A 128,516-nucleotide genomic window follows, 5' to 3' on the forward strand; every position below is an offset into this window, starting at 1 on the left:
CCAGCTTCTAAAACGACAGAATGACTGTGTCCCTCTGAAAGTGGCCTGACTTCAGATCTCACGGTTCACACTAGATGTATCTTGGGAAGTTTTCCAAAGAACAGTGGTTGTCCTGGAAGGGCTGCAGTGAGAGCAGAGCCCACGGGCCTGTTCAAAAGTTGTAAGCAAAGGGACGGTTTTAAAGGCAGCCTTTCAAAACCAATCCCTGGCTGGAAGGCTTCACAAGGATAGGGCTAGCCCGGAGTTGATGCGGGCGGCTGGGCGAACATCCTTGCAGAAGTAGATTTGAAGAAGTAGATCCTCCTTTGTGGGAGGCCGTGTTCTGAAGTTCTTGATGTTATCAGACCGAACCCATGTGGGGTCTCCCCCTTCATAACTCTTATTCTTACTTGTTTTTATTGTGGTTCCAGCTCCCTGACAAGAATCCATCTTGCTTTTGACAGATGTCATAGCCATCACTGCCAGGCAAATCGCACCCTTCCCCCAAGGGCAGCTTGGACCTATTCACTGGGAAGCCAGAGCTGCAGTGGGTGTAGCAGGATGGGCAGGTGACAGCATCACAGTGGCGGAGGGAAAAAAGCCACACATGTGTGCACGTGACGCTGAACGGATGCCACGTGACCATTTGTCTTCAGAGGCTTCTGAAGTGGCACCATTCCCATCACAGCCTGGCCCCACTGGGATTTCATGTGAATGAGGCATTCTGTGGCACATTCTGTGGCGCTCTTGTGTCCATGGCTTATCATTTACGATACCAAGTGTATCCCAGTGTTTTGAGCAATTTTTCAGACCACAGTGGCCAGTGTATGGCTATTCCTTTCTCAGTCTTCAAGCCTACTTTGTGCAGTCAGGGGTGGATCATCCCCCATTCATACACACGCACACACACACACACACACACACACACACACACACACACACACCATACCAACCCCCATCTCCTCTGCTCAGCCCTGTTCTCCCACTTCCACCACAGTTCTGAAGGACCCTCTGTGTCGGAAACCACCCACTATACCCCTGCCTAAGCCTCTCTAGGGCATGGTGGACTGCTCCGTGTTCCCCAGGAGGTTGTAATGATTTGACCACGAAATGGGGAGGGATCCTGGGTAAGACGATGGTTTGCTGTTGCTAAAACCACATGGCTTTCTTGGCTGCTGTCAGAGCCCCAGTGAGGCCTGGGTCTGCAGGGCTGTGCCGAGGTGCAGCTGCTGTCAAAGCTGACTTCCTGGTTCCACGGTGCCCATTACTCTGTGTGTGTGTGTGTGTGTGTGTGTGTGTGTGTGTGTGTGTGTCCGTCCGTCCGTCTGTCTGTCCGTCTGTCTGTCTGTCAATAGGACCAATAGGAGGAAAGGGAGGACCCTGAGGCCATATGAAATAACCAAGGAGCAGGCTGCTCCTAGGGTCAAAAGCTAACTTCTGGGCTCCAACACTGCCTCAGTGGCCTGGAGTGTGTGTGCATGTGTGTGTGCGTGTGCGTGTGCGTGTGCCTGGATGTCTAGATAGGTCAAACAGGAGGCGGTGATCTCAGGGCCTATAAAGTGCCCAGGCCTGCCTGACCAGGGTCCTCACCTACTCTGAGTGGATCAATCTGTTACTTTTTCCTCAGCGTGGCCTGGGCTTTGGTCTTCTGTCTTTCCTGGATGTTTGATTTTTTTGTTTGTTTGTTTTGCCCCAGCAAGGAATGACCTGAGAGATGATAATCGAGGGTGATGACAGCCAGCACCTCCGTTAGAGTCCTCAGGGTGCTTATCCTGGCTTTGAAGCACAATCTACTCAACCTTGGATACCACACTGTAGACCCTGGAGAAGGCCCAGGAGGTGGCTGTGACTGTCCGAGAGCCCCTTCTGACTGCATCAAGATTAGCATAATGAGAGCTCTCACCCTCCATAGGGGGAGAGGAAAGTAGGGAGGGGCCCAGGCTCTGAGAGAGGAGGTGCTTCGACCTTTTCTGGATGGAAGGATCCTTTCATGGTTCAAGAACCAGGGAGGAGGCCATCATTCCTAAGCCAAGGGATAGTGCCAACCAAGGGACTGATGTCCACCTGGAGAAGGGAGGAGACAGCAGACACCCACTTGATACACTTGGAGGTTTATGGGAAAGGTCACGAAGCGCAGGGAAGGTCACAGGTCACGGAGGGGAAAGGTCACACCTCTGCTCTACTGCTTCCTCAGCCCACCTGGCTTGTGACTTGCTGAGGGTGAGCACCCCAGGGTGGGCTGCCTTGGAGAGGGGCCCCCTCGGCTTTTCCTGCTGTTTCTTGAGGTGATCTTGAGCATGCAGGCAAGATTGGACCTCTTGACGTTTTCTCAACAGAGAGAAGAAAGCGTCCCAGGGTTGCTTTGAGCTTGAGGTGGGGCATGCTCCACTGTCAGGCTGCTGTGTGTGAGCTCATGGGCTGTGGCTGCTTTCTAGAACTCGTGGCTGCTGGAAACTTGTCCTCTCTCCTCCTCGGAGCTTTCCAGAGGTAAGAATACTTGATGTGAACTCTGAGGTAGGAGTCTGGGGTGGTAGGGACAGCTAGACTCTCTGGGGATGACAGCTGTGACCTTGCAAATGCCCCCTCTTCACTGTGCCTTCTCTAGCCGGAGAGCTTTTTGTCCTCGTGTGTGTATGTGTCTGTGTTTGTCTCTCTGTGTGTGTCTGTGTCTGTCTTTCTCTCTCTCTGTGTCTGTCTGTCTCTGTGTGTGTGTGTGTGTGTGTGTGTGTGTGTCTGTGTGTCTCTCTCTCTGTGTCTGTCTGTCTGTCTCTCTGTCTGTGTGTGTCTGGTGTGTGTCTGGTGTGTGTGTGTGTGTGTGTGTGTGTGTGTGTGTGTGTGTGTGTGTGTGGTGCTCTGCTGGCTTTGCAGAGGACACTGGACTCTGGGGAAGAAGATGGCAGAGGCTTGGCTGGGAGCTGCGGGTGGGCAGCAGTAGTTAGGTTTGCCTCAGCCACGCACGACGTTCAGGTTCCGTTCTCAGCACTGCAAGCCAGTCCGCAGAGAAAATAACGTTTATCTGTCTCCAAAGCGGGCCGAGAGCTTTCCCAGCCATGGTGGTCTAAGATGGCCTGGGAGGCTTCTGTGAATCCGAGAGGGCCAGGAAGCTGCTGCTAGTAACACCCGGAGGCAGGCAAAGGAGGCTCTGCCCGCTGTGGTGGGAGGCTAGAGGCCCACTGGGTCTGCACAACAGCTGTCTCTGCCCGCCATCCAAGCTTGGTTTCAGTCCAAATAAGATGGAATCTTCATTCCCTCCAAGCTGCCCTCTTGGGGTGCTGGCCCATGCCCACTCTTGTTCTGTTTTCCAGTTTCTGTAACGTGTCCAGGCTAAGGAAAAAGCACTCCGAGTTCTCGCGATTGTGGGCCTGTGCCCTGAATTATTGACTGAGTGCTTGAGCTTACAGATCTGAAACTTGAGAAGAGGGTGGTGTTAAAGGGAGTGTTTACTCCAGAGGTTTTGGTGAATGGTGGTTAAGTCCCTAAGGTCACAGAGTCGTACAGGACAGAGCTTAACGATAGGATCCCCCTCCTTTCACTCTCTTTAAAAATTTTTATTTTTTGAGATAATTGTATAATTCCATCTGCCCTTTTCTGTCTTCCCTCAAACCCTCCCACTGACTGACTCCCACCCCTTGTTTTTTCAAACTCAGGGCCTCTTTTTAATTATTTTTGCACGTGTGTGTGTGTGTGTGTGTGTGTGTGTATGTGTGTGTGTGTCTGAGTGTATTCCTAAATACATAATACAGCCTACTCAGTATATAGGCTGTATTTATGTATATGTTGTAATGATATTTGCATGTTTGCATGTTCTCACACATCCATGTATGTAGTCGATTGGGCAATCAATTGGTGTGCTCTCCTCTGTGAGGGTTATGTCTCCTACACTCAGTAACCCATAGTTCCTGTAGTACTTTGTCTAGGGGTGAGGCCTCATGCGCTCCCCAACACACCTGCATCCACGTCAGCATGTCTATCGGTGGAGACCATTACAGAAAATCACATCCAATCAAACTCCAGAGCCCAGGTCAACTGATGAATCCTGTACCCAAGGTAGGGAGGGGATCATGGGAAAGAGGGGTAGGTTCAGGGAGTTTGCTGTGAGATTGTGTCCCCCAGAAACATCAGAAACTTGCACCCATGTAGTCTCACCAACATGGCTGCCTAAACAGGGACCGCTTCCCCCACCTTTCATGGTAGATAATGAGGAAGAAGAAACCAGGTCTGTGATGTTAATCTCTGGAAGACCCTCTGGAGAGGGAGACAATAGGTTCCAATACACCTTTAGTCTACAAATGGATGGTTGTCAGCAAACGCTCCCGTAGACTGGCTCTATCCACTGGGATAGCTGACCCTCTGGCTTTAAGAAGGGAACAGTTGATAGTTTTCTGCACATGGGCTTCACATGGAGGATAAAGAAATGCCCTCTACTGCTGCTGCTGGCCTATGCTTTTAATCCCAGCACTGGTAGGCAGAGGCAGGGGGATTTCTGACCCAGCCTAATCTACAGTGAGTTCCAGGGCAGCCAAGGCTACACAGAGAAACCCTGTTTCAGAAAAACAAAAGAGAAAAAAAAAAGTGGGCTGTAATGGGAAATGCAGAGTGTGTAAAGTCATCAGGGTAGACAATCCCACAGTCCCCGCTGCCACACCCCTCTGCAGTCCCTCCTCCCACCGCCCCTCCCCCGCCGTCGCCCCGCCCCCGCCAGCCCTCCCACCCCACCCCCACCGCAGTCGCCCCGCCCCCGCCAGCCCTCCCACCCCACCCCCACCGCAGTCGCCCCGCCCCCTTCAACCCTCCCTTCCCCAGCCCCTCCAGCCACCGCCATCCCTGCCAAAGCCATGCATGCTGCCAACCCGGGGATGAGCACTCAATGAACAGGCTGTAGCCAGATGAAGCTTGAGAGGCTGTTGGCTGGCTCTTCCTGCCCTCCAGGACTTCTGCCCAGTGTCAACAAAGGAAGGACCTTCAGGAAAGTCCCCAGAGGCAGCAGTGGCTGCGGTTGTTGTAGCAGGGACCACTCACTGAGTGTTCTGAGCTCCTAGGTCCTGGCTCCCGGAGGTGAAGTGTGTGTGGCATGTTTCCCTACTGCTGGTGCTGCTGTGCCTGTGTGCTTGGCTCACTGTGGCCAGGGGTCACTGCGGAAGAGACTGTTAACCTGATGTCCAGCGTCCACCTCGCACGTGTGCCGGGACCTTCTACTCTGATGATCCTTGGCAGTATGGTTACCTTTAAATCTCAGTTAGATCCCCTGCCTCTGGGAGGGGGGGTCACCCTTTTTGACGACTTTGTGTTACAGATGCTACTTGTTACAGCCTCGAGCTGTGGCTTCAAGGCTGTGTGGTGAGGTATAAAAGGAAGGTGGATATGAATAGCCAGTTTTGGTGAAAACTCTCAGAGCAATACCCCAAATGCAGGTCCTGCATGTGTCTAAAGTAACCTGTGTTTGTTGGGTGACACTAGACTGGGGATTAAGCCACAGGAGTGTAGCTTGCACAGTCCGGAGCTGTCTCTCCAAAGCCTCCACACGGCTAATTTAGGACCAGATAGGAACGTGATGGGCACTGGAAGCAAAGCCGTGCGTGAAGCTAACCATGCCTGGCAGAAATGGCTGACGATGGGCTGGTCCTCTAGTTCCTATGGGATTTCTGTAAATGATTAACATTTGAGCACTTACTTAAGTGGGTGGCTGGATCCCAGAATGAGGCAGATCCCAAATTCTGGATTCAGGACTTCGCTGGCCCCCAGCCTCTCTGTCTTGGCATTGACTGGCTGGCTGCTGTGCTGACATTATATGCATCCTGTCTGGCTGGCTCCTGATCTATGAATTCTGATCTCTGGAAACGTCTTAGCCTTGGGTTTTGAGATCATTGTGAGGATGGAGCAGAGGAGGCCCCATCATGTAGCATGTGCCGAGGGAACCCGGTAGATGGGGCACTGGTCCCTCTGGGCTCATGTGACTTTACTGTTTTAAGGAGTGATGTGACATCAAATGTCTTGGTAGCCGTAAGGACCTGGACTGTAGTCCTTGTGGCTTGGGACAAGGGATGCAGGCCCGAGAAAGACTCAAGGCGGGGACGATGGACAGCAGCGACTGGGCCATGGGCAAGCACACATTACATTGGACACTCTATTGCTTCTCCCTGATGCAAACTGGACTGACTAGCTGCTTCCTGTTGTTGACCGGCTGCAGCTACTCACTCACCCCTAAGGTCTGTGAGTAGGAGGAGAAGCTCTGACCCAGTCCTCCTGGCTTCTGCATATGGTTCCAAGATCCCCCAATCAACACTGAGCTGACTTCCCAAACTCAGGACAGAATCTCTCTCATCTCTTTCTCTCCCTCTCCCCTACACCTAATTAGATACACACGTACATACACACTACTAATCTAGACACACACCTCTATACCTTAGAATACACACTCACCTACACCTCAGAAGATACACACACACACACACACACACACACATACACACACACACACCTACACCTTAGAAGATACACATACAGGCTGGAGAGATGGCTCAGTGGTTAAGAGCACTGACTGCTCTTCCAGAGGTCCTGAGTTCAATTCCCAGCAACCACATGGTGGCTCACAACCATCTGTAATAGGATGCTCTTTCTGAAGTGTATGAAGACCAACTACAGTGTACTCACATATAAATAAAATTAAAAAAAAAGAAGATACACACACACACACACACACACACACACACACACACCTACACCTTGACGTTTTTCTGTCGGGAGGCATGTCCTAGTCCCCTGGGATATTTCCCTTGCAGAGGGAGAAGTCTGGCCCGCCTGTGTTCAGAGCCTTCTTGTTATCAGAGAAGAAAGAAAAGCCAGGAGCACTGAGATTTCCAGCTCGTCTGCCTCCGTTTGCAGACACACAGACTGACTGGGTAGAGTCTGCTTCCGAGGGTCGCCAGGGAGTCTTGGGCTGGACACTGGTTTGACTGTGCACGCTCTGCGACACTCACCTGAAATAGTAATGCTTAAAGACTCTCAAAGAAACGTCTTTTCTGTTTCTTGCCAATCCCTATCCCCATTGTGGGCCGTCCCTGGGCTGGTGGTCCTTCCTGGGTTCTATAGGAAATGGAGCTGAGGAAGTAAACCAGTAAGCAGCGCCTCTTCATGGCCTCTACACCAGCTCCTGTCTCCAGGTTCCTGCCCTGCTTGAGTTCTTGTCCTGCCTTTCCCCAGTGATGAACAGTGCTGTGGAGGCGAGAGCCAGATGAACCTTTTCCTCCCTTGGGAACTTGCTTTTGGTCATGGTGTTTATCACAACAGTAACCCTAACTAGGACAAAAACAATGTAAGCAGGTTACTGGGTCCGAGCAATATGGCTTGTAAAAGACCTAAAAAGTTCAACACACTGTCGTCAAGCCTCTGCCTAAGTAATGCAGGAACTGGTCTCTTCTTCAGTATGGTTATGAGGACTGGCTTACAGGTAAATCGTACATCTAATCCAACCTTATTTAAGAGTTAGGTTTTGGCTAAACTTTATCTAAATACAGCTGTTAAGAGCACTGGTGTACGTGACCATCTGGGTGTCCGGTGGTCACACCCAGAGGCCCTGCCATGTGGTCAGAGGAATTAAAAGGGAGAATTAACCGTTTCCTTCCAACGGTCAGGGTCCTCCGGGGGACTTTGTGGACTGACTGGGGGATCACTTGTTCTCTTGTTCAGGGAGGCCTTGAAGACTCCACCTGGTAAGCTCTCCTTGCAAACAGGAGGGTCAATAAAGAGGGAGAATGTCCTCTGTGCTTCCAAGAGAAGCCACTGCCAAGTAAGGCCTTTGACTTATCTTCACGTAGATGGAACAATGGTCAAAGCAAAGCTAGAGGAGCCAGAGGCTCCCCTCAGAGCTCCCGTGAGCCCCAAGGGCTAGAGCAGTAGGCCTGGACAGGAAGAAATAAGTGATTGATTCTGGCCAGCTGCAAGGTCCTGCACACTCAACGGGAAAGCTTGACCAAAGACTAACATGGCAGCTGTAGCGTCTCCTTTCTCCCCTACTCTTTTTGGACAGGGTCTCACTACATAGCCCTGGCTGGTCTGGAACTTGCTATATAGACCAGGCTGGCTTCAAACTCACAGAGCTCCTCATACCTCTGCTTCCTGAGTGCTGACTGGTGTGTTTCTTTAATAGTCAAAGATTGTATCCCCTAGACACATTAGGCTTAAATCCATACCAGACATTTTTTTAGGCACGCATTTCTCACTAATTATCTTCTTGATGAAAAAAAAAATGCTGCCCAGATATGGGACAGCGTGGGTTTGGCTTGATTCCATGGGGTGGTGCCTAACTGTAGCCAAGAGGCCTACTGTTTAAACCTAAAGGGAGGGGGAAAAAAATCAAATGACGGTTAGATTTTTTTTCTTTCTGGAAGCCACCTCACACTCTAATCCTAGTCGCCCCACTAGCCAGCCAAGTTCCTGAAGGCAGATCCTGGGTTCATCATTCTCAAAACCAGCCTTGGAGGCCAACCTTTGCTTCCTCAGGGTCTGGAAGAGGTTCTAGAACTGATCACTTGGACTGTCCTACCCACTAGGTTTTAGAGATGCCCACTTGTGGTGGTTTGGCCCCCTAGATTCTCGTGAGTGTCTGACCTGTAGGGAATGGCATTATTACGTGTGGCCTTGTTAGAGGAAGGGTGTCACCACAGAGGCAGGCTTTGAGATCTCATACTCAAGCTAAGGCCTGGTGTGACAGTCTCCTGTCGCCTGCAGGTCAAGGTGAGGAACTCTCAGCTCCTTCTGCCAGCACTCTGCCATGCTCCCCGCCATGACAGTAATAGACTAAACCTCTGGAACTGGAAGCCAGTCCCAATCAAATGTTTTCCTTTATAAGGGTTGCCACGGTCATGGTGTCTCTTCACAGCAAGAAACCCTAAGACAGCGCTTTTCTCTGGACTGCCCTTGGCTGAGGAGCTAATGGAAGAAAATGGACTCCTAGGCCAGTCAGTCTTATACACTGAGGGGTGGATGATGCTGGAGGGCGAGGCTCAGCATGGCTCTGAATAGACCCAGCGGCTCATCTCAGGCTGCAGCTCGGGGTGTGTGACCACAGCCCACTGAAGTGGCCTCAGGAGCTTGCTTCCTGAGAGTCCCCCCTTTCTGGGACTAACACTCCCGAGATGTCCCGTCAGCATGAAGCAGCTAGAGTGGTCATCTCCCCTCCACTGACAGCAGCTGGTGTTGAAGGAGAGTTAGGAGGACACAGACAGACAAAGTGACACGGGCTCCCTGAGAGCAGCAAGTCATGGGGTAGGTACCTAAACGGGACCAGCAGGGGAATCTTTAATGCTGTGATCAAGCACGTGACCGACGCTCCTCAGCCCGGTCTAGAGCTGGGGCGCAGGGCCGACAGTGCCAGCAGCATCGCACGAGGTAGGGAGTAAAGGGTTCATCTGGCTTTGCTTCCACAGCGCTGTCATTACTGAAGGAAGTCAGTCCAGACAGGAACTCAAGCGGGCCAGGAACCTGGAGCAGGGGTTGATGCAGAGGCCATGGAAGGGTGCTGCTTACTGACTTGCTTCCTCAGCCTGCTTTCTTCTCGAACCCAGGGCTGGCCCCTCCCACTCTGAAGCGGCTATCTTTGATTATCTGTGGCTTGGTCATCTGTTCTCCCAGATGTTTTTGTTTCCTGGATTTTTGGAGGCTGGGCTTCTCTGTAGCCACGGTTGTCCTGGAACTAAACTCCCGGTAGATCCGATTGGTCTGAAACTCAGAGATCAGTCTGCCTCCGCCTCCCAAGTGCTGAGATTAAAGGCGTGCACCGGCACCCAGCTCCGGATGTTTAATTCTTTTTTTTTTTTTTTTAAAGATTTATTTATTTATTATATATAAGTACACTGTAGCTGTCTTCAGACACACCAGAAGAGGGCATCAGATCTCTTTACAGATGGTTGTGAGCCACCATGTGGTTGCTGGGAATTGAACTCATGACCTCTGGAAGAGCAGTCGGGCGCTCTTAACCGCTGAGCCATCTCTCCAGCCCCGGATGTTTAATTCTTGGTCAAATGTTTTGTCTGTGGCAGAGAATGAGCTCACTGAGCCCCAGTGGCCCCAGCACCCCTCATCCTTATTTTCCGGTCGGTGCTTAGTGCCTCCCTGCCCTCGCTGACCAGCCATGCTGGAGCTCTCAGTGAGTAGCAGGAACCCAGCTCACCTCAGCCAGTCTGTCCTCAGGAAAGCTGACTCCTGGGGACTGGGGGGCAGGTCCTGCTGGCCAGGTGTCTTACAGAATGCTGTCCTCTCCATACCCAGCCCCACCTTTCCTGTAGTGCTGCTCTGTCCAGACGGAGACGCGGCTCCTCTTGATGCAACGTTTCCTTAGTGGGGTCTGCAAGCCTGGCAATGCGTCTGGGCAGATGTGCCCACCACAGCACAGGAGCCACGTGAGCCTCAGGAGGTGAAGCTGCTCACGCTCTGGACACAGGTGCCATGGGTACATCCCCTTAGTGTCGGAGGAAGGCGCAGTGGACATCACCATCACACACACCACCGGGAACTTTAAAACTGCCGTCTTCTGCTTTATTGACAGGTAAATTGTTCAAAAATGTTCTCACAATTCAATAATTACAAAGACTCAGACTTACATTAAAAAAGTAAAAACCAGAACCCCCAGCAGGTGCCTGCCCCGGCACAAAGCCGGGGAGGGTGGACGGGGCAGGCAGCAGGTGCTGGGTGTGACACACAGGCTTGGCCAGCAGTGCCACAACCCTCAGTGCCAACTTGGCCAAGCGCTCACCCCGAATCTCGTCCCCGAGTGCGCCAGCGGGGAAGGGAGGCCTGTCCAGGACGAGGACAAGACATGTCTGCTGCCACAGTTAGTCGCAAGCCTTCATGGGTAGGGCCACAGACCTGATCTCAGCCCAGGACACAGAGGGATGAGGTTCAACACACGTGGCATTCCCGGGCCGTGGTGCTGCCGATGTGCAGGAGTGTGGGGCAGTCGTGTGACTGACTCGGCCACTAAGCACAGAGGCTCCATGCAGGGTGGGGGAGGGCGATGGGGGAGGGGGCGTCGTAGGGCCTGGGGCATGGCTCCCAGGCTCTGGCCACCTCTGAACTCCTGTGTGTGCCGGCCAGTGGCAGGCTGCAGACACAGTGGGAGCCAGTGCACAGCTGCCTTCACAGGAGGAGGGGCATCTCGTGGCTGTGGCCCAGAATGGACGGACAGAGGGACACAGGCGGCCGGTCAGCAGGACTGCTGTGGCTTCCTGTGTCAGGGTTAAGTGAATGAAAAGGCCACAAACTATCCTCTGCCTTCTGTGACACTGGGTTGGCGCACTTTAGTCTTTGTAGGGCCTTGAGACAGCTTCAGGAGAGAGGGAGGTCTTGAGGTCATACCCCAGCATCTGCTGAGGAAGCCGATGGATGTGGGCCTGGGTGGTCCTGGGGGGAGGGGTGAGTGGTGGTCCTTCATGTGCAAACGGAACAGTGTTGCCTTGCGGCTGTGCAGACGAACACATCTGGTCGGTTGCCACCAACAACGTGGCACAAAACTGATCATTATAATAAAGATTACTTTATCTATCTACAAACTGATTCTACATTTCCTTGGACAACACTGGAGGGTCAGCTCAGTCTTGGCACTGATGTTGGGGCCATCTGGGCTCCCTGGCCCTATGGTGCTATGCTGGCGGCCTCAGGCGTCGCAGGCTGGCTGGTCCAGGCCTTCCAGAGGGAGCTGGCTCCGGTGCGGTGAGTTGGGGCTCGGGGGGCCGCTAGGGTTGGAGCTGTTGGACGGAGTCGAGTGCTTCGTGGAGTCAGAGTCAGGCTGCCAATGCAGAGAGAGAGAGAGTGAGAGCAGGCGACGCTCGCTCGCCCCTGCGTGTGTGCTCCTGCGCTGTGCACAGCTGCTGCAGGGCCCTTCAGGTGGCAGGCGAGCTCATCAGCCTTTGCCCTGCACTCAGAAGTACCTTGGTGTCCTCACTGCACAAGAGAAGGGAGTGCAGAAGGAAGCCAGACAACTGTAGCCAAGTGGGAAGCGCTAGGAATAGACAGAAGGGGACTTCAGCCGCGTCTCTCAAAGGCTGTCCTGTGAGCCCAGGGTTAACAGTGAGGGAAACAGCTCTCCTAAGGTTAGGGACAGAACGAGCTGCTGCAGTTCAACACTGCGCTAGAAGGGACCTGACGCTGTTTACAGGGACAGAGTTATGCAGGGTTCTGCACACAAGGTCCCAAAGAAGCCATGCACGCCAGGAGCGAAACAGAGCTATGCAAGTGCAGCAGGGTCAGGGTTCAGCGTCAGCACAGCCACAGACGACTGCGTTCACAGTAGCACCCACAGTAACCTGAAGAGCAGGGGGAGGGTCTCATCCACTACAAACTACTTAAGGAGCTGGTGAAACACACTGTACTTTTGAGACCCTGGGTTCGGTTCCCAGCACCCACACTAAGCAGCTCACGATTGACTATAACTCCATACCAGGGGATCTGGCCTGTTTTAGCAACAACCCCCACTCCCACACACACGGAAAAATCAAGGCGACTCATATAAACGGGAAAACCCCACATTCACGACTAGAGATTAAGATGGTGTCAATCCCTAAAGTGGCCCTCAGACTCAATGTGATCTCCTGAAATTCCAATGGCCTCTCACAGAACCCGGGCCTAGTGACTTGGCCTGCAATCCCAGTTGTGTGGGAGTGTGAAGGCTCCAGGTCTGTGCCAGAGACGTTCAAATCGGCCTGGAAACTCACCATGTGTCACAGTGAGAGACAGCGAGGGCTGAGCTGACGCTCTGCGGTTCAATCCCCGGCACTAAAGAAAACCGCGAGGGGCTCGCCCTCCTGTTTGATTCAAAGTCTACTACAAGCAGCAGTGTGGTGTCTCAGCAAGGCTGTCGAGATGTCCAAGGGCGGAGAACACATCCAGAAGTGATGGCACGGGGTATTTACACGTGCGCTCTACACACACACACACACACACACACACACACACACACACACACAGAGAAACTAACACGGATCAAGAGTCTTAGAACCGCCAAGAACATGAGTGCTTGCGGCACGGAAACAGATCCAGACAGAATAGCAAAAGCACCTGTGACTGGAAAAAAATAACCTTTGCACGACAAGGGACATCATCAGGAATGTGAGGGGTGGGGGCTGGAGAGGCAGCGAAGCACTGAGACACTGGCGGCTCCTTCAGAGGACCCAGGTTTGGTCCCAGCATCCACATGGCGACCCACAACGACCCACAACTCCAGTTCCAGAGCGCCTGGCACCCTCCTCTGGCCTCCTTGGGCACCAGGTACACACATGGTACACAGGCGTACACGCAGGCAAACACCCAGATAAGATAAGAAACAAAACCACACCTAATGACCGACTTCAGAAAGCAAGAGAAACCCAGCGCGCCATGGGGCTTGCCAAAGGAGAGGGAAGATGGCAGGGAGTCCCCTGGCCAGAGTGCTGAGTCTCAGGATGGCAAGTGGAGCAGCAGAGGCTGTCAGCGCCAATACTGGGTGGCTGTGGGTGACAGGCCAGCTCCGGTTTGCAGAGAGACCCTAAGGCACAGACGTGCAGCTCGTGAAGTCTCATCTGCTCTCTCATGCCCACTCCACAGGGGAGGCAGGACACTGCTGCCTTCCAGTCATGGAGTGTTGCTGCTCACACCCACACCAAGTGTCCTAGAACGGAAGGCACACAGGTGACCAGAGAAGGTTCTCCAGCACGGGAGCCAGGCTATGTCACACACAGAGGCCAGGAGCAGAGGCGCAGGAAGCCTCAGAGTGCAGAGCCAGGCTGAGTTATGCGGACTGAGGTCCTGTCAGGAAAGCAAAGACAAGCAGGATGTGGCCACCTTTAGTCAGTGCTTAGGAGGCAAAGGCTGGCTGGTCTCAGTGAACTCAGGGTTTGGGCAAAATTGTGAGTTCCAGGCCAGACAGAGCTACACTGTGAGCCCCTGCCCCAGGGATAGTTGGCCAGGCATGACCACAGACACACACACAGCAGGGCATGGAAAGCACGCCCACAGCACGCCACAGTAGGACTTACTCCTGAAGGGTCAGGAACTCAAGGTCATCTTCAACTACACAGTAAGCTTGAGGTCAGTCAGCCTGGGCTACATGAAATCCCTTCAGAGAACAGAGAAGTTCAGAAGGAGGTGCCTCTGGCTGAACCTGGCTCAGCTATAAAAGAAACCTCACCCCATGGTGGGATGTGTGCCTGATGACCCCACAACCGTGGTCACAGTGTTGAAGGAGACCCATGACTCACGTTGGCAGCCATGTACCCTGGGCTGCCCAATGCTACTGGGGTCTCTGTGCTGAGACCATTATACCCCAGGCTATGCAGAGCTGCAGAGGGGCTCGAGACTGCGCTCCCAGATATATGGTGTCTTCCTTGTTCCAGTTCCCAACCACCAGACCCTGGGGTGACAGGTGATGAAGTGCTCTCCCCCACACAAGAAGTAGTCTCTACTCTGTAGGCCCTGTGTGGCCACAGCCTCTGTGCTGGGGAACACATACCTCTTTGTCAAAATCCTGGTCGGGGTCAGACATGCTCCTCAGAGGCACAGGCACTCCAGGCTCAGACCCACCTATAGACAAGGACACCTTTGACCTTAGGGAGAGGCCCAGAGGATCATGGGGAATGGAGTTGCTGGCCCAGCACCTATCCCTCCTTGGTACCTGAGGACGGCCATGAGACATAGGGCTTGTTCCTGGATGGGAGCTGCCGAGGGAGGCCTGTTGGGGCAGGACCCTGCTTTTCCTCCTGGGCTGTGGGCGCAGCACTCTGGGGGAAGAGAGCAGCATGTGAGACTGGCATGAGAACAAAGACGGGACCACAGTGGGGCTGCCACAGTGTGGCGGCAATGAACAGGCCAGCTGCAGGCCCTGGCTATGGCTAAGAACGGGACGCAGCAACCAGGCCTCCGGGCTAAGAACTAGCAATGTCAATGTAGAAAACCCTACAGAAAATGCAATGTTTAAAAGAATGAGAAAAACTGTTATCTCACACCAAGGAGCTAGAGACCCTTTCTTGACAACTGTTTCCTAAGGGACACAGCGCACACAGGCGGGCCACTCCTATAGACGTCCATTTCGGGATCAGGAGTGATGCACAGTGTCCCAGGTCAGCAGGGCACAATGAGGCAGGACAGGCAGCCAGACACTACCTGTGCCTGCACAGCAGGGGACGGAGCCTACCCACGCCCACGCACGGAGGAGCCTCATGTCGCACTGAGCCCCCTGCCCAGCACTGAGCACGCCGCCCCCAGCTGAGCCCCACGCCCGCTGCCTGGTTGAGCACGCACCAGAGGCAGGTCCATGAGCACCTGCATCCCATCGCCAGGGCCCATGTGAGCCACGTGGTTGAAGTTGGTCGGATTGGATATCATTTTGGATCTCAGTTCCGGGTCTCTGAGCATCTCTCTGCAGAAAGAAAACATCTGCGATTCAGGAAACACCCTCTGGCTCTAGCTGGCCCTTCGCGGCACTCGCGTGGACCCAGGGGCCCGAGCCACAGGGACCACACTCACCGCCGCTGCTGCAGCCTCTCTTCCTCTGGAACCTTGAAGACGAAGCGCCGTTTGCTCCGCGTCCGCAGCATCTGCTTCTTGCTGTTGTCCGAGGTATCGGGCACATTGAGGACGGTGCCTGTGTGTGGGGGGCAGTCACTATAGCCGCTGCGTGTATAGCGGCAATGCCACGACCCTCAGACCGGCAGGCCTGTGTCCACCTGAAGGCCGGCTCCCCCACCCCCACCCCTGGGGAGGCTCACCTGAGAACTTGTTTTTGAAGTAGATGAGGCGTGGGGGCTCACAGCCCAGCAGGTTGAGGCTACCATCAGAGTTCAGAGGTCTTATCTGTGTAGGAGCAGAGAGGACCCATCACGTGTGGCACCAGGGAAAGGGGGGACGGGGACACAGCTGTCTCTGGCAGGACCACCATGCTGTCTTACCCTCCGCAGGCCGATGGTCTGAACCCACTCCATGGTGCGCACGTCGAAGACATCCACCCCGTATTCGCTGTACACCGTGACGTGGGAGGAGCTGCAACCTGGTGCGAGGAAGCAGAGCAGTCAACACGGAGCCCTGCCCGCCCTCACCTGCCCTCGGCCACCCAGGCTGGGTGGGGATGCACACCACTGCCTGTGGTGGGGCCCTCATGCCAGAAGTCACCTTTACGTCAAAGTCACGTGTGTCTTAACTACACAGAGGCACCTACTGCTTCCACACCAGGGTCTATTTCCCACACTACAGAAAGACGCTGGAGTTCATTTAGAAAGCACTTCCTCAACTCAGTTCTCTCAGGACACTTGTTCAGTCCAGGCAAACACCTTCATGCTTTTCTCATGTTTTCTTTCTTTGACGTGTCTGGGAGTTTGATCTGCATGTCTGTTATGTACCACGTGTGCATGCAGTGCCTGAGGACAGGAGGAGGATCCCCTAGAGTGTACTTACACATGCTGGCACCAGCTCCTGGGACAGCAGCCTTAACCACTGAGCCACCTCTCTAGTCCCAAAAGCCATGTAAGATGACAGAGAGACCAGGTTTTTCAGACCCACACTAGCCTTTGCCCTGGTGCATAACCTTCCTGTGCACATTTTACACTAAGGACATTGGGACTCTCCTGTAGGGCACACTGGGCCCCATCCCAGTGATCTTCTCTGAACACATGATCAAACGAGAAAAGGCATCTCCAGGGAGTCTTAAGAAATGCTGTCTGTCATGACAGCGGCTCTGGAACACTGCAGATACATGCCCCTGAGCACGTCACCCTCAAGTTTAGGACGCAGTAGAGCCCATCTCTCTGGATGGCCTGTCAGACACAAGGGAGAGTGGATGTCCACTTCTCCCATCTATGCTGCTGCAGGTGGCCTGGCCGCGGCCAGGAGCCTGCAGTGTCCTCGAATGCAGTCAGGGGCATTTATGGAGATGCAGAGTACGCAGGAGACAGCTGGACCCCAGGAGAGGCCCGCTGGGCCCCGCATCACCTCAGCACACCCAGGCTAAGGACACCAGCAGCAGCATCGCTGAGGGTGTGTGCCAGCCTAGGCAGGGTAAGATGCTGGAACCCACCAGTGGTGTTCCTGACACGGGTGGGGGCGGCTGTCCTGTTTTTGAATGCCTTGTGCAGAGGACGGCCCTCAATTACCTCAAAGATGAAAACTCTCCACACGGGAACGCTGGGGCAGCTCTTACTTGCTGACTATACAGGGGACTCTACTGATCCAGCAACAAAGGACAAACCGAGCATCTGAATAAACACTACACACGTGGTGGCGGGTGTGTGCTTTGGATGGCACGTAGACTTGCAGGCTACGGAGCGAGCCTCTGGACCCTGCCTCGTGAGACAGGACTAGGAGGCACTGCAGACTCTGATGCTGCTCCACCCTCCAAGTTCCTTAACTTCTTCCAGCTCTGAAGCTGGCTGGTTCCACGTGAGGCTGACCATGAAAGTGGGGAGGGAACACTGGGTGTCCATGCTGGTTATCTGTACCAAGGATTAGAACAACACTGCACTTGGGGATGTGTGCCCGTTCCAAAGCCAAACTGGGAAGAAAAATGGCATTCTGGAAGTTAGGAGTGTACGGCTTAGTGCGCTGCACTGGCTTCCTGCAAAGACCAGGAAAAGGAACCTCCAAGGCTGTCCTTCCTTCCCGCTGGCTGGCACTGCCCTGGGACTGCTGCCCCAGCTTCCCCGGCGAGGGAGAGGGTTTGAGAACCACTGCACTGCACTGCACAGACTGAGTGATCAGCCTTGGGCATCCCCCTTGGCCAGAGCAGCGTGCAGACAGCCTGTGGTGTTCACAGCTGCCCACCGTCATGGAAGCCCACCTCCTATCCCAGCCACTCCACAGGCTCCAGGTCAAATCCAGCCTGTGCTCTGCTGGCTTGCCCTCCTCGATGCTTGTTACTGCCCTCCAGTCCCATGAGGGCTGGATGGAACAGTTCGAGGCCTTCAAACATAACGAGTGGCGGGGTGGCCCAGTGGTGCTGCAGAGTCCAGACAACAGAGGCATCTAGTTCTTCCAGACTCACAACTGCTCAAGCAAATCAGGGCGTCCCAGCCCCTGGACAGCACCCCCTCGCAGAAGCATGTTGTAGAGCTAACAGGCTCCGGCCTACAAGGGACAGTACCTCGATGCAGTCTCCTAGAAACCGAGTCCCTGTGATTTATTCTTCCCTGTGAATTCTACTACGGGAATGCTTTTTTTTTTTTTCTTTTTTTTTTCTTTTCGGAGCTGGGGACTGAACCCAGGGCCTTGCGCTTGCTAGGCAAGCGCTCTACCACTGAGCTAAATCCCCAACCCCGGGAATGCTTTTTAAAACAAGACGCAAGGTCCCTTCCCAACCCACTGTGCCCTTCTGCCCAGGAGGCCAGCTGCTGTCAGCCCTCTGAGGAATCAGCAGGGGACTGAGGAGTGAGGCTAGTCATCACCACAGGCCCTGATTCTGTGCAGCACGGCGTCTAGCCTGCACACACCCTCTAGCTGAGCGAACACCCTGTCTTCCTGCCCCTAACTCTTGGCTCAGGGACTGAGAGACAAACCAAAGCAAACAGAACATGCCGACTGACTGTCTGTGTGAGAAGCAGCAACAGTGAAATGGCAGAAAACATATACATACTACAGGCGACAGGAGCCGCAGGCCACATGAGCTCCTGCGTGCGTGACCTCCGACCTTGAGGGTCCACGTACAGTCCCATGTGGCTGAAGCAGAGCAGGTACTCCTCACTTTTGAGCTCTACAGCACAGAGGGCATCGAAAGACTGCTGTGAGAGGAACGCGAGCGAGGGGTCAGCGGGATTTACCAGGTCTAGAGGCTGCCCGTCCCCCTGGATGCTCAACAGAGAGAACCCGGAGGGGTAGCCAACACAGAGCCTGTCCTTGAACATGGCCATCCACTGCACATGTCCCGGGGCCACGATCTCATTGAACTTCCGGTGGAAAGGCTTAGTTCTCTGGATCTCGTAGCAAAGGACCAGCCGCTTCACGGCGACAAACAGGCAGGTGGACGAGCTCTTCCTCAGCGTCCCTGTTGCTATGAGCTGGCAGCCCTTCGTTTCTGGGAGCTTGATGTCAAAGTTGCTAGCTTCTGCTCCATCGAAGGAGGTCCAGGGGTAGAGGTGCACGTGGTGGTTCCGGCCACAGAGGAGGAGGATGAGCTTCTCCTTGGGCGCCAGCTCGATCTGGTATACCTTCTTGCAGTCAGCAGCGCGGACGATCACTGTGAGCAGAGGACGCCGGTGATGTGCTTTTGGCTGACACCGTCCTCTCCACCCATGATCCTCCCACCAGTCAGCCCCAGGGCCAGTGGTGCGAATGCTCCTAACAGAGATAATGGCACGTCTGTCTCCGTGTCCTGCCAACCCTGGTCCTGCTGCTACCTGTCCCAGACTCTGTGCCAGGGTCCAGCTGGAGACTTACAGCCCAGGGAGTAAGGCTGGGCTGCGGCTGGGATTCCCTGACCTCATGCCACTCAAACTAGGACCCTAGCTGGCTTAGGCTCTTCACCTCCTTCCCTCACTCGGATCTCCAGGACTCAGCTGCCCACATGCTCTGGCCACTGTAGGCTCTGACTTACTCCCATTCGACAGGAAGGGCTACGGAGTGGGAAAGACAGGGAGAGCCTCCCTTCTGGCTGGCAGGAGAGGAACATGAGCTCTGGTAAGTTTCAGTGCACTGGCACTGCTGGGTTCTCTCGAGAGCTTGGTGACCTACACCCGTCCCATTCTCTCTACAAAATTCAACAGAGGCTGGGGATGGGGTGCACATCTTTAACTCCAGAACCCAGAGGTAGGCAGATGTCTCAGATTTCCAGGATGGCCAGGGCTATGTTGGGCTCAAAGGCAACCAAGCAAGCCAACAGTAACAATTCAGTACAGAAGGCCAGCAAGGTGGCCTGGGGTAAAGGTGTTTGCTGCCAAGCGGGAACACCTGAGTCTGAGCCCCCAGACCCCCCGACTGCCTGTCAAAGCTGATTCCTAACCTCTGGACTCCATAACCTCTATCAGATGAGCAAATAAATGCATGTTAAAAAAAACTGGCTGGGCGTGGCGGGTCACACCTTTAATCCCAGCACTCGGAAGGCAGAGGCAGGAGTTTGAGGCCAGCAGGGTCTCCATAAGAGTTCCAAGACTGTCAGGACTACATAGAGAGAAACAGAATAACCAGGCCTCCTCGGTGGTCTCCAGGCCACGCCCAGGCACATGCATATACTGAGTGCCTGCCATGTCACCTGAGAACCTTTTCTCCACTTCTTGCCTAGGACACTCATAATGTCCTCTGACACTGTCACTCAAGTTGCATACCAGGATGTCCCTTTTTCACAGTCTCAAAGCTGGAGTCTGGGGCCTCAGATACTTTATGCCACACTCAAGTGAACCCACTGAACCCCCTGGAGGCCCTGTGTGTCTGCGGCAGCCAAGCAGGACTCATGCTGCCCTCCTACTTACCATCTCGGGTGAGCTCAATGACGTAGAGCCCTTCTTCCAGGCCGACCGCAATTCTGTCTCCATCTGGGGAAACAACGTGTGGGTCCCGTGAGCCGGGACCTGCTTCTCCAAACAGGAGAGGGCCGGGGCCGCACGGCCGTGCTCGGGCCCTGCAGACATACCCACAATAGCGGCAGCCAGGACGGTCTTGATGAGCGGCAGTGAGCTGTCGTACGCTTCCTGTGCCACGTGCACCACCTGGCTCCTCAGCCGGTTCTTGTGGAGGATAGCCTGCAGCCCTTCCAGGATCCCAACCCACTTCCTCTTTTCATTCTCGTTCTCTGTCAGGATGAGCAGTGAGCTGGTCTTAGAAGGTGAACCTAAGAGAGAGGCCGTCACCTTCATGAGAGAAACAAAACAGACAAGACCATGAGCTGTCAGCCAGGTCAGAGCAGGGACTGTGCTGGAACCGCCTGGCTCCAGAGGTCACTAGCGGGATCAGTCATGTCAGTGTCTCTGAGTCGCCCCAGAGACCACCAGGCTCTTCAACTGCCAGCCAGGCTGCTGACAGGAAGGGACAGGGCTGCAAACAGACATCCATCCTTTCCCGGCCAGACTTCAACTAATTCTGCTCTGGTCAACACTACCGTGTAAGCACATTTAAAAATGTCTTGGCTGGGTGTGGTGGCGTGCACCTCAGGAGCCAGAGGCAGCAGGATCTGTGGGCCAGTCTGATCTATATAGTTAAGTTCTGCAACAGCTCCGATAGAGACCCTGCCTCAAAATTTTTTTTTCTTTTTGTTAATAGCTTTATTCTGATTAAGATGTGGACTCTTAGGGCATGTCCAAGGAAGAAAGGGTCTCCGGTAAGTATTCAGTAGGACATTAGGAACCTGGGAGCCCCACAGCTATAACGATTGTCACTTTGAGCATGGAATGGTGGTGGTTTCCTGGATTATATACAAAGGCTGCTTCTGAATCAAAGTGTGACTCAGTGCAAACAACTCTCAGACTTAGCTCTGTGGTCGGCAAACTTGAGGCAGTGTGCATTTCTCTGACCGAGTCTTCCAGAAACTTCCTAATGTGGCAGTGCCCTATATCACAGTATGCAGCCACCCCGGAGAGCAGAGGGCACCAACCCAGTCAGAGAGAAGAGACAAACCAGATGTGGTCAATTTAAGAGTCTGGATGCCAGGGAGGGGGCCTAAAGCAACTCTCGCCTCACAGGTCCACCACGAAATGTCCCTTCAATGCTAAGACACAGTGACTGGGGTGAAGAGGGAGGCTCCATGGGAAGCCAGTGGTGGGCAGACTCCACATGAAACAGGCTGTGTAGGGAGAGCAGGCTGCTCAGTGAGGGGCAGCTATACCATCGGGGAGGCACCTGGTGCACCGTGGGAACATGAGGCAGGCGAGGGGCCACTGGGATAGCCTCTGGCTCCCACGCACTGAGATTGAAGGTGTGCTCCAATGTGCCTATGGCTTTCGGTTTTGTTTTAAGAATTACTGTCTTTTAACAGTGTGATTTTTTTTTTCTTTTTTTCGGAGCTGGGGACCGAACCCAGGGCCTTGCACTTGCTAGGCAAGCGCTCTACCACTGAGCTAAATCCCCAACCCCGTGATTTATTTTTAAAACGATCAACAGACAGAAATAAAATCGGAGAGACTCATACCCTGAATATACACGGGATGTCTCGGCGTGTAGCATGGATGACATCTGAGGCCAGGACTGAGCTCACAGCAAACTCGTCATCTCTGGCAAGAAAGAGACACACAACACGCGGCTCTGAGAAAGCCCCACACATTTGCTGCCATATTTGCACAACTCATATCACTGGATTGGGGGTGGGGGGGGTGAGGGGGGTGCTGAGGACAGAGCCCTCTGCCTGGATTGCACGGTCACATGGCCCGCTGTTCCCCCAGCTCTACACCCCACACTTGTCCTGGTACAACCATAAACAAGAAGCAGAAGGTGCTAGGTCCAGGATGGGCTGTTTTCCACCCTCAGTGAGGCCCAGACATTTGGGCTCAGGCTGGGACATAGCATTGTGGTGACTGGAGTAAGAGTGGCCCCCATAGCCTATGGATTTGAACACTCAGTCACTAAGGAGCAGCCCTGTTTGGAAGGATTGGAAAGATGTAACCCTGCTGGAAGGAGTGTGTCACTGGGGTGGGCTCTGTAAGACACCGCAGGCTCCCTTCAGTCTCTGCTTTCAGATCAGGACGTAGCTCAGCTACTGTTCCTGCACCATGCATGTTCTCATGCTCCCTCACGATGACAATGGACTAAACCCCTGAACCTGTAAGCAAGTACACTGAGCGCTTTCCTCTCTAAGACTCGCCCTGGTCCTCAGTCTCAACAGTGACCGAGACAGCCTTAGACGGCAGGTACCATTTGGGATGGGGACATGGAATGCATGGGACGCTGCCACTGCTGGGTGACTCTGACTCATCTCTGCTCTCACAACTCTCGGAAGGAACCAGCCAAAGACCACGCAGACCTGAGCCTGTGTTGCTACTAGGCCAACTACCGATGTTAGCCAGCTGTTCTGATTTGGCAAAAGGTGGGAATAACGCAGGCCCTTCCCATAGGTGGCACCGAGTGTGCCCGAGGTACCTGGTTAATTCTCATGACAGCTCCTTCTACCTGTTAACCATTCTTCAGAGAAACACGGAGAGAAATGAGCAGGCCGCACAGGTCTCACAGGCCCGCCACTGTGGACGGAGCATTAGTGCTTTGTGGATTAAACCTACCTGAGGTCTAAGACTTGACTGGCGATGACCCCAGGCTGGGTGGACTTCCCTTCTGGCAGGTCGTACAGGAAGAGCTTGCAGTCACAGACCACTGCGTAAGCCCGCTGCCACCCTTTCTTCACGCCTGTGGGCTTCGGGACCTACAGACCAATTGACCACGTGGATCCAGGCAGCACAGGCAGAGACTGCCAGACCCTTAACACTGCTCAGTCTGTGTCCACCTTCTATATGACTGCCCTGGCTCTCCCGACAGCCCTTCCCAGAGTGGTAGACAAGCCAGCCTGTGTCCTGGCTCAGGAGGCTTGGGCCTGACTAGAGAAGCTTGTTAACAGGAAGATAACACAAGGCACCAGGGGTTACTGCATCCTGGAGGCTATGGCTGGAAGAGGACATGGGGAAGCCTGAGAACCTGTGGTTTGCAAGCCCTGCTTGGCTTTGGAGCCCTGACTTGAAGCTCACTGGCCAGCAACCCAGGGAGTTCCTGTGGGAGGGAGCTGTAGGTGGACTCCCCCTGTCCAGTGGTTCTTCGTGACAGGCAGCAAAGTGCGGCTTCAACCACAGATGAGCTGTGATTGCTGCTCTCTACACCAAAGCTAGGAGCCGACCTAATGACCTAATGCAGAGTGAGCCACGCTGGGCCAGAGACGCTGGCTCCACCTACCTTGACGTAGCCCTTGTAGGCTGTGCCTATGCCCCTCTGCACGTCTACGCCGAGAGGCCGCTTGGACTGCTCAGGAGGTATGGGGCACACCTGGGGAGCGCTGTCTTTGCAGGACACATGGCAGGAAAACGCGCAGACTGAAAAAGAGGACAGTCCTACCTTATAACATGCTGCTGAGGAGAGGAGGCAGCATGGCTGAGCACAGGCTCTGTGCACACGCTGTCTATGAAGCTGAGGTGTGCGGTAGGACTTCATAGAAAACAGTTCCCAAAAGGTTTCAGAATAAAGGCTCATACATGGTGCCCACACATCAAGAGGGGCCTCCTGAACAAAAGCACCCACCCACAAAGCCTGCCTCGAAGTCACTCCAGAGCCCGCCTTTACTCTGCACAGGTGACTCCTGATCTGGCCACTGCGGTCGCCTGCACTTCTCTGCAGGGCAATGGTCCCCGTGACACACAGGCCATCAGAAGGCTTAAGACTACTGACAAGTGACAAGCCAGCAGCCAGGAAGGAACTTCTGTAGGAAGGAATGCAGGGCACAGCCAGCGTGTGCCTGGGGCAGCGGAGGCTTTGACCCAGCAAATCGCAGGTCTGTGAAATGGGGCAGGAGCAGGCTCAAAACCTGAAGCCAACCCAGCACGGCGGAGGAAAAGAGGGTTTTTTTGCTATTTAAAAATAATGGGGGTTGGGGATTTAGCTCAGTGGTAGAGCGCTTGCCTAGGAAGCGCAAGGCCCTGGGTTCGGTCCCCAGCTCCAAAAAAAAAAAAAAAAAAAGACCACCACCAAAAAGACATTAACAGAGTCAATGGCGAGGTCTATTTAGCCTGGGACCTGTGAGGTTTGGCAGGTAAGGGTGACCCTGCCAAGTCTGAGTGGAACTTCTGGAAACCACAGGAGAGAAGAGAAGCTACTCTCTCAAGTTGCCCTCTGACCCTCACATGCACCATGGCACATGTGCCCACACGCTCACATACACAGATAGATAAATGTAATTCAAAAGTTAAGAACAAACAAAATCCCCACACGCCCCGAGAGTGCAAGCTCTGACCCCTGCTGGCGTCTCCTGACTGGCTGGGGGTTGGCTCTGCAGGTACTCTCAGGGTGGTGAGCTCCCTCCTCTGGGGGGCTGCTGTGCCCTGCAGCTACAGTAGCAGTGTGCCCTGCTCACACACTGAGGTCAGTACTCACCCTCACAGGCATAGCCCTGTCGGATCAGCCCAACCATCAAGGACGTACAGTGGCTACACTGGGTGGGGCTGGGGAAGGACTTGATGCTGAACTGGTGTGCCTTGGGCTGCAGGAAAAACCAAGTGAAACCAATCAGGTGACCGGGAACTGAGAAGTGGGCCATCGACTCTGCACTGACTGGTAGACAGCTCGAGAAGCCGCCTGCTTCATGCCCTCCCTCTCCCGAGCCAGAGCTCAAAGTCACACTAGCTCGCTTTAGTTAGCCTTGTTCGGGGCAGACTTGGTGTCCCTGCTCATGGCTGAAAGCCACCGAGATCAGGGCAGCTTCTAGGGAGCAGTACCAACTGGGTTCTGGGATTTGGCCTGGAACCCTGCTTGGGTTTGGCTCTTCAAAGGTGTGCAGGCTTTCAGCTTACAAGAAATGGTAACAGCAGAATCTTGGAAAGACCTACTGCCTTCTGCCAGGACAGAACACTTAGGATGTAACAGACGGGAAGAACTGTGAGGCAAACTGGGAACACTAGGACAGGCTGTGACAGCTGCCTGGCAAACCCCATGGAGTGACAGAGGTGTCAGAGGATGCTACAGACACTGGCAAGACCGTGTGTTTCTTGAGAGTGGGGGAGTGGCTAGCACAACTCCAGGAGCAACAGAGGAGGTGCCAGAGGAGGCAGGGGCTTGGGCATCACCGGGGTTCACACCACTGTTACGTTTGTCTGGGTATCAGAAGTTCACAAAATGCACAGCCCCTCGGCTTGGTCCTTAACTCTACACGATCCTGAGTCCCAAAGCTAATTACTCTCAGGTCAACGGGAAAATATCAAAAGACACAGTCTATGCCGGGCATACATAAATGTGGCCAAGCTACAACCTTGGGGCCCCCTCAACTGGGAAACTGACGACCTACAATGCTGTTGCACAAGAGCGAGGAGGCCCAGTTGGGCTTCAAGGCTGGTAAGGAAAGCAAGGTGAAGAGCCACCCGGACACCGAGGTTCAAACCACACTGGGGATGGCTCCACTCAGGCTGGGAAGCATTCTCCTACAAACCACATGGTCCTCGGTGACAACAGACATAACGGACAGGGAAACAACTGGGCCTGAGAGGCCCCCACTGCCTCCCCACCAGCCTGGGACCGACGAGGAAACCGAGGAGACCCTCAGAACTTGAGTGCTTAGGTGTGAAGATGGCAACGCAGATTCTGGACTTGGATTTGTGAAGGATCCTGGCCTGCAGTGTGTATTTAAAGCCAGCACAGATACTTTACACAGCGTTTATCTTCTAAAACCACGAAGGTACCCAGCAGTGTGAAAGGGCCTACCTTTGGTCCAGCCATGGCGAGGGCCTGTGTGTTGGGCAGCGGCACAGTAGACGGCCTCTGCTGTGAACGAGCCGCATCCTAGGAGAAATGTGGACAGGAGAACTCAGCTCGGCCGCCAGGTCCTAGCTGGGGTTTCTCTCCATAGTCTATCAATTATTAACATTCTGAATTTTTAATTTACTACATTGTTGAGACACCTGTTGAGGTCTCCTTCACTCATTCAGCTGATGCTCTCATAGAGCTCTGAAGGGGAGAGACGCATCCATCACAGCTACAACCTGCACAGCAGACCCCAGGGCCCACGGGGCGCCCACAGGGCCCCCACAGGGCATATGGTCTTACCTCCTGCTGTTCTGTGCTTGTGGCCACAGACACTGATGGGGACAAGTCCAACTTTGAAGCCTGTGTTTCCTGATCACTAGCTGAGCTAGTCTGTGAAAAGAAAAAGGTGGCATTTTTTCCTGGACAGTGTATTGTCAGGGTCTAGGGTCCCCTGTGTCCTACCCCCAGGTCTCATCATGAAGCTGTTTTCTCACAAGTATTCTGTCTTTTTTTTTTTTTTTTTTAAGTATTCTGTCTTTTATGGGGAGTGACAAGTCACTATTACTGCTAGGAATATGTTGCCTGGCCACCCCAACACGGGCCTTCTCTCCTCCAGCCATTATAAACTAGGAACTAGGGCAAGCAGGTTAGCGCATGCCTTTAGTCAGTGCTTTGAGTCTGAGGCCAGCCTAGACTAAACAGTGAGTTCTAAAAGCCAACAAAGGCCACACAGTAGAGACCTATCTGTAAAAAAAGGAACTAGGAAAATCAGCCACAGGCAGTCCTCAGACGACAGAACTCGGTCGATCTATCACACCCACAGAGCCCTGACGGCTAGAGCTTGCACTTCAATGAACACAGGGTTTCCCTCTAACAATCCCAGCACTTACAGGCACCGCATGATTAGCTGCTGTCTGGGGTGAACCTTTCTGTGGGTGTAGCCCTGATACAGCACCACATGGGCACAGTGGGTATCCCTTGGTAATGTACGGAAGAGTCTACGAATCCCCAGCTGAACTGTGTTCTGCTCCTGATCTAGTGGTACAGGTGAGCACCTCAGCTGCAGATCAGACCTGAGGAAGACCCAGCATTCCGAGGGGAGGAGGGCTGGGGACACAGCACAGGTACAACTGAGTACTGCAGGCTAGGGCTGGTAAACGAATCCTCCGAGGACAGGGACATTAATTAGATAGTGAGCAAAGGTAGTAAACACGAGTACCACCCACAGGCAAGTTAAACAGGTCAGCGATCCAGCTGGTGAGGGAAGAGCAAGCCAATGAAGTAATTTTTAGAGGCGTAAAAGCCGTTTCCTTAGTTGTTAATCAAAGGACACAGACTCAGAAGTCAGAGCACACAGGGCACTGTCTCTGAGCAGCCCAAGGAAGGGGAGCTGCCGTCACTTACGTCCTCCCACAAGGCTAGCAGAGAAGATGCAGATGAGGAGGAGAGCGAGTCCTTGGTGTAACAGACAGGAGGAACATAAATGATCATTTCCCACCCAGTAAACCCTGGCGAGAAAGTCCAGTGAGGCTCCAAGGAGACCCAGTTCTAGCATCAGCAACACGTTTAATCTGGCAAAGTTCAAGAGCTCCCAGGGCTCAGCTCTGGAAACTTTTTTTTTTTTTTTTTTTGGTTCTTTTTTTCGGAGCTGGGGACCGAACCCAGGGCCTTGAGCTTCCTAGGCAAGTGCTCTACCACTGAGCTAAAATCCCCAACCCCAGGTCTGGAAACTTTTAACATGGACCCCAATCCAGGTGAAAAGCATTGGTGAGGGTCTAACAGCGGGAGACATGCTGGACATTGAATGAGGGAGGCAGATGAATGTTAACCTCCATGTTAACCTCGGTCCATGCTGTGACTTCCACACTGCTAGATGGCACCGCAAAAGCTACCCAGCTCTCTGTGTAACCCACTTACCCATGATAAGGTTTGGCCAAGGTGAGCAATTACTTTTATAATGTATTTGCTTAAGAACTGAGGACTTGCTGGGTGTGGTGGTCACACCTTTAATCCCAGCACAGGCAGGCAGATCCCTGAACTAGAGGCCAGTCTGGTCTATGGAGTGAGTTCCAGGACAGTCAGGGATACACAAAGAAACTACCTCAAAAAACCAAACCGAACCGAGCCAAGCAAATGGACAAAAAGCAGAGACTTGGCCCAGCCTGGTCTACAGACTCAGTTTAAGGACACCCAGGGCTACAGAGAAACACTGTTGAGGGAAGGTAAACAGCTGAGTGCCCTGAATGACCCCTGGTGCCCTGGAAGTGTTGCACCAAACCCACGTGGTCACCTGTGACTGCTACCGGCTTACAAAGGCGGGATGCCATGCCCACGCCACTTCAGCCAGTAATGCAGCGGCAAAGTGAACTCTGTACAGAAAGAATCTGTCTCCTGTGCAGACCGATGCCAGCCCTTCCTCCCACCAAGGACACGCACACAACATACACAGAGAACGATATAAGCCCGGAGTGTGGGCATTCTACTGTCCTAAGTGGGAAGAGACAGGCTACTTAGAGGGACTCTGATGATTAAAGGCCACCAGTGACCTCTGGCACGTCCTGAACGGGGAGGGACAGTTGTCCAGGACACAGGCGGGACCGTCCACCCTGAGCTGAGATTCACTGCTGGCCCAGCCTTAGGATGGCTCTGAAGTCCACTGAGAAGAGCCTGAGTCTCGGGGGAAAGTGCACAAGGTGTCCTGTGGTCACTGTGTCTATAATCAACTAGGTTAGGGAAAGGGAACTGTCGGTGACGGGGGACAGGCTGAGAGAAGTCAAGTGCGCCAGTGAGGCACTGGCAGGTCGACAGGAAATAACAAGTTAGACACCAGCAGCAGGTGCCTCACCAGAAGCTCTGCTGATGACAGACATTTTCATTCTTCCAGCTCCCACCCCCTTCAGTCCTGGGGATCAAGCCTGAGCTAAGGGTGCACCCTGTCAGGGAAGCAGTCCCAGAACGGGTGAAGGGAGGAAAGCACTGTCCCCAGCACAAAGGCATCTCAGCAGGCAAGCAGTCACACACTGGTCACCTTGACAGGCGGGACCAGGTAAGGTCTTGGTAAACTGCTTGGTACTGAGTCACTTAATAACCATGTCTCCCAGTTCCTCGGAGTCTTCGCTCAGTTCCAACATCTGCAGAGTTCTCCACCTTCACACACGTGACTTCCCTGCCCATGACGTCACCAGGCCCGACTCACAACAAGTGACAGGCCTTCAGGTTTGAGACAGGGTTTCTCTGTTTAGTCCTGGCTTGCCCTGGAACTTGCTTTATAGACCAGGCTGGCCTGATTGCCTCTGCCTCCTGAGTGATGGGATTAAAGGTGTGTGCCGTACCTGGCCTACATTCTACTATTTCAAACTTATTTTCAAAAAACGGTACTCACTCTAAAAGTCAGGTCATGTGCAAGAGGAGCAGTGTTGAAGTACTCAAAGATAGGATCCTGGAAATCTGGAAGTTTGAGCCCTGCAAGGAAAAAAGGCAGACTGAGGCAAAACCATAGACGCCGGTCCTCCCCACGGAACACCACCGACTTGCCAGGCCTGACTGCAGTCACTGAGGCTATAAGAAGGCGTGACTGAACGCAGCAGAGACTCCAGAAAGCAGGTCCCAGAGACCACGAGGAATGAGGAGAGAAAAGAGATCTGAGGTGAGCACAAAGCTGGGAAGACGCCTTTAGCTGCCGGCCAGAGTGTGGTTCCAAATCCACTAACCCCGCAACCACAGCAGACACTCACAAGGCTGGGTGGGAGGATCAGGAGTTTGAGGCCAGCCTGAGGGTAACACAGTGAGATTCACACTTTAAAACAATATAGGGTGAGGGTGGGGTGGGGGGAAGGCTTGGGGGCTGAAAAGGTGACTCTGGTGGAGAGCACTGGCTACATTTCCTGAGGACCCCGCATCCTCTTCTGCCCTGTGCAGAAAGTGGTGCACAGACAGATATACCGGAAAACAGGAATACACATAAAACAATAAACAGTCAGGAAAATGAAATTAATAAATTCAACAATAGGGTCTCGTGTAGACCAGGATGTAGAGCTTACAGGTCCGTACACCACACCTGCTTTGTGTGGTGTTGGGGATCAAACCCAGGGCTTTGTGCCTGTTAGGCAAACGCCCAGCTACAACCTTAGCCCTAGAAAGGCTACTGCTTAGCAAATGTCAAAGTAGGAAAAAATATTGGCAACTTATCAAAAGAATTTCATCCTCAGTATACAAATGCCTCTGAAATGGTAAGACGACTCCAATTTTAGGAAACGCGCCTTTCCTATACTGAAACGATACCCATTTAGAATGGAGAATCTCGAGCGTGAAGTCCACTTTGATTGTGGGCTGCAACAGGTCCTCACGTCCCAGACAGATATGACCTGCTGCCTTCTGATGTGGACCAACGCCTCACTTCTTTTTTTTTTTTTTTAAAGATTTATTTATTTATTATATATAAGTACACTGCTGCTGTCTTCAGGCACACCAGAAGAGGGCATCGGATCCCATTACAGATGGTTGTGAGCCACCATGTGGTTGCTGGGAACTGAACTCAGGACCTCTGGGAGAGCAGTCAGGGCTCTAACCACTGAGCCGTCTCTCCGGCCCCAACACCTCACTTCTAACGCTCTCACTAACGGTTATGTGCACAGCTATTCATGAGGCACTTGGGAGACGTGAACAGAGGATCTGTGAACTCCAATCTGGCCTAAACTTGGGCTCTGCCTGCCGTAGCCTCCTGTTCAAAGGACAGCATGCTCCAGGTGAGCTGCAAAAGGCAGGAATAGCCCAGCCCACAGGGGCTCAAAGCAGCTGAAAAGGGCCTTTCACGTGACCAGTGTAACTGCGAGTGCGTGCGTGCCTGCGTGCGTGCGTGCGTGCGTGCGTGCGTGCCTGCGTGCGTGTGTGTTTACTTTCCTTTTCAAAGGAAGAACTGACCAAAAATTATTATTGACTTGGGGGAGGTAATTTTGAACATTTTTTTTTTCAAAAAAAAAAAAAAAATTTTTTTTTTTCTTTTTTTCGGAGCTGAGAACCGAACCCAGGGCCTTGTGCTTACTAGGCAAGCGCTCTACCACTGAGCTAAATCCCCAACCCCTTTTTTCAAAATTTTAACTTTGGAAGTATTTTATATAACTAAAAATATCTCTAGGAAGAAAACTGCTCCTTAGAAAGGCCGGTATTTAATAATTCAAACTTTTAGATTTTATTTTACCTGTATCTGCTCTAAATTTTTCTTCCATCCTTTTCTTCAGACTTTGCATTTCTTCTAATAATTCCCTGTTTTTGGCTTCTGACTCCTTCAGTTTGCTGAAACGAGACGTAAGCGGCTTAGGTGCACTGGATGGAGACCGCAGTCCCTGTCTCACCATGTGCCGGAGTGTGAGGAGGGCAGGGCTCTCCTGGCTTCCTAAGGATGGTGGAGATTGCTGAGAATTCTCACTCCCGAGAATGGCGTGGCCGACCTCCCCAGTCGGCACATCCCAGAAAGCTCAGAATTATGAATTCAAACACAGAATTTACAGTCATGGCTGAGGGGCGAGGGAGAGCAAGTCTGTATCCCCAGCAACCAGGAGGCAGAGACCTCTTAGGAGCGGGGGTCAAGGCCAGTCTGGGCCACATCAAGACTGTGCCTTAACACCAACGAAACAAAAACTCCTAATGAGGTCCTGGTCAAGGAGTGCAGCCCAGGAGAGTGTGGGTGAGCCTCTGACTGTCATCTGACCATAAGCACACAGTCCAGACACCTTAGCTGTCTCCTTGGAAAAGGCTTTCCCATGACTGACACCAGGCGACCTAACACGAGTGTGGAGCCCCAAGGGCTGGCTCTTAAGTAGGTCTCCAGTAAAATCTGGCCAGGACAGCAGGACTCAGCATAACCACCCATCAACAGATGACACTGAGCTTTTTGCTTCACCTCCATTTGCCTGCACCTTGGTCTTACCACCTGTAGAATGGGGATAATATTTTCTTCAGTGGGATGTATGAGGGGCAAATGCAAGGCAAGTTCTCTACCACTGACCTTCAAGGCTTTAAGGCTGTTTTATAGTCTATGCTGTCCCCTTACTCAAGAGTCTCCTGCCTCAGCCTCCTGTGTGCTGGGATGACACGTGCGCACTGAGGGTCCTCACTACTTCCTGAGGTCACTCAAGTGCACTCTTTCCTGCAGGAAGGGCAGCCTGACTTGTAATAAGCACTAAGTGTTATCATCCGACAGACTTAGGGACCTCATGGTTCCTCTGGGTGGCAAGGTTTCCCAGGTGACAAGAACAAAGCCTACTGACCAGCTGCAGGCAGCCTCCAAAGTCACACCGGACCCCAGTTCCTCTGAGGGTCAGACGCTGTAAAACCAACCTTTCGAAGGCTAGGCTGGTGTCTTTGACCTTCCTCAGCTCCTCGTGAACCAGCTGCTTGGCACGGATCTCTGCCTCGAGAGCGGACTGCAACTCCAGCCGCGCAGACATGTCCAGCTTCTGGCTCCGACGGACCTTCCAGAGTGGGTCCTGTGGCAGTGTGGTCAGAGAGTACAGGACACTTTAGGTCACTTAATAAAGCGAGTACAAACGAGGCACCTTTTCAGTCTTACACCTCTACTATCATATTTATAAACGAGCGTAATTGGCCTTGTTTTTAGTTTTAATATTTGTAATTTTTTTTTCTTTTTGTGGTGCTGGGGAATGAACCCTGAGTAGGGGCACACCAGGTAAGCACCCAACCACTGAGATAAAACTCCAGGCCAGTATTGTGTAACTTCTTATTTTTTCTTAGAAGGCTTTTCCCCATTATTTTGTATGTTTATGTACTGCATGCATGTGTGTTTGTGTGGCCAGGTAACGGAAGTGCCCATGGAGACCAGAGCCCTGGATACCCCGGAGCTGGAGGTACAGGGGGCTGTGAGCTGCCAGGCACAGGGACAAGGAGCCGAGCTTGGGTCCCATGGATGGTCAGTATATCTCTTAACTGCCATCTCTCTCCTGCCCTTCCTAAAAGTCCTTTAAACTGGGCTTTAAGGTGAAGGTGGGGGTACAAAGTTTTAATCTCTCAGAAGGCAGAGGCAAGGGCATCTCTGTGAGTCCCGGGCCAGCCTGGTCTATATATTGAATTCCAGGCTGGCCAAGGTTACTAGTGAGACTATGCACATCGGCATTCTGTCTGCGTGAATGGATGTGCACTACATGTGTGCTTGGTGCTGGCGGAGATCAGGAGGAGTCACAGTCCTTGGAACTGGAGTTACAGGTGGTTATCAGCCACCATGGGAGTCCTGGGAACTGAACCCAGGTCCTCCGGGAGGGCAATGAGCATACTTCACTGCTGAGCCGTCTCTCTAGCTCCCCTGAGAAGGGGAGACTGGGAGCTGAGGGTGGTGGCTCACACCTGCAATTCCAGCAGCACTCCCCGGCTGAGAGGCAAGAGGACCCCGAGTCTGAAGACCAGTGGCTGCTTGTACAGTGATTTCTAAGTCAGTCTGGGCCACATCACGAGATTGCATTAGGAAAAGGTAGTGACTGCCCCAAAGCTGTGGTGGGGAGAAACATTAGGAGTGTGGCTGCTGCCTCACAGGAATAAGGGCAGAGTCAGGTCCCCATAGAGCCCAGAGACTGACACCCTCAAGCTCAGAACAGAGCCAAGGGAGTGCGTAGAGGACGTCCTCAGTAAAGGGCCCTGTGTCAGCCCGTCCTGCTCCTCTGAGGTCATAGCTTAGCTCCTCATCAGGTTAACAGCTAAGAGATGAGCCCTGAGCCCACGAGATGCTTGGCTGACAGCTGCCACGTGTCCTGCAAGCCACACGAGACCTGTGCACAGGAATCAAGCTCCATACTTGCTTATAATAAAACCAGCAGTGAGCTTTCCAGGAGAAGAGACCAAGGTTTAGACAGCACCTTACCAGTGTCCTGGATCCCAAACTAGAGCTTCTCAAAGTCTCAAGCTCTTCGGTCATCTTAGAAGCAAGTGCTTGAAGGTAGCCTCTGGCATCTTTCTCATCGCTGACCCTGCACAGGGAATGGGTATTTATCTTAAGAAGACGAGGGGTGTCTGCTTTCCTCAGGACAATGCCTGTCACTGTGGCTAGAACAGCAGCTGCTGCTATGGAGTGCACACTGCCTCTGCCCCATCGTAGGTCTCTCCACTCGTGTACAGTGGCTGCGGGGGTGCTCCCCTGTGTGTCACCCACCCGTGGTGCATAAACAGTTCAACCCAAGTCCTAACAGGTCTCCCACCCTTAGTGCAGTGTGAGGGCCACTGCTTCCCAGAGGTTGGGATTCAGGCAGATGGCAGCAAGGTGCACCCCAGCCTTCAGGGAAGAGTTCGGCCCAGACAGCAGCCTTTCCCACATCGCCAGGCACGCACCACTGAATAATCTCTGCAATCTGCGCCTCCCAGTGAGCGACCGACTCCTTCTTGGAGGCCAGGTCCTGCAGCTCGTCCTCCAGCTGTCTGTTTTGGGCTGTTAGTTTATCCACAAAGGAACAGAGCTGAAATCAAACAACGTCACCACATCACATGTGTGTCTGGCACCTCTTCCCCACAGCACAGTGAGCCCAGCTCTGCTGCTGATCAGCACTGGGGGCTCTCAGTTCCTAAACCAAGCTTCGGTTCAGTAAAAATCTAACCAGAGAAATGACAGAGATGGGGAGGGGAGCTTTTCAACAAATCAAAGCACCCCATCTAAATTCTCAAAATATTTAACATTGGCACCAGGCATCCAAAGACCCGAGAGAGAACGACAGCAACATCCTTCCAACAGCAACATCTCTCCAGGAGTGACACCCCCTCCCCCCAGTAGCTATATTCCCCGAGTAGCATCGTCTCCCCAGAAGTGATGCCCCCCAGCAGCGACGTCATCAGCAGCGGTACAGACATCAAGTCACCTTTTCGTTTTCTGCTGTTAACTTCTTGTTCTCGTCGAACAGCATGGCCCTCTCCCGTTCGTACTTGTCTTTCATGGCACCTATGGCCTCCTCCATCTCACTGTGCCTGTGGAGGTGAGGGAGAGAGCACTCACCCACCGCCTGCAGCATGGCGGCGAGCTTCCGTTCTCACCTGGAGATCGCAACACTTACCGTTCTCGTTTTGACTTTTCTAACTTATCTTTCAGCATCAGGACCTCTTTCTGCAGGGCCAACTGGTGGCTTTCAGATTCGTGCACCTCCTTCTTCACATTCTTTACTTCTAGCACATGGGAGGCCTCTCGGCGGACCAACTCCTCCTCATAGAACAAGACTTTCTTCTCAAGCTCTGACCTGATTTTGGAGATCTCCTGCTGATGTTCTAACGTGGCACCCGGCCCCCGGCCTCCTTGCTTCACCTTCAGATAAAGGTTGAAATAAACCGACAATCTCTGTGTCAAGGTGACTTTTCTTCCTCTACTACTAGCTGGTGTCTGGGACTGTACCAGGTAGAGCAGCCAGTGTGGAAGGTGGGGTCCTTCTAACAAGCACAGGCAAGGGTTGGGGATTTAGCTCAGTGGTAGAGTGCTTGCCTAGCGAGCGCAAGGCCCTGGGTTCCGTCCCCAGCTCCGAAAAAAAGAAAAAAGAAAAAAGAAAAAAAAAAAAAAGAAAAAAAAAAAAAAACAAAAAAAAACCAAGCACAGGCAAGTTTGGGCGACGGCAGAGCGTGGCACAGACTCTGTGACTGGGGTGACACCGAGGTCCCTGCTCTTAGGAGCAGGCAGTGGGAGGTGGTGACAGAAGACCATAAGGAAGGGAAGAAGGAACGTGGTGGGCAGAGGCTGTGTGTAGCGCCATCCCGGCTGGCGTGCATCCTAACTAAGCACAGGTGTGCGGGGGTGACATGGCTGGGGAAGGCTCCCTGGTGGCTGTACGTGAGGAATGTGGTACAGACAGGTAAGAGCGGGCACAGAGCCACAGGAGGCAGTCTAGGAAATGGTGCTGCTGAGAGCTGGATCGGATGGTGGCAAAGATGACAGAGGAATAAATGCCTTGGGCTCAAAGGAGAGAGTTGCCATGACAACTACAAGGATCCCCAGGCTCCAAAGAGGCAAGTCGCCCCTCCTCAGGCCACACTGCACTGAGAGCGGACGGTGGCCCTCACTCAGGACTGCCCCTTCTCTTGGCCTTCTCACCACCCTCGGAACCCATCAGCCAGGCCTAGGTGATGGGCAGCTTGCTCCTGCCACCTCGACAACCGGACATGGACTTTACCAGAACTGAGCATGCCCAGTGTAGACACAAGGACAGGAAGGAGGCAACATCTGCTAACTTGGCAGTGCTGACCACAAGTACTTGAAGCTTCTACACGAAAACGAACGTGGCTTTTGTAATGAAAGCTGTTAGAAAGGCAGTGGCCACTTCCTCCACTTCCTCTCATTCTGCCACTTCCTGAAGTTGCTATGGGAAACACTAGTCCAACCATGTTTGAGAGCCCATGCCCCCGGTGCACAGGGAGAGAACCATTACCTTGAGGGTCTCGAGCTCGCGCTCCATCTGCTTAGAGAAGCTCTCACTGTGCTCTCGAAGCTTCCTCTCCTTGGAGGCCTCAGCGACTGCGTCCTCAAGCCGAGCTTCCAGCTAAGAAAAAGCAGGTCTCCTTTTTATAAAACAGAACCTGCCCCAGGGGCCACTGTGGAGCAGACCCAGGGAGGTCTCTATATAGACTTTCCTTTGCCAGATTCACCATGAGCTGAAGGCCGACAACACTTTAACTGGAATGAATGCCCAGGACGACTAGTAATGAGAGAAGCCTGCGTTCTAGTTGACCAGATAATCTGAGGTTCAAACTCAAGGAAAGCCCCCAATCTGTAGAAACAATTCTGACATGTGAAGGTGTAATTAAAAAAAAAAATATTACACTGCACAATTTAGTTTATAAATGAAAAACCCACGTGCCCATAATCCAGCGTTGACAGGTGACAATTAGCTAAAGATCAAGCTTGTTTGGTCTGAGCCTGAATTCTCAGGCTGTTTTAAAACAAAGTTCAGGTTCCCTGCCACTGCATCCTCGATTCTTAGGGGTCTCACTACCTCGAGGTGTAACTCCACTGATACCACCGCAAGTGCATCTGGGTTAAAAAATCAACTAAGAAAACAATTAGGTATTTGGGGTGAACGAGTAGCCCAGACATGAAGGGTGATCACTGCAGGCTGCTACGTTCGCATCCATCGAGCGCATTTAACGGAGCTTAAGTCCCCGCCTGTTGCTAGTAGGCCACGGAGCCTGCCAGGGCAGCAGCACTCCAGCACCCAAGTCCCCATAAACCAGCAGAGGAGCAAAGCACCTCCCCTCTAAGTACATAGCCATTAGTCAGGCACTAGGAGGCTGTCCCTGCCTGCCGACTTCCTTCCGACCCTAGGAACCCACACAGTGGAGGAGGAAGCTGGCTCCTGCAGCTGTCCTGTGCCCACATGCTCATCCTCAAAGCAAATGAAGAAGAGCTACCTCTTTCCTAGACTTCTCAGACTTGCGGATATCCTGCCTCATGGAGTCAATCTTCTGCATGGCCACCTCCATCTCCTCCTCCTTGTCACGGAGCTGCCGGGACACCTTCTGCTTCTGTGACCTCAGCTCTGCCATGCGCTCATTGAGCTCTGAAAACTCCTGCAGGGCCCGTTTTCGCTGCTGATGAGCATCTTTGAGTTCTTTGGTCTGGGATTTCAATCGCTCTGAAGCTTCAACCAATTGCTGAAGGAATAAATTCTCTGTTTTACATTTGCTTAGCAAAGGCTGAAACCCAGAAGCCGTGTCTGGTCATGAATTAGGTGCTCAGCACCTGAGCCAGTCCTCCTCAGAGTCCTTACAAACAGGCCTCCTCACACACAGCCTTATACACAGGCCTCTTCACAGAGTCCCCCTCACATACACTCCTCCTCACAGAGTCCCCGTCACACACAGTCCTCCTCACAGAGTCCCCGTCACACACAGTCCTCCTCACAGAGTCCCCGTCACACACAGTCCTCCTCACAGAGTCCCCCTCACACACAGTCCTCCTCCTCAGAGTTCCCCTCACACACACTCCCCCTCACACTCAGAAGGACTGTGCTGCTACCTTGTGCAATTCTTCCTTCTCCTGCCGTGCCAGGCGGTACTGCTTCTCCAGGCCCTTCAGCCGTTGTGTGGAGTCTTCATGCTCCTGGCGAAGGGTCACGGTATCCTCGAGCTGTCGTTCGAGCCTGTTTGAATCTGGACAGAAGAGAGTTGGATTGTGTTCCTATGTGTACAGTGAGTTTGTGTTAGCTGATTTACTGAGCCGGTGATTCACAGGGAAGTAGTCTTCTTCACTAGTTTTCATGTACTGTGTGTGTGTGTGTGTGTGTGTCCCTGTGTGTATGCTACAGTGAGGGTGCAGAGGTCAGAGGCCAACTTGTGGGACTGGTGTGGACTGAAGAGTGGCAAGCGCCCACTGCACCACTTTGCCAGTTTCGAGATGTCCTCACTCAGAGGCCTTTCGCTTCCCTTCACATGGCGTCCTGCATCACATACTCCCCTCCTGGTGGGCTTCCTGAGATCTAGCCTCATCACTTGACTCTCTGCTCACAGACGGACCTCGGTGTGCCTCAGGCCCTCTGCCATCCAGGGAGGGAGGCAGCACGTCATTCAGTGAACGGCAGATTCTGTCCGCCCCCTTTAAATCAGGATGGTGGGTGGGGTCTAACCAGAAACGGAGCAGACAGACTCCAAGCGCAACCTGGAGACAGAGGTTGACTGAGGAGCCTGCCTACCCAGCGTGGCTCAGAAGTGATCCACGTCCGTAGGAGTTCTCATGAGCAAGAACTGTAAATAGGACTGGAAGGCGCTGGGGAGAGGCTCGCTCAGCAGCTGGGGCCTTGTTCTTCCAGAGGCCCGGGTTCCGTTTCCGTTCCAAGCACCCGCACAGTGGTGCACCACTACCTGTAACTCTTGTTCCAGGGACTATGACTGCCTCTCTTGGCCTGCACAGGTTCCAGGCATGCACACAGTACACACATACACACAGACAAAGCACTCGTGCACATAAGGAGAAGCAGAAGTGCAGGCTGAACCCCTGCGTTCTGAGGCAGTGGCCAGGTGAGTTCAGAACAAGGGAAGAGTTCATAGGGAAATGACGTTATCAGAGCCAAGTAAGGTGAGAAACAATGTTAAATATAGACAACTCACCACAACTTTATATAAGCTTGCAAAAGTTTGAGCTTTTCCCCCTTAGAAAGAAAGATTCTGAAAATAGACTAATACTCAAGAACAAAGAGCACCAGGCTGGCACCTGGAGGGAGGGCCCACCTGTATGAGGGAGCACCCGTCTCCCAGAGGGATCACCCACCTGCCATTTTACTCTTCATGCGTTCAAGCTCTTCATTCAGCCTCTTGATTTCCTTGTCACGGTTTGAGTTGCCCAGGGCCCGTGTGGAACCGTGAAGGGACTGCACAGTCTGGGTGGACTCTGAGGAAGGCACAGCATTGAGTGGCCAGCCACGTGTGCAAGGCGGGACCCTAGCCCGCATCAGGCCTGTCCGGCCACTCACCTTGCAGCTTCCGGCTCAGCTCTAGCTTCTCCTGTTCCAGCCTTCGTATCCTTCGCTCGTAAGCTTCGATCTGCAAGCTGTTCTCCAAATCCCGCTGCACATCCTCATCTTTGGTTAGCGTGTTAGACTGTATCATGCTCTTCAGAGAGCCTCGGTCAGAAAAGCAGCTGCAAATGAAGCAACAGGCTTTCTTATCTACTGAGAACTGGCAGTGGCTTCATTAGCATCCAGACTTTCTGGGATGAGAGGTTTTTAAAGAAGCAAACCAGTACCTGTGAAAAGACTCTATTGTGTGAAGAGCCAAAGTTAGACAAGAGCCTCCTCACTACTGTGACTAGGCGGGGAGTGGAAGCCGAACAGGAGGCACCAGGGAACCGATGCTGACTTGGAAACCACTGCTTGCATTTGAATGGAAAAGCGAAAGGAGGGGTTTTGCTAACAAGCTGGGCTTACAGGCAAGTATGGCTCCCTGGTTCTGCCTCTGACCAGTTGTGCCACCTGGGAGGGCTGCTGACAACTTATCTTTAGACCTGTGGAGCAAATGGCTCTGACTGAAGTGCTCTGGACAAACGGCTTAGCTGTGGCTGATCGGCTGACTCAGGTTTGACTCTGTCTGACGGGCAGGCCTGGGCCTCACAGTGAGCCCGGCACCCCATGAGTGGGAATGCACTCTGGACACTGGATCACTGAAAACGCCTGGCACTTGGTGCCAGTCAACACTGTGGCACCAGAGATCAGAGCTGCACACACCACATCAACACCACTGGCCGAGGTCACACATGGAGGGATGTTCCTGGAACTGCCAAGTTCACATCACAGGAGGAGCTGAACTCCAGCTCACTGATGGGCAGTAGGAGCCAGGGTTGCAGGACTGACAAAAGGTAGCAGTGAGTTCTAAAGGCTCCTGAGCTGAGCACGAACTGACCAACAGCTGTGGCTACCACTGGCTTTCACTGGATAAATCCCACCACCTGACAGCCTACACGCAGGAGCTAACCAGCCATAGCCTGTGGACCCAATCCTGTTCCTGAACTTCCTATGAACCTTTAAGAATGTTTTCTATGTGTCGTGTCCCATCCTCCAAGAGCAGGGATGGAACCTGGGGCCTCATGCACGCTAGCCAAGCGTTGCCGCTGAGCTACCTCCCCAGAAGTTATCGTATATGTATACATGTTGTTGCCTATGTGCCACATGTATACAGTGCCCAGGGAGCCAGGAGAGGGCATCCAAACCCCTGGGAGCACCGTTACACAGTTGGGCTGTCCTGTGAGCGCTGGAAAGAGAAGCCTGGTCCTCTGGAAGAGCAGCCTCGATCTTAACTGCCAAGCTACCTCTCCAGCCTCAGACGTATATACATAAAGGACTGTAGAAGGAAAGATGGACGTGTGAGAGAACAGGAGATGCATAGTGCTTAATGACAGGGACACAGTGCTGACAGGTGACCTTCCCAACAGTCTGGAGTGTTCTTACACAACCTGAGGGTAAGCCATGGCAGGACAGAGACACGCAGTCAGAAGCGCAGAGCACGGTGACCTAGGCCACCGCTGGCGTGGTGGGATGCGGTACAGTGAACCTCTGCAGGACAAGGACACTCCACAGAACCATCGTGTGCTGCAGTTGTGTGAGCCAGCGAGTCAGTCAACTGCTCCATGCCAAGCACGGCCACCGGACACGTATGTACAGTGGTTATCAGACCCTGGCTCCATTAGGTAAGGAGAATTTCAGGTCACCACCAAGTGTGTGCTCTGTTGCCAACCAAAGCACTGTGGTGTAGCCTGCGACTGTGTTCACTATTTTGCCTTTAACAGAAAAAGCTGGCTGGTGCTGATACCTATAGTCACAGCAGCCCACAGAAGAGCCTCCGTCTCCCTGGAGCCCCAGCCCCGGCCCTTATGGCTGTGCCTAGGGGAGAGCGATGAGAAGGACCACCCAGGCGTACCTTTCTGTCGTAAATGTAAAGCCAATGAAGGGTAGGTGCAGTCCCGAGAAGCCCGTGTGAGAGCCGGGAGGTAAGATTTCCTGTGCAAGAACACAAACAGCGCAAGTGAGACAAACCGCCCTTCGAATACGCAGCACAGTGCCACAAACAAAACCCCGGGCCGCCACCACTGCCCCACGCTGAGCTCCAGCTGCATGAAGGAGCAGCTGGCAGGACGGCTCAGCAGGTAGGGCTGGCAGGCCACGCCTCCTGTGCACCCGAAGCCTTTACATACACGAAGCAGCCATGGGACAATAAAACTGTGGCACAATAACAGATCTAACATTGAATAAAAAGTATAAAAGACGAAGAAAAAAAAAAGCTACAATAAGAGCACTTAGCTGAAGGCTTTAACTGTCGAACATAAAAACAGTGCGATGTCTGACAGGGTCTGACTATGCACATCTGGCGGGGCTGGTCCTGACCTGAGGGAGATGTACTTGCCTGTCTCCCAAGAGTGCTGGACTAAAGGCATGCGTCACCACACCCAGCTGCTTTAATTTGTGTGTGTGTGTGTGTGTGTGTGTGTGTGTGTGTGTGTGCGTGCTACATGTGTGCATGTGTGCATGTGTGCAGTCACCTGCAAAAACCAGAGGAGAGTGTTGGAGCCCTACAGCTGGAGTGGCAGGCAGTACTGAGCCGCCTCACACGGGTGCTGGGAGCGGAACCTGGGTCCGTCTGGAGTCCAGGCAATCTTGACTGCTGGGCCGCCTCTCTGGCTCCAGTTCTGCACTGACTGACTGGTTGAGCAGACAGCAGCAGACACTGCTGACTCAGACCCACCGTGAAGCAACCCCAGGAGGACATGGGCCTGGCACTCACGATGTTTCTCAGCACGTCATCGTCCACATCGAAGTTGGACGTGTCAGAAGGGCTGCTCACATCGGGAATGTAGGGTGCTTCCAGGTTCCGTATATTTTCCCAATTTAGACCTTCAAAGAATGCATGTTTCTTAAAGTCCTCTATCCCGTTCTGCCCGAGCCGGCGCTCTCTGCTGCATATTAGTCTCTGGATGAGGTCTTTCGCTTCTTCAGAGACGTCAGTGACGTGGGATGGGAACTGAAACCGCTCCTGGGGAGGAAGGGGCGGCCAAAAGCAGTCAGGAAACTCCGAGATGTGTGGAGGAAGGAGCGGCCAGAGGACAGCCAAGAAAACCCGAGATGTGTGAACAGCACAAGAAGTAATCCTGACCTCATAATTAACCAGGTGTAAGCTGAAATTACAACCCCTTCCCTGAGATGGAGTCTCTCTGTGTAGCCCAGGCTGTCCTCAAACTCAGAGATCCACCTGCCTCTGCCTCCTGAGTGCTGGGATTAAAGGCTTGTGCCACCACTGCCTGACTAAAGCTAGGGAATTTTAATTCCAAAAAGGCCAAAACCATTCCCTTTGGGCCTGCAAGAAAGCTTGTGGGTAAAATACACTCACTTGCTTTGCAGCCTGGAGTTGGATCTCTAGAACCAACATAAAGAGAGGAGAAAACGCCACAAAGGGGATGCCCTAGCTTCCAACATGTGTTGTGGCACATACATCCACATACATGTATTTCATACACGTAAGTAAATTAATTAAAACAGAGTTTCATAGCTGAACAGCTAAGTGAGATTGACAGATTAGATTTCTGCTATCAAAACAGCAAGGAACAAGTGTGCCGTGGGGATTCACGCCGAACGGCCCGCAAGCCCGCACAGCGCTCCACCAACACAAGCAGCACGCCGCAGGGCTGGAACACAGGAGACATCGCTGAAGCACGTCTTCCTCTCTGTCCCATGTGTGCAGTGCCCCCACCTTATGCTAATGGGTTCTCACACCTCTGCCCCCCTCCCTGTCCCTCCTACCCAGCTGGCCTCCGACCACCCACCCCAGCCTGTGAAGGTGACAGAACAGCATACAGCATCATACCTCGTGGTTCATGATCTTTCCATATGTCTCCACCAGAGACTCTGCATAAAATGGCGTTTCTCCATACAGCATCTCATACATGCAGACGCCCAGGGACCACCAGTCACACTCGGGCCCGTATTTGCCCATGCCATCCTCCATGGCCTGCAGGATCTCTGGTGAGATGTAGTCAGGTGTGCCCACAGCCACGGAAGACTGAACCTTGGAGGGAGAAGGGGTGATGAGGGAACCAAGAACATCACTAATATTTCCAACCATGATCCTTAGAGAGCAGCAGCAACAGAAAACAAAACAGTCGTGGAGTAATGGCGGTGAGTGACCAGGGATCAAGGCCAGGTGATTTGACAGGACACACACACACACACACACACACACACACACACACACACACACCTCAAACTGAATACTCAGCTCCCCTTTAACCACAAGCTAAATTCAAAAGCATAGGGTGGTCTTCAACAGAAAATACCTACAGTGCCGTCATCGTTCATCTTCAAGCACGAGCCAAAGTCAGCCAGGCGGATGTGACCGTTGACATCCAGAAGGACGTTGTCGGGTTTAATGTCTCTGTGGGTGAGATAAGCAGAATGTGTTATCAGTGCTACCCACCGGGTGCACAGAGTGAGCAGCCGTGACCAAGCATGTCACCATTGGCACCCCTTCTTCCCGTCTGCACGTCGACCCCTGCCACCTGCCCCTGGCTAAGTTCCCTGAGTATCTCCTGTCTTCTCGAGGAGGCTCATCAGCCACAGGACCAGAAAATGACATCTCAGAGCCAGGGGCTGGCTCAACAGTAAAGGGTGCTTGGACCCTCAGTCTCTGGACCCCAGCAACCACTGAGCAGCCAATGCCTGTAAGTCCAGCTCGGTGGGTCTCATGCCCTCTTCCGGCTCTGTGCTCTCATTCCCTTCGTTCTCCCTCGTTCTCTCTCTTCTCTCTCATTCCCTCTCCTTCTGTCTCATTCCCCGGCCCCACTCTCTGTCAGCACTGCCATGGTGGCAGCCAGTGTAGTCGGTGGAGAACTGTAAAAGGAGATCAAAGGACATGTAGCACCGAGGGAGGCGGTGAAGCGAGGGGAGATGTGACAGTGCCGCAGGCTAACAACCGCTCTACAGACTGAGCAGCCGTACACTGCCAGCCACCACAGCAAACGGCACCGTCTCGCAGCCAAGGCAAGCCGCACAGAGCCCACGCAGTCAACTGCCTTTCTAATGCCTAAATGCTGGGCTGAGGTCTAAGGATAAGATCATTACAGATTACACGGAAGCGAGAGAACACGCCCACCAAAGCCATGCTCACGCCAGCAGCATGTTTCCAGCAGCACACGTCCAACAGCCAAACCATATTTGGCATCCACTGCAGGATTACGTGTCAGACTGCACTGCAGCCATATGGGAAAGCCCTGCATGGGAACACAGGGATTCCACTACAAATGCAGAGGAAACAGCATTTCACACACTACGGATCGGAAAGCAAGCAGGTATGTCTTCTGATCCAGAAATACTGGTTCTGGAATTACTCTGCAGACACGAGATTCTGCTACCCAGGGCCATACTGTGTGCAGCTGAGACACAACAGATCACCTAATGCCCACACCCAGGGTGTCTGCACATAGCAGCAGACAGACGTAACAGGGGCTGGAGGCAAGGCATGGCAGTGGAGAGTGCTCGCTAACCTCCCAGAGGGCTCACTGACCTTGAGGAATGCACTGGAAATAGGCAGGCAATCAGGGAGAGAGGTGGACAACTTCCTATGGCAGAAGACAGACTGGGGACCTGGAAGTAAGGTCACCCAGTGCCAGCAGTGAAATGCAGCCCAGTTAGAACCCATCAGGGGCCACTCAAATGGGAGGAGACCCGCATGGGTTCAAAGTGCCTTTTCAGGGCACACAAGGTGCAGGAAAAAGCAAAGGAACCACTGGGCAACCTGGTTCGGCGCTGTCCCAGAGCTGATGGACGGTATCTGCTGAGTGTGAACTGAAGAATGCTTTACTGTAAAACCAGAGGACCAGCATGCCTGTTCTACTGCAGGAGTGGGGCACAGCACTCTTTAAAAGTACCACGTTCATAAAACAAAGGGAGGATGAGGAAGGGTTCCAGATTTAAAAGGGGAGAAGGTGGGCTTAAGCGTGACCCTAGATCTGACTCTCACTGGGGACTGTCCTTAGTCTTAGGCACCAGGACCCGTGGTCTGCAGCTGATGCTGTGGGGAGGCTACGGAGGCTCGGCCCTGCTGGAGGAAGTCTGTCACTACAGGTGGCTTTCAGAGAGTGACAAGCCACTTCCAGCTCCGGCTTCTCTTTGCTTCGTGCTCTCAATTCAATGTGTGCGCTTTTGGCTTCAGGGTCCTCGGCCCTAACCCTGCCACCATGCCTCTTCCCCACCTGGGACTGTAAGCCAAAAGGAACTCCCTCTTTCTTAAGGCCTTGGCTGTGGTGTTTCACAGTGACAGAAGAGTAGATATATAAGGATCACGGGCCAATGTGAGCACAGACAGCGACGAAGACCAAGAATGAGCTTCCCTGGCCGGGGAAAGGGGCACAGGCCCTTAATCCCACCACTCCAGAGGGAGCTCTATGAGTTTGAGGCCAGCCTGGTCTACACAGCAAGCCCAAGACAGCCAGAGCTATATTATAAAGACCCTGTCTCAAAACCAAAAACCAAACCAAAACAAGAGGTCTCCTGAGGCTAGACACACTCTATGAAGAGAATGTACCTAGTCCTAAAGCGCTAACACACACAACATGGCTCTGGAAAGATGCTGTGCACAGTTGTGTGTGCACACGGGAGAGGGAGAACTGGGCAACGTGACAGCGGTGTGTGAATCTGGGCAGATGCTTTTCTACTTTTCTTGCAATCACTATACGAGCTAGAAATTACTCCAGTGTTTCAGAAGGAAATGTTAGAGCTGGGGTGCAGTCCAGTAGAGCACTTACTGGTATAGTGAGACCCTGAATTCAATCTGCAGGGCTCCAACATTAGAAGGGAGAAAGGTAATGCACTCTGCAGACAGCCAGGAGTGATGGTGTGAGCTTGTAAGCTCAGTTTAGTGAGGCTGTAGCAAAAGAATCCCACTCCAGGCCGCCTTGTTGGCAAAACCTCACCTCAAAACCCAACAACTTATGTGTAGCATGGCTCAGCATATATAAGTAAAAACAGGCAGAGCTAATTCATATTCCCAAGGCTCTACTGTAGTGGTCACTTGCCACGTATACCTGCTCAAATATATAACCCAGGAGCCAGTGAGACAGTTCCACAGGTAAGAGTAATGGACGCCACCAGAGGACCTAAGTTTGATCCCCGGGACCCTCGTGGTAGAGACATAACTCCTGCAATTTGCTCTCTGACTTCCATTATGTGCATGTGCCTACATTCAAACCAACACGCGCACAGTCACACACTCACACACACACACACACACCACATACACACCACACCCATACACACACACACTCCACATACACACACCACACATGCACAGACACACATACCACACCCATACACACACACAGTCACAGACACATACACACACACCACACCCATACACAGACACCAACACACACACCACACGCACAGATACACACACACACAAGCGCGCACGCATACACACACACACACACACACACACACACACACACACACACACACACACGCTTTTTGGTGATTAAGAACACTTGCTGTGGGGCTGGGGATTTAGCTCAGTGGTAGAGCGCTTACCTAGGAAGCGCAAGGCCCTGGGTTCGGTCCCCAGCTCCGAAAAAAAGACAAACAAACAAAAAAAAAAAAAAAAAAAAAACACTTGCTGTTCCTCTGCAGGACCCAAGTTTGGTTGCTAGTTCCTAGTACCTAGTGCCTAGTACCTAGTGCCTAGTACCTAGTGCCCAGTACCCATGTTAGGCAGCTTACAAGCACCTGTTCTCTGCACACATGGTGTACATACATGACACACAAACACAGATACATACAGATAAAAACATTCTGAAACACTGATCTGCAACAGCCCGGCCTGGTGACAAGCACACCTATGATCCCGGGTGTCGGGAAGCACAGGCCTACTGAGCAGCTGGTGGGAGCTGGCCCACAGTGAGGCGCTGTGTGCAGGTCTGAGTGGGAGAGTGTGGAGCTCTACAGTCTTCAGTAGTGAAAGCAGTGCAAGAGCTGCAGTGACCTGCACAGGCAGGCATCCCCACGTAAGGAACAAGGGATGGGGGATGCACTATCGAACCTCTCTGAATTAAAAGGCAGCTCCTTTGGGTACTCCAGTGAGCCAGTACCACCCTCCCCACTCCACCCCCACCTGTTGCCTCCCATGGAAATGACACAGCACTCTCAGTGAAAAGTCGTCCGTCCGTCCGTCCGTCCATCCATCTGTCCATCCATCCATCCTTCCTCCCTTCCTTCCACAGTGGGTGCTGTGCTCCCCTCCACAGTGGGTGTTGTGCTCCCCTCCACAGTGGGTGCTGTGCTCCCGTCCACAGTGGGTGCTGTGCTCCCCTCCACAGTGGGTGCTGTGCTCCCTTCCACAGTGGGTGCTGTGCTCCCGTCCACAGTGGGTGCTGTGCTCCCCTCCACAGTGGGTGCTGTGCTCCCGTCCACAGTGGGTGCTGTGCTCCCCTCCACAGTGGGTGTTGTGCTCCCTTCCACAGTGGGTGCTGTGCTCCCGTCCACAGTGGGTGCTGTGCTCCCCTCCACAGTGGGTGCTGTGCTCCCCTCCACAGTGGGTGTTGTGCTCCCTTCCACAGTGGGTGCTGTGCTCCCGTCCACAGTGGGTGCTGTGCTCCCCTCCACAGTGGGTGCTGTGCTCCCTTCCACAGTGGGTGTTGTGCTCCCTTCCACAGTGGGTGTTGTGCTCCCTTCCACAGTGGGTGCTGTACTCCCGTCCACAGTGGGTGCTGTGCTCCCGTCCACAGTGGGTGCTGTGCTCCCATAAGGAGTCTACAGAGGCTTTCACAAGTGACACAAATCTAGAAGAGCACCACGGTGTATGCTAAGTTCATGCAAGGCCTGGGATCCATCCCAGAATAACAGAAAAGCAAAAGACAAATCAACACCAGGGACTTTTCTCTCTGAAGAGCTTTGTGGAGAAGGAAGACAGGAGCTGTGATGTTCAAATCCCAGCAAGTGACGTGCAGCTGGCCACTCTCCGTGGAGGAGGCCAAACCACCAGCATGGACGGAAGAGACACTGAGACTCACAAAGGGAAGACGGACGTTTAGAAATACACAGGATCTGGTTTCAGAGGTACGAAGGCAGCTGTCCACTCAGAACGCTCTCCAGGGGTAAGCCGGGGACAGCGGGACTGAAGACGAATGAAGCACAAATGAAGGAGACTCAATTCCGTCTGAGCGTACAGAGCTTTCTAACACGAGTGTGATCCAAGGGACTTCGTGACAGAGTCTCAGAAAAGCACACAGAAAAACCAGGGAGACTTTTACTCCAGAGAAACAAAAATCAATCCAAGAACTACAGCCTTGGGCCAACAAGATGGCTCAGTAACCCGATGACTAGAGTTCAGTCCCTGAAATGGGGACCAATCAGACCATCTCCTGACAGTTGTCTTCTGATTACCACATACGTGTCACAACACGTGCCCCCTCCCTAAAACAAACAGATCTAGAAACAAAACAACATTTTAAGATATACTTTGGGGGGCTGGGGATTTAGCTCAGTGGTAGAGCGCTTACCTAGGAAGCGCAAGGCCCTGGGTTCGGTCCCCAGCTCCGAAAAAAAGAACCAAAAAAAAAAAAAAAAAAGATATACTTTGGGCTAGGGAGATGGCTCAGCCTTAGGGCATGAGTTCAAATTCCCAGCACCCATGTAGAGAGTTGGGTGTAACCATCAGTGCCTGTGACCCCAACACTGGACAAGGACAGGAAGATCCTGAGAGCTCATTTGCTGCCCAGCCTTGTTGAACCAGCAGCTTCCAGAGAGAGAGACTCTGGCTCAAGTCAATAAGACGCACATGCATTTGCACACGCAAAGGGATTTTTGGGCCTGCATAGATGGCTCAGTGGTTAAGCACTTGCTGCCCTCTGAGGACAGAAGTCTGGTTCTCGGCACCCACATCGGGAAGCCACACCTGTAACTGCAGCTCTCAGCACCCACATCGGTGGCTCACACCTGTAACTGTAGCTCTAGCAATCTGGCCTCACCTTCTGGATTCCCCAGGCCCCACTCAGGTGGTAGACAGAAACAGACAGACACAGAGACAATTAAAGATACATTCTCTTTTTATACAATCACAAGGCTCAGCTGTAACAGTCAGATAACATTGTATACTGACTCTCTGAGAAGCTATTTTACCAACCAGGGAACATGAGAAAGGAAAGGGTGGCCTGCCTAAGGGAGCTTGCCTGCAGGTGAGCCTTCTGGCCTTTCCCACTGCTCTGACAGAGAACACCTATGCTTAAGCCCTCTCCTCCCCTGCGAGGGTGTCACAGGTCAGTGTGGACACCTAAGAGCATGGGGGTACAGTGGGTAGTCACGAGGCCAGTGAGGACAGGAAAATAGGGACCCCTAAAAGCGAAAAAGGCAGGCTGTTGGAACTTCAGCCACCATAACTGGTGCAAGGGGAGCACAGCATTCTGGGTGTTGTGGGGCTCAAGGTGTGATGCAGAAAACCACCCCTCGACCGTGTCACTTAGTCACTCAGTGGAGACTTGTCATGGGCAGGACTCCTCGGGAGGCCTGGAACTGAGGCTGTCCCTGTTTGATGTACTGTTGGTCATACATTTCGTGAGGAGGCAGTTACCTGTGCACATAGTGGAGCTGGTGGATCGAGTCGATGGCCAACACCATCTCGCCAATGTAGAACCTCGCCATGTCTTCTGGAAGTTTGTCTTCAAACTTACTCAGCAGGGTCAGCAAGTCACCACCCACATAGTAATCCATAACCAAGTACTACAAATCAGAAAGAGGAGAGAAAATAGCTCTTAGCACCGAAGCCTGCCATTAGCTACCGTGGAAGCTGTCCGACTCGAGCTCTGCAGTGACGACCTTTCTCAGAAAACACCCTGCTGTGTCACGCTGCTGCAATCCAAATACACACAACACACAGGCAGAGGGCAGGACACTGAGCAGAGCAGGCTTCTCTTCAACAAGCTGAGTGCACCCCTTCACTAGTCCAGACACAGGACCTGTGCACCAGGGACAGTGTGCCAGCACAGACACGCTGCCCCGACCGCGCAGCACTCAGGCTGACAGACCATCTCAGAGCTGCAGAGGCCCTAAAGGACACATCTCACCACATCAGAGGGTGTGGGATGGGAGGGTGCTGTAGGCCACAGGAGGGTGACAGTTCACAGCAGCTCTACTAGGACTACTCAGCTCTGGGACACATGGCCAAACCCACTGTCTCATTTCCATGGCAAACTAACTTTTAAGCCACCACCGTAATAAGGAATTACCACTGCCTGGCTAGCTGTGGCAAGAAAACCGCTCTTTAAAAGAGCACTGAGATCGAATACAGCAACAGCTCTTCCTGGGGTGACAGCCACACACTGCCCTCAGCTACCTGAGCTAGGCCTGTCACCAGTCTGTCCTCAACACAGTCCTCCTCTCATGCCACACTTGGGGCCCATAGTCTAATGGGACAGAGGATGCCTGCCCTATGAAACTCCAGTGATCACCATGCCACCGTCTGAGTGGCCTGTTTGGGTGAGCGAACTGGAGACAACTGGTTTTTTTTGTTTGTTTGTTGGTTGGTTGGTTGGTTTTTTTTTTTTTTTTTTTTTCGGAGCTGGGGACCGAACCCAGGGCCTTGCGCTTGCTAGGCAAGCGCTCTACCACTGAACTAAATCCCCAATCCCGAGCTAACTGGTCTTAAAGAGTATAACTAACAGCTCTCCGCCCTGCTTCCGAAATCCTCCTCAGGTATCCCCTCTACAAAGCCTTCCTTCTTCCTGCATCCCTAGCGTGTGAAGGCTTCAGCCTGCTTCCCAACCAACAGCATCCTTAAGAGCAGTGTCCCGCATCACCAGGTCTGTCTCCTTACTGTGCTCAACTTTTTGCCGCACAAAAGCTGAATTACGTTTCTATCATGTAGCACCTCTGACCCAACCTGCCTCAATACTCAGCCTGCTTGCACTCCAGGGCAGGGCCCTGGTTCAGCAGGGTTCCTATTACTAAATGAAGACCACAGGAAGCACACAAGCCTGTGACACAGCCCGGTGTGTGACCAGAAGCTACTGAGCATAGATCCTGGGGGGGCTAGAGTCAAGGCCAGAGGGACGGCGGGGTATGTAAGGAGGCCAAGAGGAAGAGCCGAATCCGGCAGCTGGAGCAACCGTGACAACAAGCCTAGGTCAGGGAGGGACGAAGCCGGAGCTTGTAGCAAGAGCTCGGCAGTGCTGGGGGTCTGGGATCAGTGAGATGGTGAGGCCTTTCAGGCAGGCTGGGGGTTACACATGGTGGGGACTGAAGTCTGTGGGCAGACGCTTAGAAACCCTGAAGGAAGAATCAGCAGCTGCTGGAGGATGTTTCTGGTGTGGGGGAGGGAAGAACTAGGAGAAACAGCAGCCCTCAAGATAACAGAGGGTGAGAGTCAGGACCACAGTGGAGCAGCTCCCAGGCCTCCAGTCTACCTAGGAGGGCTACTGTGGCTGATGGCTCCCTGGAGAGGAAGGCACGGAGAGGAAGTTAACAGTCTACAGGGTAGATCCAAAGAAACTTAGCTTGGAGTAACCTCTGCTGTCAAGCGGGGTGGGGAGTAAAGTCAATTACTCTACACTCTTCCAATTGGTGGTCAGAACACACACTAGCTCCTGGACCACAGATGAACCCATGCTCCCATGTGAGGCACCTGTCTGCCGTCTCTCCCTCACAGGACAGACAGCTTCTATTCCGACAGTCCCTACATGCTCTGGCCGAGGCAGCTTGTCTGCTGACTTGCCACATCCTAGAAAGCGGCCGAGAACACAGCATCTGTCCTGGAGATTCCTAGCTGAGTGTGACTGGAAAGCAGCTGGTGACGCCGCCCATCTACATACTCCACACAACACCGCATGACTGAGCTGAGGGAAAAATCTGGAACAAAACTGTCAAAACTCCCGTCCCATCCTGTCAGAAGAGCATGTGACCTACGGGGTGTCCCCTCCAATGCTCCATCAGGAACTGAGGGACATCAACCACTTTTCTCAGCAAAGCAGAACAGGGACCCTAACACGGCAACCATGCAAGGACTGTGTCTCATAGCTACCCACTCTGTGCCCCAGACACCCCAGTTATCAAAGGAGGGTGTTCACAAAAGCTTAAAAAATGGGAGTCATTGATTGGCAAGGCTGGCCAATATAACCAGAGGCCTAGTGCATCATAGGATACCGATGGACACTAGCTGCCCTCTACTGGAACAAAAACATAGTTCTCTCAACAAACAACATGACAGACACCATCTCCCATACCCTGGATGTTCAGAGATCAGGGGTTTTGATGTTTGAAAGAAACCTTTTTAAGATGAATAAAACTGTTTTTGCAAACAAATGGATACTTGACCAAGGAGCTTCACAGGGCAAACAAGCGCCTCAGGTCTCCACCTGCAGGCTGCGTTACAACAGCGATTATATCCTGTTTGTCCACAGCTGAGGCAGAAGCACTGGCTAGAGGGAGGTAAGCACAACCCTGCTTCTCTCAATCTCAAGCCTGAGGTCATCCTAGAATTCCTAAACAAGGAGTCTGAGGACCTGAGGAGCTGAGGGCTCTGGACCGTCAGCCGCACCTCCACTGGCTGCCCAAGGGCCGAGCCACGGCTGTGCACACTCAACTCTACACATGCATGTGTGCCACAAAGCTGACAGAAGGAAGGAAGGAAGGAAGGAAGGAATTACTTCCAAAGTACCCGCCAATATCGTGAGTGAGTGCCGGCTTGTCAGGAGCACCCAGGAAACCCTGACAAGGCCTGCCTGGGTGCTTAGCTCCTCTGCCCCTCACACAGAAGGGAGAAGGGAGAAGGGAGAAGGGAGAGACAGCTGTGCAGTGAGAGCCAGGGCCAAGGATCTGATCCCCAGGTGCTGCTGCTTTTCTCTCAAATTTTCGAGCCCACTGCCTCCGCGTTCAGTGTGCTGGGCCCACCAGACGTGCTGGGCTGCCGCACGGCTGAGATTTTTGTTACACGCAATTCAGAAAAACACAAAAGTAAAGAAAAAAAGAGAAAAGTTTTATACACTTAAAATGTTTTAAGAACCAAGTCATTCAGTGACATAATGGTTTGGGGAGAATGTTGCACAGACCTCAGAAGCTTCCTGTTGAGCATCCTCCCTGGTTGAACTGAGACAAACCCTCAGTTTTGCGTAGGCTAGGTACTGACAATGACCATTCCACACTGCTACTCTTTTTTTTTTTTTTTTTTTTCTTTTTTCTTTTTTCCGGAGCTGGGGACCGAACCCAGGGCCTTGCGCTTGCTAGGCAAGTGCTCTACCACTGAGCTAAATCCCCAACCCCTACACTGCTACTCTTTTCTAAGAGGCAGCAAGGAGGAGCCCAAACTGTGAGGGAAGTCCCCGTGGGTCTGGGTCGGTGCCCTGAGCATGCGTGCAGCCCTACCAGGTAGTTCTCATCTTGAAAGGCGTAGTGTAGCGCAGTGATCCACTGGCAGTCACCGTTCACCAGCACATCCCTCTCTTCTCGAAAGCAAGCTGTCTGTGAGGAACGAGAGGACAGTCGGTCTGTGTCCCTTAGAACATCTTCCTAAATACTAACGGTCTCTGTTGCGACTGTCATCTGCAGAGAGTACCTCGAATCCTGACTGCCTGGAGCCTGGTGTCCTTGCCTCACCTGGAACCAAATGTCCCCAGCAGCTTCTGCAGAAGCCGAAAGACTAAGTCTCTGTGCTCTCCCTCCCCTGAGCCAGGACCTTCTCCTTCCCTATCCCCAATGGTCTCTTCTTCCCTATCCCCAATGGTCTCTTCCTTCCCTATCCCCAATGGTCTCTCCTTCCCTGTCCCCAATGGTCTCTCCTTCCCTGTCCCCAATGGCCTCTTCTTCCCTGTCCCCAATGGTCTCTCCTTCCTGTCCCCAATGGCCTCTCCTTCCCTGTCCCCAATGGTCTCTCCTTCCCTGTCCCCAATGGCCTCTTCTTCCCTGTCCCCAATGGTCTCTCCTTCCCTGTCCCCAATGGTCTCTCCTTCCCTGTGGCTGTCTGTGGACCACACGGTAAGGTCACCCTCCATGGGCTCGGGAGCAGTTCTCAAACCCCGAACTCAACACACACACACACACACACACACACACACACACACACACATTCACACACGTGTGCACACGCACACACACTCCTTTTTACTAAACCACCTTCTTCACTCGCCCTGGTGTGACACACATGACGCCCAATGGTGGACAAGAGGGGACAACCTGCTTACTGATGGGAAACACCATTTACTCAGTTTGCTGATGAAGGGTCAGTCAGATGTCAGTCCTGATGAGCATCACACATGGGTAAAAGGCTTTTAGCCTGTCTGGTTAAGAAAGAACCTGTCCTTTCTGTGTCTGTCTGTCTGTCTGAAGCTGTGGTCTGACCCAAGTCAGCTCAGGGCTCTCCCACAAGACTCTGAATGAGACCTCATACCTTCCACTCCCAAGCTCTCGCTCAGCAAGTCTCATTTCCTAAAGTGTTGGTTAGCGTTTTTGTCACCGTGACACAGGCTGGAGTCAGCTGGGAAGAGGGAACCTCGACTGAGGAAATGCCTCCATGAATCAGGCTGTGGACGAGCCCGTGGGGAATTTTCTTGGTTTATGATTAATATGGGAGGGTCCACCTCACTGTGGGCAGTGCCAGTCCTGGGAAGATGGCTCTGAGTTGTGTAAGAGAACAGGCTGAGCAAGCTGGTAAACAGCACTCCTCATGGCTCTGCTTCAGTTCCTGCCCGACTTTCTTCAAGCATGGACTGTGACAGGGACAGGTGAGCCATCAGCAAGCCCTCCCTCCCTGAGCTGATTTGGGCCAGTCCGGTTTTTATGAAGCATCAGGAAGCCAACCACGGCCCAAACTGTATGAGACAGGGACACGCTGGGCTTAGAGGAAACACACTGCTGATGTAGGAGTCCCCAGGCTAGCCATGCAGGGGGGGTCCCCAGGCTGGCCTTGCAGGGGTGTCCCCAGGCTGGCCATGCAGGGGTGTCCCCAGGCTGGCCTTGCAGGGGTGTCCCCAGGCTGGCCATGCAGGGGTGTCCCCAGGCTGGCCTTGCAGGGGTGTCCCCAGGCTGGCCATGCAGGGGTGTCCCCAGGCTGGCCATGCAGGGGGTCCCCAGGCTAGCCATGCAGGGGGGGTCCGCAGGCTGGCCATGCAGGGGTGTCCCCAGGTTGGCCATGCAGGGGTGTCCCCAGGCTGGCCTTGCAGGGGGGGTCCGCAGGCTGGCCTGGCAGGGGTCCCCAGGCTGGCCTTGCAGGGGGGGTCCCCAGGTTGACCTTGCAGGGGGGTCCCCAGGCTGGCCATGTAGGTAGCTAAGGCAGGCGTGGGGCTACTGGGTAACAGAGAGATGGTGACAACGTAGTCACCAGTGTTCAGTTCTGAGCAATAGAAAGAGCATGGTCTGGTGTGGAGCTACATCAGGAAAGAGGGGATCGGTCGGAAAGGAGAATAAAGCATGGAAACAAGCAAGACATCAAGAGTGTGCAGTGTCTGTGGGAGGGAAAGAGTGTGCAGTGTCTGTAGAGGGAAGAGTGTGGAGGGTCTGTGGAGGGAAGAGTGAGGAGGGTCTGTGGAGGGAAGGGTGAGGAGGGTCTGTAGAGGGAAGAGTGAGGAGGGTCTGTGGAGGGAAGGGTGAGGAGGGTCTGTAGAGGGAAGAGTGAGGAGGGTCTGTGGAGGGAAGAGTGTGGAGTGTCTGTGGAGGGAAGAGTGAGGAGGGTCTGTGGAGGGAAGAGTGAGGAGGGTCTGTGGAGGGAAGAGTGTGGAGGGTCTGTGGAGGGAAGGGTGAGGAGGGTCTGTAGAGGGAAGAGTGAGGAGGGTCTGTGGAGGGAAGGGTGAGGAGGGTCTGTAGAGGGAAGAGTGAGGAGGGTCTGTGGAGGGAAGGGTGAGGAGGGTCTGTAGAGGGAAGAGTGTGGAGTGTCTGTGGAGGGAAGAGTGAGGAGGGTCTGTGGAGGGAAGAGTGAGGAGGGTCTGTGGAGGGAAGAGTGAGGAGGGTCTGTGGAGGGAAGAGTGAGGAGGGTCTGTGGAGGGAAGGGTGAGGAGGGTCTGTGGAGGGAAGGGTGAGGAGGGTCTGTGGAGGGAAGAGTATGGAGGGTCTGTGGAGGGAAGAGTGAGAAGGGTCTGTGGGAGGGAAGAGTGTGGAGTGTCTGTAGAGGGAAGAGTGAGGAGGGTCTGTGGGAGGGAAGAGTGAGGAGGGTCTGTGGGAAGGAAGAGTGTGGAGGGTCTGTAGAGGGAAGAGTGAGGAGGGTCTGTGGAGGGAAGAGTGAGGAGGGTCTGTGGGAGGGAAGAGTGTGGAGTGTCTGTAGAGGGAAGAGTGAGGAGGGTCTGTGGAGGGAAGGGTGAGGAGGGTCTGTGGAGGGAAGAGTGAGGAGGGTCTGTGGAGGGAAGAGTGAGGAGGGTCTGTAGAGGGAAGAGTGAGGAGGGTCTGTGGAGGGAAGAGTGTGGAGGGTCTGTGGAGGGAAGGGTGAGGAGGGTCTGTAGAGGGAAGAGTGAGGAGGGTCTGTGGAGGGAAGAGTGTGGAGTGTCTGTGGAGGGAAGAGTGAGGAGGGTCTGTGGAGGGAAGAGTGAGGAGGGTCTGTGGAGGGAAGAGTGTGGAGGGTCTGTGGAGGGAAGGGTGAGGAGGGTCTGTAGAGGGAAGAGTGAGGAGGGTCTGTGGAGGGAAGGGTGAGGAGGGTCTGTAGAGGGAAGAGTGAGGAGGGTCTGTGGAGGGAAGGGTGAGGAGGGTCTGTAGAGGGAAGAGTGTGGAGTGTCTGTGGAGGGAAGAGTGAGGAGGGTCTGTGGAGGGAAGAGTGAGGAGGGTCTGTGGAGGGAAGAGTGAGGAGGGTCTGTGGAGGGAAGAGTGAGGAGGGTCTGTGGAGGGAAGGTTGAGGAGGGTCTGTGGAGGGAAGGGTGAGGAGGGTCTGTGGAGGGAAGAGTATGGAGGGTCTGTGGAGGGAAGAGTGAGAAGGGTCTGTGGGAGGGAAGAGTGTGGAGTGTCTGTAGAGGGAAGAGTGAGGAGGGTCTGTGGGAGGGAAGAGTGAGGAGGGTCTGTGGGAAGGAAGAGTGTGGAGGGTCTGTAGAGGGAAGAGTGAGGAGGGTCTGTGGAGGGAAGAGTGAGGAGGGTCTGTGGGAGGGAAGAGTGTGGAGTGTCTGTAGAGGGAAGAGTGAGGAGGGTCTGTGGAGGGAAGGGTGAGGAGGGTCTGTGGAGGGAAGAGTGAGGAGGGTCTGTGGAGGGAAGAGTGAGGAGGGTCTGTAGAGGGAAGAGTGAGGAGGGTCTGTGGAGGGAAGAGTGTGGAGGGTCTGTGGAGGGAAGGGTGAGGAGGGTCTGTGGGAGGGAAGAGTGTGGAGGGTCTGTGGGAGAACAGGCAATGCTACTCTGTCCACAAAATCTGAAGCTCAAAAAAGACCTCACCATAGTCACGCTTTTAATCCTAGCACATGGGAAGCAGAGGCTGAAAGATCTCTGATTTAGAGGCCAGCCTAATAGTGAGCTCCAGACCAGCCAGGAACTTTTCTTCCCAGAACAACAACAACCACAACAACCACAACACACACACACACACACACACACACACACACACACACGTCTAAGGGTCTTGTGTGTGTACTGTAACCTGCTCAACATGGCAGCTACCAATGGCAAAACAGGTAAGAAATCAGCAACAGTGTACTATGGCAACAGTGTACTATGGCAGCAGCGTACTATAGTAACAGTATACAATGGTAACAGTGTACTATGGTCACAGTATACTATGGCAACAGTGTACTATGGCAACAATGTACTTTGGCAACAATGTACTATGGTGATAGCATACTATGACAAGGAAGATAGGAGCAGCAAGGGAGCAGCAGAAACTACAGAAAGGTCTCCCACCCAGAAGCATCCCATTGTAGAGAGCAGAGCTGGCCATATGCCACAGCCCAGACTGCCTTGGGCAAGGAAGGGTCCTGGCAGAGCGAGAGGGGAGCGAGCATGACCAATGGAGGAGCTCAGCTGGGGGTGGGGATCAGGAACCAAGGAAAAGTGTCTCAAATGGCCAAGCGGCTCCTTCCACCCCACCCCTTCACTCCAATCCTCCTTATCTACCACCCTTGACCAGGGAGGCCAGAACTCTGCCCTACATGGGCTCCCAACAACTGTTTCCCTGTGCCTGTGGAACAGGACTGTGTGTGTGGAGTGTTGGAGGTTTCTCAGGCACTCTCTCTCTCACCATCTTTACTCACTGTGAGGCACCCCACACACACCTCTGCGCGCTCGCTCTCTCTCGCTCTCTCTCTCTCTCTCTCTCTCTCTCTCTCTCCATCTTTACTCACTGTGACACCCCACACACACCTCTGCTCTCTTTAGCATCTCCCATTTGTTGAGAATTTTCATTGCATAAATTCGTTCAGTGTTCTTCATTTTGACAACAGCAACCTAGAATGTAAATTTGAATTTAAATTAGTTAATGCACATCTAAAAGTTGATCTTAACTGGTTGGGAACTCTGAGAGATGGGGAGATGAGGGAGAGGGAGAGATGGGGGGAAAGAGAGAGAGGGAGGGGGAGAGAGAAAGAGAAAGAGAGAGAGAAAAAGAGAGGGGGGAAGAGAGAGGGGAAGGGAGGGAGACAGAGAGACATAGACACCATCTATATAAACAAAGATTCACCCTTTAAACAAGACAACTTGGTTTTATCCACACTGTGGCTTGGATGAATCCACCTGGCTCAGTTAAAGTCACTTCAGGACTAAGCACTGGGAACTGGGGTTCCCTGACTTCCACTTGAGCAAAGCCTGAATATTCTCAGGAAAAATAAGCCCAGCCCTTCCTATGTTGGCTTGTAGCCGTCTTCTCCCTGTATGTGGGGCAATCTATACACGCCCCTCCCTGTCCCCCTTGCCTATGTCCACCTTCCCTGCCATCCTCTACAGGAGCCAGCTACTCATCTGAATCTTTGTTTCACAGAGGCAGTGGCTATGCAGGGTCTACAGCAGAGCAAAAGAGGCTCAGAAGCACCCTTCAGGCCTGACCCCTCTTTCAGGGAGTCTCTGTCAAACCCTGAATGACCCCCATCGTGACAAGCAGCATCATGGTGAGCCACTGCTTTGCACATCCCACCGTGCATCACTTCCCACTCATCTACAGCTCCTTCCTTCCTGACGACGTGCGCTGCCGTGTGGGGGGCCGAGCGTCTCTGCACTAAGATCCACGGAGTACAAAACCGTTAGACAGAACCACCTGCTCTCCTAAGTAGCACACCTTCACAGTGCCACCACTGAGGGACCCTGGGCACTAACATGTCAAGCACGGGCCATGTGCTGGGGACCATGCTGAGCATCCTGGACTCTTGCTCAATCCTCACAATTCTTAATGGTAAAATTGCTAGACAGCCATTTTTTTATCATGTTGACTTTTCTGGGGGGACGTCTAAATGGCACAGGAACGGTGGGATAGCACCCAGGCACAAGCTTTTAAAGCCTACAATAAAATGACACCCAGAATCCAGTGTCTTCGTGGGCGACATTGGCTCTTCCGTGATGTTCATGCACAGCCACAGGCCTTGAGTCAATGGCGTATGCCCTACACCATGCTTCCTACATGGCAGACAGGTGGCCCTTCATGAACTCTCCCATGCTGTTTATCTGTGGCTTAGAAAGCAATAGCCAAGCCTGCTGCAACCTGAGTAAACAGGAAACAGGACACGAAACAAGTTTCTATGCAGATCAGAGCCCTGGGCGCCAGCCCACTGCCGTAGCAGAGTGGCTCTCCCTGAGAGCAGCCACAGGCTGGCACATGAGGCTGCCATTTTAAAGTCATTCTGGCTTCACGGCTGCAGAGGATGGCAGAGCTGACTTCAGACGAACACTGCCACTCTCAAGAGGAAGCCTAAGAACCTGGACGCTGAGAACAAGACCCACAACCCTGGAACTCTCCCAGACCTCTCTTCTCACAAGATACACAGACCTGGCACAAGCCACTGCTTAGACAACCAACAAAATAGGTAATAAAATGCATAGAAGGGGGGTTGGGGATTTAGCTCAGCGGTAGAGCGCTTGCCTAGCAAGCTCAAGGCCCTGGGTTCGGTCCTCAGCTCCGAAAAAAAAAAAAATGCATAGAAGGACATGGGTGTCACAGAGACATATCTGCCAAGAACACGTAGAAGTGAAACATTCAAGTAAAATTTAATGTAAAAAAAAAATCTTTGTCTGTGGGTTAAGTTTTACTATAAAACAATTTACAAAATAAACAAGGAACAATTTTCTCATTTGGCCCACCAGAAACTTTCCAGCCCAAACTTCAAGTCAAGTATTTTAATGGATCATTTTGGAGGGTTCTATCAGGAGGACCTGAGCTCAATCCCCAGGGCCAAGAACAAAGCAGAGCGTCAAGCAGTACACCAGTAATTCCAGCAAGGGGGGGGGGGGGAGAGCAGGGAGGAGGGGGAGGAGGGAGGAAGGGAAGAAGGAGGGGGAGGAGGGGGAGGGGGAAAGCAGGGAGGAGGGGGAGGAGGGGAAGGAGGGGAGGAGGAGAAGGAGGGGGAGGAGGGGGGAGGAAGGGGAGGGGGAAAGCAGGGAGGAGGGGGAGGAGGAGGGGGAGGAGGAGGGGGAGGAGGGGGGAGGAGGGGGAGGGGGAAAGCAGGGAGGAGGGGGAGGAGGGGGAGGAGGAGGGAAAGGAGGGGGAGGAGGGGAAGGAGGGGGAGGGGGAAGGAGGGGGAGGAAGGAGGAAGGGAAGAAGGAGGGGAGGACAGGAAGGTGGGGAGGGGGGGAGGCTCAAACCGGCCCAGCTGAAGTCAGGTTCAGTGAGACTGTCTCTCAAAACCTAAGGTGGAATCAACAGAAGACATCTCATGCCAACCTTTGGCCTCTACCAGGCCCCCAGTTACAAGTATGTACAAACAGCAAACAGACACACACACACACACACACACACACACACACACATGCAGGCACGGACACAGTTATCTAACTAAAACCAATGGAATTTTATGAAGCATTAAATTGACCATAGAGCATGTTAACAAAGCTGATACACCATGCTGGCCCTGCTTACCCACCCAGAGCACCTCAGATGATACCAGCAGTCAGGCCCAAGATGGGAGGAGCGGGGACTGCCTGGGCCATGTGGAGGGGGTCTCTCTTACCTCACCAAAAGCTCCTCTTCCAATCACTTTGATGATCTCAAAGTCCTCCCGATGAAGCTGCATGTCCTTCACGAGCTGGGTGAATGGCTTAGCTGTAAGGAGAAAACAGTCTGGTCCAGCACACCGACACCTAACCGATGGGGGCACCACACCGCACCAACCCCTCTGACTGGGTGTCTGTCAACGCTAACGCTTCAGTATTTGCTGTAACAAACAGCTGCAAAAGTCTGGTAAAACCCTTCTAATTTCCTGGTCAGACCCAAGGCTGGTCCACTAAGAGAGCAGCAACCGCATGCTGCTGGGCTTTGGAAGGTGTAGTACTGGGATGAAGGGTTCCTTCAAATGTGACTTATTTGGAAACAATGTCTTCACGGATGTAACCAAGTTCACATGAGGTCACACACACTCCAAGGGGGTGAGCCCTAAAGCCAACAAGATTTTTTTTAAAATGCCTTTATTATTATCATTTACATGTACATACATGTATGTCTGGGATGTGCATGTGCCTGAGGTTAGCGGCACCCCTTGGAGCTGCAGTTACAGGCAGTTGTGAGCAGCCTGATGTGGGTGCTGGGAGTTGAACCTGGGCCCTCTGCAGGAACACTACATAATCTTAACTGGTGAGCCATCTCTCCAGCCCAAGATTTGGTGTTCTTATAGGAATAAAATTTGGAGAGAGGCAGAAGGGAGGGAAAACCACACGAAGACAAGAGGATAGAGGGAGACAGCCCCAAACCAGTTAACACCAAGGAATGCTGGTAGCCACTAGGCTCCAGAACAGGCAAACAAGTCCCTCCCTGAGCCTTCAAGGGAACAAGCAGACCAAACCCTGTCTTTCAGCCTTCGAAGCTGTGACAGGCAGTCAGCGCCACCCTCCACATCTACCAGTAGATGACAATAATTCACAGAGGATCTCATTTCTCCCAGGAGAGCAGGTGACAGGGACAGGGCTAGCACAGAGCTGTCTGGCTCCTGACCACTGTCCCTCCTGCCCATGGTCTGGCCCACCTGGCAAATATGTTGGCTGCATCTGTCTGCCTGCCTGCTCTCCCCTTCAAACCCAAATCTGTTTTATGCTAATTTCCATTGGTCTTAATTACTAGAGGTTTTCTTTCTTTCTCTGTGTAACCTGGGCTGTCCTAGAACACCCTCTGTAGACCAGGCTGGCCCCAAACTTACAGAGTGCTGGGATTAAAGGTGTGTGCCACCATCACCTGGCTATTAAAGGTTTCTAGAATGTTAGGTAGTTGGGCAAATCTGAGCAAATGTATTATTTCTTACATCTTATATTAGTATCTAAAACTAGCTCTGTCGAAATGAGTAATCTGGTTTTAAAGACTTTACACTGACTTCATATTGTTGAGCTTACTTCTCTCTGTGTGATTAAGGTTCAGTCACTATTGTTCACTGTTAACAGCAATACTGGAGCCATAGCAGGCTCTCGGCTTCTATCAGAGGGTGAGCTGCGGACTCTGGCTCATCCACAAACACCCAGCAGCACAGAGCTTAGAAAATGGAACACACAAAGCCTGGAATTTAAGGCTGGCCTAACAAGAAAACCCCTGGGTTAGAACCTAAAGGGTCAGCTACATTCATGTTTGCTTCTTTCAAACATCACCGAAAATGACCACTCTTACACCCCCAAAGGAAGTGAGGATTCTCAGACAGCTGCTAGAAACTTTGGGGGAGCCAAACAGAACCTTTTACTCTGCTGTGAAGAAAATACACTCTCAATACCTCAGCTCTCAGCCGAACCATGCCTGATGTGAGCCTGATAATAAGCCACTGCCGTGCTCCCACTGCTGTGCTCCCACTGCCCTTCCCACTGCTGTGCTCCCACTGCTGTGCTCCCACTGCTGTGCTCACACTGTTCTTCCCACTGCTGTGCTCCCACTGCTGTGCTCACACTGCTGTGCTCACACTGCTCTTCCCACTGCTGTGCTCCCACTGCTGTGCTCCCACTGCTGTGCTCCCACTGCTGTGCTCACACTGCTGTGCTCACACTGTTCTTCCCACTACTGTGCTCACACTGCTGTGCTCACACTGCTGTGCTCACACTGCTGTGCTCACACTGCTGTGCTCACACTGCTCTTCCCACTGCTGTGCTCACACTGCTGTGCTCACACTGCTGTGCTCACACTGCCCTTCCCACTGCTGTGCTCACACTGCTGTGCTCACACTGCTGTGCTCACACTGCTCTTCCCACTGCTGTGCTCACACTGCTGTGCTCACACTGCTCTTCCCACTGCTGTGCTCACACTGCTGTGCTCACACTGCTCTTCCCACTGCTGTGCTCACACTGCTGTGCTCACACTGCTCTTCCCACTGTTGTGCTCACACTGCTCTTCCCACTGCTGTGCTCACACTGCTGTGCTCACACTGCTGTGCTCCCACTGTTCTTCCCACTGCTGTGCTCACACTGCTGTGCTCACACTGCTCTTCCCACTGCTGTGCTCACACTGCTGTGCTCACACTGCTCTTCCCACTGCTGTGCTCACACTGCTCTTCCCACTGCTGTGCTCACACTGCTGTGCTCACACTGCTCTTCCCACTGCTGTGCTCACACTGCTCTTCCCACTGCTGTGCTCACACTGCTGTGCTCACACTGTTCTTCCCACTGCTATGCTCCCACTGCTGTGCTCCCACTGTTCTTCCCACTGCTGTGCTCCCACTGCTGTGCTCACACTGCTCTTCCCACTGCTGTGCTCCCACTGCTCTTCCCACTGGGTATGTAACTGCTGTACTCTTGCTGTGCCAAGACATAGAACTGTAAATGTGGCTCTTCTATATTGTGGCCTTTTTTTCTTAATGAATTACACTATTTTATAGAAATTACTTTAAAGACAATTATCTTTTATTTATGTACTTACTTATTTTGGTTTTGAGACAGGGTAGGAAATTATCTAAATAAGTTTTAACTGGTTCTTTCTTTCTCCTGTCACTTTATTAAGATTCAGAAAACCAAAGAATCCTTTGAAGATCCTGCTTTAATCCTATTTGGTGTTAAATGGCTTTCAAAAAACATTTAATTCTTTATGCCACCATTGTTCATCTCTTAACAGGCGGGAAGTGCAGATTTTAATGCTTGTTTTAACCACACACGCATTTAAGCAGTCTGAAAATGATTGGCCTAATTCTGTTCGGTTCTCCTACTCCACTGTGGGGGTCCCAGAGAAAAGCTCTGGCTTCTGTCACACTCCAGTAGTAAGGATGTCCCGTGGCAGCCTGACGGCTAGCCCATCCTAGACGGCACGTCAGTGCCTAGGAACGGATCCCCTTTATCTATGACAGGGCTCTCTCCAGGGTTCAGCTGTTAGACCCACTGGAGCCCACACCCAGGCCGCTTCTTCCACATTCCTCTCTCCACTTGGCCCTCCACATGGACTGTCTTAAGGCTGCTCAGCCTTCCTCTCGAGCTTCTTCTCTTTGCCCAAACATTTTTTGTTGTTTATTCGTTCTAAAAGTCTTGTCCAGGTGTCCCACAAAGGGTTGACATGAAGTTGTCGGGGTCGGTCTAGAAAACTGGACAACTATAAACTATAGAGGTGGGGCTTGACACTACGGGCCAGGAAATCAATGTAAACAAAAGAAAGGTGCAGAGGGGCCTTGAAAGAAGGCCTGTGAGGGTTCATCTAGTACTTTCCTTAGGCCAAACAACAATGTGTGAGTGATAACAAGGATGAGCTCTGTCCTAGGGAACAGCTGAGGGTGGGGAGGGAGATCTGGGCAGACGGCAGGAGATCAAGTACGCACGCAGACCTAGGGCAATGTCAGTGGAAGGGCACGGGTGAAGCAGGAGTCTAAGGGGAATCCAAGACAGGGTCAGTGTGAACTCCGTTTCCACCACAGAGAGGACAGTGAGCTCCTGTCTCTAATATCCTTACTAAGATAAAGAGAAGACAGACAGACAGAAAAGAGAAATAGCATACACTAATGTGGATGTACATAGACAAACGGCCAAGCCCTGTAAACCGAGAGGCCTTAAAACAGGACACCCCCCCTCCCCAATGAGCACCTAATACCAGGTTTTAGTTTCTAAGCATCCTCCACTAAAGGCACCAGGTCTCCTCAGGCAAGTCCAGGGCCAAGCAGCAAAGGTGGTGTGAGGAGAAGTTCAAAGATGGCCCAAGAAAGCAAACCACCATGGTCACAAACCCATCCACGCACACAGCTCACCCAGAAGCTGATACTGACATGACTAAGTCCTTCAGCCTGGAAACGCGGAATACCAGAGACCTAACCTGCGAGCAAAGGTGAGCAGGAAGTGACACGTTACGGTTACGTTCCTGAGACTTGGGTTGTGTTGTGGCTTCGTAGGATACTCATGTTTACAGGAAACACACACTACTCAAGAGAACTGCTCAGGGAACATGTGAGGACTCAGATACCTGGGAAGCATCCTTTTCTGTTATTTAACTTCTCTAAGTGTGAATCCATCACAAAGGCATTTTAAACACCTTTTCTGATGGTCATTTGTAGCTAAATAGATAACTCAGGAAAGTGAGGAGAGCCACACTCACCAAATGGACACCAACATTAATGCCCCAAGAGAAAACCAGGGCAACTCAGTCCTGGGGTGAGGGGAGGATATGCCTTGACGCCTTGGAACCAGAGCTCAATGCTCATGGAGGATGAGGCTTTACCCCAGGAACCTGATGGGCAGGGAGGTGACTTCCTGACATGGGAGGTCCAGTGCTGTCAGGCCATGATGCCCCCTTAACCACAAAATAAAACAAACCACAAAACCAGTTAATGCTCAGGGCTTGGGGGGTATAAAGAGAACCGGTGGCTGTTTCTTCTTGCAGTATTTTACCCTGCCTTATATGTTAGAGAGAGAGAGAGAGAGAGAGAGAGAGAGAGAGAGAGAGAGAGAGAGACCGACCATTGGGGGTGGAAATACAGCTCGGCAGGTGAGACCATTTGTTCCTGTAGAGGCCCTGAGTTCAATCCCCAGACCTAATCAGCAGCTCATAACCACCGATCTCTCCAGGGGATCCGATACCCTCTTCTGGCATCTGCGGACACCGGGCATTCAAGCAGGACACTTAGCAGCACATCATGCAGGCAAGACACACATAAAACACTTGCATCTTTTTTAGATGCACTTCCCGCCCTGCACGTCACTCAGCTAAAACCGTCTGTACTGTCGCATGCTCTTAAAACATGTCAGTTGGAACAAAACCAGAGTGCTCAAAACACAGTCTGGTCCAGGTGTGGTGACCTGAGACTGCCCTCAAATCGGTCAATTAATATAAAAAATAAAGATTAGTGACTCATTTCAAAAATTATTTACACTAACACTCAAAAAAAAAAAATTCTGGCATGATGCGTACACCTTTAGCCCTAGCACTCGGGAGGCAGAGGCAGGAGGATCTCTTGAGTTCAAGGCCAGCTACACACCAAGTTTCAGGATATCCGGGGCTAAATAGAAAACCCTGTCTCAAAAAAATTATACGTGTGGATGTTTGGCCTGTGTGTGTCTGTGGAGCGCACATGTGCAGTCTCAGAGTCCAGAACACAGTGCTGGGACCCCTAGAACTGAACTTACAGAGGAACCCCAGTCCTCTGAAGAGCAGCCAGTGTTCCTAACCTCTGAGCCATCTTTCCAGCCCCACATAACACTCTTAAAAGGCAGACAGTAGAGTTGGCCAGCTGTAGCTGGTGACATGGTGCTGACCCTCACAGTGACACAGATCATAAGTGGAGCAGGAGCACCACAAGAAGCAATCCTAGGGCTCAAGAAGAGAACCGCAGCCAGGCATAGGGCTAGCCCTGTAATCTGCAGCCAGGCGTGGGGCTAGCCCTGCAATCTCAGCACGCAAGAAGCAGAGACTGTCTGAAGAGCACACGGAGGGGAACTCTCCTCCATACTCTATCAGTATCTGTCTAAATCTAAACATCATGTGCTACTGGGTCAATAGATACCCATGGGGAACCCAGAAGTGCTAAGGACCAGGATGGGCACTCAGACCATTAATCTGAGGAGGAGCCTACGACGGCTCTGCCAGGTCCAGCACTCTCAGCCTTTGACTCTGGGAGCCCTGGAACACTGACAAACACCAAGCCTTCCCTTCACAAAGGTGACCTGAAGCCTAGGTCTCCTCCTATGGGTTAACCGCATTCTGCCCAGCACAGCCAGAAACCTGTGAGGACTGACGATCCAAAAGAGATTTACCTTCTTCATAAGGAAGGCTCACACCACCATTCCTACTCCTCCAGACCCCACTGGACTTCTTGTTCTGCAGAGCTGGAGGCCAAACCCAGGGTCTCACGCTCATACAAGTGCTTCTCTAAGCTGTAGAGTTTATTGCCCCTGAATTTCTCCTGTCACCCAAAGGCAATGAATTCATCAATCAAGATCACTACTAAGAAGATGGCTCAGCGGGCTGGGGATTTAGCTCAGTGGTAGAGCGCTTGCCTAGCAAGCGCAAGGTCCTGGGAAGATGGCTCAGCAGGAAGAAAAGACCGCTCGCTGGGCCCCAGCTGAGGCCATAGAGACAGGGGGACCCGAGGAGCTCAACGGCCAGACTACCAACCTAGCCAAAGAGGCAAGCCTCCAGTTGAATGAGGTACCCTGGCTCGAGGCAGTAAGGCAAAGAGCACTGAAGACACCTGGTATCCTCCTCCAGCCTGTGCATGTTCACACACATGTTCACACACATGTTCACACACGGGTACTGCACTCACTCGAGAACATGCCACACACCACACAAACACAAGGACAAACTACTGATAGGGATCTAAACTGTAAGAAAAACTGAAGCCCCGTGGTCTTAAGGAGAGCTCTGCCAGGAAAAACTAGCGGCAGAGGGAAGGTCTCTGAAACCAACGCCTCATACCTCAGCTCCTTTGCCGAAAGAAGAAGAGAGACTAGAACAGTTGCACAGAGGGTCTAGCAGGGAAAGAGTCAGAGGAAGGAGGGCCGGGGCCGAGGTGGCCAAGGTGGCTGCCGGCAGAAGGCAGGCATTAGGCTTCACTTTCCCCATCCAGTCCTATCCAGCAGCTCACTCACAACGCCAGCCACCAGCCGTCTACCTGCCCCCAGCCTCTGGACTTAAGTCTTCCTTTTCCCCAAGACAGGGTTTCTCTGTGTAGTCCTGGCTGGCCTCCAACTTAGAGATCTGGCTGCCTCTGCTTCCAGAGCCATGGGACTAAAGGTCTCGGAAGCTGTGTCAGCAACTGTGTGTGCAACTGAAGTGGTCTTCAGGATGTAGTATAAATAGAGGGTTATCACAGGGACCCATGAGGGCCCCTGACATAGTGGAACACATGAGATACAAGTCACCACTCCCCGAATGAAGGGTCTGTGCTTCTGCTCCCCCTTCAGTAGACAGAGAGGCTGCCAGACACGCACGCGGTGGCTCCCAGTGAGGGAGGGCACAGAGATTAACACTTAGGGTGAGGGTTCTCAAATATGTGCTCAAATTACAGAACCACACCCACCTGTTCCGATGACTAGGTATTTGTGAAGTGACAGCATCTACAAAGCCCACCATGGGCCGCGAGCTAGAGAAAACTGACTCTTCCAACCAGTTCCAGTGGCATTCCCAAGGGAGACCTGAGGGGGACCTGCAGCCTGGCAGCACTTTGCATGAGCGAACAAAGCGTTTGAACTATGGAACCTTTTTAACAGTGAGTCAGAAGCCAAGCCTGCTGCAAGCTTGGGCAATGAAAGTCCGTCCAGTGGGGTGGGGAGGCTGTGCTGAGTCAACAGCAGACGGAGCCTTCATTCCAGCAGCCTACCGTCACGAGGGAGCCGCCTATGCCCGGATGAGGCCAGTCACACCTCCTTTCCAGACCCACAAAGGGCTGCCCTGCCGCCCTTCACTCTTGGGCACTCCCTTTGTCAGGTGCCTTTCTCCATTCATTTCCACTTGATGGAAGTTGCTCTGTTACCATGGAAACAAGCTCCCACCACCTCACTGCTGCACATCATCTCAGTGTTCTGACCTCCTGCCCAAGGATGGTGCAGCCGCACTTGAATAGCCCATGGGGCATTAATCCCAGGCACACGCAGTGCCTTCAGTGGGAGTCCTTCAGCGAAGAGAAAGTCTATCACAAGAACTGTAATGAAGCCAGCTCCCTGGCGCTGTGAAACCCTGGGTTCCATCCTGAGCGGTGCCTCTCTCCAAATGATTAAAACGAAAGGAACTGAGTGCACTGCAGATGACCGTAGAGGAGGAAGTCCAGCCACTGCACCACAGATGACCAGTTTCCCTGCCATGTTCCTCACAAGCTCCTGGAAGCATCCTATCTTGTACATCCTAGACGTAAGAGAAAGGAAATCAGAACTAGAGAATGACGGCTAAGGTAGGCGTGGTGGTGCATACCTGTAAACTCAAAACCTGGGAGCTGAGGCAAGAAGACTGTAGGTTCAAAGCCAAGCTGGGCCAAAAGAGAGATCCAGGCCAGCCTGGACTTGACCACGGGACCCTGACTCAAAATACAAACAAGTAGGTTTTAGCTGCCAAACCTAACTGACCTAAGGTTTGATCCCTGAAACTCACACGTGGGAGGAAAAAAAGCAACTCCCACAAGTTGTCCTCTGACCTCCACGTGTACCCTTCTTAAACACACATGTAGGCATGCACACAGACATACGCAAGTGGACACATGCATGCATGCACACATGGACACAGACACACACAGAATGAATGTAAAACAAAAAACAACAAACCAAACCTCAACCCCAAAACTAAGAGCCTGTTAGCAAGTGGCTGAGAAGCTCGGAGAAGGCCGGAACGAGGAGGATTAGAATATTCTGGAACTATCTGCTCTGTACATACAGAGGTTGTCAAAGTGGGTTCCTCGGCACCCCCAATCTGATTTCTATTGCTGTGATAAACATCATGACCAAAAACACCCGAGGAAGACACAGTCCATGACCCAAGAAGTCAGTGCAGGACCCAAGGCAGGACCCTGGAGGCAGGGACTGAAGCAGAGGCCATGGAGGGGTGCTGCTTACTGACTTACCTCCATGGCTCACTCAGCCTGCTTTCCTATATAACACAAGACCACCGAGCAGGGCTGGCACTGTCTATAATGGGCTGAACCGTCCCACAGCAATCATTAATCAAGAAAATACACCCCACGGCCTTGCCTATAGGCCAATCTGACAGTGACCTTTTCTCAACTGAGGTTCCTTCTCCTCACACGACTCCAGTTGTGTCAAACTGACAAAAATCTCGCAGCTCACCTGGCGGCCTGCAGCGTCTGCTGGAGAAGGTAGGCAGATTTAGTAGCAGACTGTCTACTGGGAGCAACTGAGCTTAGAAGTTAGGATGCTCTACCCTGATCAACCAATCTCTCTTCTCAGGGGGCTCATACCTGAAGTCATCTCCACCAGCTAAACAAAGGGCTGAGAGGGGCCCACCTGAATGCAAATGATGGCTTTCTTGGTGTTGGCATGACGGTTCTGTGGGTAAATGTGCCTGCTGCCAAGGCTGACCTGAGCAATGACCTGAGTCTAATCCTCGGAACAAACATGGAAGGAGAGAATCAACTCTCACAAGTGTCCTCTGACCTCCAGAACTATGCATGTGCAGCACAACCATCCCCGACCAAACACACACACACAATAAATAAACATTAAAAAAACCAAAGCCAGCTGCCGGTTTTGGAAGTGGAATGCACAAGTCAGGACCACAGGAGTGGCTTACACTGCATGATATACCCCAACCTGTGTGCTTGTGTGAGCACACATTTGGTCGTCACCACCTTTGGCTGCATCCACTGTATTTTTTAAATGGGTCTTTCACTGAACCTAGAGCTCTCCACTTTGTCTAGACAAGCTGGCCAGAGGCCCTCGGGCATCCACCTGTCTCTCCCCTCCAGCAGCTCTGAGTTATGGTTGTATGTCACCACACCCAGCTTTTAGACAGGTTCTGAGAACTCCTGCTTGCACTGAACTAAGTACTTTATGCACTGAGCCTTCCCCAGCCCTGCCCTCAGTGTCATGCCCATGGCCTATTGTTGGGACTCACTGGGGGGCAGTGGAGCCTCCCAGGAACCCCAAGCCAAGGAAGAGGTACCAGACACAATAAAGTCCACTGCCCTGCTGCTCTGGGGAAGAATAGAACAAAACCCTTTTTTAAAAAATATGTACTTTTTACTGTAGCAAGTAGAATTCTTAATCTAAAACGGTGTTTTGTTTAAGCCTGTTTTAGAAAGACAGGTGAGACAAGTGAGACTTAAGCTGAGAGTGGAGAGGAACCAGCAGGGCACACACCTCTGAGCAGATGGGACTCCTGGGCTTTGCTACTGGCCCCAACCACCAGCCAAGTGCAGGGCAGCATCCCCGCCTGACAGGTAAGACAACTCAGGGCTGGGCTGCAGCTACAGACAGGAAACAGCAGAGCTTCCTGGCCCCAGGCCAGGGCCAGATCGAAGGTCTAAATGTGTCATCCCTGGGGGCCACCTGTCCCAGGCACTAGGTGGTGATGTCAGGGGGGTGCGGCCATGCAGTCTGGCCTTTCACAGGATGAGCAGAGGTGAAAGCTTAGGTGGTGCCACATCCTTGTCACAAGAACGTTTAGTTACCTTCTGAATTTCCCGACAGCTGCCTTCCCGCTTTGGGGTTTGACACAAGGAGAAAGTCTTGTTTCTGTTACAGTGCGGCAGAAACTCACCCAAACTTTAATTCAGTAAAAAGTCTTGAACTCAGCTGCTTCCTTTACTTCAGTGCTTAGAAGGAAGAGAAATCCAACTCTGGAGGAAGGAGAGTCAAACCGCGTCTCCCCAGGTGAAGCAGCTGTGCTTTCTTGTCCTTTCTCCACGATGTAAATTTCCAGGACTTTCATCTGTCTCTAGGACCCCCGCCCCGCCCCGCCCCGCCCCGCCCCGCCCCTTCTCCACCACCACTCTTCAACTGCAAGAGCTCCAAAGAAGTTTCCCTCAACATCTGGGATCTGTACTCATCCTGAGAGCGAAGTTAAAAGGCAGAGAACGTGGGGTCTTGTGTGGCTTCCACCCAGAGACCTTGCTGTCTGCAGGTCACCTTTTGCTGAAACAGTGTCTTCCGACAAGGAAAGAGGAACAACGGGCCCTGGCTTTGCCTCAACTTAATCATCCCTCAACATCTAGTCTGAGAAATAAATCAATTTAATCATCCCTCAACATCTAATCTGAGAAATAAAGGCTCCTAGTCCAAATTTAGTTTACTGAAGAAAGCCCTTGGGATTTATTATGTCATGCTGCCCAGGCTAGCACGGAGGTGGGTGTACAGCGTGCACAGTTTTTATGGCCAGACCCTGGGATGATAAGTATAGATTCCCACAATCGGATTGCACGGCATGCTGAATGGAGTCGCTCTGGATCTTTATGACGGGGTGCACTTTGTTGATGGCTCGGCAGTAGACACGGCTTTCTAATTCCAGTCTTATTTGTGACTGGGTTTCTGAAATGGTGGTGATTGACCCACTCCCCTCCCCTTCCACTCTATGCAATTACTTTACAAACAAAAAGCATCATTACAGATTGGTTCCCCGGATCAAAGGGACAAGGGTCCAGCACAGACAGAACCTAGGAAGACGCCTGTCTCCAGGGCAGCAACACAAGAAATGAGCTCAAGAGCTGTGCTGGTGCAGGATGAAAAATCAAACACCAACTCCTCCCTCCTTCCCAGAGCAGGGAAGAGCCACTCTAAGTACCACAGAGATGCTCCCCACACCAGAACCTGCCTGCTACAACAGGAAGGATGTAATACTAAGGAAGGGACTGTCTGTGTTTCTTCCTTCCAGTGCCTTTGGTAATGAATTTTCTGCTGAATGGAGGACAAAGAAAGAGATTCAACATTGGCTCCTGGGGATCTCTGACAGAATACAACTGAAGTTCTCTGCCTCCAACCCCCCAGCCCAGGAGCCTCACTAACAGGTTTGTAGTGAAGGCGCTCAGAGGCTTAGGACAACATGCACTTGCTAAACTCGAACCTAGAAGCAGGAACCTGTGCTTGGCATCGACCAATTACGAGTAAAATGTGGGCTAAGTTTCAGTGATCCGGGAAAATCTGAATAACTGTGGGGCATGCAAACCCATGCAGACGCTGGTCCTATGGCCAAGTTGCCTCTGGCACTCAAGGAGCTGATATGGGCAAGATCCTAACCCTCCACCCACATAAACGCTCTCTAGAATTCCACGCACCTGCAAGCATCCTTTCAGAATCACAGTCCTTCTTATCTGAAGACACAAAAGGCTGGACTCAATAATTTTAAAACTGTTTGTCCTTTGCACTCCAATTGTTAGACAAGGAGTAAATCTGCTGTTTTCTGAAGTTTTCTGAAGAGAAGTGTGGAGGAGAGTTGCAGACCGCAGGATGGATACGATCTAAGGAAACAGGTACCTGGGGTCTAAGGTTCCGGTAACATTTAGTATCTGTATCTATTACCACTTATCTTCAATCCCCACATCTCCTCTTCTGTATCTCCTGTAACACTAAAGAGCTTCCATTGTAAAAGCCTCGGGACATCAGCTTCTGGCTTTTTGTTACTTTGTAACACAACCATTCAGTAGATGGCAGTTCCAGCACCTCTCTGTTGCTCCTGCTATGAGGGGTCCATATGAGCACTGGCTGTCAGTGGGGTCCGGCCCTTCCTGTCTAAGGGGAAAGCTGAAGCTGAGATAATCATCGTCCTCCAAGCACATCTGGTTGTTACCATCCTAGATCTGCTCAAGAAGCTCTTTGGCTAACACAGGTACAGCCCCAAAACTAAATTCTGGACTAGGTGACACCAAGAGAAACGAAGGATGTGTCTAGCAAAAATGTCCACAGCAACTTCATTTGTAATCATCAAAATCTAAAAATACCCAAAACATTCACTGAAAGGGCAATCTGTTCTATCCATGTAATAAAAACTATTACTATACTTAAAGGGCAGGGGTAGGATTACTGTTAGACACACACTTGCATATCTCAGGACAGCTGTGGAAGCTAAAGAAACTAGGCATAGCTGCTTCTCTCTTCTCTCTTCTCTCTTCTCTCCTCCTCCTCCTCCTCCTCCTCCTCTTCTTCCTCCTCTTCCCTCCCTCCCCCCCCCTCTCTCATGCAGCTGCCAGTGCTGGAGTAGCTGAGGCAGGGGGTCACTGCAGATTCAATGCCAAGCTAGGCTAAAAACTGTCTCGGAAAGGAGGGAAGGAGGGAGGGAGGGAAGGAGGGATGGAGGGAAGGAAGGGAGGAAGGGAGGAGGGGAGAAAGGGAGGAGGGGAGGAGGGGAGGAAGGGAGGAGGGGAGGAGGGAGGAAGGGAAGAGGGGAGGAGAGGACGGAGGAGGGGAGGAAGGGAGGAGGGAGGAAGGGAGGAGGGAGGAAGGGAGGAAGGGTGGAGGGGAGGGGAGGAGGGAGGAGGGGAGGAAGGGAGGAGGGAGGAGGGGAGGAAGGGAGGAAGAGAGGAAGAGAGGAGGGGAGGAGGGGAGGAGGGGAGGAGGGGAGGAGGGGAGGAGGGAGCAAAGGTGCTCACTAGCAAGATGGTTCAGTGGATTAAGCAGGCGCTACCAAGCCTGATGACCTGGGTTTGAAGACTGACTTGTCCTCTGTCTTCCACACGCATTACATGCACGCCTCCACACGTACATATAAATAAATAAATAAATGCTGAATGCATGGGGGGGGGGGAGAATGTGCACGCATCCAAGCACACTCAAGCAAGCACTTGAGCTGGGAATGGCTTAGTTGGTGAAGTTCTCGCTGCCCAAGCCTTGAGCACTTAAGTTTGGATTCCCAGAACAAAAAACAAAACACCACCACCAACCAAAACTGGCATGGTGGTACACACCTGTAATTCCAGAGCTTGGGGACAGAGGCAGGAGGATGTCTGGGACTTGTGACAGCCAGTCTGTCTGGTAATGAGCAGAGCACCAGGGTCAGCAAGCACCCGTGTCTCTAAAGAAAGGTGGTGTGGGAGATCGCAGCGGTCAACACTGCGCTGGACCTACATACGCATTATTACCCAACATGGCACCAGGCACAGACTCCATATGACTCCATGAAGCTCCAACGCAGACACTGCCCCACCAGGAGTAAGTAAGGGAGGTGCCTACCTCCTCCAAGAGTCAAGATTGAGACTCACATAGAACACCGGTACCAGTCTTCATAACCTTGTGTTACATGACAACTTTAGATACAAAACTAAGAACATAAGCAAAAACGGACAAACTGGATTTCATCAAAACTAGCAACATGCCAGGCACGATAGCACATGCCCTGACCAGCAGGGGACAGAGGCAGCCAGAGGCTCAAGGCCAGCCTGGTCTACATATCAAGCTCCAGGCCAGCCAGGACTACTTAGGAAAACCCCGTTTCAAAAAGCTAAAAAACAAATCCCAAACCAAAAAAAAAAAAAAAAAAAAAAAAAAAAAACCCTAACACCTTTATGTCTACACTATAACCATGAACATGTGTTTAAACTGTTCAGCCAGGAGCCAACGTTGGTATGTTAGTTTCCCCAGTGCTGGAGAATGAATCCAACATGGCACATGTGACACACATCGATAATGCCAGCATCTGAGAAGCTGAGGCAAGAGATCCCAAGTTTGAGGCCTGCCAGGGCTACACAGACTCTTCTACAGGAGGTGGTGGCGTACTCACAGTCCTGGATATGTCTGAGGCTGAGGCTAGAAGTCTGGTGAGCCCAGGCTGGGTAACTACACACCAAGACCACGCCTCATGGTTGGGGGATTGGCAATGGTGGCAAACACCAAACCGAAAAGGGAAGGAAGGAAATAACAAGGAAGTTACACATACACACACATCTGATACGGGATTTGTATGTCTAGAATGTGGGGTGAGACTGCGTGGCTGACTAGAAGACAAGATCTGCAGCGCAGTTTAAAACTGTGTAGAGGGTCAGAGGAAGTTCTTCAAAGCACAAAGGGAGTCGGCACGGGGATGGAAAGTCACTACCCACAGAGGAGCGCGCTCTGGGAACGTCTTCTTGCACACCGCTGCTCCGGGCTCCTGGTGGGAAGTGGCTCCAGGCCCGGCCCTACCATCTGGACTCATGTGCGAGCCTCTGGAAGATCCAGCAACTGGAAGCTACAAACAAGGACGCACCTGAGGCGGCTGGACACAGCGCTGCTCGGCAGAGACGGGCGAGTACCAACTTGTGTTCCTCAGTTCAATTAAAACTGCAAAGCTCAAGACGGTATTTAAAAGCCAAGTCCTGCTGGGCGTGGTGGCTGAGGCGGGAAGTCAGTCCATACCAGCCTGGGCTGCATGAAAGCCTTTCTCAAAACGAATGGAGCCCTCACTCACTACCTTCAGTGCTGAAGGGTCTCCATCCAGCAGTCAGATCCTGAGCAGCGTGTAAAGCATGCTATGAGCCCCTCCACTACACTGACACACCGTACGAGGGGCCTCCAGTGCTCTGGGGAAGGGGGGTGCTAGGAGGGTACCACACATTTCTATCCTTCTGCTCCCTTGGAGTGGCCCCTGGCAAAGGGGGCAGTCACAGCCTCTTAACTTGGTCTACAACCTCCCCCAGTGGAAGGAGGGACCAGACTGGAGAAAGGAAGGAGCAAGGCTTGCCGCACATCTCCACGGCCTGTGTCTATGTGGTTCCATGAGGCAGGAGTTTTCTAGGAAGCTGCCCTGTGACTCTTGTGTGAACCCCAGCTAGCTCGAGGAAGGTAGGGGCTGGAGAGAGAGTGGAGCACACCCCTCTCACTTCAACTTTCCCTCACACAGAGGGAGTGCCCCAAGTAAACAGATGAGGTGTCTGGGAAGGTCAAATCAGACTGCATGGAATGGAAGTCTGTCAAGACAACAAGCTCCGAGCCCAGCTGAGTGGCTAAGAATTCATTTGTTTATTGCTAGCGTTCCTTCTGGGCCATAAAAGTTTTACGAGCTGGTAAAACTTCTGTGCAAATCCTGCAGAGCTAACTGGACGGATGGTTTCATACGCAGCATAAACTATACTTCCCAAACTTGGTCAACGCCAGTCCCGCCGCACTCTGGACCTGATTCGAGGTCTGTGCAGGCCCGCCTACTGTTCAACTCGGAGGATTCCTTACAAACACAGTGCTGCAGAATTCCTCAGGAAATACAAACAACCATGAAAATCTCTACTCGTCAAGTCCATCTTATTGAGAATGTTCCTAGGACTGTAAACACAATCCTCTGAGTAAAGTTTCATGCCATCATCAAGAATGACTGCAGTAGGGAAAACAAACTGTCAAGAAAAGAGGAGTGCCGGGCTGGAGCTAAAGTGTAGGCTCTGCCGTCAAAGGCCAGGCCCACAGCCCGAAGTCTAAGGAAAGGGGTGGGAATCCACAGCATGTGAGTTTTAACTCACATTAAAACCATCCGCCATTGAGATGCTATTGGAGAAGAAACTGATCAACTGGGTTCCAAGACATAAGAATGGCACCACGGGAACAACTACTGGCCTAGTCTACAAATGAGTTTTCTACACAATCATCGCAAAATGGACAGCCAAGGACGGTCAACCCTGAAGTGCCAGAGTTAACAAAGAACTGTGTCTAGAGGAAACCAGACATCAGAGAAGAACACTGAAATTCTAATCATCACCCTCAGAAAGAATGTTTATAGAGTTCTGCCACCCACCTCGGTGGCCAAATGGCCACCAAGCAGGATCTCTTCAAGTTATGTCTACCCTAGTTCCATGCTCACTCCAAACTGAGAACAGAAGACATCTTTAATCCTCAAGGGGTAAAAAAGCAAGTGTTAGTTATATGTACACAAATACATGCAATGCACGCACACACTGTTTATACAGACACACGCATACACGTGACTAACAAGATATCAAAACCAGAATCCAAGAAAAAGTGGTGAGCACACAAGAGCAGCAGTGGCTGAGGGTGACTCGGCAGCAGTGAAGAAAGCCAGATCACTCGAATGCACATAGGCATGCACGCACACACTCATGCACGCACGCATGCACCCATGCACGCACGCACAGATGTTCCCACTCACCTGCCCAAGGGCGTCTACCTGCCTGTCCCCTCGCTGTATATGGTTCCACAAGACTTGGGCTTTAAGTGGCTAATACTTTTGTCACTTTTGTCAGAAAAGTTGTCCACTGGTTTTCAATTCTTTAAACCTACTTAAAGGCTTCATAGCTAAGGACACAGCCTGAGGTAAAGTACTTCACCAACATTCCCACCCCTGAATCACCAAAGAGGACAAAGAGAGGAAGAAAGACTTCACTGCAGTCACACACATAATCAGAAACTGATTAAGACCTCCAACTCGAAATAAAATAAAAGATCTAAACTGCCCCATGCAAAACCAAGCATGCAATGTGGAAACTAGACCCATTTCCTCTTAGGAAGTCAAACACGAAAGTCCTCAATAGAACAGCGCCAACGAACCAGCTCCACTAACGCGACACAGCGAGGAACACAGCACGGTGGGATTTATCCCACAAGGGGAGACCAGCTCTACTTCTAATGCAGCGCGTATAGCGTGAGATCCTAGAGGAGGAGAGGTGCAGGCTTCTTTCAATACATACAGGAAGAGCACAGGGCAAAACCCAGCACCCTCTAATCACACACGCTGCCCTACAGCCTAGAGTGAAGAGTCCGACACCTGACATCCAGGGGAGGCTCCTGGCTAACAGCATGCTCACTGGTGAGGACTGGAAGTCCTAAGCCAGCGTAAACACAAACAGAACTACTGCTGCCCCTCTCTGCCTCACAGTGTTCTGGGTCTCCACACAGAGAAGTAAATTGTACCCAAATGGCAAAGAAGCAAATTTCCTTTTCCGGGAAGTGAAGAGTTGGCAGGGTTTTGTTTTGCTTTGCTTTGCTTCTGAACAAAGGTCTCACTACGTAGAGCAGGCTGGCCCAGAGTCTGCAAACCTGCTGCCTCAGCTTTACACATTAGAAGTTCTAAGCACTAGAGGCTGGAGAGATGGCTTGGTGGTTAAAAGCAAAAACTACTCTTCCAAAGGACCTTCAGTTCCCAGCACCTAAGGGACAGCTCACAACTCCCTCAACTGCAGACCCGAGATTAGATGCCCTCTTCTGGCCTCTATGGGCACTGCATACACATGGCACGCAGCGTGCAGGCAGAACACACATATATAATATATATAATTCTTTCTTTTAATTAATTGTTATTTGAGACAGGGTCTCTTTATATAGCTTGGCTGTCCTGGAACTTGCTCTATAGGCCAAGCTGGCCTCGAACTCACAGAGATCCTCTTTGCCTCTGCCTCCCAGGTGCTGGGACTTAAGATATGTGGCAGCCAGCAGTGGCGGTGCATGCCTTTAATCCCAGCACTTGAGAGGCAGAAGCAGGTGGATTTCTGTGAGTTCAAGGCCAGCCTGGTCTACACAGTGAGTTTCCCACCACCTAGGGCTATGTATAGAGATCCTGTCTCAAAAACACAAAATAGGGCTGGTGCGGGAGAATTGTGGGTTCACAGACAGCTGGAGTTGCATAAGGAGGCCATGCCTAAAAGCAAACCTAGCAAGGGAAAGGGAGGGAGGAAAGGAGAAAGCGGAAGGCAGGAGACGGCAGAGGAGACAAATGAGAACTGGTAAAACGCTGTGACCTTGCATTTGGCAATGACTCCTTAGCTGTGAGACCAAAAGCAACTAAAGAAAAATAAGCTGGACTTTATCAAAATTACTCTTGTGCTTCAAAGGACGGCGTGAAGAACTGTAGCTGAAGCCCCAGGGACTGGGAGCAAACCATGTGTTTGATACGAAGACTTGTGTCCTATAAATAACTCAAAACTCAACAATGAACATAAAACTGATTCAATTTTAAACAGGCAAAGAATGTGAATATTTAAAAAAGAAAAAAGACAAACAGTCAACGGACAGAGGAAAGGGGTTAAACCAGAGCCACTCACAAGCAGCAAAGGACATGAACGGTGAGGAATCTGCCCAGAAACAGGCAGGGCAAAGTCAGCACGCGGCCAACACGCAGGAGACTTGCTGCAGCCTCTGCCTGCCATGGAGGACAATCTGTAGTTCCTCAAAACACCAAAACCAGAGCTGCCACCCCTGCCATGTCCACACAAGAACTGTATACCAATATCGCAGTATCCCCAACAGCCGACGGAAACCCAAGTGTGCAGCAGCTGACGGATGGATAAAGAAAGTATAAACCTGCTGTGTGATGGGGCAGCGCTCAGTGGTGAACAGGAGTGAGCAGAGACAAGCGCCGCCTTGGTGAACCCTGAAAACGTGCTAGTGAAAAGCAAGCCCAGCAAGTGGTCTGTTAGCTCATTCCGCCCTGGGGCGACGAGGCAAGGGGGTCACCATGAGGGTAACATCAGCAGAGACACAGAACATGCCGCCCCCTGTGGGTGAGCGGGAGTAACCACAGTGCGGGCAAACATCATGGAAGCGGCTTGGTGACTTAGCGCTAAGGTAGCAGCTGGGGCGCCATCGCTCATGCGGGCTCTCCGTGTGACAGTCAAACATTCTGCAGGTAGATGGGCAGATGTACAACTAAAACCCGAGAACTGTACCCCTGGAGTTGTGTGGGTTTTCTGGTGTATGCTTGTGGTGTGTGCATACATGTGTATAGTGTATACACAAGTCACGAATCCAGTGTGTGGGCAAGGGTCGGCCAGGGGTCCGCTGGGGGGTCACCAGGAACCAGTCAGGGGTCACCCCTCACTCGATCCCTCTCCACTCTATTTTATGAGACAGGGGTCTCTCACAACCTGGAGCTCACCAAGTTAGCTTAGCCAGCTAGGCAGGAGTCCCCACACCAGCCTCCTGGTCCTGTCTCCACCTCCCAGCTGAGATTAGAGTATGCACCACCTACCCAGCTTCTTTACGAAACAAAACAACACAAGAAGCCTGTTACTCCAGACCTAGGCTTTACAGGTGGCACGGTCCTGTAATCTAGGGAACTGAGGCAGGATCATTGTAGGGCGGATAGGAGCACACTGAGACTCTTACTCACACGTGTACACACACACACACACACACACACACACACACACACACACACACACAATTTCCTCAGCACTGCCAGAGTAACTTTTCAAAAAGATTTATGTATTTCATTTTGTGAGTGTTCTGTCTTCAAACACACCTTTAGAAGCCTCATGTCTTGAGAAGAGGGCATCAGATCTGGTCGTGAGCCACCATGTGATTGCTGGGATTTGAACTCAGGACCTCTGGAAGAGCAGTCAGTGCTCTTAACCACTGAGCCATCTCTCTAGTCCCAAAATTAATTTTAACTGTACAACAAAAAGACTGTTTTGCTAATGTACTTAAACGACCTTAACAATTTAGTTTCAGATACATCATACAAGGGTTAAGAACATCCATGTGTGACTGAGCTGCAGAATGGCTTCACGGAGGGTGTGGTGCTCACACCTTCAACCCCAGCCCTGGGAAGCCGAGGCCCAGCCTGGCCTATATGACGACTTCCAACCCTGCAAAGGATAAACAGTGAGACTCTGTCTTAACAGAACAAATAAAGCGCAATTACTTTAAGAAGTGCTACTTCTTTTTTTTTTTTTTTTTTTTTTTTTTTGGTTCTTTTTTTCGGAGTTGGGGACCGAACCCAGGGCCTTGCGCTTCCTAGGTAAGCGCTCTACCACTGAGCTAAATCCCCAGCCCCTGAAGTGCTACTTCTTAAAGTACAGTCAGGTACAAAATCAGCGTCTTTCTCAATAGCATGTAATCATGATAAAATGGCATTTGGAATTAGAAATACAGTATGTGTTAAATATTCTCAGCCTGCAGACTCACACACTGCTTACATAGAGTGCAGAGCTCAGATTGCGGCTCACCTTGTGCTGTCAAGGGTGATGTGCCACAGATCAGCAGCCTTCATGCATGGTGGCTGTGAAAGGGGCCACTGACCTTCTCAGTTCACTTCTGTGACACAGGAGTGGAAACTCACAAGATTTTGAGCAGTGAGACTTCGCTCGTCCCCCCCTTGTTTACTCCCAAGTGACCTCTTCCCACACAGCAGAAGCTCAGGAGCTGAACAGACTCAGCTCCGTGTCGTTTCAAGGCAGCCCACATACAACTGCTGTGACACAAATGGCTTTGAGCCCCTGCTGGTCATACTGGCCACTCCCTCTCAGACTTACCTGCCTTCCCTCTCCTCCACCCCTCTGGGCCTGTCTCAGCGCAGGCTGGACTCCTTACCTCTCCTTCTCCTACTCAACCTGGGTCCCTGTGTTCCTCAGCCTGCCCTACCTCACCTCCACCTCAGCTCGACTTCCCAGGCTACTGCAGCCACACTCACTCTGCCACCACATGGGGACCAAGAATTTCTCCTTGGGAAAACTTTCAAGACCAAGAGAAAAACCATGGAACCAAACTACCAGTTCTGGACTGCCCATCACACTTATGGGGCCATGTCCTTCCTTCCTTCCTTCCTTCCTTCCTTCCTTCCTTCCTTCCTTCCTTCTTAAGATTTTTATTGGAGTAGGCATGGTGGCCCATGCCTTCAACCCAGCACTCGGGAGGCAGAGGCAAGAGGATCTCTGTAAGTTTGAGGCCAGCCTGGTTTACAGTGAGTTCAAGGACAGCCAGGGTCACTACAGAGAAACCCTATCTTGGAAAGAAAAGAAAAAGGTTTTATTTATTTGTGTCTGTATGAGCATATGCCACCGGTGTCCAAATAGGCCAAAAAAGAATGTGAGATCCCATGGAGCTGAAGTCACAGGCATTTGCAGGCCACCCTTCACAGATGCTGGAGGCCAAAGTGGAGTCCCCTGGAAATATAGGACGTGCTCTCTCCGTTGGGCATCTCTATAACCCCGCCCCCACCCTTGCCCCCAACTCCATCCCCACCCCCCATCCCCACATCCTATTTTTTAAACATGAGATAAACACCAGTGAGTTTGCCAGTGATGCAGAGTTCCAATCAGACAGCATATAGTCAGAAGGACAGCCCAAAGCACCAGATGTGGAAAAAGAGCCTCTCCAACGACCTCAGAAGAGACAACCCTGGGACTTGAGAAAATGAGCTCAGAGCTTGGGGGAACACCAGTCCGTGGGCAGGGGGCAACACAGTAGGAGTCGTCTTAGGCAGGGAGGAAAGGAGAGGAGGGGAGGTGGAGGGGAGCTCAGGTGCACACTGTGCAAGCTGGAGGACCTGCTCAGATCGCAGCATCCATGCAAGGCTGCCCTCCCCCCACCCCACCCCCGGTTGCTGGGGCAGAGGCAGGAGCACCCCCAGAGCTCACTGGCCAGCTAGCCTACCAGTCTGTGAGTTTCAGGTTCAGTACACGATGTCTACTTGTGTCCTCTACAAAGGGACATGCTCACGTATGCACTCACGTGTACATATACCGCACACAGAGAGGGGAAGAGAATGATAGAAGAAAATGTCTAAGCGATATATATGTGCGTAAGTCAATTAAAACATAAAAACACACTTAAAAGCTGTCAACATCATAAAACAACAACAAGATGCTATCAAAGCAACACTGAAGAAACTGAACACCTAGACACGAGAGCTGGCGCCATGGAAACGGGCTGCATAAGGACTAGGAGGCGTGACTCAATGTCTTCACTCAGAGCACGGGACAGAGAACCCCAGAACCGAGAGCCACGGTGCCACAATCACTCGGAGGCAAAGGTTCCAAGGTGCCCACCAGACAACCCTTCACAGCCTACACATCCCAAACGGCCACACAAAGGCCCAGGGCCTCAGTGGACCAGCAACAGAGAGAGGCAGGGATACTGCAAGTGGCTCAGGAAAGTCCTCTCAGCCCGTGTCCAGGCACACTGTCATCCCAGCTGGGAGGGGAAGACATTTTTAGGCAGATCAAGTTTCAAACATTTATATTCTCTCTCTCTGTCTCTGTCTCTGTCTCTGTCTCTGTCTCTGAGCTACTAAACACAAAACAAGACAAAGACCCCGCTCCCTTACAGGGAGAAGGCACACACAGTCCAGAGGGAAGGAACGAAGGAGAGGAACAAAAGCCATCCCCACTAAAGCCAGCTGTGCGGTGTGCCCGGGGCGGGGCATGAGAAGGCTGAGGCCAGCCTGGGCCAGTGTATCGAGTTCCAGGCCCATCTCAAATCTTCCCCCAAGACCCAGAGAGAGAAAGCCCATTAGAAATGAAAAGAAATCGATGGATAGAGGCTCAGTAAAAACCTAAAAAAAAAAAGTCAAAAATGAAGCAGACGACATGGAAGACTCTAGAAGAAACAGGAATGGCAGACTCCGTGAGGCACGTGACTATACAGGTGTTCTGTGTAAAAACCTCTCAGGAAGCCAGGCACTATGGTGCATGCCTCAGTGCCAGCACTCGAGAGGCAGGAGGAACTCCGTGGGTTCAAGGCCAGCCTAGCTCCATAGCCAGCTCAGGGACAGTCAGGGCTACACAGTGGGGTCTTGTTTCAAGTAAAAAACAAAAACAAAAAAAAGATGAAATAAATAAAAAACCTAGTATGAAATTTAGCTCTATTCACTGAGACTCAAGCTAAGGGGCAAATAATTTACTCAAATCACATAAAAAACTTCCCTTAGAAAAGATGCCCATGGGGCTGGGGATTTAGCTCAGTGGTAGAGCGCTTACCTAGGAAGTGCAAGGCCCTGGGTTCGGTCCCCAGCAGCTCCGAAAAAAAAGAACCAAAAAAAAAAAAAAAAAAAAAAAAAGAAAAGATGCCCAAGGGGTTGGGAATTTAGCTCAGTGGTAGAGCGTTTGTCTAGCAAGCACAAGGACCTGGGTTTGGTCCCCAGCTCCGAAAAAAAGAAAAAGAAAAGATGCCCAAGGGCTGGGGAGATGGTTCAGCTGTTAAGAGCACTGACTGCTTTTCCAGAGGTCCTGAGTTCAAATCCCAGCAACCACATGGTGGCTCACAACCATCTGTAATGGGATCCGATGCCCTCCTTCTTCTGGTGTGTGTCTGAAGACAGCTACAGTGTACCCATATACATGAAATAAATAAATAGATAGATCTTTAAGAAAAGATGTCCAGGTGAACTCCTTCCGGGTTAGCTGATAATCCTCACCCATTCGTAAGAATAGCAACACAGAATATCAACTTAAGCCAACTTTTGTAGCAGTGTTTGGGAAAAAAGACAGAAGACAAAGGCCGTCTCCAGGGCTGGCAGCTGAGGCCACCAGACGAGCAGGAGGTATCAAAGGGGGGAGTCAGAGGGGGTGTGACAAGTGTGATGTGTAAGAGGGGACAAGCCAGCCCAGACTGCAAGGCTTCTCCACAGTGGCGCCCCCGCCCTACTGCCCAAGACATGGAAGGGCTGGGCACTGCCTGATGGGTGGGCTGCAGCTGAGAGGGGACCAGATGACGAGTTTTAATGTGTCTGGGTGTTCTGTCTGCATGTGTGTCTGTATACTGCACGTGTGGTGGGACCCTCAGAGGCCAGAAGAGGGCATCAGGTCCTCTGGATGCTGGGAATAAAACCCAGGTCTTCTGGAAAACCAGCCAGTGTTCTTAACTGCTAAGCCACCTCATTCCTTCAGCCCCCTGGCCACGTCTAAGAACCAGGTGTCCACCTAGCCCTGGACCATGACATCCCAATTTTAGGTGACAGTGACCGTGGCCTTGGCTTTCTCTCTCAGGGTTCCTCTCCACGCTGGCAGTATGGTGTGAAAGTCACAGTCTGAGGAGGAGGCGGCAAGGACTGATTTGTTTCAGCCTGGTTTTACATAAATGTGCCACTGGAATAAGGGTAAACTTAAATGTACAGGAAATCATTCCAAAGAGTTTGACAGAAAAAGCAATGAATGGAAAACAAAGTGAGTCTGGAAGGAGGAGGCAGCACATGGATCTGTGAGTTCAAGGCCAGCCTAGTCTACAAAGAACTCCAGGACAGCCAGACCCTGGCTTGAAAACCAAAACAGAAAGGCAGGCAGGCAGGCAGGCAAGCAGGCAGGCAGGCAGGCAGGCAGGCAGGCAGACTGAAACTGATCCTGCAGAGGCTTTGAACATGGGGAAAGCACCCACTTACATCTGGGAATCGAGAGCTTTAGTTAGGCCAGTGCTAAAGGAGACCCAAAGAAAATACGAAAAATCAACCAGCAGCAGGCAGCCAGGAGGACAAGGATGACTGCGGTCCTCAGGGAAGACACACACGGCTAGATGCTGCCTCAGAATTAGAGGAAATGTTTAGAACCGGTTTACTGAGAGAGGATCATGGAACAGGGCAGGCCCCACAGCGTCTCAAAATTCCCATCCCGGAGATCACAGGAGTCATGGTTCAGTGACATTAGAAATCACCTGAGTGGGAGAAGCTTCACAAGTTCTCCAAGGAGGCTCCAATCCAGGGGCAGAATTTGAATGGAATTATTAAAAATTTCTGAATTTTCAACACATTCCTAAGAATGGAAAAACAAACAAACAAACCAAAGTTCCCTATAATCTTTTTTTGGACAGTGTTCATCTAAAACCAATTGCTAGCTACCCATCAACCAATGACACAAACCAAAAACTAATGGTCAACGAGGACTTGTTTAAAATCAAACTCAGAGAATAACCTCTATTTCATAGGTATCTGTTCTGTTTTTCTGGTAGATTTTACATTTAAGAAAACTGTGAAAAAAAATTTACTATGTGGGGGCTAAGGCTATAGCCTCTTCCAAAACAAGAAAGAGAACCGTCTTAAATATTAAATACTTCACACTGTGGAAACACTCAGACTTTCTACTGAGGAAGACCGGGTTCCTCAGTTTCCCTGTCTTCTTCAGTAAGGACGGTGTGCGCTCGCACCTGGAGAGGGAATCTCAAGGTCCTGTTGTTACAGACACTATCCTAAGAATCGAAAATAAAACCTCAGAAACAGCTGGCGTGATGACCGGAGTCTGTGATCCCAGGACTTGGGAGACAGAGGCAAGAGACTAAAAGTTCAAGGTCATCTCTGGCTACACAGAATTCTAGGGAAGCCTGGATTACATAAAACTCTGCCTCAAAATAAGTAAATAAAAATTAAAAGTAAGTCACGGCTGGTGCGATGGTTCAGAGGGTAGTAAAAATTCCTTCCACCAGGACTGATAATCCTGTGTTTACTCCCCAGAGCCCAGAGAGGTTCATTCACACCTTCGGTCCTCTGACACCCACACATGCACTGAGGCACACTCCTCATTCACACACAAAGTAACGTTCTTAAAAGTAAGTAAATTACAAAACATCGGAGTGGAAAAGCGCCTAGGATGTGTCCTCACAGGGTCCAGATAAGACTGCATGGTTAAGTTGTTTTGATTTTTTTTTTTTTTTCTGGAGCTGGGGACCGAACCCAGGGCCCAAGCGCTCTACCACTGAGCTAAATCCCCAACCCCCCTGTTTTGATTTTTAAAAGTTTTTTTTTTCTTTTTGACCCATGTCAAAAAGGGCCTTTAACTCCATATGTAGCCAAGGATGACCTTGAATTCTGATCTTCCTGCCTCCACCCGCTCGGTGATAGATCACAGCCAGGAACCACCAGGCCAAATTTGCAGGCAGTATTAGAAACTGAACCCAGAATTTGTACATGGTAGGCAAATATTCTCCCAAGCAAGCTAAATCCCTATCCGGATTTCAATTTCTTAGAAGTAAATAAATAAATGTGAAGCCTATATTTGGTCTCATCTAACAAGAACCTATTAATGTTAGTCTCAAAAACTCCTTCCAGGGCCAGTGCAACGTTTTCAGCAGGTAACGGCGGTGCTCACTAACAAGCCTGAGTTTGACTCCCAGAACTCGCACAGTGGAAGGACAGAGCTCACCCCAGAAACTGTCCTCTGACCTCCACACATGGTGGCCCATGTACATACTCACAAAATACATAAAAATTTTTTTTAAAAAAATTGAAAGAACTTTCTCTTCATTAACAAAAATACACTGGCTCTTCTTAGCCACGTTACTGTTTGGAATTAAGTCTTGCCCACTCACAGGCGGATCGCATACCTCTGACGTCTAGACAGACTACCTGGGCACCTAGGTCCCCAGCAAGAGGCTGAGCAGGACGAGGAGGAGGAGAAGGAGGAGGAAGAGGAGGAGGAGGCAGGAGAGGACCTGCCTGCCAGCCCTGCAGTAGGCTCGGGTCCCTAAGTTACCCTTGAGTACTGCACACAGAGCAATTCACCACACAATATAAACTTCCCAGTAGGTGGCCCAACCGCAGCCCCCTGACTGAGAACTCAACTGCAATTCTGTGTTTGAAGATGTAAGGCGCACGGCAGTGGGCTCGCCTGGCAGTGGGCTCGCCTGTCCTTGGAGTGGCTCAGTCCTCAGTCCTCGGAGAGCTTGAGGACAGAGGGCAGGACCGGACAGGCCTGTTAATGTTTAATTGTTTCCTCTGTCTATCTCATGCCTTGCACCCAGTGTCAGCTGAACGTTGAGGAGCTGTTTGTAAAACAGAAATTATGTTAGCCTATGCTTTTATCACGAAACCGCTGGCATTTCCTCCCAGTTTAGAGCTTATTAAAAGATCTGTTTCCTAAATCTCGAATTTTTTTTTTTTTTTTGGTTCTTTTTTTCGGAGCTGGGGACCGAACCCAGGGCCTTGCGCTTCCTAGGCAAGCGCTCTACCACTGAGCTAAATCCCCAACCCTAAATCTCGAATTTTAAAAAGTATATTCCTGTTCCACAGACATCGTCCAGAGAAATCCTAAGTCACCAGGCATTTTGAGATTCTTAGTGCCATCCGGTCTTAGAACGTATGGCCACGCTGGTGGTGAGGAAAAGCATTTAATGTGATGGGTGAAGTGACTTAGTATATGAGTGCTGGCCACCTCGCCTGACGACCATGCCCAGGGCACTCGTGGTGGAGAGCGGACTCCCACTAGATGCCTCACATGCACTACAGTACACATACCTGCGCGTGCAGACGTTTTTAAAGGAGGCTTGGGAAAGGTTAAGATCACTGGCTGATCTTCTAGAGGATCCAGGTTCAATTCCCAGCACCTACAGCACAACTCAACTGTCTGTAAACCTAGTCCCAGGGCTTCTGATGCCCTCTTTTGGTCTCAGCAGGTACTGCACTGCATGGAGTGCATATACGTGTATAAGACCCTAGACGCTTACATGTAAAAAAAAAAAAAGAAGAAAAATTGTATTAAAGAAATAAAAAAAAAAAAAAAAACTCCTAGGTATGGTGCATAACTTGAATCCCAGCACTCAAGAGGCAGAGGCAGGCAGACCTCTGAGTTCAACCTTGTCTACATAGAGAAACTCTACCTTGAATAAACAAAAGAAAGATGAGGAGGAGGAGAGGGAGGAGGGAGGAAGGAAGGAAGAGGGGAGAGGAGGAGGGGGAGGGGGAGAAAACTCCAAGGAAGTAACCAGAAAGATAAAAGCTTAGTTCTATTCATTACAGGGTCAAACACCCCAAGAGAAGATGCCCGGGACTGTGCCTGGGGTTTCACACAGAGAGATGCTTTCAGAGGTTACACCTGAGCTGTGGAAAAACTCCACATGTGAAAACTCACTTTTATATACAGAAGAAAAAAAAACAAAGAGAAAAAGACAGCACGTTGGGGTGTCTGTATTTATTACCATTTGCCAGAGTGACACATGCTGCGCTTCCAATGGCATCTAACTCACATTTTAACACACATACACACACACACACACACACACACACACACACACACACACACACACACACACAAAGGCACAGCATTTCCAACTTTTAATCACAGTCCGGAACTTCATGGAGGAAACCCGTCGAATGACAAACATCATCAGAGGCAAGGTGAGGACCGCCCTGCAGTGAGGCACCCAACACAAACACCGCGGGTGGGTGGGCAGGCGGCTGCGGGAGCCAGGAGCCACCTTTACACCTTAGAAACTTTTTATTACTTTTGTTTTCCAGATTTCTCAAAGATTTCCCTTAAGTTTCCTCACAGCTGAGCTGATTGTTCCCCTTCCTAAGATCCAAGAACCTACCTGCTGGTCACTAAAGACTGGCCAGGACCTGTGTGGTGGGACAAATTGGCTCTCAGAGACTTCTAAGCAGGCAGAGTGAAGTTAGGTCAGTGCTCTGGAGTGGTCTTACTAGGAGGACCACTCTTTGTCCTGTCACCAAACACACAGTGACTGCAAGTGCCTTTGCTGGTAACACCCCACTTCAAGGTTACAACAGGGCACACAGGAACATATGGAAGAGTACCTGGCAGTCTAAACTATGGTACGATTTCACTAACATTCTATCTTGTGTTTAAGAATGTTCTGTTCTAATATTTGGTTTGTGTTGTTCAGGGACACTCTCAGATAGCCCACGCTGTCTTCAAACTCAATAATGTAGCTGAGGCTAACCTTAGCCTCCTGTCTCTGCCTCCCAAATGCTGGGATTACAGGTGTGTGCGCGCCACCACAGCTGGTTTGCTCTTAATTAGAAGCTGATAGTAGGAACTGGGCTAAGAGGGTAATTTATTTGTGAGTTTTTCTTTTTTTTTTTTTTTTCGGAGCTGGGGACCGAACCCAGGGCCTTGCACTTGCTAGGCAAGCGCTCTATAGCAAGCGCTCTACCACTGAGCTAAATCCCCAACCCCAAGGGTAATTTATTTGTAATCACAATTTCCAAGAGCCAAAAGACAATTTTAAAGCTCTGTATACACTATAGCACGCAGCTTCTGTTTAGATTCAGAAAGGTCAAATATTACAAAACCTGCCCTCTCCACATGCAGAGCAGAGCAGAACGCCCTCCCAGGGAGAGCACCCAGCCTTCTGCACATCCAGTCCTGGTGCTCCCCAGGTCCTAGACCAGAAGACGCCTGGACCATACCTCCTGAGGGAAATGGCCCTTCCTTCTCTCTGCAACTCCCCTGCTCTGACGGCCCCACTGCCTGCTGCATCACTCACACACAGGGCGCCAGCTGAAGGTGGAACTGCCTAGATCTCCAGGGCCAGCGCTAAGATTGGCAAATCCAATATTGAGGAGTCTCAGATTGCAGAGTGCACTTAAGACCTCACTTTCAAAGCAACCCTGAAGCCACTGTCCAAGTGTAAATCGTGTCACCGATAGCCTCCGGAAAGCCAGTCCTCTCTCATCTATGTGACCAAGAGCAGGGGCCCTCACAACAAAGCCCCCATGACCTCCTGCTCCCAGCATCTGCGGCAACATCTCACTGAACAGCAACCAGGCAGAAGCCCTCCAGAGATGAGCCATGTCCAAGTCTCACACACAGTTCTAGATTCCAGTCGGCAATGGGGGAGGAGCAGGCCTCCGTGTCGAACACATTTTATTTCCTCGTGTAAACATCAACTTTATCTGTACCAAAGATTAGAGATGACTGGTTCAAACTGCACGGCCTTAACCCAATGACGAAAGCAACCAAGGGCAAGATTTACAGAGCTGGACCTGAACCTAACCCACACTTCCTCTTACTTAGTCCTTGTGAGGGAACTGAGGGTCTCAAGCGGAGTTACTGTTAGGATTGGTTGAAACCTTACACTCTGACCTGTCTTGGGAACTGTCAATGAATGACTCCAATCAAGCATTTGTACCACTAAAGCGCAAAAGGGTGTCCGACCTATGGATACTGCATTAGATCCCTAAATGAACCGAATACCCAAGATCAGAGGTAGAAGTTTTTAAGTGACAGTTCTAACTGCCCCCCCCCGACCCCAACACACACAGCCCGAATTATTACGAGTCTGACACGATTACAATTCGGTAGTTGGGGTGGGGTGGGCTTTGGCCTAGTGTATTTGAAATAAAGCCTTTAACATTTAAAATTCGCTTGGAGGTGCTAAAAGAAAGGGATATTCAGGCCCTGGACATCAAGGGGAGGTGGACAGGCTGTCACCTGGGTGGAGCCCTAGGGGCTGGGCTGTGGGACGATGCATTCGGAAGGCCCACCGAGCAAGGGCGGAGGGTGAGGAGATGCAAAAGACACAGGGGCTGCCCTCCCACCCGGCAGAGCCTAGGGCTGGGAGGGGTAGCTCCAGGCCCGACTCTGGACCCCAAAGGCTAGTCCGGGGCGGGGGCAGGGCGGATATCCCAGGGAGCGCTGCAGGAAATGATATCCAGACTCGGAGGGTGGGTCTAGGAAGCGGCCAGGGCGATGGCCGGGAGTGGGGGGGAGTGCGAACGGAGGATGTGGCTCCGGAGCGCAGGACCAGGGAGGCCCGGCGCGGGTCCGAGGAGTAAGAGGCGCAGGGGGGCGAGCGGCACCTTACTCACCCCACTCGAGGAACTCCGCCACATACTTGTCGCGGCGCAGCGCCGAGTGGCTGCACTCGGTGTAAAGGCACACCAGCACGTCCAGCAGCGTCTCCACGCTCAGGGAGCTCTCATTGCGCCACGGCCCGTCCAGGAGCAGCTGCTCCAGCTTCTTGAGCCGCACCTTGGCCGACATGGTGCCGCGCGGCCCGCTCCCCACGCGCCGGCCTCTCGCTGCCCGTGCGCCCCGGCGTCAGAGCCAGCACTCCCCGGCCCAGCGGCCGTGCACCCCGGCGTCCAGTAGCCGCGCAGTCCTTGTCGTCGCAGCCCGGCCTAGGCCGACATCTTGGGCTCCGTCCCGGCGGCACCGAGTCTGGGGCACCGGGCCCCGCGGGTCCATGGGCCGGTCTCCTCCCCTAGGCGCCGCCCGCACGCCCGCACGCCGTCCCCGCCCTCAGCGCCTGGCCGCGCCCTCCCGCGCTCCGTCACCGACCCGGACCGTGGCGGAGCCCAGCACCGCGCAAACCCGGCCGGCGCCCGAGCCTGACCTCAGCCCGGCCGGCCGCCCAGCCCGCGACCTGCAAGCCAACCAGGGCGCGGCCAGCGCGGCGCAGCCAACCACCGCGGGGCCGACCGCCGCCGCGCTGACCTCAACGCGACGCCCCGCCCTCGGCCCGCAACGATCCGCCGCTCTTTGGGCCTCGCGATTCGCCGTAGGAACGGTGTGGGGCGGGGTGCCCAGTGCGAAACCGAGATTGCGGGTGGCGCACGCGCATAGGAGCGCGGGCGGGGCGGCTAGCCAGGCTGTGTGTGCCCTAGGTCCCATAGTTCGGCTCTGTTCTCGGGCCTCCGGACCGACCCTCGTGGCCGAGCGGCCTCGAGAGCATCGCTGCTGGGTTTCGGTTGAGCTTGTCCGAGATGTGGACGGACAGTGCCCTGTGCCCGAGTGCGCACAGGAGACGCGGGTGGGGCACCTGCCGAGAGGCTCCGGGATCCGCTGGACGCGCGCTCCCCACTAGGCAAGCGCCACTGGGAATGCGCAGTGCCCTGCCTCGTCTGTGCAGATTCTACCTCCTGACTGATTATTAGGCTGTCCACCCGGTGGGGAGTAGACTGTTGCCTCGAGGCGAGTCGCCGCGTTTGCTCGATTCGGCGGCTGAGAAGGTTGATGTAAAAATATCCCTTACGACAATCCCCCAGCCTCCGCAGAGGAGGAGCCCTTTGTAGACCCCAAGGTTGCTTCAAAAGAATGGGGGCTTGTGGTGCAGTAGAGGAGGGGCAGGTGGGGTTTGGAAGCCGGAAGCTGAGAGGAGCCTGAGGCAAAACGCTGGGTGGAGGGCCGAATGGCGACTCACGCGCAGGAAGCGACTGAAGAGTCCCTGGAATGATGCATGACTTGATTGGGGATACGAGGCACACATACAAGCCTCCACGCTGTCTTCAAAATTCACGCGGGTCAATATGCGTGTGCATCTAGCTTAGTTTTCAAAACGCAGGCAAAATAGCCCAGTGTAGTAGGTTGGATAGAGCGAATCTTCGTCAGACCTTTATTATTGTGAGGGAATCTATACGATATAAAGTATATTCACGAGTTACTGCATGTATGTGATGCCCAGTTTTTAAAACTTAAAATGAAAGCCCAAGAGAATCGTCCTACCCAAAACTAGAATCTAAGCACTGTTAGTAGGACAAAGACCCAAAGTAGTCTGACCAGACAACTGCATTTTCCCCCTGACAGCCCCCATGCTTCCTCTTTGTCCCGTAAGTTTGCTCATGAGTGTTTTCTCTGGCCGGCCCTGACAGACTTTCAGCCACTCCCCATTGACATCCCTGAGTCCCTTCTCTGGTTACATGCTTCTGGACTATTTAATTCCTCCCAATTAGGACTTTGCACTTGCACCACTCCCCTCCCCCCCCAAATCTGAGATGCTTCTCCCAACTCCCAACTGAGTGTGTCTGCTCATCCCAGATCTGTTTCTGCACTGCCTTTTAGGACGCCTCATATATACAACCCTGGGACAGATCAGACCCTGGTGTACTCTGTAAGCTTCCTTTGAACTTGAAACAGTGCAGCCACATGGGGGTTGCTCCACGTAGCCTGAGATCAAAAATAAATAAATAGATAAATGGATAAGTAAATAAATAAATCTTTCTGTAGTCAGTTCCTCTGGTGTAGAAGAGTAAGCTGTCTCCTGTGATTTTAGTCAGTTTGGGAAAGGATTTGAGTTACTACCCACTTAGCTCACTTGCCCTGGTCATAACTACGCTTACTTTGGTGGTTGCTGTCGAGCATTAGAAAACAAAGTCTGGGGCTGGAGAGATGGCTCAGCGGTTAAGAGCACCCGACTGCTCTTCCAGAGGTCATGAGTTCAATTCCCAGCAACCACATGGTGGCTCACAACCATCTGTAAAGAGATCCGATTCCCTCTTCTGGTGTATCTGAAGACAGCTACAGTGTACTTATATATAATAAATGAATAAATCTTTAAAAAAAAAAAAGAAAACAAAGTCTGACCAACAAGCTGGAGGGTGAGACAGCCCTGGGTTCCGACTCTTGGCGGAGGAAGCCTATCTTTTCTGGCATCCCTGAGAGCCCACCATATCCTTATAGTAAACTGAGTTTAGATCAACACACCAACCCTACTCCAAGCTAACCTATGCCAACACCTCAAAATGTGCACGAGCACAGTAACGAAGCAAAGACTTGGTCCAGAGTTAGGGTCAGGTCTACAAGCATTTTTCTTGATAATCTACATAGGCAACCCGGTGGATTAACTCTTGGATCTTGAGAGTCCCACATCTGCATAGATGATGTCTAAACAAATGGGGGTGGCTCTGGGCCAGCCCAACCTTATTTATTTACAGAAGCCAGTGGTTTATAGGGCTGCAGTTTGCCGACTCCTCTCACTTCACAGCAAATGCTGTGACTGTTGGGTTTCAGGATCAGAGCCTCAACCCTTGTTTGAGAAAGAGGGATGTGACTACTGGAAACAAAGTTTCCATTTCTCTTTGAATCAGTGTGAGAAAGGGACTTCCAATGTGTGCCTGAAAGTGTCCTTTCGAATTGCTAAGAACAACAGGAGATACTCCCAAAGAGAAAGGAACAAGTAACGGGGACAATAAACAATGCGGGGCGGGGGGGGGGGACCACAAAGGATTAATAGACATAAGAGAATTTGATTGATCAAACTGGTGTTAAAAAGCAAAGCAAAAACACCCAAATGTATGCTTCCAGGAAGGGTGGAATGGTCTGTGATGGTTCACACCTTAATTCCAAGCTCGATAGACCAAGGCAAGAAGGTGACTGGGAATTCTAGGCAGGCTTGGCTCAGAGTGAGACCCTGGCTCAAAAGATCCAGGAGAGGGGAGATGTGGTTTAGTTGGTAGAGTGTCTAGCATGTGCAAAGTAAGTCCTGAGTTCTGTCCATGGCACCGTATAAACTCATATATGGTGGCACAGGCCTATAATCCCATAATCCCAGCACTCCAGAGACATAGAGAGGAGTAGGATCAGAAGTTCAAGTCCTTCCTTTGCTATTTCAAGTTCAAAGAAAAAATGTGAGACCCTGTCCCCCCCAAAAAATAAAAAGATAAAAATCAAGGGGTGACAGAGACCAGAGTTAATCTTCTACCTGAGAAAAATAGAGACCAGATACATGAACTAAGGAACTCTGTCGCTGTGGAAACAGGCAGAACATGGCATTGACCCCCTGACATACAGCTGATCAGAGATGAACCGTCTGGCCCAGCCAGCCAGAATAGAGAAATGAGATGGAACCCAGGGACCCCCCCCCGCCCTAACACACACACACACACACACACACACACACACACACACACACACACACACACACACACCCCGGCAGGAAGACAGTGGGACAGAGAAGACAGCTACAATGCTCAGGGCAGCACAGGGCTGCAGGGATACTCCACAAAGTCCCCTTAGGAGTCCAGCAGCCCACTCTTACTCAAAGAAAACATCCAGGACCAAAGAAAGAGACTCCAGGAAGATTAGAGGAATAGTATCTGGTGCGCATAAAGACAAAAAAGATAATGTTCCCCACAAGCCAGGCTAGAAGACCCCATAGCTGATAGACACTGGATGGGATCCCCAGGAAGGCTGGTGTTTACTGTATTGTCAGCTTTCTGTCTTTGTGGGGGAAATGGCTCAGAGTTGCAGAAACTGCATTCTGTGTCCACCTGACTTGTTTCTAGGCCTGTGCTGAAGCAGAATATTGTGGCAATGTTATAGAGCAGAGAGACAACCTTTACATCAGGGAGACCAGGAGGCAGGGAAAGGGAGAGGAGGGAGCCTGTTTCCCAGAGTTCCCTCCAAGGGCATGCGCAAAGTGCTTCCTTCCATTAACTAGGCCCCATTTCCAAAGGATTCTATCACCTCCCACTAGGGTCACCAGCTGGGAAGTGAGCCTTGGTGGTGGGATCCACCTTGGAGGTGGGATCACCACTTCTAGATGGCCAGGCACTTTCCCATAGGCCTCTGAGACAAAGCCCTAGACTCTTTGGGGCTTCGCTTCATGTAGCTTGGCAAGTGTGAGACCCTGAGTTGTGTCCAAAAGAGGCAAAGGGGAAGCACTAGACTGAGCTCTCCTCCATGTCTGCCTAATCATCAAAACACGATAAAACAATATCAGACTCTTTCCAGATAATTTAACTTCATCCCAGAACAAAAGACACAAAATCGTTTATCGGAGGCAAAAATACCCAACACCCAAAGGGCAAAATCACAATGTCTGTTATCCAGTGGAAGAAGACAGCTTTCACACAAGCCACTATGGCGGCCCCATAGTGAGGAATCTAAGAAGATGACCAAGTGCTCTCACATGCTAGTGGGAAGACACAGCCTGTAGTGAGGAGACTAGGAGTCAAAGCCAGCCTACAGTTCCATAAGAGAATTTTAGCAGAAGACATTAAAATGGGTATTGTAACAATATTTCCTATGTTCAAAGTTAATAAAAATCATTTAAATTTTTGGTTTAACATCCAGTGAAGCCCCTGAAGTGACAAATGTGCCATAAGTGACTAGTAATAGATTAGATATTACTTAAAATTCATAGGTAGATCAACTGATAAGGGGGCTTCCCACCCGGCCTGACAACCTCAGTTTGATCCCTGGTACCCACAGGGTGAGAGGAAAACATTAACCCCCAAAAGCTGGTCCTTTGAACTCTACCCATACATGTGCGCAGGAGCATGCGTGCATGCACACGGATGCACACACACACACACACACACACACACACACACAAACGTCATAAAAAAAGAAAGTGGAGTTATTTAAAATAAGAAAGAGGGGGATCCAAAGAAATGAACAGAGTACCGGTGAATCCCAGGAAACAGCAAGTGATGGGCCGAGTGTGAGCAACTAAAAGAGAAGAGCGGGCGGTTGGGGATTTAGCTCAGTGGTAGAGCGCTTGCCTAGGAAGCGCAAGGCCCTGGGTTCGGTCCCCAGCTCCGGAAAAAAAGAACCAAAAAAAAGAGAGAGAGAAGAGCAGGCAAGATGAAAGTCAGGGGACACATTGAGGAAATGTTAACAGGAGCTGGAGAGGCGGCTCATGGTTAAGAACGCCGGCTGGTCTTCTCCAGGACTCACGTCCGCCTCAGCATCTACACGGTGGCTCACAGTGAACTGTAATTCCAGTCCCAGGGAATGCAACATCGTCTCTGGCCTCCATAAACACTGTGAGATGCGTGGCATAGACGTACACACAGGCAACACACCCCCACACAAAATAAAAGTGAAAATTGTAAAGAAATGACAGCATTCAGAATGCCCAAGCTCAACATAACAGCGGAGAATGGATGCAGGAAAGGATGAGGGGGAAAGAATCCTTATCACCAAGGGCGGGGTCCTTGTCACCAAAGGCGGGGTTACACACGGGTCCAGCCGTTCTGGAAACAGTGTGGGGAAGTCTCAAAACACCTGGATCTAAATCTACCATATAACTCAGCTGTCCCACTCCTTGGCACACACCCAAAGGACTTGACATCCTAATCAGATGACACAGGCTCAGCCATGTGCCTTGCTGCTCTGTCACGCTAGCCAGGACATGGGGACAACCTCAATGTCCTTTAGCCAATGACTAAAGAGTGAAGATGTGGTAATATACACTATAGGATACTATTCGCCTGTGAAGAAAAATGAACTCGTGAGCCTGCAGACACAGGGATGCAACTAGAAAAGATCATATCGAGGGGGGTGATCCAGACCCAGGGTGATGGTTCGCATATGCTTGGCCCAAGGAATGACACTATTAGAAGGTGTGGCCCTGTTGGAGGAGGTGTGTCACTTAGGCTTAAGACCCTCTTTCCACTAGCAGCCTTCAGAGGAAGATGTAGAACTCTCAGCTCCTCCTGCACCATGCCTGCCTGGATGCTGCCATCCTCCCGCCTTGATGATAATGGACTGAACCTCTGAACCTGTAAGCCCCAATTCAATGTTGTCCTTACGAGAGTTGCCTTGGTCATGGTGTCTGCTCACAGCAGTAACACCCTAACTAAGACACCCGGAAAGACAAACGTCACATGTTCTCTCTCATCTGAAGCTCCTCGCTCTAAATCTTCAGATGTAATAGGTGCAGCTCTCACCGCTCAGAAAGGAAACTTCTCTTTGCAACAGACAGAATGACAACGGCAACCAGTCACGACGCAGAGTCCTGGAGCCCAGTTCCAGACTCATACGTCTGCAACACGACTGACTCCCGAAGCCAAGGCTCAGGAGTCAGAGGGTGAAAGACTGTTAAGCAAGAGCCGGGGAACAGGCGGTTTGCTGTGAGATTGTCTCTTGGGAGCGTCAGAGGCTACACCCATAGAGTCTCACCAACACGACTGCCTAGACCCAAATGGAACAAGACAGTGACAGCAGACATGTTAAAGTGATGGGGTAGGGGAGGAGCCCACCAGGCTTCAACTCTACACAAGAACTGCGGGCAGCTGACAAAAGCCGAGAACAGGAGACGCCGCCTTCTCTGGGGAGAGCACGCCAAGTTGTTATCCATTATCAAATGTCCTGAAACACCTGTGGAAGTAACATTATGTAGACTGAGCAGGCTGTCCTTAAATATTTAAGAATACATACATACATACATACATACATACATACATACATACATACATGTGTGTGTGTGTGCGCCATGAATTTGAAGGACAGGAGGGAATATGGAAGGGTTTTTAGAGAAAAGAAAAGGGAGAAATGGTGTAATTACATTTAATGTTAAAAAATAAAAGGAGCAAGTTAATAAAAATAAATAAATAAATAAATAAATAAATAAATAAAAGGAGGACTGAAGAGACGGCTCAGTGGTTAAGAGCACTGATTGCTCTTCCCGAGGTCCTGAGTTCAATTCCCAGCAACCACATTGGTGGCTCACAACCATCTGTAATGGGATCTGACTCTCTCTTCTGGTGTCTAAAGAGAGTGATGGTGTACTCACATACATAAAATAAATAAACCTTTAAAAAATAAAAGTTAAAAGGGATAAAAGGAATAATGTTGTTGTTGTTGTTTTTCTCTGTGTAATCCTGACTGTCCTGGAACTTGCTCTGTAGACTAGGCTGGCCTTGAACTCAGAGATCTGCCTGCCCCTGCCTCCCAAGTGCTGGGATTAAAGGCATGTACCACCACTCCTGGCAAAAGGAATAATTCTTTTTAAATGTATTTACTTTATGTATATAAGTACACTGTTGGTGTCTTCAGATACAGCAGAAGAGGGCATTGGATCCCATTACAGATGGCTGTGAGCCACCATGTGGTTGCTGGGAATTGAACTCAGGACCTCTGGAAGAGCAGTCAGTGCTCTTAAAGAAATGGACAGTATTTTCCAAGCTTGCCCAAGACTAAATCCATAAATTCAAGACATTCAGTGAGAGACAAGGGCAAGAAACACAAAACCAGTCGCTGTTACTGCTGCCGGACATGTGAAATGAATGCTCACTCAAAAGCATTGATAAAGGCGAAAAGAAAACAGAAAAACAGCTAGAGAAGAAGGCATTGGATAAGCATCGGCTGGAGGGATGGCTTGGGAGCAAAGAGTGTTCTTCTTCTGCAGTGTAGGACCAGAGTTTGGTTCCCAGCACCACATGGCCGCTCAAACCACCTGTCACTCCAACTCCAGGAGACCTGATGCCCTCTTCTGGCCTCCTCAGGCACCCCTATACATATATCCTCTCTCTCTCTCTCTCTCTCTCTCTCTCTCTCTCTCTCTCTCCACACACATACATTAAAAAACTATTTTAAGGGCATTAAATAAAGAAAAAAGGTTGACATCATTTTTTGAGCAACACTTTAAAGTACTAAAAGGAACATTTTTTTTTTACTCAGCTAAAATACCTTTCAAAAACAGAGAAGAGGGGTGCTGGAGAGATGGCTCAGTGGTTAAGAGCACTGACTGCTCTTCCAGAGGTCATGAGTTCAATTCCCAGCAACCACATGGTGGCTCACAACCATCTGTAAAGAGATCCGATGCCCTCTTCTGGTGTGTCTGAAGACAGCTACAGTGTACTTATATATAATAAATGAATAAAAAAAAAACAGAGAAGAGAAAACATCAGCACTTCAGCTACATAAAACCTGCTATGAGACAAGAAAAAGGAAGCATCGCTGGCTTGGGGCTGTGCATCCTGTATTCTAGGTAACGATCTCTACCTTGCGTGGTCTCCTCTGCACAAAGACTGATGATTTCAGGTGGAAACCACGACGGGTGGATGACCTGACCCAGGCTTCTCAGAGGCCGCTTCAGCCTCATGACCCATCGAGTTGTGAAAATGTCGGATCATGCAGACAGCCCAGTTGGTAAGCACTCACAAACACAAGGACATGCATTTGGTTCAGCAACGGGGAGAGGCAGAGACAGGAGGGCTAGCCTTCTTCTGTGAGTTCCAGGCCAGTGATAGGCCATTTGTCTTTTTAAAAACAGAAGTAGATAGCTGCTGAGAGGTGGTGCCCCAGGACCCAGGGCTCCTCTGGCCTCCACACGCATGTTTACACGTGCATGCGCCCACACAAAGCGTGAAGGGCAGTCAGAAGCCTGTAGAGCCAGTCATGGTAAGAAAAATCATCGCACTGTACACTCCAGGGCTCTGGAAAAAATCCATTTCTTCTACCCATGACAGCTCTCCATTTCAAGGGCTCCCACAGCCTTGCTACTGGGTTAATAAAGGTGACTGTGTGGCCATGGATACCAAGAAACTATTCAACCCGACTTATCTGTCCATCAGAAAAATAGATGTTAGCTACGATATCAGAGAACCAAGTATGCACAACAACATTCCGTTGTAAAACGACACTGGACCCAGATATCCGGAAGGAGCGAGTGAATGTCATGACTAGGTAGCAAGATGCCCGTGGTATTTGCTCCTAACTGTTTTGCAAACTCCTTTTACCTTGCAGCTATGACCTCATGGTCAGTCAACACAGGATGGGCCTGGAATAAGGATCGATCTGGGGGGTGAGGGGGGCTGGTTTCAGCCATTCAGTGATGACTGGACACAATGGGGTAAGTTCCTAAAAGACAATGTTGAGGAGAAATTCTCCCAGAAGGCAAAACTCCATGCTGATTCATAACTATGTGTTGTCCAACCAATCGGAGACTTTGAAAGATGCCCCCCTCCCAAATTGGGGGGGAGGAGGGGCAATTTGGATGTAGTTATCAGGATAGGCATAAAATGCCAGTCTGTGAGACTGAAGATCCATCAAGCAAGGCTCAGAAAGTAGGGAGGAGGCTCTAAGAATTCTCGAGGACAGGATGGCCCTTCTGAAGACACCAGCCGTCTCTCTCTCTCTCTCATCCCCCTCCACAGTGCTGTTCAGAAGACCCAGGTACACTTCCAAAAAACAAGGATGGAGTTCACAGACTCCCTTCACTAAGACTGGCATGGGCTTCCATCATGGCACGCAGCCCAGACTTCATCAACAGGGCCCCATGCTACGTTCGGATGAGGCTGTTCTCCATGTCCGTCCGTCCATCACAGAGAGGACGGTGATTCACTGTCGGTGACTTGCCTTCCAGCCACATCACTAGTAGCACCACCGTGTTTGGGCTTTGAGAAAGCTTTATTTATCTATCACCATAGCAACACACACAACATCTCTGTGAGCTGTAGGATTCACTTTATGGAGAAGGAAGTATGGCAGAGAGCTCATGCCCATGAAATCTCCTGACTACCACATGCCTCACCACCAGGCCCATCCTGCGGGGTGCGGCCTATTCCTTCCCCAGCAGGCAGTGCACCGGTGCCATTCCCCAAGAGTCCAGGAACCCAGCAGCGGAGGACGCCCTCCTGCTTAACACCAACTAACACAGGAATTTTGCCTTCCTTCCTGTGACCTTGGGCTAGTGTCCAAGAGAAGAATGCTTCCTTCAGGAAACTCAGTCACGTTGTGTCACGGTCCAGATGGATTACGGGATTACAGCCGAGGCTGCCCCTCCCCCGCCAGCCCTGCCCACCAAACCAACAGACCTAAGACCTCTCAGCCTCAACCACCAGGAGGACTGTGGGTTCAGGGGGCTCTTGTGCAGATCCGTGGATTTCAGGGAGGCACACCTCATACTTCTTGTTAATAGTTCTTACTTGCAGAAAGGGAAGAGTGCCCGTTAGAAATGGACCCTGAGGGGGAGTCAGGCCCTCAATGAACAAAAGTTCTAGTCATCTCTCCCTCCAATGCTGAGGAAAAGAGCTGCTATCCAGCCCCCACAGGGAGACAGGGCAGGCACTGTGGCAGCTTGAGTCTGAGGATTGCTTCCTGCTAGGCAGTTCCAACCACTTGCACACACCTTGTGCAAAGACTCGCGGTGATGTCAAGCCTTTGGCTTCAGGTAGATACAGTCCTGCTTGTCACCGTCGCCAGCGACTGGTAGTCAACTCTGTGGCAGCTGGAATTGACACATTTTCCTCCGTAGGACAAGGGAGAAGGCTGAAAGGCACAGGGCTGGGTGGTTTGCCTTTCCTCTATAGCTCCTAAATTCCATCATTCCCTCTTACTCTATTCTCCAAAGTGGGACTCCAAAGGGGGGGCTATGCAGGGAGACGCTAGTGTAACTTTAAGATTTATTATATATATATACATATTATATATATATACATACATACATACCGTGGCTGTCTTCAGACACTAGATAGAAGAGGGCATCCGATCTCATTACAGATGGTTGTGAGCCACCATGTAGTTACTGGGATTTGAACTCAGGACCTCTGGAAGAGCAGTCAGTGCTTTTTTTTTTTTTTTGGTTCTTTTTTTCGGAGCTGGGGACCGAACCCAGGGCCTTGCGCTTCCTAGGTAAGCGCTCTACCACTGAGCTAAATCCCCAGCCCCAGTCAGTGCTCTTAACCACTGAGCCATCTCTCCAGCCCTCTAGTAAAACTTTAATTTTTTTCAAAACCTAATTTTTTTTTAGATTTATTTATTTTATGTACATGAGTACACTGTCGCTGTCTTCAGACACACCGGAAGAAGGCATCGGATCTCATTACAAATGGTTGTGAGCCACCGTGTGGTTGCTGGGAATTGAACTCAGGACCTCTGGCAGGGCAGTTGGTGCTCTTAACCTCTGAGCCATCTCTCCAGCCCTCAAAACCTATTTTTTAATGATGGTTCTTAAACACTTTAACTTCCTTTGTAGCCCACTGCCCACAAGAGGTATATAGGGGAGTGGGGGTTGAGGGGCAGAAGTAGACCTGTTTTAAAAAGTTCTTCGGAGTAACTCCAGTCTGTGTCGTCTGGAAATCGGCAGTTCAGTTCCCAGGTCAGCAGCGGCAGCTTGATCCACTCGCAAACACTTCACGGATACACCAGCAGCCCAGTTCAGCAGAGTCGGGATAGCAAACAGGAATCAGCAGCGGTGGCACTGCCCAGCAGAGACAGCCAGGCCTCAGCCGCAGCACAAGTCAACAGGAGAGACCCAGAGGGACAGAGGGACACCAGGAGAAGTACTCAGCTGGGCCTCTTTCAGGGAAGTGAAGGTCAGGGAAGGTGTGAGACCCACAAGTGTTGCTCTATAAGCAAGCCAAGCCCAGCCTCTGGCACTGTCCATTGAGTCCAAACATCACATGTCCTCCACGGGTCTTGTCTCACCACAGGTCTTGCCTTGGCACGTGCATCTGTCTCAGCTGACATCACTCTGACAAGAGCCCAAGTCCGAGGAAGCAGCAAGAAGCTGCACGCCGCCAGAAGAGTTTTTGTGCGGGTTTTTCTCTCTATGGAGTCTGGACAAATACAGTTCAACTACACAATGTAAGGCGGACCAATATGTGTGTGTTGTTATCACAGAATCCTTTTTCACGTGCTTGCCTTAGCAGAACATCCTTCCACCTGTGTCTGCTTCAGCTAAACGTTCCTTCACGTGCTTGCCCCAGCAAAACACCATCCAATCGACTTTCCAAAGAACCTTTGGGTTTCCACTTCACTCTAGATTCAGTGGGTGTCCAGTAAGAGCATAAAGGCTGTTTTTACCCAGCAGCTGACCGTACAGCTTCCATTTGTCCCTTCCTTGAGAGCTCCTCTCTCTCAGACTATGACACCCTTCATTCAGTCACCCCATGGGACCTGTAGTGGGACCCAACACTTGTCCCATCTCATCCTTCCTGACCTGATCCTGTCCACACCCTGGTAAACAAGCCACTTGTGTGACCTCCTTGGTTCTCCTACATAGTATGACCTCTGCTGGGCTGCCTGCGGGAAAACAGAAGCCCAAGTGTCCATAGAGGTAGATGGACAGGACACTCAGGAGGTGGATTTCCGGCCGGGCCTGGTGGTACACATTCCTAACCCCAGCATCATGTGGCAGTTTGAACGAGAGATGTTTCCCACAGTCTTGGGCATTTGAATGTTTCGGTCCCCAGTTGGTGGCACCATTTCGGGGAGGCTCAGGAGAGAAGGCCTTACAGGAAAAAGTGTCCCACCAGGGCCTGGCCCAGTCTACTTCACGCTTGTGATTCAAGGTTCCTGCTCCTGCTGCCAGACATTCATGCTGGTGGACTCCTAACTTTGGAGAGCCATGAGCCCAAATAAAGTCTTCCTCCTGCAAGTTGCCTTGGCCATGGTGTTTTATCACAGCCATAGAAAAGTGACTACTTCAACTTGGGAAGCAGAAATATCAGAAGTTCATGGCCATTATTAGCTATAGATAAAGTTCTAGGCCCACAGGATACCAAAAACAAACAAACAACAACAACAACAACACCACACACACACACACACACACACACACACACACACACACACAGAGGAGACAATAGAATTCCATATATCCCCTAATAACAGTGCAAAGTAATTCTTCTAACCAAACCAAGGCTCTGGAACTTGAGCTCCTGGAAGCCCTGCCTGGGTATAAGGCACATTGCAGCCAAGGGGCCAGACCATAAGCAAGGCATAAAGAAGTAAATATGAACAGGGTGGTAGTGGCGCACGCCTCAGGCAGATCTGTGTGAGTTCAAGGCCAGCCCGGTCTACAGAGCAAGTTCCAGGACAGCCAGGTCTACACAGAGAAACACTGTCTCAAAACCCAAACAAAACAAGACAAAACAAAACAGGTGGATCCAAGGGAAGGATGATAGGAAGGAAAGGGACAGTAGACCTGGAGGACAAGTAAAGAAATGTAAGAGGAGGGAGGTCTCTCTCCTTTTTTTTTTTTTTTTTTTTTTTTTTTTTTTTTTTTTTTTGGTTCTTTTTTCCGGAGCTGGGGACCGAACCCAGGGCCTTGCGCTTCCTAGGTAAGCGCTCTACCACTGAGCTAAATCCCCAGTCCGGGAGGTCTCTCTCCTACACTGACAGTGCCACTCTAGGGTCAAGCAGGAAGAACCCCTGTATAGGGCAGGTGCAGGCGTGTGAATGAAGTGGGAAGGCTAACCCTCAAAGGCCCGGACAAGAACAGATAGCCATTACCCAGTAAGAAGGGCCTCTTCCTTCCCATTCCTGGTTGGTCCCCAATCTCCTGAGATCCTGGCAGTGACACCCCTAGGCATCCTTTGCCAGGCTCCCTGGACCGCAGCTCTTCCTGAAGATGCATGGTCTTCTGGTCAACACCCCAGCTAACCACACTGAAGACTGAGGTTCGGGAGCACCAGCTGTGATCAGACACAAACGCCTGTGTTAACATTTATGTGAAGTTTCTGAAAATAGGCAGGGAGCTGCGAGAGGGATATGGGGAGCAGGGGATGGAAGGTGGGACAGAGGACCCCGGCATGTTTGGCAAGTCAGGTTTAAAAATGGGGGTCTCTGAATTCCTCCCCTTTGTTCAGCAGTGCGGTGTGGTGGAGCAGAGGGTGGAACCACGGAGCCATCATCATAGTAGCTAGGACCAAACTCATGGTCCGCAAAGGCAGAAAGTCCACCTGGGAAACCCCACCGGTTAGCTGGGGAAAGGGAGCCACACAGGGAACTGGCTTGGATTAGAGTTTGCCAGTGGGTCTTCCCAGGGCATCCCTGTCAGACAAGGACCCAGCACGGAACAACTGGCACCATCAGATGAGGCACATTCCAGAAAGATTTACAAAAAGCCCTAGGACGGAGGGTAGAGGTAGAGACCACATGGCGGTACAGAAAGAAGCTGTTGGTAGTATAGTTGTCACACCCATGCCCCAGGCTCGCCTTACCCTCTCTAGCTGCTACGTGTATGAAGGTGCCTGTGTGGATGCTATCACATCTGAGCCAGCTGTCTGGCTCATGGGTTCAGGTAATGTAGAGTTTGATGGGCGTCTAGGGGGAAGGAGGGGACAAGAAAGGCATTTACCCTCCAGGCTTCTTCCTTGTCATTGGCACCTGGCACTATCTAAGGAGTGAAGAGGTGACCCTCTGCTTCCAGGCCCCAATTTGTGCTACCTTCACTTCTTCCAGGCGAGGCAGTCTCAGGCTGGCATCCCCACCCCAGGACGCCTAGTGACCTATGCTGTCCCCTGCAAACATGCTACCAGTTGCTGCTGGTTTAGACGGAGCACAAGCCCTGCCCCTCCTAACCCTTTTCTCAGATCTCCTTGGAAAGCTCACTGCAGCCAGCAAGGTTGGCTGTGTCTAACAGCACAAGCCCAGCAATCCTGGAGGCTGCTTTCCGGGGACACTTTTGGGCTGTGTGAGGGCTCACTGAGGAGGCCCCCAGCTCCTCACTGACAAGGGAAAGAGGTCTCTGCGACAGTCTGTGAGGCTCCTGGAAATTCATAGGTGTGATCTGTAGCCACGGTGGGCACCGTCCACACAAGACAGCGCTAGAGTCACACAGGGGAGCCAGAGACAGTAACAAGGACAAAGCAGGGACGAGAGATGCTGATCAATGCAGCCTGACTGCAGGCGCACACACACACGCACACGCACACGCACACACACCCTGGCAGTCTGACCATTTCCACTGACATCCAGCAACAGCTTCAGAGAAGTTGCTGCCGATTGCCTCCTGACCTTGCTCTGAAACCTTCCATAGCTCCCACTCTCCTGGTGATGATGGGAGTTCTCGGGCTGTATTTAGGTCAAGGATTTCTCTTCCTGGCTGCAAACATTGTGTGCTCAATGCTTTGCAGGGCTCCACTCCAACCTGCATGAGATGGAGGGGGTGTGTGTGTCTGCCTCGATATCAGAAGAGCAAGCTGAGGTTTGGAGAGGGAAAGCTATGACTGGTCTGGAGCCCAGGCAGCCTGGTCCAACATACTATCCCGCCTTCCCCCAGAGCTGCAGGATGGTTTATTCTGAATGGGCTAATCTCTGGCCTCATGGGCTCTCTCTGACTGGTACACAGCCTACTCTCCTCCACACAATGCGGATAAGGAGTGAGTCTTGGAGAGACAAGCAGCTGGTAGCGGGCACAGAGCCGGAGGAAGAGCAGAACCTTTATCTAAGCCTGCGCGGCTGGGAGAGGCTGGAGTCGTCAGAGTACTCAAGGCTGGCTGGCTCAAACTTCCTGAGATATGAACTACCCAGGAAGGGCAGGATGAGCATCCTTGTCTTCCGGCCACCCACTCAGTGTGGTCTCCAATGGGGCCATGAGCGTCCCCGGGAACTTGTTAAACAGACCCCAAATCTACTAACCCAGAACCCTGTCGGGAGGTCGGGGACCCTTTGGTAGGCTCAGACTGAGAACCTGCCTCGACCTTCCCGCTTGTGGACTGAGCCAATAGGCTGTGGTGCGGCTTCCCTAACAGAGCTCCTCTGTCACCCTGAGAGCACACACCTTCCTCCACCTTTCTACCCGTGCCCCTTAGCAGCCTTTGGTGTGACGAAGAACTTCAGGTGGCTGACTTTGGAGAGGGAGAGGCTTACTATAGATCTTTTCTTTAGAGGATTCAAGTCAAGGTCACTTGGTGCTAGCTTTAGGCGTGTGGCAGCAGTGTATGTCACCATGTGGTATGTGACGCAGGGTGTAAAAGGAGAGGAGGTATCCTCACTTCATGGGTCCGGGTACCAAAAGGAGTGACAGGAGGGACCGGGCAGGCCCCAGATCTTCTTTGAAAGTACACCTCTGCTGGCCTCATGTCTATACACTGGGCTCCAGGCTCCTGTCCATAGCAACACTTGAGGGAGGCCCAAGGGAGTGTCTCAGGGACACTGCTCCACAGGGGAGAGGATTAGCAGGTTGTTCCCCATCTACTCAGTGAGTGGAGTCAGTCACCACCTGTCCTAGTTCACCTTCTATGATGCTAGGGACTGGAGAGATGGCTCAGTGGTGAAGAGCACCGGCCCCTCATCCAAAGGGCGTGGGTTCAATCCCCAGCACCCATGAGAAAGTTTACAACACCAAAAGAGTTCTGGGGGATTTGACCCCCTCTTCTGCCTTCTGTGTGCATCCAGGCAAGGAAGTGATGCACCCGTACCCATGCCAGTAAGAAACTCATACACATAAAGTAAAAATAAGTCTAAAAAGAGAAAAGAAACATTGACCCAAGCCAGCCTAGAGGAGGAAAGTGTTTACCACATACATTTTACAACTCCCAGGTTAGTTATCAGGGAGGGAAGTCGGAGTTATCAGGGCAGAAACTGAAGCAGAAGCCATAGAAGAATGCTGCTCTCTGGCTGTTCAACTTGCATACATGTACAACCTAGAACCATTTGCCCAAGGGCGGCACCATCTACAGTGGGTCAGGCCCTCTCATATTAACCATTACTCAAGAAAATGCCCTTCATGGACCATGCATGGTGGTACACATCTTTAATCCCAGGATCCGAGAGGCAAAGGCAGGTGGATCTCTGTGTGCTTGAGGCCAGCCTGGTTTGCAGAGCAAGCACAGCCAGGGCTGCGCGGAGAGAATGGAAGAGAATGCCCTCACAGATGCACCTGCAGGTCAACCCACTGGAGGCGATCCTGCAGGTCAGGATCCCTTTTCTCAGGCGTATCCATTGAGAGCAAAACTAATCAGGACATGTCACAGGGCTGGAAGATAACTGAAATGATGTCTTCATTTCATGTGTGGGGTGACATCCATGACAGCGTAGTGGCCACATCCATGTCAATATGGTGGCCATGTCCATTTTAGCATGGTGGCCACATCCATGACAACATGGTGATCACATCCATGACAACATGGTGGCCACATCCATGTCAATGTTTCCCTCATTACCACCAGAACGACTCTCACTCAGGACCATTTCTGGAAACCCGGGGTTGACATCTCTTCTGGGCTATGCAGGCAGCTGCCCCTTCGTTCTCCCACCATGGGCACTCTAAGACTGAGCCAGGCTGCACCTCCCACCTTGGCTCCCTGTCTTTCTCCACCCTCCTCTGTCCAGAACGCCTATACCTAGGGTGAATGCTGCGTTGGTGCTCTCCCAACTCTCACTGCAGTGGGCTCCAGAATGGACTACTAAAGAAATGAATCAGCTGTGAGGAGAGGAGGACCAGGGAAGCTGACCCTGTTGGGGGAATGTGTGCCCAAGCCTCTGAAGTGCCCATCCAGGTAGCATCAGTTTTTCATATTTGCTGTGGGGTGCAGAGGCCTGGAGGGCCCCACCACTCAGCCTGAGACAAGACCAAGGCTGAAGTGGCTTTGCACTGCCCCCACCCGAGGTCACTGCTGGGACAGGGAGTGGCCGTCTTCCCTACCTGACTGGCTTTGGTCACAGGCTCTGCCTCTAGGTGCGCAGGGAATTTCAAGAGGTGGCATTTTACAGTGCAGGCTCTGTCAACCAGAAGAATCTGTTCAACCCCAGGCTGTGATAGTGGCAGTGTCTGGTGTCTGCTCTGCCTCACAGAAAGGGAGAATGCTGTAGCTCTCCTGGTCTTGGTGAACAGAAATGACCTAGACAACTCAAGTTCAGCTTCTCTAGCTGTTCACCCTGAGGCAGACCATTCACCTACCCTCTTAGAAAGTTAACAGCTTCCATCCTTAGCACTGTTGGGAGGAGGAGAGGTCCCTTGAGGTGTGGCTGAACAGCTTCTAGTTACTGAAAGGGACAGAGTGATGGTTTGTATATGCTTGGCCCAGGGAGCAGCACTATTAGAAGGTGTGGCCCTGCAGAAGTGGGTGTGGCCCTGTTTGAGTGGGCGTGTCCCTGTAGGTGTGAGCTTTAAGACTCTCATCCTAGGTTCCTGGAAGCCAGTATTCTGCTAGCAGCCTTCAGATGAAGATGTAGAACCCTCAGCACCAGGCCTGCCTGGGTGCTGCCACGGTCCCATCTTGATGATAATGGACTGAACCTCTGAACCTGAGCCAGCCCCAATTAAATGTTGTTTTTATAAGAGTTGCCTTGGTCATGGTGTCTGTTCACAGCGGTAAAACCCTAACTAAGACAGACAGTTGTGCCTATTTTTAAAAGACAGCCTGGAGATTAACAGGGCTAGACATCCAACCACTCCAATCCAAACTCCATCCCTCATTGGGCTCTGGGACCCCAGAAAGATTTTCAACTTCTCTGTGGTTAATTTCTTCCTCCACAACGTGGACTCTCATGTCCTCCTCACCAAGTTTCATGATTAGGGAAATGACCTAGTGCGTCCGAGCTAGACGCAAAGCCTGCCACACAGGAAATGCGACAGGTTGGCCAGAACTTTAGAGTATCCTTCCAGAATATCCATATGTTACCCAAACATGCCTAAGCTGCACGCATTTTAAAATAGTTACTTTTCATTTATTTAAGATAGGCTCTAGAGAAAGACCGTCCCCACCTCTGTAGCTGCTGTGTAATAGGGTAGACATGGGGTGGCATGGGCTGCCGTGGGAATTTCCCAGCTGCAGGCTGGGAGCCATGGCCCAGCGCACTGTTTCCAGAGAGCACTGTGGGGGCTGGAAAGATGGCTCAGTGGTTAAGGGCACTTGGAGCACAGCCATGAGGGCCAGAGTTCAAATCCTAACGTATGTCTAACGAGTTGCAAGCCAGGCATCCTGTAAAAACGTACAAGTCCAGCTCCAAAGGGTCCAACACCTCTTATGGTCTCTGCTTGTGTGATCACTCAAGAAGACACACACATAAATAAATAAAATACTATTTAAAGGAAGCTCTGGGGATAAACCTCACACCATTCAATCACGACTCAGTCCAGCCAGCCCAGCAGGATGGGTTGACACAGGGACAGCAAGTAGGTTCACCTGACCTTCGCCCAGAGAAAGAAAAGGCACCTCCGGGCGGTGGTCTTGGGTGGCCATGTGAGAACTGTGGGTGGATGGAATGGGGGCAATAGGGAGGACAGCATGGGTTGGCCTGGTTTTGTTCCAGGCTTCTTGCTGAAGCCAGCAGCAGGAGAAGAATGTCCTTGGCTCAGCTGTCACCCTGGAGCCTGGAGGTGACCCTTCACCCCAGGTTCCACATTCAGCCATTCCAAGGTCCGGCCCAGTCCTGTGGCAGGTGCAGGTATGTCTCTGTGCCCACTCCACTGTCATGGGGAGGGAAGATTGTTCCCACCCCCGGCAGGCACCATGGATCTGATGGGAGGGCAAGGCTCCCAGTGTCCCACACACCCTAGTTCAGTGCCCTGGGGTACGCCTGCTCCTTAACCTCTGGAGCTGCTTTGTGGTAGGATTCTCTGATTAAGGTAGTTTGTTTTTAAGTCAGAACTCTATTGTCAGAAACTTTCTATAGCCAACTAATATTTCCTGGCTGGGGAGTTGAAAATCCTTGGGCTGGAGAGACGGCTCAGTGGTTAAGAGCACTGACTGCTCTTCCAGAGGTCCTGAGTTCAATTCCCAGCAACCACATGGTGGCTCACAACCATCTGTAATGGGATCTGATGCCCTCTTCTGGTGTGTGTTGGAAGACAACTACAGTGTACTTACATTTAATAAATAAATAAATCTTTAAACAAAGAAGCAAAAAGAAAAGAAAAGAAAATTCTCACCCTATCAGACTTTTTCTTGTAGTCATCCTGAGGCATAAGAGGGTTGAATGGTCAGTCCTGGACATGTCTCTTATGGTCAGTATATAAGGACAGAATACAGGACTGTAGGTTTCATAGTGTCCTGTAAAAACATTCCATATCACCTCACCAACGCCTTGTCATTTTGTCAGTGATCTTCCAGAGGATAGCTGTGTTTTAGCCAAGTGGCCACCAGAGGGCGACAAGAGCAAACCATCCAGGCCCAAAGCCGACAAACACCCTAAGCCGGTCTTCCCACCAGAAGCCAGAGGACGCCAGAGGATTTCCATCCCCTACTCCGTTGGCATTGTCAGGGAGGCCCAGGGAGTGACACAGGTTCCCTCGGATGCACACAGAGCCCTACACATAGCCCTGCTGTCATGTCTGTCAGCTTTGCTTTTGCCTGTGAAGAAGGCTCCAAGTGGGAGTAGGTAGGTAGGAAAGCCCTAGAATTTGAGACTAAAGCAAAGCTCGGTTCCAAGGTGACTTGGAAGCTCTGGGCTCTGTCCTGTCTTTACAGACCTGCCCCCATCCCTTACAGCATAGCACACACCTCAAGGCCTGGAGCGTTTCCCAGAGAGCTCTGTCAGGGCCAAGCCCCAGCAGTCTCCTGTTAGCTAACACCTTGGATGACAGCTAACACCTTAGGTGGCAGTCACACCCGCACTAATAAGCAAGGAGAGCAACTTCTGCCCAGGTGGGAAGGAGGTGGGGGAGGATGGAGCGGTGGGAGGGGGATGTGTGCACAGAGCATTTTCTGCTGTGAAGTTATGGTTCAGAGGAAGCCACAGCGGCAACCGATTTATCTGGCATGTGACCCTTTAGTCCGGACCTTTGAGTTCCTGTGCCTGGAGTGGAGGGGCATGTGTGTATAAGTTTCTAAGGACTTGCCTCCCTAAAGCTCTCTTGGAGCCTTTTGATGTCTCCACATCAGGGGCTGATCCCTAAGTCCCACTCTGCAGGATCTCAGCCACTGTCTTTTCCCCTCTGGTCAGATCACCAGGTCTCCCAGGATGCAGCTGCAGGTGCAGGGCACACCTCTGCAGACTCCTCTCTGCCCCTCCTCGTAACCCCAGGAACGTGCTTCACCTGTCCCATACCTCTATATGTCTCCATAGAGATGGAGGCCCTGAAATTCACATCAGTGCAAAGCACAACTTAAAAGATTTATTTTCATGTGTAATTACACGGGTGCACATGTAGCAGTGTGCACATGAATGTGGGTTTCTGTGGAGATCTAAAGGTGTCAGATTCCCCAGAGCTGAAGTTACAAATGCTCATGACTGACCTGATGAGCCCGTTTGGTACCAGAACTGGGGTCCTTTGCAAGAGCAGTACATGCTCCCACTGAGCCGTCTCTCCAGCTCCCAAATGTGCATTTTTATGCTGAGACTCCTTTCACTCATTTGCTAGCCCTTTTTGGATCTTTGGATCATAAATTTAGATTGATTCTTATTTATCTGACTGATTTCAGAAACCAGCACTGAACAATGGATGGTTATTATTTATACTGAATTTTTCTTAGAGATTTAATTCAAGTGTTTTGCTTGAATGTATGTCTGTGTACCATGTCATGCCTGGTGTCCTCAGAGGCCAGAAGAAGGTGTTGGGTTCCCCAGAGCTGAAGTTACAGACAGTTGTGAGCCACCATGTGGGTGCTGGGTCCTCCGCAAGCACAAGTGCTCTTAACTGCCGAGCCATCTCTTCAGCCTTGGGTATATGTGTGTGTATATAAAATGTTGATAGTGATAGTTAAGAAGTGAATGTTTGATGTTTGGTTTATGAATAAATAGAGAAAAGAATGGTAGGTAAGGAAAAGGGTAATTTATGGAAATAGGAGGTGTAACAGGAGAGACAGAAACAGTTGCCTGATGTATGTGATCAGTAGCAGGGATCTTTGTAGATTGTAGATAACTGCCGAGAAGGATGCTGGGTCGGGGAATTACTGTGTGGCTGGATGGTGGTAGGGAGATGAAGGCTGGATACAATGTAGAACGATGTAAGATGATCCTTTCACAGTGCATAGGCAGGTGTTGGAAACACTGTGTCTGTGCTAGCGTGGTGGGCCGATGGAAGCGGAAGTGCCTGTCTAAGGTGGGTGGCTGAGTGGGGATGGAGGTGAACTGTAGACTATTGGAGGGTGGGTTGGACAGGGATAAAGTCAGCGTCTATGTGGTGACTAAGTCCATCTTTAGCAGGTGGACGGCAGGTAATAGATGATGGCTGGTGGACACCACATGGGAGGCAGACAGGTATGGACAGTGGATAATTAGTACGTTGGTTATGATGGGTCAATTCAAATAAGTTAAGTGGAAAGTTGATGGGCACAGGATTGATGGATGGATGATGACAGACAAGAGCATGTCTGCTGGAAGATAAGTGGGGCATGGGAATATATACACATGTGCATATACACACACATACACATACATATACACATACACCTGCGCACTCACATACACACATACATATACCTAATCATATACACATACATATTCATCAGCATATATATCACATACACACATATGCATACACACATACATAATTATATACATATACACAATCATATGCATATCCATAATTATATAAATATGCACAACAATACACATATATACATGCATACATATACTGTACATAATTATATATACATAATTATATACATATACCCATATACATATATATAATCTTGCCTGATACAGTGGGTGGTCCAACAATTGTTACCCTCACACAAGAGATACTGTATGTATATATATATACATAAATACATATATATTTACATATATACATATATATAACTGATACAGTAGGTGGTCCAACAATTGTATACTGTATATATATACACATAAATACATATATATTTACATATATACATATATATAACTGATACAGTGGGTAGGTGGGTGCTCCAACAATGGTTACCTTCACACAAGAGCGGCTGGACACTGATAGCTGTTCACTCCGTGAGGCTGGGTTCCCCAGCAGTCCTAATCTGGCGCTGGAGGCCTGTAAGATCCCTGAGGAGCCACTGGCCTTCAGCACTGAAGGAGCCGGGTTCTGATGTCAGTGAAAATGGCAGCAGCCCCACCCTTAGCAGCAGCAGAGCAGGTGAGTTCCCCACTGGGCTGTGAAAGCGCTCACACAAAAGCTGCCCCGCTAGAGCCTCCTTGTATTTGAGCTACTACCAAAAAGCACAGCATACACTTAGGGTGCATTTTTTTTTTTAAGTAAAAAACTGTTTTCAAGACAGACCCTCACAGATGTGCTCGCCTCTCGGTTGATTCAGATCCTGTTTACAACCAAGAGTAACCATCCTAAATGACAAATAAGTAAATGGTCGCTAACTGGATGGATAATGGGTCGAGTGTAGACAGAAGACAGAGAGTGGGTGGGCTCAGGGAAGGCAGATGGTGGTCATGTGGTGAGTGGAGATAGGGTAAATAGTACTGGGAAATGGATCCATGAAAGTTGAATGGCGGTTGGGTAGGTAGTGAGGAGATGGTGGCTAACTGAAAGGCTGTGAGTGGGTAATTTAATGTACAGATGGGTCAAGGGCAAGTGGACAGTGAGAGACCACTGAAGGCAGACGTCAGACAAAAGTACTGGATGAGAATTGTTGTGTGGCCGCTGCCCAGTCGCCTGGGCGGGAGATTTCAGTGGTGGGGGCCGAACAGTGGGCTCAGTGTTGTCTCTCCATCTCCAATGCCTAGAACAATACTGGACACAGAGGTGGAACTCGTTCGTAAGAGGGTCAGCAAGCCTCACTGATAAAGTGGCGGCCACCTCCACATAAACATCGGAAGCCACGCAGCCACAGAGGCTACTTCTGCATGAGGACCAAATCGAAGCCTGCCTGAAAGCTTAGCGATTGGTGACGCAGACAATGACAGCCAATCAGGAACTGCCACTTGGAGGACAGGCTTGCTTGGTACCAATGGGATGCGGGTGGAGGATCTAAAGGGTGTTCCCCGAGAATTAATAAACAAGCTTGCTGCAGTGTTCTCACCTGCTGTGGGAGTCTGAGCCTTTGATTCCTCATCCCCAATCCTCAAGGGCGAGTTCGGTCGGGTGGCGGGCGGCGGGCTGTTCAAGGCAAAAAGCGACACTCATTACCATTTTCTAGAATAGAAAAGTGTATAGGTGGTCATGACACTTGGATAGACTTGGGACTAATAGTGAATTATGGTCAATAACGGGAGGGTGGATATTGTGAGATGAATATTGAACAGGTGGACATCTGATAGATGAGGATAAGGTCAGTGGGTGGACGGATGGCGGTGGTGTTCCGTTTGTATAAATATGGATGACAACTGATAACTGAATCAGAGGTGATAACTTGTGACTGACTGGATAGAGGCCAGCAGATAGATCAGCGACACTGGTAGTTAACAGACAATAAATCGACAGCTGAAGTTAGGAAATTGTATATGAGTGCACGACGTTGTTATTTGATGGAAACCTGTTATATGCTGGGTAATTCTGGAGAGACAATGAATGGGCAGTAAATGAACGTCTATTGGGTATGTGTGATGATTTAAATATGCTTGGCCCAAAGAATGGCACTATTGGGAGGTGTGGCCTTGTTGGAGTGGGTGTGGCCTTATTGGAGTGGGTGTGGCCTTATTGGAGTGGGTGTGGCCTTGTAAGTCTTGGCTTAAGACCCTCACCCTAGTTGTCTGGAAGTCAGCATTCTCCTAACAGCCTTCGGATGAAGACACAGAACTCTCAGCTCCCCCTGCACCATGCCTGTCTGGATGCTGCTGTGCTCCCACTTTGATGATAATGGACTGAGCCTCTGAACCTGAAAGCCAGCCCCAATTAAATGTCCTTTATAAGACTTGCCTTGGGGGCTGGGGATTTAGCTCAGTGGTAGAGCGCTTGCCTAGCAAGCGCAAGGCCCTGGGTTCAGTCCCCAGCTCCTAAAAAAAGAAAAGAAAAGAAAAAAAAAAAAAAGACTTGCATTGGTCATGGTGTCTGTTCACAGCAGGGAACCCCTAAGACAGTGTGTGTTTCATGGATGTGGACATTTAGTGAAGTGTGTGTGGATGGTGAAGAGATGGGCACATAGTTGGGTAGGGTATAGTGATAGGCTGATCACAGTTAACAGATATTGGCTGATACTCTACATAGTCTAGGACTACATAGGATAGTCTAGGACTACAGGGAAAGAAGATGGCTGGATGGCCACCCTAGGTGTCCAGGCCACTAGTGACGGGTAGATGCTAGATGCAGTGCATCTAAGTAAGTAAGTGGGGATGTGTGCAGAATGGCTGTGTGGTAGATCATGGGGGATGTGTGCAGAATGGCTGTGTGGTAGGTCGTGGGGGATGTGTGCAGGATGGCTGTGTGATAGGTCGTGAGTGGATATAAGATGCCAGATGGTGACTGGGTGATGGATAGGGAATGGTGGTTGCTAGCTGGAAGGTAATCATAGACTGACCACTGAAGTGAGGGAGGTTGGGTTGTTGAAGGAAGGTGATGCCTGGGTTGTTGACGGTAGATCATGCCTCCTGTTGAACGGTTGGGTGCATGGCGATCAGATAGCTAGTTGCGGGTATTGGTTGCAGTTCTGAGAGAAATAGGACATTAGAGAGCCCACAGTGGACCCTAGAGGGGGAATCATGAGGATTATGTGTGTGGGAATGTGGCACTAAGACCTTGGGTGACAGAGAGCTGTTCACCCGACCAACTGTCCTGGGTAGAGAATGGGCCTGGGGATCAATACGTGAGATGGGATGTGGGACAATCCTCCAACCTGCCCCATGTCGTCTTGTTTCCTCCTTCAGTTTCCCCGTTGGAGAAAATCCCCTTTTTACCATTTCTGGCACCACACAATGCCACACCTCACATTCTAACCTGGGAATTGGGGGAGGAGGTCTGAAGTGCCAAGACCAGGTTCTGGGGTAGGGTGGTGTTTAGGGAGGTGGAGGCCAGGTTCTTCCGGCGGCCCTGCAGAGCAGAGGGCGGGAGTGTGAATGAGGGGCCGGCTGTGAGTGCGTGTGTGGGCGGAGAGCTCGGAGGAGGACCGAGGGAGGCGAGCTCCCGAGCCAGCGTGGAGTCCCCGCAAGCGCCAGCGGTGAGTGTCGGTGAGTGTGCAGGAGGCACAACGCCCCCTCCCCACCCTTGCCCTCAGGCTTCCTTCTGAGGTGTACCTTGGCAGCCATGGGTGGGGAGGAGGGCGAGCGCGGTAAGGAGTTAGTGGGAGCACCCCAAGAAAGGGACCGGTGTGGGTCCCCCCGTGGCAACCGAATGCGGGGTGGGGGCTCGGGATCAAGCATCGCTCTACTGCCGGCGGTCCACAACACCTGGCCTTCTGCACCCCAGAGCGGATAGAGGTGTGGGGGGCTCTCGCAGCGGAGGCTTCAGATACCGGCGAGCCTGTGGGCACTTGCTCCATCGTAGCTCCATCCTCGTTGCTATCTTGGATCCCCAGATTTTCTCTTGGAATCTCCTCTTGCTCTCTCCGTCTATCTCCCCTCACTCTTCAGCTCTGCCATCTCTTTGCATGGCCTCCGTGGCCACTGTCCCTCCCTCATTTTCTAATGTCTCTGAGACATCCCTTTGGGTCTCTGTACCGGCAGGTTCCCAGAACTCTGGAGGTATGCAGGAACGTAAGGGGTCTCAGAGCTCTGAGTGGTCCACAGGGGATGTCATGGGCTCTGGGACAGAGGACTCCTGGGACCTACTGCCAGGGGGTGCCCATCACAGGGTGTGTCCCCCTTCCAGACTTCCTTGGAACTCTGGAACTTGAGCTGACCAAGGTGATCCTTGGTAGAAGGATCCTCATTTTCCAGGCTAGCAGTTGACCTTGTGGAGGCCCAGGGTACCCGCCTCCTAGCAGGGTGACCAGCTGCCATTCTGCCCTGCTGGTCAGTACTTCACCTTGGCCCAATCTCCTAAAGCACAGGACGATGGCCCTGGGCTGCCTGTCTAAAATCCGCCAATGCCTCATAGACCCCACTCATTTCTTGCTCTGGCTTGAGCTAGGCCCCGAGAACTCCCCACACCCTCACATCCCTCTACTCTACACCCCAGCACCACCCCACTCAGTGCTGAGGAAAGCCTGAGAGAGGGACTATGATTTTTTTTGGCAGGGACTCTCTTTCCTTACTGTGGAGGCTCTGATCCAGCATCCCCAACCTGTGCCTGACCTGGGTAGACATGACCATAAGCAGGCAAGACGTCAGCCTCTTGGCAGAAGGGGTGTTCTTGGGCAGGAATGGAGCACCTTGGCCTCTGACTGGTTCAGGCCCAGTCTCAGGCGTTCCCAGCCTCCTGACTCAAAGCTGTTTGGGTTCCCAGGTCTGCTGTGTTTTCTGTTTACTGCTCATCGCCTCAACATGTGAATCTCTCCTGAGTGCCTGCTACCTGTGCCTTAGGGGGGCCTCAGGCTAGCTGACCTCCAGGAAGTCTTCCTGGCTCTCAAAGCCTAGGCCCATCTCTCCCCATCTTGCCACATTCTCTATGGTTCTGGGCAATGTTTGGCAGCTGTTCTGTTCTCTTGAGGTCAGCCCTAAGCTGTGGGTGCTAGGCTGAGATGTGTGGGGTGGGGGGTGGGGGAGAGTTCTGGAGGAGGAGGAAGAGAAGGAGGAGGAGGAAGAAAAAGAAGAGGAGGAAGAGGAGGACACCTAGCACTGGCTGCAATGGACACCTCACTTCTACTCTTGTCTTTATGTAGAGCAGCAGCAGCAGCAGCAGCAGCAGCAGCAACATGAGTACCCCACTGTCTGCTGCACCAGAGAGTCCTACTGAGGGCGCCAGAGGCCTGGCAGGGAAGGTAAGTGACTGAAGGGGCAGGGGACAGGAGGGAGCTCTGGCCTGTGACTTCAATATGCTTCTCATCTCCGCCAGCCTCAGTTTACCCTTCCACGTGGAGGAGGGCTTTGCTATTTTTGTATAAATTTGATGGATAAAGTGATTGAAAGCCCCTTCTGAACCTGGGGACACCAAGGCGTATTCCCCAACCACAGGATCACACTTTGCTCTCTGTAGGGTGATACAATTCTAGGGTGCCTTCAGATTTTTTTGGGGGGGAGGGGAGGGATGTTGATGCAGCAAGACATTTAAAGCTGTAGTAGGTAGGATGCACTGACGCACCCCTGTGATCCCAGTTGTCTAGGGGGTGAGTCAGAGGATCAAGACCAGCCTTGGCTACCAGCTTAGTGGGTTTCAGGACAGTCTAGGGTGTGAGAACCTGTTTCAGAAGTAAATATACTGGGACTCTAGTCCTGCACAGACAAGCAGGGTCACAGGAAGCTACATTAGGTCAGCAGAACTGGTGAAGGAAGAGCGACATAGACTCTGGGCTTATAGGTACAGCTACCCTGATGGCCTGGCCGGGTTGGTCATAGTGAGTACCCTCCAGACAGAACCCTGGCTGAGGGACAAGAAGTAAAATAGAATAGCTTGTATGGAAGGAGCCAGGATGGAGAAAGATACCTGGTTTGGCAAAGCTAGCATAGAATTGGCCTCAGGAGCGTCCGACTGTGGAGGCAGGATGGGATCCCTCCTCTGCTGTCTTCTGAGGCCCTTTGTTCTTTCATTCCACCGATGGCCCAGCCTGGTGACACCTGCTCTCAGCCCTCAGGGTCACCTGCAGTACTTGGCTGACAGGGTCCTGGGTAGAGGATAGAAGTGTGTAGGGGAAACCAGTGTCCATTGCAGCCATCAGGGGCAGTGTAACAATATGCCATATGCTTGCCCTGTGCCTACCTTCCTTGTGTGCCTCTGTGCCTACCTTCCTTGAGTGCCACTGTAGGAAGGTGCATCTTTTCCAGAACTTCAGGAGGGCATAGAGGTGGGGCACTGCAGGCAAGTCAGAGCCTTGGGGCACCGAGGGATGGAGTTATGTGAGGCAGCCTCGGCCTTGAAAAGCTTTGAATGGGAGGTGGAGTTGCTGAGGGCACCCAGAGGGCGTGTGGGCACCAGAACAATGAGGGAGAGCCAGTTCTGATTGCCATGGCAACATCTTCCTAGCTCCTTGGCCTGCCTTGTGGAGGGAGGAGGCCAAGGACCCAGCAGGGAAGCCCCTAGAAAGGAATGGTGCTGGATTCCAGGTACAGGAAGCAGCTGGGGTGCTCAGTCCTGGGCTTCCTCCTGAATGACTGGTCTCTACCATCTTAAGCTCTGTCTGTGAAATGGGCTTCTTTGGGTCTGAGTCCAGGTGAGTCCTATGGTGTTCCCGGGGTGCCTAATACCCCAGTGGTGGGACAAGGCAGGGCCGTTCACTCTGCCTATTCTTGGCCTTCCTAGTAGGGCAGGACAGAGGGCAGAAGAGGCAGGACCAGCAGCCAATGGTGCAGTATCACCCTGAGCCTTCCCCTCACTCTCTCTGTAGGCTGCAGTAGGTGTCCGGGAGAAGGGCCCTCGGCTCTGTCAGCGACTGCCCTCTATCGTGGTGGAACCCACTGAAGCGGGCGCTGTGGAAAGTGGGGAGCTGCGTTGGCCACCAGAGGGTACCCAGAGGGGTACCCCTACCCCTCAGGTCCAGGCTGCTGCTGGTGAGAAGACAGCACCCACTTCCTGTCTGTGTGTGCAGTAGGCGTGGGACCCCTGTACTGGTTCACACCTCGGCAACACCTAGAGCATCTGCCCAGGGCCAGGACTGTACCTCACCCACTCCTCCAGCTGCTGCCCTCCTCCCATCTGTACCTGTCCCCTTATGCACACCTGCGGCTCCAGGCCTGACACCTGAGTGGGTACAGTCACTCTCCGTCTGTCCAGCCTCGGTTCTCCCTCCTTCCCTGACTTGAGACCCTCAGGAGAATTCACATTGCTCACAAGGACCGAGAGGGATCAGGGTACAGGAGCACATTTGGGAACGGGGGTTGGCATGGCCGCTCATGTCAGGGTGAAAGACTGGAGCTTCAAGGAAAAGGAGGGACAAGAGTGATCCGTCCTCGGGGCCACTGAAACCTACAGCATGAGCGCTCAGCCGTACCCTGGGACTCTTTATTCCCTGAAGCCAGTGCAGGATCTTTCTCCTTGTGAGGAAGTGAGTGACCTTCTTCCTCTTCCCAGACCTCAGCCTCTGGAGTAGTCCTTATAATAGTCCTGAAGGGGTCTATATGCATGGCCCCCACTTCTGCTCAAAGCTCTCCCACCCTGAGTCAGGTCAGCAGCAGAGACAGCAGAAGTAGCCGCTGGCCCTTAGGTAACCATTGATGTGTGAGCTGTGGGGAGACCTCAGGCTTCCTTATTCTTTCACCAATCCTTTCCCTGAAGCATAGGTCAAGGTGGTGAAGACTGCTTCTGCTTCCAGAGCTGGGCTTCATCCTCCTCCTCTTTCCCTAAAAGAAGGGTATGATCACCCCTTCCTTCCCATCAGCTCCGGGGAAGGAGTGCCTATCCCATCCAGATGTCAGCTGAAGGGGGCCCACCTTAGACCCCTCAGGACCAATCCAGCTACAGTTCGTCACCAATAGAGCGGCCTTTGGTTTTTTGCTTACTTTTTGTATTTTGTTTCTTTGCTTTGTTGCAGCTCCTTCCCCAAGTCCACCAGCAGCACCAGGGAAGGAAGCAGATGATGATGTCATCGAGGGTGCCAGCTCTGGGCACCAGGCATTCCCTGGTCCAGTAACAGATAAGGGCGTGGCAGGCTCTGCTCTCTGACCACGAGAGGACCTCCATCCCAGAACGACTGGCTGATTGACAGAGAAGGCTGGGCCCACCCAGGAGACCCAGCTCACCAAGCTACCTGTCTGGCTAGGTGTGGCCAGGACCCCGGCCCCTGCCTTTGTGCTCCATGGCCCAAATCTGGAATACACCCCTCTTTGCTCAGTGGTTTGAAGCAGAAATAAAGGCATCTTTCCTGGTGGCCACAGGCACCTTTGGGGGGCACTTGAGGCGCTGGGCACAAGTTTGCTTCTACCAGTGGCGTTCTAGTCTCCTGGGCTGGGCAGTCAGAACGTTGGATGGTAAGCCCTCAGTGCTTGGCACTCCGACTCGGGAGGGAAATGGTAGGCTGAGCAGAGCCAGAAGGCTGTTCAGGGCTGCAGAGTAGGCTCCACCACTGTCTCTGTCACTGTCTTCCTCACCTTCCACTCCTCCTGGTGGCCTCCTACCCCTGCTAGAGATCCCCGGAGACCAGGCACCCCTTGTACCTTGCATCCTGGGTACATTAGGGTGGTACATAAGGTGAGGGGTCTTCTTCCAGCCCAGACTTTATTAATTCCTTGCAAAAGTCCCATTTTACAGATGGGAAAATTTAGGTTCAAAATGAGGTGACCTGGACCAGTTTTACCCAAGCTATGGAGGGACCTTCAAGCTGGCCACAGTACTCATATGTGACCTTGGGTGGGCAAGTACCTCCTCTTACCTTGTCTTGTCCCTCCACAACCAGTGGGGGAGCTATGGTACTTCAACGGAGATGGCTTGGGGAGCAAAAAGTTGACCATGCCTAGGGCTCCCTCTTAAGGTGTGCTGCTCTCCCTCAGCTAAGCCTGAGGAAGTTCAGGACCTAGTCACTAGGAAGTTTCCATAACATTAGTTCAACAAAGCCCTCAGGCTGAGGCCCCACCCTGGATGAGCTGGTAGGGCTGTGGGAGACGAAGGCCTTCTGTTCTCTCCTGGCCTCCTTGCTAACCTCCAGGATGAATAAAGCAATTTCTCCAGCCCGCTTCCTTCTAAATATAGCCTGGCCCCCAAACGCCAGAGGTGGGAGGGGAGGTGCGGAAGTTTGTCTGGAAGTCTGCTTTAAATTTAAAGCCGTGGGTGTTCTGGGTCCGGCATGTCTCCGTGGGCACTTCCTGGGTTCACGGTTTAGAAGTGTTGTTGTCCTTCTAGAACCTCCCTGTCCCCAGCCCTTCTTGTGGGTTTTGAGCGAGGGCAGTGAGACTAGGAAATGGGGAGGGAGTGTGGGGATCCTCGGGGGGCTGACCTCTGGCAGGAAGTGCTGTGCACTTTGGGAGGCAGCCGAACGGAACACTGGGATTGCGCCACCTCTCTTCCAGGCAGGATTAGGCCCAATTAAACAGGGTCCCACAGAAGATAAGCCCAGGGCCCTTGAGGGGCGGGGAGGTATCTCCTGGGACCCAAGCCCAGGCTTTCTCCGTGGTCTAACAGGGTAGCCCCGGAGCAGGGAGGACCCATTCCGGAGGTCCGAGAGCTGGAGGGGACCTAGCCCACTCCTCCCCAAGCAGTGGGACCAGAGCGGAGGCCACATCCACTCATCAGCTCAGCCCCTCATAAACTCAGTTTAGGACACGGGAGGCCTGAAATCTGCCTGCGGCTCCCCCTAGCGCCCGCCGGCGGTCAGTACATAAAACAGTAGACGCCACCGTCTGGTGCGCTTAGGTCGGTCCAAATTGGCCTCAGAGAGAATGGGGCACAATCCACACCCACCCCGCCCCCGCTCCTACCAGACACCGCAGCCGCCAGAGACAGTGGGTGAACTCCGCCTCCATAATCTTAGAATAGGTTCCAATCTGGGCCCCTTAGCCTTCTGGGCAAAATTGACCCCTAGACAGGCAAACATCTGTGGAGGGTCCTTCCTGATCGTGACCACCTAAAAGCCAGGTCCTCAGGTGAGGTGAACTCACATCACCCCAGTAATAATCCTATTTACTTAAGAGTAAATAAGGCTTAGAGAAAAGATGGCTCTCCCTGGGTCGTGAGGAGCTGGAGTTGAAGTTCGGAGTCCTAGCTATCCCTCTCCCTCTTAGCTGCCCTCTGCACGGCCCTCAGCTGACCTCAATTTGACTGCCCTAGTGCCTGGACTTCTCTTAGGCTAGGCTGGGACTTTTTCCGCTTGGATTTTACTGAAAAATCCAGGGGAAAGCAGCATGGAAAAATAGAACAAGTCGCTTGTGATGGCACATCCTGTAATCCCAACACTTGAGAGTTGAAAGCAGAAGCGGAATTCAAGGTCATCCTCAAGTATGTAGCAAGTTCCAGGCCAGCCGACTTGGAACTGAAGAGTTGGCTCAGCGCTTAAAGAGCACCACCTGCTCTTCCAGAGGACCAAGTCTGGTTCTCAGCACTCGTATGGTGGCTCACAACCGTCTGTAATTCCTGTCCCAGAGGACATGGCACCAGGAAAGCACAGACATCCACGTAGACAAATCACTCATGCACATAAAAGTACACAAATTAAGGCGGGAGAGATGGCTCAGTGGTTGGGGGGGGGGCACTGCTCTTGCAGAGGACCTGGGTTCAGTTCCCAGGATTCACCTGATATGATGATTCACAACCATCTCTAACTCCATTCCTGGGGGATCTGTTCCCCTTCTGACCTCTGCAGGCACCATGTATATATAGGGTGCACAAACACATTTTCAGGCAAAACACATAAAATAAAATGAATACATTATATGTGTGTGTGTGTAATTTAAAATTCTACTTTGTTGAAAAGAATGTTTAAAAAAGCAATAATACGGGGCTGGGGATTTAGCTCAGTGGTAGAGCGCTTACCTAGGAAGCGCAAGGCCCTGGGTTCGGTCCCCAGCTCCGAAAAAAAGAACCAAAAAAAAAAAAAAAAAAAAAAGCAACAATACCAACCAGCAGCAAAATCAAAGAAACCATCACAGCCTCATGGGCATGCTCAGTCTAGGGTTTGGTGAGACACTGGGGGAGGCCTAGGAACAATCCTCCTGGTCCTGGGTATTAGATTTCTGAGGCAAGAGACCAAAGTCTTCCTGTTTGGACATCTGAGGCTAGACTTCAGGCAGTTTGAACCTGGAGATCCCAGGACTCTCATGTGACTTGGAGACAGTCTTGGTCTCTCCAGTTGGCTGTGTGGTGGTGGGTAGGTCCCTGAGCCCAGGGGACCCCCTTAGAGGGAGCCAATAGGCAGGCCAGGCTGAGGCAAGGGGAAGGTCCAGCTGGGCACCTCTTGGGCTTAGACTGGTAGTTCCCCCGAGGGAGCCTCGGGCTTATTGTTCCTGAAGATGTGATTAACTGGTGGGCATCTTGGAGGTGGTGCTGATGGTTTCTTCCTGACTTGGCCTGTCTCCAAATAGCATAGGGGTGGGGGATGTCGTGTGCCTGGTATCATTAATTCTCTTATTTATATGTTGAACCCTTAACTCCAGAACCTGAGGATGTGACCTTATATGGAGATGGGGTCTTTAAAAAGACAATCAGTTAAAATCAGGTCAACTGGGAGGCTGGGTATATAGCTAAATTGTTCAGTCGGCTCCAAGAAGAGGATGTGGAAACACAGCTTCACGCCATCACGCTCACCAGTCTTAAGACTCCCTTAGTCTTTTACAGACCCAACTTACGCTAAACTGAGACTTGCAGCCTTGATGAGGAAGAGAATTTCAGGACTAGCCGGTCTGAAGTAGAGTTAGAGATGTTTATTAAAGACACTTTAACCTAGGATTACACGTGAGGGTCAGGAGAATGAGAGTAAGACTTACTTGATGGAGGGCACGTAGGGAGAGTGGTAGACTTAGCCAAGTGAGGATCCAGCCCGCTCAGGGGGCTCAGCGGTGGACTAAGCCATCCTAGCCTTAGCCATGGATACCTGGCTGATGACTCTCAGGTTACATCTCTGAGACTACCTTTTCTAGGCGTTATTTTTCTCCATTTCTCCCTCTTCTGATGGAGATGTCTTTCATGCAATTATAATTTGATGAGCTTTCTCAAGGAGTTTACACGTCCTTCTCTAGAACTGAGGGGTTTGGGGATGGAATTCCTAGAAAAACAGAAGGTTTCTAGCTGGCGGGGGAGGAAGGCCTTAGGCAGCGGTGATCATACGGATCCTTGCCTGCTATGGAGGTATTTCAACCAGAGGGGCTCTTTCTAATTCTTGAGTTCCCACACTTTGCCCCGCCCTTCTATCTCACCTCAGTTAGAGAGCTTACATACCACACTGTCCTAGCTAGGGTTTTACTGCTGTGAACAGACACCATGACCAAGGCAAGTCTCATAAGGACAACATTTAATTGGGGCTGGCTTTCAGGTTCGGAGGTTCAGTCCATTATCATCAAGGCAGGAGTATGACAGCATCCAGGCAGGCATGGTGCAGGCGGAGCTGAGAGTTCTACATCTTCACCTGAAGACTGCTAGCAGGATGACTGACTTCCAGGTGGTTAGGACTAGGGTCTTAAAGCCCACGCCCACAGTGACACACCCACTCCAACAGGGCCACGCCTTCTAAAAGTGCCACTCCCTGGGCCAAGCATATACACGCCGCATGCAATGAAAGAGAGAAAACTGGACAGACACACACAGAGGACAGAACACAGAAAGATAGAAAGTACCAGTCACGATGGCACACGCCTTTGATGCGATTTCTGTGCACTCATAGGCAACCTGCTCTACATAGTGAGCTACAGGACATGGAGGAATACAGAGTGTGACCCTGTCTCCAGAAGAAGTAGAAGAGAAGGAAAAGGAGAAACAGGAGGAGGAGGAGGAAGAAGA

General features: G+C 51.7%; 2 protein-coding genes across 7 annotated transcripts; one reads left to right on the forward strand and one right to left on the reverse strand.

Annotated features, from left to right (window-relative positions):
• Positions 1-10,486: 10,486 nt before the first annotated feature.
• On the reverse strand, positions 10,487-96,841 carry Cdc42bpb (CDC42 binding protein kinase beta). Of its 3 annotated transcripts, XR_005505433.2 has the most exons (39): positions 92,890-96,841; positions 61,871-61,962; positions 59,082-59,165; positions 54,189-54,284; positions 50,404-50,552; positions 44,127-44,220; positions 43,654-43,854; positions 42,577-42,825; positions 41,716-41,795; positions 39,777-39,943; positions 39,575-39,694; positions 38,327-38,460; positions 37,720-37,962; positions 36,741-36,851; positions 35,385-35,629; positions 35,193-35,298; positions 34,672-34,796; positions 34,208-34,313; positions 32,677-32,825; positions 31,538-31,632; positions 29,723-29,802; positions 27,745-27,795; positions 26,641-26,730; positions 26,299-26,376; positions 24,979-25,084; positions 23,788-23,924; positions 23,127-23,266; positions 22,046-22,127; positions 20,555-20,771; positions 20,394-20,456; positions 18,566-19,165; positions 15,894-15,991; positions 15,714-15,798; positions 15,472-15,589; positions 15,247-15,364; positions 14,621-14,726; positions 14,459-14,529; positions 13,986-14,065; positions 11,622-11,761 (listed from the first exon to the last, which is right to left on the reverse strand). XR_005505433.2 is itself a non-coding variant. In XM_006240562.5 (38 exons), exons 1-38 carry the CDS (start codon positions 93,062-93,064, stop codon positions 11,630-11,632), a joined length of 5,193 nt encoding a protein of 1,730 aa, XP_006240624.1. In that variant the 5' UTR covers positions 93,065-96,841; the 3' UTR covers positions 10,488-11,629. The 3 variants fall into 3 exon arrangements, 2 of the variants coding, with proteins under 2 accessions (NP_446072.2, XP_006240624.1); XM_006240562.5 differs by lacking the exon at positions 13,986-14,065 and having other exon boundaries at positions 10,488-11,761; NM_053620.3 differs by lacking the exons at positions 13,986-14,065; positions 27,745-27,795 and having other exon boundaries at positions 10,487-11,761; positions 92,890-93,152.
• Positions 96,842-118,964: 22,123 nt separating this feature from the next.
• On the forward strand, positions 118,965-124,004 carry Lbhd2 (LBH domain containing 2). 4 transcript variants are annotated; one of them, XM_063262342.1, is made up of 4 exons: positions 118,965-119,233; positions 120,826-120,924; positions 122,485-122,647; positions 123,628-123,963. In XM_063262342.1, exons 2-4 carry the CDS (start codon positions 120,859-120,861, stop codon positions 123,756-123,758), a joined length of 360 nt encoding a protein of 119 aa, XP_063118412.1. In that variant the 5' UTR covers positions 118,965-119,233; positions 120,826-120,858; the 3' UTR covers positions 123,759-123,963. The 4 variants fall into 4 exon arrangements, with proteins under 4 accessions (XP_063118412.1, XP_063118414.1, NP_001102750.1 ...); XM_063262344.1 differs by having other exon boundaries at positions 118,965-119,223; positions 120,831-120,924; NM_001109280.1 differs by having other exon boundaries at positions 119,163-119,223; positions 123,628-124,004.
• Positions 124,005-128,516: the final 4,512 nt, after the last annotated feature.

The sequence above is a fragment of the Rattus norvegicus genome, chromosome 6, assembly GCF_036323735.1.
Source record: "Rattus norvegicus strain BN/NHsdMcwi chromosome 6, GRCr8, whole genome shotgun sequence".
Classification (NCBI taxonomy): Eukaryota; Metazoa; Chordata; class Mammalia; order Rodentia; family Muridae; genus Rattus; species Rattus norvegicus.

What these genes read in the sequence shown, in the direction of transcription:
- Cdc42bpb (XM_006240562.5), bottom strand. Translation starts at nt 93,064, where the DNA reads ATGTCGGCCAAGGTGCGGCTCAAGAAGCTGGAGCAGCTGCTCCTGGAC. An exon ending in GCTGAGCCGGAAGCTGCAAG is followed by an intron (nt 39,695 to 39,776) that starts GTGAGTGGCCGG and finishes TGCCTTCCTCAG; the next exon opens with AGTCCACCCAGACTGTGCAG. An exon ending in CATTGAGCTCACCCGAGATG is followed by an intron (nt 19,166 to 20,393) that starts GTAAGTAGGAGG and finishes CTCTGCTCACAG; the next exon opens with TGATCGTCCGCGCTGCTGAC.
- Lbhd2 (XM_063262342.1), top strand. Translation starts at nt 120,859, where the DNA reads ATGAGTACCCCACTGTCTGCTGCACCAGAGAGTCCTACTGAGGGCGCC. An exon ending in CCAGAGGCCTGGCAGGGAAG is followed by an intron (nt 120,925 to 122,484) that starts GTAAGTGACTGA and finishes CTCTCTCTGTAG; the next exon opens with GCTGCAGTAGGTGTCCGGGA. An exon ending in TCAGGTCCAGGCTGCTGCTG is followed by an intron (nt 122,648 to 123,627) that starts GTGAGAAGACAG and finishes GCTTTGTTGCAG; the next exon opens with CTCCTTCCCCAAGTCCACCA.